Below are 144,179 nucleotides of genomic sequence, written 5' to 3'. Positions count from 1 at the left end.
TAATTGTACACGAATACCAATTCTGGACATCATAATCTTTTGTTCACACGTACACTCTTATATTCAAAAGGAGAATAATATTTCATAAAATTATTATCACATTGAAATTACATTCACAGGGTAAAGGATGTACCAAAGAGTAAATTGCTGTGCCTAAATAATATGTTCCAATGTGGACAGAAATACTATCAGAAAACAAAAATGTAAAGTATATAAATTGCAGTGTTGGTACAAATAACTATATCATCAATCTATTAATTATAACAATGAAATTACATTCCAGGTGCATGCATGTTTCAATCCCTCTTAAAAAAATAATATGGACATTCATTGTGACGTTAGAACCCTCCTGAATGTACCCGTGCTTGGTTAACACTGATGACTATCCACAATATTCCTCAGTCATAAGTATTCATGTCTGATAATCTCTTAGTTCCAAGAATGTGAAAACAACAATCTATGTTAGTCACGTCTTTATGACTTGAGAACAAAAACAAATAATGCCTTTGGCCCAATTTGAGCCTGGGTAGGACATGCTTGTCCCCGTAGGTAAATATAAAAATAAAGACACGGACACCAGAGTTTACATGTATATTAGGATTGTATTTACTTGAAAGACTTACATGGACTGATCCAACCAGCCTAACATGGGGCTGGATGGAATGTTTAAGAGAAAAAGAAGAAAAAAACAGAGCTCTCCTGTAAAAGTATGGGCTGGGAAAACGGATAAAGGGAGAATGGATTCCGAAGAAGGAAAAAAATGTTAGTGAGGACAATCATTGAGAGTAGAGAAGAAAATGCGGCAGGAGAGCTAATCCTCTCTTTGGGGGGCCGGCACAGAGTTCTTAAATGGATTTTTTTTATACTGGAGGCAAGCAGATTGCGCCGTACATGACTCCTACTCTGCCTAGGCTATGACTTGGTTAAATTGTTTTCTGACCGGTCGCAAATCTTGAATAGTGTGGGCCATGCACATTCTTCTTACAAACAACTAGAATATGAGGTCCCTCAGGGGGCATGCTTATCCCCCTCTCTATTCAACATCTTCTGCAGCCTTCTCTGTGATCTCTTAGACAAGTTGGGTGTGCATTTGTTTTATAATTTTTTTTATTACGAGTTAATAATCGCTGAAGTGATTTTTACATGATTTTAAAACACAAGCAAACATTGGAGTTGAAAGTATAAAAGTTTGATTTCAGATTTAGACTGGGTGGTCAATGCTTTCATCTGTAGTTCACCTGGCCCATCAAGGAAGGTTTTTCTGGAGGCTTCTCTGCTAAACTGGAGAAAATTTGGTCTAAAATCTTTACCGCTGCAATAGCCGTAGAAGTCCTTTCTCCTCTGATCAAACGCGACCCCAAAAGATCTTCTTCAGTGACGTATGCTTTAGCCAAATGATGGGACAAGTATGGAGTTCGAAAGTGATAAGTTCCAGGGCAAGACAATAGCAGGTGGCGTATTGATTCAGGGTCTGAAGTTGAATCACAAAAGCGACAGCTGTTAGTGAACAATGCCCCTCTAATCTTCAGTATCTCGTTCGATGGTAAAAGGTTTAATCGTGCTCTTGATATGATATGATATGATATGGCATTTGTAACGCGCCTATACACAAGTGTTTCAAGGCGCAACGAGGCAGGGAGGGGGGAACAAAGGGAAGACAGACAACAATCCTACTAGGCCAGGTGTCATTTAGATCGCGCAAGTGCAGGGGTAGAGGGAAGGGAAAAAGTGCAAGGGGAATGGGAGGGGGGAAGTGCAGTACAAGGTAAGTAGAATAAAATAAATAAATAGGGCCAGCTGGTGGCAAGTGCAAGGTAAGTGCAGGCAAGTGCTGGGAAGGGGGGGCTGTAAGGATACAGAGACAGTCCCGCAGTGCAGGGGTTGCCAGGGAGGCAGTGCAAGTGGAGAGTGGCAGGGCCCAGGACCGAGGTCGGTAAGAGTGGCCCAGTTGCAGATTCAGTGCAGTTTCAGTGAAGAGTTTAGCAGGGGAGAGGGAGAGAGAAAGCAGAAGCAAAGAGGAAGGTTTTGAGGTGCTTCCGGAACCGGAGATGGTTCTCCTCAAGTTTCAGGGAGGCAGGAAGGCTGTTCCAGAGGGAGGCCCCTGCCGCGGAGAGAGATCTACCCCCAGCTCGTTGCTTCGAGAAGCAGCATATAGAATACTCTTAATAGAGTAGATCTTACATTTTTTAGTGGGATGTCTTTTAAGGAAAGGCTGTATCACATTTAACTGTCATGCTGTAGACGGTTAATGGGCTGTCAGTTTATAATTGAGAGATTCCTCTAAATTGGAAATCCAATCAGGTTCATCAAGTCATTTTTTTATTTTTGTAGGATTTTGAAGAAGCTCTTCAATCAAACTTCCGCACATATCCAAGTTTTCTTTACAGTCCCTTTCCCATTGAAACAGCAATTTACATTTTCCAGTGCTCATCTCTGACCTTAGCAGGCAAAAAATTGGGGGGCTTGACAAGTGAATGGTTTTCCGGTACAGCATGATGCTGTTTCTGGCCACAATTGACGCGAGTGAGGTTAGAGACAGTTCTCGCCTAATCAAAATCATGGGTGTCGATTTAGGCAGGTTTAGTACTGATCACCAAAATAGGCCTTCTAATGTAAGCCAAATCTGTTTTGGAAGGAACAACAGGGCCTCTGCCCCGTGTGTGATAGATGGTTTCACTTTGGCACAATAGAATTTTATTATCGGAAGCAATGAGAAGCGGCCATGCTTCCTGTCGAGGATTTTAGCTTGAGCGGTTAGGTTCCGCATTTTTTTGTGCAGGTGAATTTGCATTGAATTCTCTTTTTTTGTGCTGTCCACCATACCACCTAGGTATTTGAATTCCAAAACGTGTTCAACTGTGGCCCCTTCCAGATACCATTTTTAGTTCTCTTTTTTTTTTTCTTTTGAGTCTTTCCAAGACCAAAATCTTTATTTTGGATTTATTTACTTCAAGATCGTTGTCTGCAGAATTCTTCGCCAGAGAGGCCAACTGTCGTTGCAAGCCAATGGCTGTCTGGTCCAGTTGGATCAAGTCGTCTGCATATAATAGACGCCGCACCTCATTGTGGCCAATTGTTGGAGGAAAAGATCTGGTCTGGGCGTTTGCTTCTTTATAATCTCCAAAATAAGCCAGGAAGAGGGCCGGAGCCAAAGGGCAGCCCTGCTTTACTCCTCGTGTTGTGAATATTGCCGAAGAAAGTAAACCGGCTTTACTCAACCACACACAAATGCTGGTGTCAGTGTGGAGGGCTTTTAACGGCCCTACAATCTCCACGGTACAGTTCCAAGAGTCTAGCTTTAGCCAGAGTTTGGACCTATGGACGAGGTCAAAGGCCTGCGTTAGATCTATAAACGCCAAATAGACCTTTGGGCTGCCTTCGAAGATTTTGGCCTTGAGTACGCTGAGGAGCATGATATTAATGCTTGTGCCGGTTACTTTCTTAAATCCTGATTGAAGGGGATCTGCAAAAGGAGAGTCTTTTGCCCACAGATAGAAATTTTTTAATAACAGGCTGCCGTAGACTTTTCCGATTACATCAAGAAGTGCCACTGGCCAAAACTTTCGGTGATCGTTGTTACTGCCCTTTTTGTAGCTCGGAACGATCAATGACGTCGACCATGATGCAGGAAGTTTTCTTAATTTTGAACATCTTTTGAATATTATGCTCAGCAAGTTGGACCATTCGACCGACAAACTTTTTAAATCCACATTTGTAATGCCATTCGGTCGTGGTGCTCTAGAGTTTTTGAGCTTAGCTAAACACAGCCTAATCTCTTTGATGTCGTGAAGATCCACCCATGACAAGGAATTGTTTGGTAATGATGTTTCAAGGGCCGACATAGGGGCTTCAAACAGCTTTGAATGGAATCGTACCCAACTTTGTTCAGAGATTCCATTTGTTAATAGATCATCTGGAACATTGCCCAATGCTCTAATTAGCTTCCAAAAGTCATTGCAATTTGCGTCTGTTATTCGGTGTAACATTTCAACAGAGTCCTGTTGATAAAGGACCAGATGGTAGGATCTCAGCCAGGATTTGTAGCTCCTCACTGCCTCTTTTGCACTAGCCCTGCTCTGGGCAGCGTTAACTCGGGCTGCAAGCCTTTTGGTTTTCCGAACTTTGTTTCAGTTTAGTGCCAAAAGTTGGTCAAAGTTGTGAATGTGAGGTTTCTGGGTTTTGCCTGTTAACTTAGCCCTACTAGTTGTACCTCTGAATGGTTCGAGGAGAGGTCTGTAATCGACTTGCAAATCGTTTTCTGCAGTTGTATAATTTCTAGTAAGTGTCGTGATATTGTTAGCAGACAAATGCAGGCAATTTCCATTTCCGGTTGGTTCTAAAGCTGGCTCGAAGTAAGCGGTTGTTGTGGTGGATGAGGCCGACTTTATGTATAAGAGGTTATAGTCGCTGAGTGGTTTTTAACACATTTCCTTCAGATAGATTTGGTAGAAAGGATTGTGAAGCGAATATGTAATGAATAATCAAACTTGAGTGCCCCCTTTCCCATGTTGGTGCAAAGTTTGGGTCCCCAAGTACTGTGGTCGTATTAAAGAGGTTTCTTGATGTCATTAGATTACACCATGCCTTGCCTCTAGTTTTTGCGTGGGTGTCGATTGTAATTGAGGTGCCAGGGGTCACAGGTGGGCAGGTCATGTTTAGGTCACCACAGGTCAGTAAGTCAGCACCTCGAAAATCTGTGAAGGTTGAGTCGATTGTTGCTGTGACCAACTCCAACAGGGTGTCTGTTCGTATCCCTTTCAGATTCCAATTAATGTTTGCGATCACCAGCTCAGTCGAACACATTTTGCCTGTCGTTCTTTCTATTTGTGACCAAGAATGAAGTGCTGTTAAGATAAATGGGTTAACCAAAAGTATTTTCTCGATCTGCAAGCCGCTTCTAATACAGACAGCGATTAGCAGTCCCGAAGATGGACAGCCCCTTGCCCCGACATTCGCCTGTGAAAAAGCTGATTCAAAGCCGTCCAGAGTTGGTTTGTTTTGGAGCCACTATTGTTGAAGGCATAGGATGTCAAAGCGACCTAGGTCAATGGCAGCCGGTATAGTCAAGTGGTGAAAGCCCCTTGTATTCCAGCAGCCCAAATAAAGTGATGAAGAGGCTTGAGCGATATGCTGGTGAGATGGTGGCTATTTTTGGAGTCTTTCAGCGAGAACTTTTGGGAGCCATGACCAGGATTGTTGTTTTAGGTCAAGCCTGGTCTCTTGTTGTTGAGACAATGTTGTTGCTTCGTGGGCTAAGGGAAAAGACTTGCCACCTTTTGTCAGTGGGCCATTTGGACGGCGAGATGAGTCAAGTTTTGTGGGAGAAAAAGCAGTGAAACTTGATGTTGAGCCACCTTGACTCTTTGCACTTGGCGCAGGGTTTATTTGTTGTAAAGGTAGGTTGCAAGGCCCAGATGGAATTTCTTTACTGAGATTTAACGTCGAGCCAGCTGCTTGATTTGAGTTGTGCAAGTCGTTCAGTAGATTCTGAGATTGAGCAGTAAAGTGTTGAAATTTGTCATTGGTTTTTAAGAAAATCAAATCAAAGCCTTGTTTGTAAAGTGTATCTGAGGCCCCAATTAGTAGTTTATCAACCATTTCTGAAGTCGTGTATAGGTGACACATCGCTTTTTTTCCTTCATGAGTGGGTTCCACAAGTTTAAAGTCGTCCGTTTTTATTGATCAAAATGAAGATATTTCAAAAAAGGTAGCAGGCGCTCTTCTCCAGAAAGAACATGGCATGATAACCTGTTCTGAGATGAGAGTTTGCAGCACACGCTTTTTGCTCACTGTACCTTTCACAGATGGGAAATATCCATTTGCATATCAGTCTTTGTCCCGCCAACATGGGCAGTTCAGCACGGAAATGCTATGGCAATTCCTCTCTGAACAAGACCACCAACAGCAACCCCATACACATGTTTCAGCCTTGTTGGTGAAGCTGTGCCTCTCTGAGCACAGTGAGCAGGGAGTCCAGGTCTGGGTGCCCCCAGGTAAGTCAGGGTGACGAACCCCAAGTTCCTTGCAAATATTTCAAAAAAGGTATAAGGCGCCCCTCTCCAGAAAGAACATGGCATGATAATGCTGTTTTGTGGGCTCCGCAAGTCGGAGACAGGTTTGTTTAACACTTTTTGTGTTTTTAGGTAGTGAAAATATACTAGCACTGCGAATCTGGCGACACTGCGTCGTAAGACGTTCTTTAGAGGTAATCTGCTTCAAACATCTTTTTGTTGTTCCGGGAGCCGATTCATCAATGCAAGTTACTTAGTTTTCTGTGCATTTTACAAATTATGCGGATGACACCCAACTTGTCTTTGTGAGCGGCACATATTTAGAGGATGTGGAGTATATCAATAAATTCTACGCAGCAATCCAATATTGGATGGTTAATAATGGGATGTGTTTGAACTCTACTAAAACTGAGCTCATGCCATTTGTTTACCCCCAGGCCAGATCCAAATTGGATTGCCAGTATGAGAGCTTTTTTATTGAAAATTATCCCATCAAAATTGTGGATAGTGTTAAGACATTGGGGGTGATATTTGACTCTTCTTTGAATACAAATCTACACATTGACCATGTCTGTAATAAAGCTCAATACTTTCTCAAGCTGCTCAGGAGAGTTAAACCGTAAGTAACAGAGGCAAATTGCGCAATCCTTGTGCATGCAATAATAATGCAAAGGATCGATTAGTGCAATGTTTTGATGATTGGAGACAGTAAAAATTGTATCAGGCGTCTCCAAATCTTGCAGAACGATGCAGTGCACATAGCTAAGGGGATTCCGAGACATCAGCCTATCTCCTCACATTGGAGGGAATTACATTGACTTTCGGTAGAATTACGAATTCGTTTTAAAACCATGACCATTGTTCTTTGATGTCTGTATGGTGGGGTTCCTGACTACCTGAGAGAATGTGTTAAAATTCAGTAAAGTACCAGAGCAAGTGAGTCAATATGCCTCTCCATTCTTAAAAGTAGACGAGCTAGGGGCTTGGGTAGATCTTTTGCTGTCCGTGCTGCCATGCTTTGGAATCAGCTACCTAAGCAACAAGGCTTAGGTAGCTGATGGATCTCTTGAAATTTAGGAAAGGGCTGAAGACCAGTCTGTTTTATTAGTCCTGGTTGGGTTAGGAGTGTCTGTCTATTCTGCTTCCCCCACCTTTAATGGGTTATTTTTGGTACCCGGATGCCTGTGGGCTATGGAGCCTTATAAATTCAAATCAAATCAAATAATTTCCTCAAGCAGCACCCCAGTGTGGAAAGAAACCTTTAAAAACACTGGGCCACGTGTCTGGCCCGAGCCAGTATTATCCAAAGGCCCAGTATGAGTGTCCGTTGCAACCTGTGCATCCCTCGAGCATGGGGCCTTCTGGAAAATAACAAAGGGCCACAGATCATGTCAACATTCATGGATGCCCCCCCCCAACCCCGTTAGGGAATGGGCCACCCAAAAACGTGAGAAAGGGCTGTCGGCACAGAAGTGAACATTGTGTGCCCCCACCCCACATGGGGGCTGCCTAAGCACTGTTTGGGTGCACTGGGCTGTATGGGCAGACTGGATGGACCCACCATCATGGTGGACAGGCCATCAAAGAAGAACCGCCTAGGGTAGGACAACAGAGGCCAGCACTGCCCCTGTTCCCACCATTTAGCAGACTGCCAAATGACAGCACCCAAAGGTACTGAAGAGGGGGGGTTTACTGCAGCAGTCACCCAAATGTAATATATTATATTTTAATATATTGCGTGTTGTATAGATAAATATATGTTTAAATGTATAGTTAGGTGTTTGTTTATAGTTCCAGTTATGTAGTTTAACAGTTAGAGGTAATGTTAATAGTTCAGTAGGGCGAATGTGCATAGTTTGGGATAATTGCTCAGGAAAGAGGAAAGGGATAGGGGAAAGCCATTTTTGAGGTTTACCCTGGCGTGAAGCAAGTGAGTGAAGTGAATGCCTGCCAGAGGCCACCTTTACGGAGTGGCCATCCACTGGGGTCATCTACTAGCCTCTCTTTTCAACGGGTGGTTCCAGGCAGCGGTAAGGGGTCTGTTCTGTCAGTTCTACCATATGGGTCCGCGTCCAACCTCCCCCACCAACCTCTTAAAGGGAGGGTGGACTGACGGAGCAGACCCCTCAGATAGAACCCATGCCAGGTGGACAGGGAAGACAAATGTTCTATAAGAAGGAGACTTTATGTTTTAGAAATATAAAGGGGTCCCTGTTGTGATCCCTCAAACATCCATATTGGTGTCTGTGTCTCATGAAAGGAGTATGGTAAGGATTCACTATTAAACAGTGATTTTATTTGCAGGTCACCCCCCCTCCCTCCCTAGCCACATGGCCAAGGGTATGGAGATGGTTGTTTCCATGGGGACCATCCCTGACATGGGCCGAGGGTGGTTTACACTCTTACCTCTGGCGGGGCCAGAAAATAGGGGCTACAGGATTCAGGATTATTTTTGTCTCCTTGTCATTTTTTCTAACAAACTCCTTATGTACACCATACCAATCACCAATAGGGGATGTAATATATTTTTTTTTTTAAAAAAACAATGATCCACTTAACTGCTGGTTCCACAAAAGCCATGATCACATCTACTACACATTATTGAGGCTGTTGTATTTGTACTTCTTTGGCAATCATTTGTTAATAATTACGATTACTTAAAATGATTCTCTTAGCTTTTCTTGAATTATATTATAATGGCATCTTGACGGCACCGTAATCGTCTTTGACTCTCAAAAACTAAGCATAAATCAGTTATAAAAGAAGGCTTTGTCACGTTATATTTTCTGCTGACTTACAACTAATTAAGTATCCCACTTATTACACTCATATGTACTTCCTCTTAAGCCCAACACATGTGTTCAGTGCTGAAAACAAAGTAAATTCTTCAATGAATCTATTGTTTGAATCTGTAATTCTGCATGTCATCCTTAGATCACGTTTGTTTATCTCTCAACTCCAGAACTTTTTGGCATTTGGGCAGTGCTTTTCCGAGGAGCTTTTGGTTTGCATCCAAGTACTAGAGTTAAATCAGGCTGGCTCGTATGTCAATGTCAGGCGGCATAAAAATCTAGTTTGCTGGTGTCAGAATGTACTTGGTCGCCATAAGGGTGTATGCATTTAATCCATACTTATGCATCATTTGAATGGCAGTGTTTGGTGCTGTGTCAGCATTAGTTTAAATGCAAATAGCTCTCTTCTTATAGCATTGAATTTTCTGTAAATGTTCCATTACCCATCATCATCGAAAATGTGTTTCTCTGGAACATAATTTCTTCACCTATTACATCTTCTAATTCATGTCCATTACTGTGGTTGGTGATTTTGCGTGAGGTCATACACCTACAGATAGGGGATTACATAGACACATTAGAGCATATACTGCTTGTTTTGTTTGATAGTTTGTGAAACAAATCAGCTGCCAAGTATCATTGTTGCATTCAAAGGATTTTATAAGTTGTGTATGTTCACAATTAGTGCAATGCCCACATGGATAGTGCCCATTTATTTGTGCAAGACCACATGACATAGTCAAAAGACATTGTGTTGTATGCAGGATACCTTTTCAGCAAGTTTTGTTGAATATTCGTTCTCCTCTTGGATTAAAACTGAGGTTATGGCGGCGCCTTTTCATCTGTTTGTAGCGGATCGCAGTACTTTGTTATTACCTGGCTGATCTCATTATAAACTTTGCAAAATGTGGTCACACAAATCATTCATTGCCAGTACTTTGACAAGCCTGTTTATTAAGCAGAACCTATCTGTTACTATAATGTGCATGTCGATAAGTTTGATTGATTAGTATTCTGCAGTACCTTCATTATTTCAATCTAACCTTCAAGATACTGGAATGCTTCTCAAAATCTGATATGTATATTACAGCTTGTATGACTGCGTAAAAATTGACCCAGTGGTAAATTCATCCTTAATCTTGATGGCTGATTACTGTTCACATGTGACCATGTATTTCTACCGGTCAGTTTAATGTACAATTCAGAATGTTTTATTAGTAGGTCTAGAAAATTATATTTGGTATGGTTCAACCATAATGTTTGCTTAATATTAGTGTCCTGTCTTTCCAACCATAATTTAAATTTAAGCAACTCTTCAAGTATTACCTGACCAGATTAGGAATATATATGTTGTAAATTCCTTCTTAGATGGTGATGTCACTGACAGTGGAACGTGTGATGTCAGTGTGGAGTACTGGGGTTGTTGTTATCTGAAGCTTGGGGTTCCAGGGTGACAGTTGGAGTATGGAAGCTGGCTCTATGGGACGTGCCAGTGTTTTACTGACTATCCTATTGACTATGCTTCCTTTACATACTAGATACTGAATAAACCTTCCGGTAAACTTACCTGCAGGCTTAGGTTGGTCTTTACTGTTTAACTAAATCATTTCACTGGCGACGAGAATGGGATCTGTCGTGGAGGGGGCAGCAGCATAGTCAGGACATCGCCCTCCGTTGCTCATGTCCCATGGTGTTGGTGCCAGCAGTACTTAGCTCCAGGAATCCGGACCTGGGAGCTAATCTTAAGCAGGCCGGGTGGTGCTGAAGGCAGGTGGCCCCTGTTGTAGCATTGCACCAAGGCCAGAGGGCACATGGTCTGTTGTGCAGTACAGGAGCGTAGTGAAGCAGCGGCTCGAGTTGCAGCTGGCGCTGTTTCTTATCCGCAGTGAGCCTGTAGCTGGTGGCACAGAGGACTGTGCATGTCAAGCAGTGCAGGAGCATGGCTAGGCATGCCTTCTCTGGCCATGTACTGGCCCGGCGGCCGGGTGGTGTCCAGCGAAGGAGGAGGCACACAGAAGAATTTGTGTGTGCTGGAGTTGTGTGTTACCAGGAGGCCTGTGATACATTGGAGTTTCTGACGGTCACAGTGAATGAGGGCGCCGGTGTGGGGGCTACGCTGCACCATGGCTCCTGAGAGGTTGCCGCAGTCACTGTAACAGCGGTGATGTTACCCCTGCGGAGCCGGAGAGCAGAATTATGACATGAACAGCCCTTCAGGAAACATCCCAGTGTGAGGGACTGGAATGCAAAGGGGATCTGGAATGCATTGTGTGTGCAGTGCGTAGAGAAAAGAGTTACGTTGGCTTTCCATTTGTGGAAAGGAGTTGCACAGAATTGGACTTCGTAGCAATATTGAACTGCGTTTTGGTCTGCGGTAGCTGGACTGGTAAGAAGTGGATCCCAGCAATGGTGTGCTATGGAGGCATGGAAATCATACATAGTGGAAGTGTGGACTTCCATCTGGAGCACGTGGTGAGGGATACATTTAGGACAACTTGTTCTATTGGCGTAGGGGATGTAGGTTTTTGCCAGGGTATGTGCGGGTGTTGCAGTGTTATGTTTGGAACACAGGAGAGGTTGGACCTGAACTTTTTAAACTTCTGGCAGCTCTACATGATGAGGACATGTCCGTTGTAGCAGAAAATTATTGCAGCAGGTTTGTAAGGCCAGTCTGAATGGTGTCTCGTGTACGTGTCGTGGCCTTTGTGTATTAGGCCGGGTGTTAGTGTCTCAGGCCGGTATGATGCAGGTGTTTATTTTGTGGCCTTCGTATTGTTGAACATTTTTCCACAGTTTTCTTTACATGTTCTTTCTTGCAGGTGGAGCTTGGACTGGTGGGTGCTGGGGCCAATTCCCCTAATGATTTTCCAGGGTCTATTTTATATTCAACTGGAACTGTGGCTGGTTGCATACTTGGGACTTGGCAAGTGATTACATGGTTAGTTGTTTTGGTGCTGTAATTTCTAATGTTATCATACTGTTGATCGTAAAGTGAAATGATACAGCACTGCATTTAGCGTTTAATGCAATTGTTTTTGTTGCATCTTCAGTGTTAGGAGTTTGTGTGACGTTGGGGCAGCTGTGTGCATGTGGATACTGAGTTGTTCAGTTGGCGAGGAGTGGTGGTATTTCTTGTCGGTCTTGGGTTCTTTGAGCCGGCCCAGTTCAATGAGGTGTATGGCTGGATATGCAGCCAGGCATTTTGGACGCTGAATGCCGGGCGGGTTCATGGTACGTCTCCGGATTGGGTTTGGACCACTTTGGGTGTTCATTGAGGTTTCACTAATGGTCTTGTGGTTGTGTTGTATTGGGATTGGAGAATGACCTTTTTGGTTTGTGGTTACCAACTATTACGTGTTGCTTACCCTGCTTCGGGATGCCGGCTGGGTCCTCTGGTGGCTGTTTATTTGCTCATGGGTTATAGGTGATGTTTGTTGCAGTGGCAGTTGGCTGGGACTTGGGGTCTTGTGGTGCTGGTTGTGAATACTGCAGTGGTAATAGTGGCTGGGACTGGGGATACTTGGGGTCGCGTGGTGTTGGAGGTATGTGCTGCGTTGGCAGTTTGGTAGAGAATAGTGGTCTCGTGTACCTGGAAGTGTACTGTGATGCAGCGTGGCTGGGACTAGGTGTCCCGTGTGTGTGTGTGTGGGGTTCAAGATCCTTGGGGTCGCGTGTTGTTGGAGGTGTGTTCTGCGTTGGCAGTTTGGCAGGGACTAGGGGTCTCATGTACGTGGAGGTGTACTGCGATGAAGTGTGGCTTGGACTAGGGGTCCCGTATGTGTGTGAGGTTCAAGGGTTGAGTGCTTTAGGGTGCAGGAGAGTGTTTAATTGGTTTTGGTTGTGTTGTGTTGAGTTCTTTCCGTGAGTTGGAAGTAGTGGACTGGTGTCCGGGTTTTGTGCTTGTTTTTGCTCTTGGAGCTGGTAAGTGCCCAGGTGTGGCAGGCTTGGGCTCTGGGGTGCAGATCAGGGCGGGAGGATGTTGGTGCACGGAGGGGTTTGTTGGTTAGTGTATTGTGACTTTTGTGGAACATTGGGGCGTGGCGGGCACTAGGTATCGAGGTGGAACTTGTAAAAGGCAGAGTGTGTATTTTGTTTTTTTTTAGTCCTCGAGTGTTGGCCAGTCCTGTTGAGGGGAGGTTGTTAGCCCTTATTCTAATTTGGTGGGTTCCTCTTTTGGTTGTTGTTCTCTATGGTAACGGAGTGTAGTTGAGTGTGTGTTAAATCTAAGCACAGTTATGGTGCAGATTCAAGAGGTGCTGCGTAAGGTTTATTATAGCACATTCAGTCTGTTTTTATTGGTGTAGATTGGCATTCTGTGTTAGGTTGGATTTGGTACATCATTGAAGTTGTGTGCGAGGTACATGTTGTGGGGTCATGTGCGAAGGCTCCAGGTAGACAGTTCTCTAGGTGCTTGAGTGTGTGTCCTTTTGGATGTCAGGTGTGTTGGTGCATTTACGTGCTGGCGACATGTACTTGTAGGTGTTTTGTGTGTGGGTTTTGATGAATGTAAGGATGAAGAAGTGTTGTAATGTCCTTCTTAAATGGTGATGTCACTGACAGTGGAACATGTGATGTCAGTGTGAAGTGCTGAGGTTGTTGTTATCTGAATCCTGGGGTTCCAGGGTGACGGTTGGAGTATGGAAGTTGGCTCTATGGGACGTGCTGGTGTTTTACTGACTATCCTATCGACTGTGGTTCCTGTAACATACTAGATACCGAATAAACATTACGGTAAACTTACCTGCAGGCCAGGTTGGTCTTTACTGCGGAACTACATCATTTCAATATACTTAATGTAGCAGGAACGTTTATTGTTTACTTTTTCTTAATCTGTGTTTTACATGGTATAATAGTTGTGTCTCATAAGGGACATATATAAAGACATTAGGGGGGAATTTAGAGCCCATGCTAGTATCGTTGATCTGCCAGTAGAGCTGATTTTTATAAACCCATTTATTTTTAATACAATCATGGCAAGCTAAATTAATAATTCAGTAGGTGCCTGTTGCGGGCATGTTTTTTTGTTTTAAGCAAGTTATCAGGACATCCAGGTACTGTGCTTGTGGGATATTATCATAAAAGGGATTCCACATCTATCCGGAGCAAAGGTACTTTATTTACACCAAATGGAGCCTTTTCCACTATTAGAATCATGTGTATTTTCTCCAGCACAAAACTAGGTCTTGAGGAATTTATCAACACATCGTCTAAGAGTGCATTGAGACAAGCTCTAATTGGTCTTCTTGGTGGATCTTATGCATTTGTATGTATCTTGGGTAATGCATACACAGCAGGCACTACTGGATTCTGTTTGATTAAATTGAGACTTCCCTTTCACGTATAATCAATAACGTTTTTGCTTTAGAGACAATTGAACAGGTACAATTGGATTGAAATCATTTATTTTTATAAAAAGCATTATTTCATTGTCTCGAAATGTCTGTATATTATTTGATTGTCTCTATAATTACTATACCTCCTCATTTGTGAGCTGGTTTTATTGTGAGTTGAACTGAACATTCATATCGGATTTTGAAAAGCATATCAGTATCTTGAAGATTACATTAAAAGAAAAGTAATTAATCAAACATATTGACATGTACATTATTGTTACAGAGAACTTTGCCTTAATAAACAGGCTGAGAAAAGTACTGAGAAAAGCATGGTTTAGGTTTCCACATTTTCCTAAGTTAGAAATAAGGTCAGTCAGGTGGTAAGTATTGACACCTAGTAGAAGTTTGTGGAAAGAAACTACCAAAATCTCAGTTTGCACTAAAAAAGACGGATGAATATTCAACAAAAGTTGGTGAAAATGTATCCTAAATTTGGAAATATACAATGTACTTGGATTGCATCATCAGGGATTCCACAAGTACATGTCCACTATCCATGTGGATATTGAATTAATGATAAAGATACACAATGGGCCTCATTATGAGTGTGGCGGAAAGGCAACAACGGCGCTCGTAGTGCTACCGGCGCCGTTGTTACCTCTCCACCACACTACGAGTTCTGCTCGCCGGTGCCAGACTGCACACCTGGTCTGACCAGGCGTGCATACCGGCAGCCGCAAGCAGAACTCATGATTGCACCGGCACCGTTACAAACGGTGCCGGTGCAACCATGCTCCCGACCCCCATTCTGCCCTATGGGGAAGAATGGGGATCGGGAGGCTGGCCATAACGGCACCCGCGAATGGGCAATTACCGGGTCCACCAAACTCGGCATGAGCAGGTTACTGCCCATTCGCGGGTGCCAGAAAAAAAACCACTCCGGCGTCAGCCGTGCCCTTGATAAGGGCACGGCTACCGCCAGAGTTATAGTGAGGGCCAATGTCTAAATCTTTTGAATACAACAATATGACTTGGAAACAGAGTGTTTTCTTCAACTGCCTAGCCAAACATGTGTCATATGCCATAATTTGCCCATGTAAAAGTTTATATGTAGGTATGACTTCACAAAATCACCAAACTTGTACTTGAAGGTTGTAGGTCATATGGTTGAAAACAAAAGGATCGAATGCCTTTTGATCGACACTAAAATGATCGAAAAAAATGGTCGATTTTTTTTATTTTTTTTATGGGGGGTTTCCCCCTCCAACCCCCCGTTTTCTTTATTAAAAACATTTTTCTACCAACCCAAACTAAAATATATAAATAAATAAATAACAAAATTCAACCTTTTTTTTCGACCATTTGACTGTCGATCAAATGGTCATTCGATCCTTTATTTTCGACCATTTGACTGGACACCGTAGTTGAACACCTCTCTAACTTCAAAAGAGGAGATATAACCAAACTACTAGTACAACACTATATAACACAAGGACACAATTCAGAAGTTGTGGAATGGTTTGACATAGAAAAATGTAAGAGGAGGTAAGAGGAGGTGATGAAAAATGTATACTCCGAGAAAAAGGACAATGTTGGATATACCATTTAGAAAAAACTGAATCTGGGTTGAATGAACAAACATAGTGGTTCCCAGTAGCCACAGTAATAGAATTTTATTATAAGATGTGATGGGTTTATCAAGTCTGTTTGACAGCAAAATTGTTTCAATTGTGAGTGGTAATGAACCCGGACAGATTATTGAATACTACATATGAAGTCAATTTGCATGTGAAGTTACGCTCATAGGCTAGCAAATACGGGCATAGAAATAATTCATGAGCATCAATTAAATCTACTCTTCATTCCCGTTATCATCATGGCCAACACTGCTGACCAAGTATACTCTTAGAAAAGCAAAGTAACATTCTACACCAGATGGCATTGACATGCTAGCCTGTGTAATTAGATGGCAGTATATCAATGTAACTTGAAAGCTCCTTGGAAAATCTGTCGTGTTAGAAGTGCTTTAGGAATGCCAAAATTGTCTGGCATTCAGAGATTAGCAAGTGTCATCTAACGACACGCAGAATTACAGAGCCACACTAATGATTCATTGGAGAACCTATTTTGATTTCAGGGCTATGCAAATAATATTAACTTTGTTGAGATAAAGGGGCAATGAAAGTTACGCTAAGTAGAGAGATATTTAATTAGTTGTTAGTTAACGGACATTAATAAAACATAACAATGCATATTGTTGTAATCAAATGTATGCTTCATTTATAGGAGGTAAAGATCAATTATGTGCAGTCAAGACACCAATATAACATAATTCAAGGACAATAAAGAGAAGCATTTTAAGTAAGTGACAGCTCTTAACACGTGTTATATGAAATATGACTGTGCACACATCATTGCCAAGAAGTACACATACTAATAACAGCCTCTGTAATGTGTTGTAAATGAGATTATGGCTATTATGAAAACAATCATCAAGTGTTTTACAGTTTTGTTTTTTTAAATATTGTTGTGTTTCTCATTGGTGGTTGGTGTCTAGAACACAACGTGTTGAGGGAAGATCACAAGGAGATAAAATAAGCTGTTTTTGATGGTAAGTAATAACCTGGATATTATTGAGTTTGCTCTAGGAACCAATGTATTGTCAGACTTGAATACTTATGATTGAGGTATATTGTAGCTAATCAGTGTTGTTAACAAAGTCTATTCATGCGGTATATCGCACCCTGATGAACATCCCTACCACTTGTTTTTAAGGAGGTTTGAAACATGCATGTTGACAGACATGGATGTAGCATCATTCTATTTTTTTTTTTTGCTTTCAATTATTTGATTCTGCTGTAATTTCTGTGCATAATGGAACTTTTTTTTTTTTTAGTTTATGCACAGAATCTCAATCTTTGCACATCCCTTTCCCCAGAAATGTGATTGCAATTGTGATTATAATATTGACGAAATAGTGTGTTCCTTGTCAATATAAGTGTATTAGAGTGAAAAAGGAATTGGTGTTACTATATATTTGAAACATGTGGTAAATTCATAGCTGTAAAAGTGTAGACATGGCCAGACCAGTATTGCCCCCCCCTGAGGGTTCTATTGCTATTAGTACCCCGGCACATCACACTCGGGTACAAATGGCATTTTTTCTTGTCTTGAAAAATGGCAGTGAAAGCATTTCTCAACTCGAAATGGCCACTAGGGACCATGGAGAGGGTCTACATGTAGTCCCTTCGCCTTTCCTTGTCGTCCCAGGAAGAAACAAAAGGAACCCTGCGGGACTCTGCTCTCTAAACGGACCACTTCAGAGTCTTTCCCACCCAGGTAGCGAGGGCCAATTAGATAGTTTGTAACAATCTGATTGTTCCTCGCCGGGTACTAATTTCACATAGATCAGATATTCCATTTCCAAGAAACTACATAGGAAAAGTAGCCAGCCCCAAAACCAGCCCAAATCTGACTCTCCCTTCCTACGGAATGTGAGCATTTGGTAGGACTCTCAGGGGCCTATTCTCAACTTGGCGCAGTGAAGGTGCCAAATAGCATGATTCACTGCGCCAAAAGAGGACGCCCAGGCTCCACTACTATTCTCAAGTGGGCATGGGGGTCCTCATAGAGCACGACAGCAATCTGTGTGGATTGCGCCTCTTCTAAGGTGTTACGGGCGCAATCCAATCTGCCGAGAACACAGTTCCTATACACCAAAGTGAGCAGCTTCAACATTGCAGGATGTTGATGCTGGTTAATTAGGTGTATAGGAAAGTGTTCATATACACCCCTGTGGTGTATATGAACACTTTAATTTAAACCAATGCGCTGCTCGTATAAATAAAAGTGTTCCTATACACCCGTGCGGTGTATATGAACACTTTCATTTAAAGCGAGCAGCTTCAACTTTGCAGGATGCAACGTTGAAGATTCTCGCTTTGGTGTAAATTAAAGTGTTCATATACACCCGTGTGTTGTATATGAACATGTTCATGTACACCACAGCAAGCAGCTTCACCGTTGCAGCAACGTTGAAGCTGTTTGCTGTGGTGTACATGAAAGTGTCCATATAAAACACGGGTGTATGGACACTTCCATTTACACCAGAAAAGGGTTCTTGTGGCACTCCTCCAGTTTAACGGCTCCAAAAGGGTACCGTAAATGTGTGCTAGTTTAGCGCACATATTAAACTGGAGGCGTGCCACAAGAATAGGCTTCCAAAAAGCCAGTTTACGAATGTGGTGGTTGCTAGATTGGTTTCCAACCCATCCTAGCAACCGCCACATGTATTCCGAAAGTGGCGCATTTATTCTGACTTCGGAAGAATGTGCCACCTTCAGGATAGGTCTTAAGTACCAAAAAGGTCGTTAAGCCTTTTAACGTCCTTTTTGCTACTTAACACCTGGATGAGAAAAGGGCCCTCAGGCTCTCGGCCCAGAAATCCCCAGAAATCCCCACCTGTTTGTCTAGTCTAGTCTGGCAGTTTCTTTTTCTTTCTCCATCAGCTTTCTTCACCTGTTTATGTCCAAGCGACACCATGTGCTGTTTTGCGAGATTATGTGGGGTTTGTTTGGTTGTTGTAGTGTTGTTAAGTATATGTGGTACTGCAGAGGTCTGGTTGTGTTAAGGCCAGAATTTTAGAGGTGCATGCAGAGGAGTGAGTTTATTAGTATGGATTGTTGGTGAAGGTCCTGGAAATCCATCCAAGTGCTCCACACCTCCCACCCTCAAATCCACCCAAGTGCACCACATCTCTCACCCCAGGAATCAATCCAAACATATCAAGACACCCCCTGACCCCTGGAAATCCATCCACATTCATCATATCTCCCACCCCTGAAATTCACCTGACTGCACGATTACTTCCACCCTTAAAATCCACCTAAGTGTGTCACACCTCAAACCTCAGGAATCAATCTGAGTGTGTCAAACACAACCATGGAAATCCAATTAATTGCATCATGTTTCCTACCCCGTAAATCTACCTAAGTGTGTCTGATTCCTTATCCTTCACATCCATCCAAGTGTGTCACTTTTCCTACGCATGTAATTTATCTAACAGCGTCACCTGTGGCAGTCGTGATCTTTGTCTCCCTCCTAATTGCCCTTTATAGTTTTGACCTTGATTGCCACCTCATGAGTAGTGATTACTAAGATTCTTCATAATTCGTTAAGCTGTCTCATTTCTTAGTACATACCCTATGTCTGTCTAGGTGACGTGTTCACTGCCCTAAGGGGAATCCGCAGGGAATGGTTAGTCATCTTTCTCGATACCCTATGGGTGTTGTCTATTATCTATTTGGGGTGGTCTGGTGCATTATTCCTGTTCAATTGTTGGTCCTCAGTGGGGGTACGCTTAGGCTGAGAGTCTCCCTTCCCTGATTTTCCACTCCCCCGGTTCCCTTTGTCGAACGGGAAACCGTATCGTGCCACCTTTTTTTAATGTATTGGCCTAAGCCCAGTCGCTCCATGAAAGAAGTCCGCGTTGCAAGGTCCTGACCTTAGATCAGTATTAGCCGCCATTTTAGGTTCATCCGCCATTTTAGATTATCTCTATAAAGTCACCCTGTGTTCTAAGATGGTGGACAGTGTCGTTTTGAATGTAACATGGCCGGCTTGACCTCTGTGTACGAGTTAATGTGTAAACTGCCTGCAGGCCAAAAGTTAGGGTCATGTACTGAGACCTTGTCCTTCGTTGACCTGTGTATAGAGGATTACCTGTGCCAACGAAGCTAATCCATGAACATATATTGTGCACAATACTGTTTGAGCATCTTATATGAACACTTGTTTTACTATATTGTGTAAAGCTATGTGCAAAGGCTCAACGTGAAATCCGAAGACACACTGTTGCTATTGTAACTTGTTGGCGAATGTATTAAGGATAACCCCTAAATATATAGATGCATAAATTAGGAACGAACTCGGCACGAACCCTAGATCTGAGATTCATTAACCTGCAAGTGGGCTGAACATCAGATTATACATGGTATAAAAGGCACGACTATTATACTGTACAGTCTCACTCACTGAACACACCGAACAGGGCTGGTTTTCTCTGTGTTGTACTGAGGGCCTTATAGCTGTTTGTTGCTTTGTCCTTTGAAACAGTTCAGTTGTAGAATAAAGATCTGTGTATCTTTTGAACCCGCATTTGGTGTATTTCCTTTTGGGGTACTCAGCCTCGATATATTCTTTTTGCTTTCACAGATGGCACCCGAATAGGGACCCTCAAGATTGATGCCAGCTTGTTGAAGGTTGACGCGGCTATCGGAACGGGATCGGACGGTGTAAAAGGGGCCCCTTTCCTGAATGAGAAGCGACACCTCAGCAGCGCTGCACCGCCTGATCCCTGGACGGTGAGCACACGGTCCGAGTCGGCATCTTGACGAGGGTCTATTTATCGAGGTGGGCAGATTTGCTGAAATCACCAAACACGAGGTAAAATTTGTTAGAGAAAACTTTGAAATCTGATCGGACCTCCTTAGGCTTGATCAGGTGAGTCGTGACCCGATTCTTAAGTATCCTGATCATTTTTTTGGTGCATTGCACTCGCAAGTTCAATTACTGACCAGGTAACACCAGTATTCTGATATGCCTGGGAAATTGTCTGCCTGCTTCAGGGCGTTATTCCGCAGCGATAGACAATCTTTGGAATTTAGCCGTCCGGCGCCACGTCAGGGGTCGCCGGCTTGTACTACGTACTGTAAGCATGGCATTGGTAGGATAGTGTTTAATGATATTTGGCACAGACAAACTAGACATGCTTCCGAACTTCAGTGGCCAATCAATGGTAGTTTTGAAATCCCTCGTATTGAGTATTTAGAATCTATATTATTAAAGAAAAAGGCTAGACCTGCAGCATTTGACGTGTTACAGAATTGGAAGAAAGAAGCCTTACACAGCTTAAGAGTAGAGAAAAACATGCGCGCCGTCATAAGACGAACGCCAAAAAAGCGTTGTTATATGACCAAGATAAACAGTCTGAGTCAGCTAGGAATATGGATAGGGCTTTCTCACCACTTGGTATCAGAAAATCTATCCTTCTAAAGACTTTCATGTTTCCGATGAACTTATCGATAAATTGTTAAATGAACGAAGGCCTGGTGCCACTGCGCCACCTCCGTATGTTCCTCTTCCTGCTGGTTTGCCTCTTCCTGCTGTTATTCCTCCTCCTGTTGCACCTCCTATTGTTCCTCCTCCTCCAGTTGTTGGTCCCCCTTTTGTCGCTGCTCCTCCACCTGCTCCTGCACGTTTGCCTGTTGTACCAGTGATAGCACCTTCGTTGAACATGCCTACTCTGCCTCTTCCGAGTGGTCCTAAACCGCTTGTAGAAGATCAGGGAGCGGGATCAAGGGTTGTCACTCGTAATACTGTACCTCCAGAGAAGAAGCGTGAGTTGATTGCGTGGGCTAAGCATTCTATTGAGAAGGGTGATCAAGCTAATGTTTTTGCCACACTTTTTAATATGGACAATTTTCCTGAGAAGAATGTTTTTATTGTTGGATTAGGGATTCATTTGTGTGTAATGTGGGACAGGTTAAACGATGCAGATCTACCACAAGGGTTGAGGGATCTGAACACCTTAGCATTCTCTGGAGACACTGCGGAGAAAGTACAAAAGCATGTTGAGAGGGTATTTGAGTATAGAAAGGAGTTGGAAAGGTTACAGAATGAGGATGAAGATGGAGATAGTTTGGACATTATGTATGTGCAGAAACGGTTCCTTCCTTGTCGCAAATCGATATCTGAGGAAATGCGAATTTGCACGAAAGACGCAATTAGATGGATCTCAGATACGTTGATAACTCCAGTTGAAGTATATGACACGTATAGTCAGTATACACCAGAAATGCAGTGGAAAGTGATACAGGTAATGGTAGAATACCTACAGGATGAGTGTGTAAAAAGTAAGATTTGGTATCCCACAGAGTTATTGAGTATTTACAAGAGAGCTTTTTCACTTGACACTTCTTTGGCTGCTTTAGCGCTCGATTTAACGATTTGGCTCTGTTGCTTAGTAAGCTTTCGGAGTTGCCTACTTCTCAGTTGCCTATGAGAGAGATTCCTCCAACATTTGTCCCAAAAGTTAAGATTCCGACTAATCTTGCAACAGGTGCAGCTGCTCAGAATATTCCTGCACATTATGTTCCGCAGTTTGTTCACGTCCCGTTCTCAAGACAGGAAGTGAACACCATTAGGCAATCTATTCCTGACATTAGGAAAAATCCGACAGAGTTCTATAAAGAAATAGAGTCTGTTTTGCAATCCTCAGTATTCACTTTAAGTTATATTTATCTGTTATTTTCTGTACTCCTGCCCGTAGATTTGTGGAAACAGGTTAGAACTACAGATGATGTAGCAGGGTTAGGAGATAGATGGGCTAACATAATTAGACTCGATGGAGAAAGGCCAGCTGGTGAAAGACCGCCTCAGGTGATACTAACTTTGCCTGACAGAATAGTTGCGAAATTGAAAACTATAATTCCCGAAAAGAGAATTATTTGGGACAAGCTTACCGCCTATGTCCAAGGGAAGTGTGAGGGTGCTACCGAGTTCTTTAACCGGTTTGAACAGGTATTCTCGGATTTCAGTGGACAAGACTTAGGCACAGAGTCTGGGAAAAGATAATTTGTAGACAAATTTGTGTGTGGATTACTGCCTGACATCCAGTCGCAAATCATGTCTTCCGAGAGCGCTTGGCAAGCGAAGTCACAATCAGAAGTACTGCACATGGCTCAGTACTATGAGAATCGTGTCAATAATGAAAAGGAAAGATTCAAAAAGAGAAAAGGTGATTTAAAGACAAAAGTATTGTTACAGCAAATTGTTAGAGGCCTTAGAGGGGGTTATTGGTTAATTCACAAATTAGAGGTCAGTATGTTCCTCAAAGAAATGTGCCCTTGGATCCTGTAAACATTAACCAGTGTGCCTATTGTAGGCAAGAGGGTCATTGGCGTGCACAATGCCCGATCCTCCGACAGAGGTCAAATAACACATTTGGGAATATGGGTAGACGATCCAGAGGTCGCCCGGGTGTAGGAGGGCCTGGTAGAGGTCAGTTTACACAAGATTCACAGCAACCTTTTTCACAGGATAATCAGGCACCAAGTGTGGATACTAGAAACATATTCAATCATCCTTCTGCAGCTTTCCTCTCTGAAGAACTTCCTTTTGAAGATATTCTGTTTCGTTAGGATTGCCTGAAGCAGGGTTTGGAACCGACGCCTATTCCCGTTAATCAGAAAGGTCCCTACGTTGAAATGATAGTGGGAAATAGGAAACATCTATTCTTAGTAGATACAGGGGCACAGAAGTGCTCCATTGATCATTCTCAGGTTCCAAACATTCCACTGACAGGGCAAACTAACATTTCTGTAGGGTTTTCTGGCACACCAGTTGTCTGACCAGTTTCTTCGCCGGTACCTATTTCTTTGGGTCCCTTTACTGACCATTGTCCATTCCTTTTGACTTCGAATTGTGGAGAGAATTTGCTGGGGTTGAATCTGTTGAAGGAATTAAATGGGGTAATTCATTTTTCTTCTGATGGAGTGCGTTTGACGATTTCACCACAGCAACTTTCTGTTTCTCAATTCTTGACTAGACCTTTGCTGCCAGAATTTAGTGATGTTCCCGAGTGTTTGTGGGCAATTGACGACAATGATGTCGGCGTTTTGCAAATTGAGCCTGTTAAAATCGTCTTGAAACGTGGAGTAAAGCTGGCACGTATTCCACAGTATAAGATCTCGATCGATGGTGAGCAAGCTTTGAAATGCATCGTCTCAGATTTTGTGCATCGAGGGGTGATTGCGGAAATTGCAAGTAGTTTGTACAATAGTCTTATTTTACCCGTGTTCAATCAAGAAAGGTGATAATGCAATTCCCTTTCGTTTCATAATTGATTTGCGTGCCATCAATAAGATCGTCGCTCCACAATTTCCAATTGTGCCTGATATGATGACGATATTAACTATGATCCCGGCTTCAGCTACTCACTTTAGTGTTGTAGATCTAAAGAATGCTTTCTTTAGTATTCCTATACACAAGGATAGTAGATACTTGTTTGCGTTCACCTTAGGGGGACGCTCCTTCACATATACCTGTGCAGCGCAAGGTTACACGGAAAGTCCGAGCATCTATAGTAGGGCTTTGAAAGAACAGCTTGATACCCTTGAGTTGCCCTCTACTTATGTTGATGACCTGCGTTTAGCTGCTGATTTAGAAAGCGCTTGTAAGGAGGGCACTGTGTTGTTACTTATTCACCTGGCTAAACATGGACATAAATCTTTGCTTAAAAAAATTCAATATTGTTGCCAGGAGGTTGTCTAATTAGGCTATCTCCTGTCAAAGGAGGGAAGAAGATTGACGCCTGAACGGATAAAACACATTTCTAGCATGTCTGTCCCAAATGCACAGAAAGAAGTTAGAGCCTGGATAGGAATGGCTTCTTACTGTAGGCAGTGGATCCCCAACTTTTCATTAACGATTAAGCCGATGTTGGCTTTGACGAAGAAGGGCATTTGTTCGCCATTGCCATGGAACATAGAGCACCAGCGTGCATTTGATTTGCTCAAGATTGCATTATGCTCGGCACCAGTTTTGGGCACACCAAATTATGAAAAGGTCTTTGTGTTGTTTGTGCATGAATGTGATGGATGTGCTTTGGCTGTATTAACGCAGGAACGTGGAGGGAAGAATAGGCCATGCGGTTACTTTTCTTCCGCCCTTGATCCTGTAGCATGAGCTTTACCAAGATGTTTGCAAGCTGTCACTGCTGCTTCTGCGTCTGTAAAACAGAGTGAGGGAATGGTCCTAGGCCATGCTTTAACCCTGATGGTACCTCACTCTGTGGATGTTCTGCTGAACAGAACTCAAACCCAACACCTCACTTCCGCACGGTTGACGAGATATTAATTGATCTTGTTTGCACCACACATTCAAATTAAGAGGTGTTGTGTTCTTAATCCGGCTGAACTCTTGCCTTTCCCGCAAGGTACTGCTTGCAGTGACGAAGACTCACACGACTGCCTTTACACTACCAAACAAGAGACAAAGGGTAGAATTGATCTAAAAGATACTCCTTTGAGCAGTCCACAAGGGGAGCTGTTTTGCGATGGCTCCTGCTTCAAACTTCCGGATGGTACATCCACAGCTGCTTATGCAATCACTACATTGAGCACAGTCGTGGAAACCAAGAGAATCACACATAACTCTGCGCAGGTCGCAGAGATTATAGCATTGACAAGAGCTTGTGAACTTTCCGAAGGGCTTACCGTGAACATATACACTGACAGTCAGTATGCCTTTGGGGTGGTTCACAACTTTGGGAGACTTTAGTCGGAAAGAGGGTTCTTAACTTCACATGGTACAAAGATCCAGCATGGCTCCCTGATAGTACAGCTACTCTCAGCGCTTGCGCTCCCTACTGAGCTAGCTATCGTAAAATTTGCAGCGCATCAAAAGACCAACGCTTTTGCTGATTAGATAGCTAAACAGACTGCCACTGATCTCTCTTCAGACATGTATACTTCGAGGGAAGCCACAAATGCCTGTACAATGGATGAGGGTGTTGATTCTGTAAGGGATATCCAAGCCGATGCCACATTAGAAGAGTCTAAGAAATGGGCTGAGGGCTTGGGGAAGCTGATGATGGTGTTGGGTGGACAGAGTTGAAGGGAAATGGCTACTTCCTGACGCATACATTATGATGATGGTTGTTATGGCTCATGGTCCCACACATATATGTGCCTGCAAGATCACAAAGATGTTGGAAAAAGCACAAAGATGTTGGAAATAGTATGGGTAAACGATAAAATCTCTAAAGTAGCTGAACGCTTCGTTCAGGGGTGTATGATCTGTTTGCAGCATAATGTGGGAAAGGGCACATCAACTCCTATGGGAAGTTTTGGTCCACCTTCTGTCCCCTTCGAGGTTATACACTTTGATTTTATTGAAATTGAACGATGTAACAACCTAAAGTACTTATTAGTTGTCATCTGTGCTTTTAGCAAATGGGTTGAGGGTTTTCCTGTTAAAGACGCTACAGTCATGACTACTGCAAAAACTATGTTAAAAGAGTACTTCCCAACGTTCGGGCTACCAAGAGTTATCTGGTCGGACAATGGTCCATATTTTATCGCTGCTGTAATTCTGCAGATATGCATGGGATTACAGATTGATAAACGGTTCCATTCGGCCATACACTGCCGGAATAGTGGAAAGACACAATGGCATCATCAAAAACAAGCTCGCTAAGACGTGTGCCTGCACCAAACTAAAATGGCCGGAAACCTTATCGATCGTGTTGTTATCAATGCGTACAACCCCTCAAACTAAGACTGGGCTCTCTCCCTTTGAGATGGTAATGGGGAGACCTGCTAATATCTGGAACATTCCAAAATGCCATTCCTTGAGAAATGTTGAAAATGTACTTCTTTCAGATTACTGTAGCCAGTTGACTAAAAACTTGTATTTGATTTATCACCAGGTGCGAGAGGCTTTACCTGTACGATATGAGGACCCCAGTCACAGCATACGACCTGGGGAGTGGGTCCTTGTAAAGGCCCTCGAGCGATCATCCCCTACTGGTCACACGGACTGCGGTGCGAGTGGCACGCCGGAAAAATTGGATCCATGCGACACACACCAAGAAAATTCCACACCCAGTGCCATACGATACAGAAGAAACAGAACCCCTCACCAGTACTGCAACCAATGATCCCGAAGCAGTAACTGGCATTGAAAGTGTGTCGGGCATTCTCCCTGATCCTGTGACGTCTGGGGAAACAGCCATTCCACCCCCACACTCTTCAACCATTTTGTTTCCTGAGGCAATCCCCATTTGCATCTCGAACCTTGCTTCTGCTCATTCGACGCTTCCAGTGGGAAGTGACGACACGTTGTTCACGGATCAATCAGTACCAGGGATCGCAAGGTACGATCTGCGTCCAAGGAAATAGACTTATGGCACGGTTCGGCTGTGCGCTCGGAGAAGAAGAAAGTCATCAAGGGCTTGCTTTTTGGTCTGATCAATTGTCTGAAAAAGGGCATTCTGTTGGCTAGGGTTTGTGGAAGGACTAAGAAGACGCTCAGCCTGGAGGTGGCCAACTAAAAACATTGGTGTTTTTTCATTTGAAGACTACAATGCCTGCAACCGCTCCCGCTCATATGGAAAAGGGAAAAGACTGTGTGACCAGTTACGGAAATGAACATTTAACTATGTGGGCCCCGAAAACGTACTGCTGCTTTGTGATAATGTTAATTGGTTTTATAATAGTCATTGTTCTATGCTTCTGGTATCTAGAAGAAGTACATCCGCTTGAGAATTTGTTGCCGACTAAAAATGTACCTACTGTTTCTACTCCTTTTGTGCATCTGCTAGGGACTCTCAGCATAGACAGAGATAGCATAACATTACGCTATTACTTATCATGAATGCTACACATGCCATTTTTAATAAGTCCAACTGTTGGTTCTGCTCAAATTTACCGTAACACGGGAATAAGGGGCTAGGTTGGTATATTCATCCTTTACCTTTGACAACTGCATGCTAAGCTTCTCCTAGAGCACTATTCTTTGGTCGCTGGAACAGTAGCATCTCAGGGAACTTTGATGGGACTAATTTGAATCAGTTTGAAAAATGTGTTTTGACTCCCTTGGGATGCTCGCTCTTTGCAAATAGGAGTAAGAATAACGTTGCTTCTATTAGGCCTTCCGATAGATTGTCTCGTCCATTTCAATCCTTGATTTCTTTTAAAATGGCTCCTATAAGCAATAAGGATGCCACGCCTCCTTCTTACACTATTAATCATAGCCCCGATTCAGTTTCTTTCTGCATACAGAGGAATGGTACTCATTCAATGGGTAATTTCAAAGGTTGCGCCAACGTTGCGAATTTGACTGGGGAAGACAGACCTTTGTATGTAGGTGAACCTGTCTATTTTGTTTGCGGTAATATAGCATTTCCATGGTTACCCAGGGATTGGCAGGGAACTTGTTATTTAGGGATCCTGTTACCCAGGGTATTCATAGCCAGTACTGTAGAGGTTTCAAAGGCTCGTCCGCGGCGGTGACACTTCAGCGCAAATTTTGGGCAATGTAGCTAAGTCCTTTGTGCCATTTTGGAGACAAATAATGAACTCTGAAGATATCAGGAGACTAGCGAGAGTGCTGGAGAGAACCATCAACCGGACCACTGACATACTCTATAATATGACTTTAGAACAGAAAGCAATAAGGTTGGTAGGACTTCAGAACCGGATGGCATTAGATGTCATCCTGGCTGAACGTGGAGGGGTATGTAAATTAGTGGGGTCCCCTTGCTGTGTTTTCGTGTCAGATTCCTCCCCAACTATCTTCAAGGCAATACAGAATCTGCATTTCCTAAGTTCAGAAGTGCATGTTCCTGAGGGAAACTGGGATTTTAGCGCTTGGTTCTGGGACTCCTTGCGATCTTGGGGTTGGAAGGTACTTTCGGTCTTGCTGATCATTTTGGGAATTCTGTTGTTCCTTTGTTGCTGTATACAGTGTCTTCCTGGTATATGTTCGATGCTAGGGGGATGTTGCACACAGGCAATGGGTACATTAGGACACAAGGTATACGCCCCAGACAAGAGCTCCAATGATTATGTGCTGAAGGAAATCCTAGTAACCGATCTAATGGCAATTGCTATCCCCGATGGTGATTCAGGGTGTATGGACATTGAGATGTGGAGTTGTTCGTAAAGTGACTAGACATAGTTTAGCGATTGGCTTAAAGTGACTAGACATAGTTTAGCGATTGGCTTAGGCCAAAAGGAGGGTTTGTCGAACGGGAAACCATATCGTGCCACCTTTATTGTATATATTGGCCTAAGCCCAGTCGCTCTGCGAAAGAAGTCCGCGTTGCAAGGTCCTGACCTTAGATCAGTATTAGCCTCCATTTTAGGTTCATCCGCCATTTTAGATTCTCTCACTAAAGTCACCCTGTGTTCTAAGATGGTGGACAGTGTCATTTTGAATGTAACATGGCCGTCTTGACCTCTTTGTACGAGTTAATGTGTAAACTGCCTGCAGGCCAAATGTTAAGGTCATGTACTGAGACCTTGTCCTTCATTGACCTGTGTATAGAGGATTATCCGTGCCAACAAAGCTAATCTATGAACATATATTGTGCACAATACTGTTTGAGCATCTTATGTGAACACTTGTTTTACTATATTGTATAAAGATATGTGCAAAGGCTCAACGTGAAATCTGAAGACACACTGTTGCTATTGTAACTTGTTGGCGAATGTATTAAGGATAACCCCTAAATGTATAGATGCATAAATTAGGAACGAACTCGGCACGAACTCTAGATCTGAGATTCATTAACCTGCAAGTGGGCTGAACATCAGATTATACACGGTATAAAAGGCACGACTATTTTACTGTATAGTCCCACTCACTGAACACACCAAACAGGGCTGGTTTTGGCTGTGTTGTACTGAGGGCCTGACAGCTATCTGTTGCTTTGTCCTTTGAAACTGTTCAGTTGTCGAATAAAGATCTGTGTATCTTTTGAACCCGCATTTGGTGTATTTCCTTTTGGGGTACTCAGCCTCGATATCTTCTTTTTGATTTCACATCTTGAGGGTCCTTCCCTGGCCTAATCGTATTGGGCCTACCAGCTTCTCCTGCTTCTTAGTAGTCCCTCTTTAGTGGGTGGGGGGGGAGAAGCGGCATCTCTGTTCAAGGTCTCTCTTCCCAGTCCCAGTCCTCATTCCTCTATTGTTTTTGTTCTACTTTTCCTTTTTTCAGTAGTTGTTTGCTTAAGAGGTGTGCAGGCACTGTTCAGTTGGTTTTATTGTATTCAGAGCTGAAGAGCCAAGTTTGAAGATGTTTTGTGAATTGTGTATGGTCCTCCATAGTTTGTATAATCCTGTGACGGGAGTTTCATAGTTTCACGGCTAAGCAGGAGAATGCTGAGCCACCCAGTTTTTTCTTTCTGTATTGTTTGGGTTCTAGGCAGATGTTGTTGCAGGATCGCAAGGTTCTCATTGTTTGGAAAGTGATCCTTTTTTTGACCGCAAGCCAATCTAGCACCCTAAGAGCTGGTGTGATGTGAGTTTAAGGAGAAGTCTGGCTGCTGCAGTTTGTATTCCTTGCAGTTTCCTTAGTAGGTAGTCTGGCATTCCAAGGTATATGTTGTTAGCATAAACTATCCTTGACAAGATGAGGGATATGATGGCCAGTGTTTTGTGTGTGAATGAGAGGAATGGTAGAATTGTTTTAATTGTTTGTAGATGAAAGAAGCACTTCTGGATTATCGTATTAACTTGGGGTTCTAGTGTTTCACGGTTTATTACAGCTGCAGATGGTGTTGATGGGTTTCCTAGTGCTATGGGGCATGGGATCTGCTGATTGTTTCCTCTGTCTTCAGGTGCAATCTTGATTTCAGTTTTGTCTGGGTTGATTTTGAGTTTGTTGATGTTCTCCTGACGGTAGAGCTCCTTGAGACACTCTGTTAGCGGTGTGTTCTCTCCTTGTATTTCACTGTATTTGAATATGATTTGTATATTATCTACATAGTTGTAGCATGTTAGTCTGAGTTTTTTGATGAGGCTGATTAGCGGTGTCATGTAGATGTTGAAGAGTGGCAGCGATTCAATGAGCCTTGGGGTATTCTGCAGATGTTGTCCCATGGTTTGGATTTCAAGGGTTTTAACCAAACGGTTTCTGTTCTTTCTGAGAGGAAGGATTTTATCCAGAGCAGCGCTGTGTTAGTGAGCCCTATTTCTTCCAGTCTCTTTATTAGGATGTTGTGGCCTACTGTGTCAAATGCAGCTGAGAGAGCCAGTAATATCAGTGCTGATTTGGTGTTGGAGTCTGTGTTCATCTTAAGAACATTCCATGTTGAGACTAGTGCCGCCTCTGTTCCTCTCAAGAGCCTGAGGCTTACTTTGATTATTTTCAACATGCTCCAGTAGTTGTTCATAGACATAGGTTTTTAATAGTTTTGCTGGGTATAGGATGTTGAAGATTGGTCTATAGTTTGTGAGGTCTTCCACATTGTCTGTTATGTCTTTGAGCATAGGTTTGATGTAGGCCGTTTCGAATGCTCTTGGTACTCTCACAGTTGTAAGTGATTGATTGAAGAGGATCAGGTAGTATTCCAATGATGTGTTGTGTTTGAGGATGAATGTATAGATGTCCGGCAGGCAGGGGTCCATTGGGGAACTTGCCTTGTTACTTTTTTTAACCAGGCGTATTAGTTTTTCTCTTTGCATCTGTTGACAGCAGCACATTTTGTTTTGCGGTCCAGGGGCTGGTGGTAGCTGGTGTATTGTTTGATCGATTGGTCTACTTTGGATGATAGTTTTTGAGAGAGAACTGGTGTGTTGCTGCATCGCAGGGGGTTTCTCATCTCATTTACAATTTTCAATAACTCTCTTTGAGTGTTATGGCTGTTGGCTTCGCAGTTTCTAGTTCTTCTAGATTACTGTTCCTGATGGTTTTCCAGTTTCTTTTCCAAATTGGTGGGTATTTTATCAGATTTTTGGATGGGTTTGATGGTATTTGGATCACAAAAGGGATGATGAGGTGGTCACATAGTATTTGGATGGGCGGCGCTGTTGCAGTTTTTTTGGGCAAAGATTGCATCCAAAGTGTGCCTTGCTGTGTGTGTGTCGCTCCTTTCACCATCTGTCGAAGGTTCATGGTCTCCATTTGTTTGATTAAGGTTTTATGCAAGTAGAGGTTCTCTTCATCAAACCATATGTTGAAGGCCCCGAGAATCATCATATGATCATGTTTGATGGCTAGATTAGTGACTGCTTCTATGAAGGTGTCTGTGAAGGCAGTGTCGTAGTTTGGAAGCCTGTAGAAGAGTATGAATGTAAGGTTTGATTGTGGGCATGTGGTTAGATGAAGGATGAGGAATTCACAGTTCTAAATGTTGAAAGCCTCTGCAGTTTTAATTTGTAGGTGTTCTGTGTAGGCTACTGTGAGTCCTCCCCCTCTTGTTCCTTTTCTGTTTTCCTGCTTACATTTGAAGTTATCAGTTAGGCAGCTGTGTAGTATGACTTTTTAGTTTTCAGCTAGCCAGGTTTCTGTCATGAATAGGATGTCGATGCCCCCATCGTAGTGTAGGTCACAGATCTCGGTTGCGTGTTTGGATATAGATCTGGCATTGATTAGGTTGCAATGTTGATTTCTCTTTGTAGTCAATTGATTTGTTCTGGTTTGCACCTTGCCAAATGTGCCAAAAAGATGGAAATTCCAGGGGTATGGTATAACCGTTTCGCTGATCTTGAATGGGTTGACAAACGGAGGGAACAATCCGGGTACCTTGAGATACTTGGTGGATAACCAGACTAACTGACCAATATCCAATGGTGGGGGTTGCTTTCTGTTTCCGGTCAACAAATTGCTTGTAACGTTGCTTGGCTTTCTTTGCATGTACAATAACCTTCTTGAGAGTGACCTGCACCTCTTGAATATGTAAAAGAGCCTGTGACACTATAAGTTCTGTAAGATAGAAAGGAACATTCTGAAATCTAGAGGTATTCAAAAAAGGTGGCTTGTTGATAGAAGGGTGGCTTAAGTTGTATAGGTGAATTGGGCTATGGGAAGCTATTTATCACAACCATTCTGAATGTATCTTTCAAAGCATTGCATATTTTGTTACATAGCCCAATTAGCTTTTTCTCTCTGGTCATCAGACTGAGGATGATAAGATGATAATGTGATTTGTTGCTAGTTATTGGTAATTCCTGACAAAAGCCAGAGCAAAAGTGTGATATACATTGTGCACCTCAGTCTGAGATGAGTGGTTCCGAAAGGCCTTACATATGCACACCTCTTTCACTACTATTTTCACCAATACTAATGCTATGGGTAGTATGTCCACTTAATTAAAGTGTATGATCCTACCAATTATGTGCTAAAGCCATTAGATAGTGGAAAGTCCACCATGAAATCTAATGAGATCCTTTGCACAGGTATAATAGGTGCATGCGAGGGACACAGCAGTCTTGTCCATACTGTTCTGGTTAATTTTGATCTGGTGCACATCGCCCATGGCTGCAAATAATGTTTAGTGTATATCTGAGGCTACTAAAATATTTGAGATATTAATTGCACAGTTTTGTTAACCCCTTAGTGACCTGCCAGGTGTGCATCATGGCACCACTTTAATGAGCATGTCTAAGAACCAGAATCTCAAGTATAATGCTTGCACTCTAAACATTTGCCTTTCATGCTTCTGTCCTTTCCTAGTTTCTGGGCAAGCCATTTTCCTGCATCCACCTTCGTAGTTTCCTTAGTCAATATTGCCAAAACACGCCCAACTAATTATTTGTGCATGATCCCCCAACACTTGGGTCTGGTAGACTATTGTGTTCCATGTCTTCTTTCGCCACATCTCCGGCCATAATTCTTGATGAGGGGCTGGAGGTTCTGTGCTGAAGTGCCAGCTGATAGGACATTGAAGAATAATTCCTGAGAAAACAGCATCCACCTCACATAGCAGTGATTGAAACACGTATGAACCTTCAGAATATCAAATTCATATGATCTGTCCAGACTTGTATCAGCCCTTTGGGGCCTTTTAGTTAGGGTAATCATTGTACAAATGCTTCTTTAGCAGCCCAATAGCTCCCCATCATAGATGGTACAGTGTTGTTCCAAGCTAGTGAGGTTGCTTGAAAACAGTGCAATGGATACATATCATCTGATTCCTCATCTCACAAAGTAGCACCAATGGCCAAGGAAAACCTATCTGGTAGAGCAATAAAGGGTAATAATAAATGTGCGCATCCCAGAATTGGCGCATAAGTGAAGACATTCTTTAGCGAGGAAAATGCCTGTTCTTGCTCACTACCCCATTCAAATTACCCATCCTTTTGGGAGAGCTTGCTAAGTAGACGTATGATAGCAAAGATGTTATGTATAAGCCGCTGCAATAAGTTGTAAAATCCTACATAGGTCTGGACTTACGTGAACTTGTAGCTGAGGGGCATTTTAACACCGCTTCCTCTTTCTTAGGGTCGCTATAGTTCCTTCTAGCACTACTCAACATCCTAGGAATTTACCCATCTGTACATCTTGTTGGAATGTGTTCAATTTGGCCTCAAACTGGTGTTTCCTTAATCTTGCTGGTATTTCTTGAACGTGTCTACAGTGCTCTTCCAGAGTTGCTGAAAAAACAGGATGTTTTCTAGGTATGTAATCACAGAGGTGTCCAGTTAATCTCCAAACACATCATTTATTAGGAAGGTGACAGGGGCCTTGCCGGGTCCAAACAGAATGACTAAGTACTCAAAATGCCCACACCTGATGTTAAAAGCTGTCTTCAGCTCGTCACCTGAAGTAATGCTTGACAAACTAAACGGCCCTCGTAAAAGACTTTTTGAAAAATATGTAGCCATTCGTATTTGGTCCATAAGTTCTGACATTATCGACAATGGTTAGCGGTTCTTGCTTTAATTAGATGTATTTCACGATAGTCCACACAAGATCTAACCGACAGATTGGCTTTGAGTATCAAATAAATGGGGGCCCTGCACAGTGGATGTAGAATTTTGAATTAACCCCTTCACATTTTTTTCCGGATATTCTTAAACTCAGCATCCTCCACTATCGTAAGTGTCTAGATGTGCCCATGTTAAATGCAAAAACTGTACCATCTCAATTGGACAATCGTATATTCTACTATAGGCAAGCTGTCTTGCTTCCTTCTATGAGAATACATCCCAAATTCTAAATACTTTGCTAACAGGTCCTTCCTTTGTGATGGTCCTCCCACCATGGCTTGTAGTCACAACGTTCTCTTCCTTACACCAAGCAGAATGAAAAGTCGCCATGCTTTTCTCCCAGTCAATGCCTGATTAATGTTTATGTAACCACGGCGTTGCCAGTGTACTGGATAATTCCAGTGAACTGACAATGTCAAACTGCACCTCCTCTATGTTTCATCATAGCCTGGCTTGACTTCCTTGGAGGTATCCTGTGATTATTTCAGGGGGTCCCGCTGTTATAATGGATTCTGGTTGATCCATCCTCCTGGCAGGAGTCCCATGTTTCTCTCGAAATCATGGTTAATAAAGTATCCTGAACACCCACCATCCAGTAATGTGACTACTGCTAATGCCTTGAAAACTAATAACACGAAGAACAGCAAAAGAAAAAATTGAACTGATTTTGGGCTTTTATATTTTTTGGCTTGGATCACTGTCGGGCCTTGGCGTTTTTCACCAAATTAGAGCATGTCTACATACTGTGCCCTCCTTTCCACAATCCCAGCATAGATTTTCTTGTCTACGTTTCTCCTTTTCCACTGATGTCAGTGTACTTTAAATATTTCCAATTTGCTTGGGTTCACCTTCCTCCTAAGCCCCTCCGATGATTGGATTTGACCTTTAATTTGTTCCAGAGGAAGCCTCCCTTACATTCTTTGTTCTTCTCTATCCCCTGTGATTGGGCTTTGTAAAATGAGACTAAATATTTCTGCTACAATGGTGGGTCTGTTAACCACCAACATCAGTAAATGCTTAAGGTCCTCTTTTAGCCATTCGGTGGAAGGTGAACCGCGGCTACCTTTCGTCTGACATCTGGGTATCTAGAGAGGGAAACGCGAGAAGACGTATGGTGATAATAACCACACAGTGACAAACAAATCCAAAGCCAGCGGCCTAAGACAGCCATAGCTGTTTATTATACATGTTATATACGCTAAACCATCATGAACAGACACACAGATGAAATGAGAGTTGCCCACTTACAGAGTTCTGCGTATCTTGGATGGTCTTGGAAAGTCAATGACATGTAAACAGTTTGCCTTGGTAAGATCCGAATTCTGAGAACTGCATCAAGGTGGGGTGGGGTGGGGGGGTTCTGCATGTACAGAGACATGATGGGAACAGCATACTGTGCAAGCCCATGAGCAGTTCAGTAGAGGTACATAGAAATAATGCAAGAAACACAGATCAGTCAAAGCACAGAGACGCCTCCCGTGGTCTCCCAGACTGCATAGAAATCTGTTGCTGCTGACGTGACCATCCTTTGGGGTACAGCCTGCAAATGTAGGAAAACTGGGAACATAAATTACTGAATCCACATGCGTGGCCTGTGGAACTAGTCTTTTTGACAGGGACTTTGATCCAGGATCAAAGGGATTGCCCACACTTACTTAAGAAAGACAACATAAAGAAAAGTTCGACCTCCCTAAATATGTGTTGCTAATGCGGTACCAAAAACTGAAGTTGGCATTTGGCCAAAAAGCTAATACAAATATTTGGGTCCCTTGTGAAATACTCAGGATTAGCCAGACTAGCATTTTGGTTGACTATTACCGCTTGCACAATTACATTAATTCAACAGCCTCCTACACTCTCTGACCCTTAGTGACCTGCAGGGTACTAATAACAAAGCAATAATGTGGTCTAGCAGGATTCCCATCTCTGCTCTGGCTGTGTTCGACTCCTACCGAATCCTTTGTATGGGTTCAGCCAAAACCATGAATACGTTGGCATCTGAGTTCATGGTTTATAAAGGCTTGGCAAACTGTCATAAATCGACAGCCAATCGGAGTCCAGATGCGGACACCGAACCCCCTAGAGATCCCAGAGAAAGGAACACAAAAACAGCCCCATGGCCAGTTTCCTGATGGATTACATGTGGAAACAACAAGGAAAGGTAAGGGAACTCGGCTCTTGATCAGAGTCCCCATATATGAAAGAAACAAGGTTAAGCTGACGTGCACATGATTCTGCAAAACGAATTTGTACACAAATGAAGATAGATAAGCTCACTTGAGAGAGGGTTCGGGGCTGTGTAAACCATTGGCATCCACCAACCCTGTTACTCTAGCTGTTCCTTTACCATTTGAAGAGGAGGGAGGGATTGGGAGAAGAAAGCAAGCAGCAAGAGGCACAAACAAATCCAAGGGGAACAAGGGGGGGGGAAGCCTACAAGAATGGAGACTGAGGGCCAGGTTCTCAAAACGTCTTTGTCGTTATCGCATCTCATCATCAGAGCCAAAAAATGCAGCAAGTGAGTGCATCTCGGATGCGCTCATTCAGATGCTCTTTTTCACCCCTTTGCACATACGCACATATCAGGGGCATTGCTGTGTATTTAAAAGCACATCCTGAATTCACAACCGGGATGCACTTTTAAATGCACAGAAGTTATGGTATTTCACCTAAGCCTGCGCAAATCACAACCGGGTCATTTCTGTCTGTGTCATGATTTGTTTTTAAGTGTGACAGCCCCGGTTTAATGTACGACTGTCAAATCTACATTTCTACCCCGCAGAGATAGAGATACTTTTTTGCCTGAGCATTTCGCCCAGACTTGGCCTTCCTGGGCCCGTCAAGGTGAAATGAGCACCCTGCAGCCATGTGGTTTCTGGGAGCTTGTCATACATTAGTCTTGGGCGCACGCCACTGTCCAGCCCCTCTTACAATGGTCAGGTCACCTTTGAGAATAAGAGGATCTGAGCATTTCTAAAAGCAGCACAAACAAAACAAGCACATTCTTTGCAATCCTTTCATATGCTCCACTTTTTGAGACTCTGTCCCTGAAGGTGTACGCTAAGAAATATCTTGCCTGTAGTATCGCAGGAAACAGAGACTCCTCCAGGAAGAGCAGGACTGTCAAACCGTTTGCGGAGAGCAGGATAAAAGTTGGAGAAAGGCATAGGAGTGAGGATGAAGAAGTGCCAAGCAGGGGAACAAGACAGGGAAGGAAGGGAGGAGTCATTTGGATTTGAATCAAGTATTTTACATTTCGATCTGAAATTACTACTTGGGTGTAAGTGTTCCCAGGAAGTGTTTCTGTACAATAGTACAAACATGAGTGGTGAGTCAGTTTATGAGGGTGTGAAATACGCGTCATATAGACCAGGGACAAAACAAAAGAAAAATATCTAACAAACATTTGACTTACAAAGGGACATTAACCTAAGCAAACTAAAATGAAGTACAGTACAAATATACAAAATGACATTACTATGCGCCACTGGAAGAGGTACTGGGGACAGGTAGAAGCTATGGGGGAGATGACAGGAGTTTAAGCTATTTGTTGAAGAGATCCACAGTGGGCGGGCTTTGATTGTGATAGGAAGTGGGTTCCAGTGAAGCGGGCTGAGTAGGGAGAAAGAGAGGAAGAGAGGAAGCAATAGAAAGTACAGGAGGTGTGTGAAACAGTCATTCTGAGTGCAGTGGTGGTGTAGAGGGAATTAGATTGGGTGAATAACGAGAGGGTGAGTAGAAGGAAATACACCAGCCAGGTACTGAGGAGCAAGACCATTGATAGCTTTGACTTCTAGGAAAAGGAACATGAAAAGGGAGCTGGTGTGAATGGAGAGCCAACCAGCATGGTGTCGGTAGATAGAAGTGGGGGAAGCAAAGTTGAACACTTTGTCTAGAGTGAGGAGGAAGTAAAGAAGAATGCTAAGGAGTAGGCATGTACAGTAGTTGGGTTTGCTGAGCATTACGAGGAAGATTAATGTTTTCATAGCGTCGTAAGTAATTGACACATTTTCTAAATGTTGAAATGGTTAAAATGAGCAGAGGTAGTAATGAATTGTTGCAGTCAGAGGTCGCTATCAAAGAGGATCCCAAGGTTGCGAGCCATAGATGAGCGAGCAAAATGTTATGGTGAGAAGGAGAGGGAAGGGGAGTATGGCACTGGAAGACAGGAGATCGATGACTTACATTTTTGAAGAGTTCTGCCCGAGGCAACAGATCACCATCCAGTAACAGATTGAAGTGATACAGTTGGTAATCTTTTCTGGAATGACTGCGGTGTAGAAGGGAAATGAGAAAGATATTTGAGTGTCATCAGCAAAGAGGTGATCGCTAAAACCAAAGGTGGAGATAAGTTTTAATAATGAAAGGGGAATATAGGGTAAGTAGGAGAGGTCCCAGGAGTGATCCTTGAGGGATGCCATCAGGTAGCGTGGCAGGTCAGAGGTTTATGAGTTCCTGGATATCTTAAAGGAGCAACCTTTGAGGTAGCAGGCAATCCAGGCAAGATCAGATTTGTGAAACCCAATGTCCTGGAGAGGGTGCAGGTGAGTGGAGCAGTCAGCAATCGCAGAGAGGTCCAAAGGAACAGCTATAGAACAGAGTTTGGAATGGTGAGCATCAGTGAGAAAATTGAAGACCAGATTGAAGTGGATTTCCAAGTCCATTATCCTCAAAGTACTTGGGGATCCCATTGAGGGCCACTCCTCAAGGACCTTTGAATAATATGAAAGGAGGGAAACAGGGTGAAGGTTCACCGGAACATTTGGGGCAAAAGAGGTTTTCTTCAAAATGCGTAGGATAGTTGCAGAGTTGAAGGAAGCAGGGAAGAGTCCAGTGGAGAGAGATTTTAAAGAGCTCAGAGATAAGGGCAGGTGATTGAGACTAGTGGCCTGATTCACTGAACTGTTTTTATAATGGTGCAATCCCATAGGAAAAAGTTATTTGAATCGGGCCCTAAGTCTTTGATCATTTGAGGAGCAAACAGTGCGATAGGAGGGCAAGATCACGTATCTACAATAAAGATATTTTAAATGCAAAAACAAACATAATTTGTGGATACAAATCTTTTGGCAAAACATATTTAAAAGAACTATGTAAGGTACATATAATCTTTACTTGACCAAATTTCTTCATCTAACATTAGATCTTCCCAACATTTCCATGACGAGTTAGCTAAAATCTTTCAGAAGAAAGGTATTAACACTCTGTCAAAATTGCAATATAGACTGCAACAGTTAATCTTATCCTTCTATTTTATGTAAATTTACCACATGTATCAGAAAAAGAGCTCCTAATCGTTTTCAAATAGAAACCCTTACAGCTCACCTCAGGACTTATGTGAAGCCAAGGTAATAAAATCCCTCTCTAGCATTAATAAAATCCCTCTCTAGCATTAACCTCCTGCCACACTGGACAGTTTGTTTAGACATGCCTTGGTCTTTCAGCCTTAAAAAAAGAAAGGAGAGAACCCCTAGACCTACCAGGTTTCCACCCGACATCAAGATGTCCTTTAATCAGAAAAATTGCAGAGTGATATGATAACTGTCATGAATAGGTGCGTGAAAACTGCTGCCATTGAAAATAGAATATGTATTTCATGTTTGTAGTATCTGAGCAAAATGTACAGTACATTTAAGAAGGAGCCTTTTCAGGTATTTTGCCTACTTTTGTCTTTGTGACCTTACCTCTGGGAGAATTGCTTCTTTATGTATCTGCCTTGCTATGTCCATGATTCATAAATCCTTTAGAAGCAGTGCCCCTTCGGACCACCATGTAGGAAGGATCATGGCCCATGCCAGTCTCCAGATCTACCCTAGTTTCACCATGGGATCACCCAGGGATATGTCTCTGCATTAGAAACTGGGTCCAGATCCTAATGCATGAGAACACAGTACAGGAATTGTCCTCTGGCGGATCTGCAGGTCTGTGCTAAGCAAGGCCCTATCTGGGACAAACTAAACATCAAACTCTGATCACTGCAGACCATCACAATACAACTGGCAAAACACATGAAGTCTGCTTATATTTATGACTGGTAAGTCCGGCTTGCAGGCTGGATACAGCAATGAAGCAGTGAACACTTCAGTGGCGGACAACATCAGTAGTAAGGGTGATTGTGGCCGTGTCAATATGTTGGTATTATTAGATTTCTCAGCTGTGTTTCACACCGTCAACCACACCATCATCCCCGGTTGATTGCTGCGATTCTTCTTCCTTTCCTGTATAAAAGCAAGATGACAATCAGTGGGCAGGGATTCTTTTGAATCTAGCTCTCTGAAGAACCCCTACGGCGTTCCTCAAGCATCTGCCATTTAGCCACTATTACATAATTGCTACTTTCAATCCCTCACAAAACCTCCCCATAAACTCAGTGTGCATTATACATATTCTGATGACTCCCCAACTGTAGTGAATTTAGATGGGACGTTATCTTCATTCGATATGGCTAGGGCTGGTGTTATTAGCTGGATGAATTATATGCACCTAAAATGCAATTTGAGCAAAACGGAATTTCTTTTATGTGGTTTTCACTTGTCTGAGCGGAATTTCCTTTTTGGCCCGATACTTCCGGTATGCCCCCAAATACGGTCAATAAAGTTTGCAATATAAGTATTGCCATTGATAGTCAAGTTTCCCTTGTCCCGCAGGTAAAGAAGGTGGTTGGCACCTGTTTCAGTCAAATTCTTCAACTAGGGAAACCCGTGCATTTATTTCCCTACATTCTGCAAGTTCAGTTGACACATGCATTTGTAGCATCTCTTCTTGATTACTGCAATTGGATCTTTGTGGGTCCTCACTTGCACCAAACAATAGAGCCCAATTCACAAAGGGCATCTGATTGGACACATTTAGAAGCCTTTTATAATGGCAACACCCCATTGGAAAACGCTCTGTGAATCAGGGCCATTATAGATATGCTCATTCAGATGACCTTTTGTCCCCCTTTTCACATTACTGGCCGTTTACTAGCACATCCAGAATTCACAAAAAGAATGCGCTTTAAAATGCCCAGGAACGAGGGTCATCGCCCTGCGTCTGTTATGAACAGGCATAGTGCGAGACGCAAATCTATGCAGGGACATTTCTGCCAGAAATGAAACCGCAACTATCGTAGTAGCATGCCACAAACGGGGACGGAAATGATTTTCTTTTTCAATCATTGCATTTATTTTGCATTAAAAAGGATGCGTTCCCTTGTATAAGGTTATCTCCCGGAACAAACTGAGAATTCCCATTTGCAGGTGCACATGCTTATATCACCAAGTGATGCACCTGCGCAAAGAGGCCTCAGGGCTGGACACTGAAAGTTTGACACCTAGTAGGAGCCAGACATGCAACGGAGTAAGACCGCCGGTTCGAATCCCAGATCCGTGCTTAGAAACCGAACTCGGGTATCAAGCGAGGCATAAAAAAACAATTAAATAAAATAAGCACGCACTGTGGATTCCTTTTAGAAAGAGAAGACAGCTCATCAAAGTAACCCTTTATATTTACAGACTGCACCCTTCTGGTTCGGGATCATGTTGGGAACGAATGATCATTCACTAAACCGCAACTTTTGAAGCAGCCTGATGGTCCCCACACTGCTCATGAACCTCACCAATCCTTTAAGTGGTCCAAAAAATATATGCAGGGAAATCCGAAGCTGTTATTGTCTCAGGCAGGACAGACAACACCCGACACTCAATGGCTGAGGATGTAGAAATTAGTATATGTGACTCGTGGTTTGCCAAAAAAGAAAATGCACGTTAGGGTTTTATCACATGTGACATGAGCAGCAGGGACAGTGTGCAATGTGTCGTCAGAAAGCTTGCAGGCTTGAATAACTGACACAGACATATTTGCAAACATTAAAAGGTTGTGGTCGGTCGTATATGCCCATAATGCCTTTTATTTTATGTAAAGCAGCCAGTAGTGTAAATTGGTGTTATTTATCCACCTGCCCAGCTTTCTCATAGGTGATTTAAGGACTGGCTAAAGATGCCTAGGGGCCCATTTAAACATGTTTGGTGCACATATTATACTGGAGTTGTTTGCTAATGCAAAGTCCAATGGGTGATTTGCTTGAGTTTATCATTGTGGGTGCAAGACATGAGCCCCACCTGAACCTTTTATTTATTATTCCCCAAGCATACTCCCATCCCCACCCCAAGACCTGAAAGCAGGGTAAAACATCCCAGTGATAAGTTAACATCTTTTAAAGAGGTCAGCCCTTGGCCAGCAAATGCACAAACTGACACAGCCTTATGTTCGTGAAAACTGATGCCTCTTCAGCGAATTTCCACATATCATCAGCCACAACTTGGGATTCATTCTGTGGCAAAATCCTAGATTAATCTGGGAAGGGAGGGAGCGAGTGGCTTCAGATTATCATGAGACAAGTGTATTGGCCACTGCATAACAGTAGTAAAGAAGGCAGCCAGGAAGGCGTTGGAACACTAAATGACTACTTAAGAACTGCTACTAAACTGGCCCTGATGCCAGTCCGGGGCAATTGATTAACAGATGGAGGGTGCTTTACTCAGTGATTTAATCCTTTAGATACTAAATGAGAACATTCGTGTTTTACTGCCAGTGATTCATTTGGAAACTGTGCCAGGGAGGATTGTATCTACAGTATGAAGATTAGTTCCAAACAAGACCAGCTGAGGCAATTCTGAGTAAGCCAAAAATACATGTATAATGGGTCTCAAAATGTACTGTTCCGAGCAATCAGCCTTTGCCTAAGCCACCTGCCCCTCCTTTAATCCACATTCATCACTCTTTAGGTGACCCCATTTACATTGGTCACAGACCCTTGTTAGAACCCCCTCCCCACAAGCTGTACCTCGTGGGGACACTCTGAGTCCCTATAGGGGCCAAGAGCCCACCTGTGGTAAGTACAACATTCCCATGTCCCTGCACATTGGAATCCACTTGTTTTGTTACTTGACAATCATCCGCTCGCCATTGGCCCTTTTCCAAGAAGGTTTACACCTGAACAGAAGACCGCAAAACAACTATATACATCCCTTGAACGCAAATGTCAGAAAGATAAAACAACTCTGAGTAGATTCACCTTTGCCCGGCACCATCGCCACTACAAAGCCAAAATCCGGAAAGCAAAAAAAGCCCATTACAATTCTCGAATCGTGAACTGTGAAAACCCCAACAAGGAACTCCACAAAATCATCTCTGAATTCACCAAACCATCATGTATCACCACCCAATCGACCCCTTCTCAGTCTCTCTGTGACTCACTCTCTCTCCACTTCTACACCACTGCTCTAGAAAGAACAAATTAACAAACTGGCCCTCTTGCACCCACCTCACAATCCACCCACCCTACCTGCCAACCCACCGCCTGAAACTGCTACCCAACCGACCTTCGACTCTTTTGCACCAATATCAACGGACAATTTCTCAAACTTCTCTCTGCCTGGAAACCATCCGGCTCCCCACTAGACCCCTGCCCAGCTTTAACCCTCAAGGAAATATTTGCATCCACCTGCGCAGGAGAATATGCAAGAATCATCATAAACGACTACCTCTCCTCTGGAATTTTTCCAGACGCGTTCAAAACTGCTCATGTCAAGCCCCTTCTAAAAAACCTTCCCTTGACCCTCTCGACCCCAAAAACTACTGCCCCATTTCAAATACCAGGTTCCTTGCTAAACTCATCGACCAAACCGCCTACTCCCAACTAAACGCTTTTGTCGAAGCCAACAACATCCTAGACACTGCTCAATCAGTTTTAGATCCCGACTAGGAACCAAAACCACCCTGACCTAAATATGGGATGACCTTAAAACACTGCAGACTCTGCGGGATGCGCTGCACTAATCCTTCTTGATCTATCCGCTGCCTTTAACACAATCAACCACTCGATCCTCCTCAACCGCCTCCACTCCATAGGAATCCGCGGAAACGCTCTCAAGTGGATAGTATCCTTCGTCAACAATAGGAACCAAATAACCCTACTCTCCTCCTTTGCTTCCGCCGCCCGACCAGTCAGTACCGGAGTTCCACAAGGAGCATGCCTATCAGCCCTCCTGTTCAACCTCTATATGGCCACCCTCCCACAAATAATCCGCTCGCACAATATCTTGTGCTACAACTACGCAGACGACACCCAACTAATCCTAAAAGTCCTTAACTCAAAACCCAGCTGCCAGCCTGACCTCGCTGCCTGCCTCCTTGACATCGATCACTGGATGACCACAAACCACCTCCTTTTAAACCCCACCAAAACTGAAATCATGGTGTGTGGCAACACCGAACTTCTTCCGCACCCTCTACCCTGGCCATCATCCATGGGCAATTCCCCGACAACCTCAATATCAGTAAAAAACCTTGGATGCACTCTCGACTCTGGCCTAACCCTCTCACACCAAGTCAACAAAGTCTCTAAATCCTGCCACTACCACCTCAAATTCTTAGGCGCATTTTCCCATACCTCTCTTTTCCCAACAGAATCGCTCCGGTCCAATCAATTGTAATGTCAAGACTGGACTATGCTAACGCCCTCTACCTCGGAGTCCAAGCATACCACCTGACTAAACTACAAAGAGCACAAAATGCTGCAGCCAAACTGCTACTGACACTTGGCCCAAGAGATCACACCTCAATACCTTCAGGACAAACTAAAACCTTACCATCCACCGCACACTCTAAGATCAAGCTCTGCCTGCCTCCTAGTGATACCAAAAACCAACTCAGTCCGATTAGGTGGATCATCATTCTCAGCCTTGGCCCCCACTCTGTGGAACTCACTTCCACCCCACAACCAACTCACCAAAGACCTCATGTCCTTCCGCAAATAACTGAAAACGTGGCTCTTCCCTTAAAAATCAATTCTTAGCACAAACAGTATAAACAGCCACCTTAAACAGAAACCCAAGGTTGCTGAATCAAAATAACAATCCTGCATAGAGGCCCGATCAAGAAAATGGAAAACTATAACGGATAAACTGAGTAGAACAAATGAAGTGGATGAAAGGGACAAAATGGATGAAGTGGATGAAAGGGACAAAACAGATGATGTGGATGAAGTGGATGCAGTGGATGCAATTGATGAAACAGATGCAGTGGATAAAACGGATGCAATGGATGAAACAGATGCAGTGGATGAAACGGATGCAGTGGATGAAACGGATGAAGTGGATGGAACGGATGAAGAGGATGGAACGGATGAAGTGGATGGAATGCTCAAAGTGGATGGATTGTCGAAGCCGATGGGACGGTCGAAATGGATGGGACGGATGAAGTGGACGGAACAGATGAAGTGGACGGGACGGATGAAGTGGATGGAATGGATGAAGTGGATGGAACGGATGAAGTGGCAGGAACGGATGAAGCAAGGGAATGGATGAAGTAGAAGGAACGGAATAGCAGATCAAATGCATGGAAAGGATTGAGTAGATGAATAAAGTGGATAAAGGAATAAAATGGATGGAAATGGTGAATGATTTGAACCAAGGGAGTAGATGGAACACATGGAATGGATAGAACCGATGGAATGGCTAAAACCAATGGAATGGATAGAACGGATGAAGCTGATTGAACGCATGGTGCGGATTGAACGAATCGAGTTATTTGAAAGAATAGAGTGAATAAAATGAATAGAACGGAGAGCTGGTTGGACCGAGTCTACTGGTCAGAATGTAGGAATGGAGTGGATGGAGCAGAAGGAGCAGATGGAACAGATGGAACAGATCGGACGTACTGGTTGGAATTAATGGAACGGATGGTATAGATGGATCAAAAGGAATAGATGCAACGAATGGAAGTTGAAACAGATGGAGCAGATGGGAAGGGAAAAATGGATGAAGTGGATGGAACGGATGAAGTGGATGAAACAGATGAAGTGGATGAAATGGATGAAGTGGATGGAACGGATGAAGTGATGGAATGAACGCAGTAGATAGAAGGTATACAGTAGTTAAAATCGATGGAACGATGAAACACGTAATGTGGATGGAACAGATGGAGCGGATGGAGTGGATGTAACGGATGGAGTGGATGTACCAGATGGAGTGGAGGGAACGGATGGAGGTGAGGGAGCGGATGTAACGAGGATGAACGGTTGTAAAGGGGACAGAATGGGTGGAACCGATGTAACAGGGACAGAACGGATGGGGTGGGGGCGGAACAGAGGGGGTGGGGATGGAACGGTTGGGGTGGGGATGGAATTAAACGAGCGGGGATGGAACGGATCAAGTGGGGATGGAACGGATCGAGTGGGGATGGAACGAATTGGGTGGGGATGAACGGATGGAGTGGGAACGGACCGAGTGTATGGAACGGATGGAGTAGATCGAACAGATGGTGTGGATGGAACCGATAGACTAGATCAAACAGATGGAGTGGACGGAACAGATGGAGTGGATAGAATGGATGGAACAGACAGATGTGATCGAACAGATCGATCGTGTATGGAACCGATGGAGTGTATAGAACCAAGGGAGTGTATGGAACGGATGGGATGTATGGAACGGATGGAACCGACGAAGTGGATGTAACCGACAGAGTGGATGGAAATGACGGAATAGATGAGTGGATGGAGCAGAGCGAGTGGATGGAATGGAGCGAGTGGATGGAACGGAGCGAATGGATGGAACGGATGGAGTGGATGGAATGGATAGAGTAGATGAGTGGATAAAACACATGAGTGGATTGAACGGATGGACTAGATAGAACAGATGGAGATGATAACTGGATCAAATGTATGGAAAGGATGGAGTGGATGGAGTGGATGGAATGGATGGAACGGATGGAGTGGATGGAACAGACGAAGTGGACGAGTGATATAACAGATGGACTAGATGGAATAGATGGAGAGAATGAAACTGACGGAGTGGAAGAAACACACGGAGTAGATGTTAGGGATCGAATGGATAGAACGGATGAGTAGATTGAACGGATGAGGCGAATGAGCTGATTGAATGAATGGAAAGGATGAGTAGACTTAACGAATGGAACAAATGAAACATTTGGAATAAATGGAAGTAACCGAGTGGATGGAATTGATGCAGTGGATGAAACGGATACAGTAGACGGGACAGAAAAGATGGAGTTGATTAAACAAAGGAAGTAGATAGGAACAGATGGAGTGGATGGAACAGATGGAGTGGATGGGACAGATGGTGTGGATGGAACAGATGGAGTGGATGGGACAGATAGAGTGGATGGGACAGATGACGTGGATGGGACCGTTGGAGTGGATGGGACAGGTGGAGTGGATGGATCAGGTGGAGGGGATGCGACAGGTGGAGTGGATGCAACAGGTGGAGTGGATGGAACAGACAGAGTGCATGGAACAGACAGAGTGGACTGAACACATCGAGTCGATCGAACAGATGGAGCGGATGGAACACATAGATCGGATCGAATGAACAGGAAGGATAGAACAGATTGAATGAACAGGAAGGATAGAATGGATGAAACACACTAAACGGATGAGAAGGATGAAATGGGTCTGCGTAATGGATGAAATAGACCATATGGATGTTTGGTCGAGTAGATGGAAGAGGTAGAATGGACTATTAGATTAAATAGATGTAACAGACGAAATGGATGAACAGCCTTATTGGAATGAACAGACAGAGTAAATAAAACGGATAGAATAGATGGCACAGATGGAGTACTCGATCTCAAGCGCTTTACTGATAACCACCATTCACACTACCACGCTTACACTCTCCTTACTCTCTCCTATACACCACCACTCAACTAGAACACAGCGATACTATGACACATTCGGTATAGCTGTTCTCATACTAACACCCGCCACATACTCCTCATCATCCTAATTAAACACAGCTAGCACACACCGCTAGCTTATGCGTCTCCTCAGGCATAACGCAGCCAGAAATCAATCTGGGTGTCCACCCTCCAGAATTGAACACATACAACTGACCGCCCCACCACCACACCTACCGCTAAAATGCAGCTATCATGCAACTGACACACTGGCTGCACACATATCGGGTGCAACCACGCACCCTATGACTCTCTCTCTACTGACTTGAACTACCGTTCCCGAGGGCGTTGAGATCATACCGATGATATATAAGGCGCTATATAAATGCCAAATAACAGAACATAACGTAACATGACACAGAGGCTGAGTATGCATTTCCATATCCGGCAGCATATGTCTAGTCATTGCGCTGTTTATGATAATACAGTCCCCGGTGAATTAGGTCACATGCTGTATTCCAGTCACAATTGAAAAGGACATAGTCATAAACGCTTCTCTACGTGGGACTGGAGCTGCCACAGCAATGCTTATTCAATTAAATTGGCCTTGATAGACAAACTTCAGATAAACAAACTTAAAGGGACAATGTGAATACAGGCAGATAATGTTTCAGTTTGTATATTCCGCAGAAAATGTAAAGCCTGGTTCCTCACTTCCAATGTGTAGCCTCTGTGCCCCAATGCTAACAGTTTCTTCCTTATAGAACACGCTTGTGCGAATACATCTGCTGTACGTAATTTCTAAATGACCTATGTGCATAAGGTTGCACATGTAAATACTACTAATTATGTACTAATGGGATTACTTTATATGTAAATATCTTATGCCTGTAAATATTCTTATTATGATTTATGCCAAACCACGTTTTTCTATTGTTGCCTGTGGTAACCCTTTCATGTTTATTACCTGCTTTCCAGCGCCCAGATACCTACGGGTTTGGGCCGTGTTACAAATGCTAAATTAATACATAAATAAAATATATGCCTCCTTTAATCTCTTTCTAATCTTTCTCACCTACTAATTATGTTAGTAATCTGTGGGACGAAGAAATAATGCGGAGTTTAAAATGCGTTGAAGAAAGAAAAGCTGACAAACTGCCTTTAGGATCTTGTCCTGTGACACAAAATAGAAGGATGTAAATAATGTCACCAGAATTATAAGTTTTTGATGGGCAAATTGAGCAGACAAAAGTTGTTTCAAGTAAAGTTGATAACATCAGTATTTTTTGTACTTGAAGAATCTGTTTGATTAGAATGAATTGACGGGTGAAAGGATAGGTCCAAGGGCTAAGATGCAATCATGTACAGCAAACTAATAGCAGTCAGAAAGACTTTGGGTGCCAAGTCACCAGAAACAATTTTTGAGTTATTGTCCATTGTCTCCTAAAATATTACAGGGTTATTTATGAAGCTCGAAGATCAAGATTGGAGGGATTTCATTAAAGGGTTAAAGATTCTTTACTTCGAGGTGACTTGGGCTGCAAACCTTCCATGGATCCACAGTTATCAACATTTTATCGTACCAGTTGCAAGAGGCCCCGCTGTCGCCCCTTTGGAAAATTCTTAATATAGTGTCAAGTTGACCTAAGGTACAAATTCGCCATTCTTCCAACCAACAATTTAGGTATCCTGTGCCTGAACATTAGTCTAGATTGGGTCTTACAATTTTTACAATGTAATGCAGGAGTCTGCAACAATTGTTTTGCACTACAACTCACATCATCCCAAGTCGGCTAAGTCAATGGTGAGGGATTGTGGAAGTCTTAGTCCAAAACATCTGGAGAGCCAGTTTGCAGACCCTGGGTGTAATGTATACTTGAGCAAAAGGTAAACTTGGTCTTAGACCTTTATAGGCTCTTAAGACATTGATTTACCAATCATTATTTTCCTTTTCTTTGTGCAACAATGTTAAAATGCTGGTAGTTGGACATTTTAATGAGGCGATATGCGCCAAGGTGAAGGGCCCACCCTGTAGGTAACGGCCCGCCACCCAAGTGAAAGGCCCAAGGGTCCCTTAACGAGGGTGGCGGGCCGTTACCTAAAGGGTGGGCCCAGCCACTGAGGGACATATCACCATTAGCACCCATGTACATGACTACACAGGTGCAAATGTTTTTATTTGTATTTTGTAAAAATGAAAGATACGTACCTTGATCTCGCGCTGACTCCACACAGTACCTTCGGCCAGGAAGTCTGTCTTCAATGTTCATGACCCACGTTATCAATATTGAGGAGGGCAGTGCCTCGTTGAAGGCGCTGTGCAGCGAGATAAAGTGACCTTCACAGGTGCTCATGTGAAGGGGGAGCAGGGAACAGGGAAGGGCAGCACCCGGCGATAATGGTAGTGCTCGAAAATGTGGCTTTCCTTTGTGAATACAGCCTGCGTTCCAAGCATTTTCATTGGCTACGGGCACTTCCCAGGGTGCTAATGGCCAATTTAAACTGCTGATGATGCTAGCAGGTATTTAAATATGTTTGGCCTATCCAATTCTGGAATTAGGATTAAATGGTGGGAATGGCCTCTTACTGGGTGACAACTGTAAAGCTAACATTTAGGACAGGAAGCTCACAATCATATACAGATTATATTTTAATTAATTTAGCTAATGGTCACCGTACAAAGGATCTAAAAGTTATGAACAGGTTAGAAGGTGATCATGATCTGGTTGTATTGACTACTAGCCCCTCTTCTGATTATTTATTGGTTCCTGAAAACAACTCCAACAGCAATCTTATCATCAATAACAATAGGTGTAGGATCAAATCAGACATAATTGATTTTCAGATTAAATTTTATTTACTCTTATTTGTTTGAATCTGTTACCAGATTTAGAGGCTTCTGGGTCAAATCTGACTCAGAATGAAGTTGATGTTAATACAAATTGTCAATTAAATTTCTAGGGCAGTTATTCAATTTGGTATGAGTAATAACACAGCCCGAAGATTTGGACATAGAACTCAAAATATGAATTTCTGAACATTCCTTGAATTTGTTTTGCCATGTGACATTTTGCCGATTTATTGGCTGATTTTACAAATTTTTCAAGTTCAAAGAATTCTATTGAAATTTTTAACAGAGATATCCGTAGACATTACAAGTCTAGTAGCAGTAAAAAAATGTTAACCACAAAAGCAGGGGTAGACCCCCCCCGCACATCCCTTACACCCAGAACACTCCATTTCAAGACACCTTTCCCACACTTACCATCTATTGGCCCAATTCATGGAATATTTGCTCAGTTCAAAGTGAATTTGTAACTGCTGAAAAGTGACGCAAACCCTGATTCATGGAACTGTGCAAAGTGTATTTTTGCCGTGCAAAGTCCGGGCAAAGTCAGCGCATAGTCGTTTTTGCAGTACAAAATGACTTTGCCCGGACTTTGCACAGCAAAAATACACTTTGCACAGTTCCATAAATCAGGGTTTCTGGTGGCAGTGCAAAGTCACTTTAAACCAGGGAAATATTCCATGAATCGGGCCCTATATATCTCAAGACTCTTGTAAGCTAGTCTTGAGAAGCATGGAGAGAGTAACAAGCATTCACTAAAATAGCAGCACGATGTGGTAGTCATTTTTAACAGCATATTTGGGGGGAGGGTGTGTGTGTGTGTGTGTGTGTGTGTGTGTGCGCGCGCGTGCGTGCAATAGTCCACAAACAAGCCACATATTTCCTAGTTTCCTGTGAGCCCTGGTGGTGGGGTTACTACATCAATCCTTGGACAAAAAGCACTATGGTGTGGATTTTGTGACAGTCCTTTGACTCTCAAGGCCTGAGAAGCACCACCATCTAGGGTTGTTTTGCTCTGTTACCTGTAGGAGTGTTTAGCATGTTATGGGAGCACAGAGTACAGCACCACTGCACAGGATCAATGTATAGCATGTTTTTTTTTTTGAAGTGCAGCGCCACTGCATGGGTTTGGTGCATTGCTATGATGCAGTTGTTTCAAGATATGTGTTGCCAGTGTAACATGGACATATAAGTAAGGGCAGGTTATTCAGTCAAAAACGATTTTTACATATAAAATGCAAATACATTTTTCACAGTTAAAAGCACACATCTGTACCTTCAAAATGCACACCATTTCTCACCTGAAATGCCTATGTTGCAAGAGACACATTTGGTAATTAACAAACTAATCTCACTAACAAGACTAATAATTATAACTCATTAATAAAAGAATGTGTCTTCACTGCAAAAAGAGGCAGACTCTGAAAATCAGTTTTAAACACATATTCAAGTTTTTTTTTTTCTTTGCCTTCCTGTGCTCTGTCCACAGTAACTGCAGGAAGCAAAGACTTCGAATAAGCAGGAAATCAGCTTGTTACAGTTGCAACTGTACAAGAAGAACCATTGTTAAAAGTAGGAGGATAGAACATGATTGATTCTGATTGGAGCACGTCACATCAAGCATCATGTTGGAGGCTGTGACTAGGGCTTTGCTGCAGAATCTGGGGGAAGAAAGGCAGAGACATCTTGACACAGCTCGAAGAAGGACGGGGTTGACCGCTGGGGAGGCCTGATTCCTAAAGCAGATTCAACTTGGTTGCAGAGACTGGCTTTTCCAGTCAACAAGTCCCAGTTCGAGTGACGGCAGATGCTTGTCCTTGCTGGGTGAACCCCTCCAGAAGGCGAACAGCCAAAGAAGTTACATGCTGAATAATCCTGGTAATTATCTCGCTGAGGTGTGGGGGCTGAGGTGTATGAGAATATTCAGTCAGTGTAGGAAAGGAGATTCCTGTGCTTTACTCATGTGTTTAATGTTGCAAATTGAGTTCTTGTCTCCGCCACTCTCTTTTCAGTGTATCACAGATAATGCTGTTACTGTGCTATTTCATTTATTTCTGTAAAGAGTGAGATCGTGTTTAAATGCAACTTTTATAGTACACAAAAATATCTGAAAGCAGACGGGTGGTGTGTTTTATATTTACCAATACAGTGCTGATGATGTGGGGAGATGTTTAGACAGTGCAATTGTCATTTTCAAAGTAGCTAAACATAAGATTTGGCTGCAGCCGTGTGCACAATGTAATTCAGTATGAGCAATTATAACTAACTGTGTGTGTTGTAGTCTGCCGGAGGTCTATGAGTCGGCAGAAAGGGAGGCCCGGGACATAGTTCACTACCATATATAAGATAGTGAAAAGTACGTCATGATAGCTCACTGCGTAGATAAGACAGTGAGAAATTGCCCATGGTGGCACACTAAAAATGAAAATGTGGTGTTCCTGAAATGCAAGCCTGAGGTCTCTCTAGTGATTACACGAAAAATCTAAACAAAAATAAGGGGTTCTGGATATTGGGGCCACAAATAAAACAAAGGAATTATGCTCACCAAAATACCACCAATCACGCATACCAACCACGCATGTCTGTGTGCTGAAATAATGCATGTCCACTGTATTATTGTTGTACATGGCCCAATCTGAATACAAGGAGTGATTGTTGCTAAATTATTTTTCGACGGTAAGAAAATATTGCCAGGCCCCAAATCTACACAAAATACCTAACATATTTATGGTGGGTTGCAGGCCGGGAAAGTGATCACAGAGCACCTACTGGGCGTGGCAAGTGTGTCTCACACTGCCATCGGTACATTAAAAGGGAACCCATTTCATAATAGCAGTGTGTTACTAAAAACAAATTTCAGAATGTCACAAAGGGAAACCACATTTTCAGACCTAGTGCAATATTTAGAGGCAAAGTTGTTTGCACATGGGATGTGGTCGTCGAACAGTACCTTAGAATGGTGTGACCGCATTCAGGGTGAGGTGCAGAAAGAAAAACTAGACAATATTTTTGCAGAAGGCAGCATAATTCAGGTCTGCCTTACAAGATTATTGAATGCAGCCGATAAAAGTACAGAGAAAGACTGTTTAATACGACTATGCGGCAAAATATGGTTTATTTTGAATAGGTCCCTGCGAATGCAGGAAAATGATACCCAGCTAATTAACAGGTTAAAGACTGAATTAGATGGGGCAAGTAAAAATCAGGAAATGTTAAGAGCAGAATTGGATGTATGCCAAAAAGACATGCAATTAAAATGCAGAGACTTTGATGCTCAGTTATGCAAAAGCAAGAAACAATTTGAGGATAGTGAGCAAGAATTGGTACACTTAAAAGCCTTAGTGGACCACATTTGACAGGATAAAGATGAGGTTGTTTCAGAAATGCAGAAATTATTGCAAAAAATGATGGAGAGGGAGGAGATCCCGAAATTTAGAATTAAGTACCAATATGTCTCTGGTTTGGACAGTCCAGACTTTGAAAACCGAATTGCAGGCAGATGCATGCTGAAAATTAACATTGGACAAAAAACAATTCACCATGATGTGTGGATAGTGAGTGGAGCACAAAATGACTTTTACATGAGCAACAACATCATGCATAGGATGTGTATGGTGTTAGATTTCCTTAATAAAAAGATATGGTCACGCCTAGGTGGTCCAGCACCTGAATTTGAAGACAATAGAAGAGCTTATCATTGTGCACAACTGGTTCCTTATGCAATCGAATTACAAAAGAGGAAAGATACTATTATTCCTGCATTTACAAAACAGTTTGCAATAACACTGAAATGCAAACATTGACAGCAGATGAAAGATTCTGATGCATTTGTATGCCTGAATGAATCCGTAAAACAGCAAGGCCTGGATTATGAATACACTCCTTTGGTAGATATTGGTGAAGGATCTGTAAAAATTATGGTAAATAATAAAGGTTGTCAGGATATTCATTTAGAGGAAAACTCCCCATTAGGAATGGCCATACAAAAATCACATTATACGGCAGATTTAAATAACATGGTGATTGGAAATATCCCTGAAAAGCATGTAGATGCCAAGGGTGAGTTGCCAGAACACCTGGACTCTCAGCCCAGAGGAATATTTAAAATTCATTCTGTGTATCCTTATGATTCAAATGAGACAGTGTGCTGCCATCAAGAGGATTGAATAATATTTAATTTAAATGAAAATGAAACAGAAAATCAGCCCATTGAAGTGGAAGCTGATATGCCAAAATATTTAAAAGTGGCAGCTTTACAAAAAGACACAGCCACACAATTAGAGGAAAGCACCGAGATTCCCTTACCAGAAGATTTTCCAGAATTTTCCAAAATGGTAGAAGAGCAGACCTCCTTAGCAGATGCGTGTGACAGCAATGAGGATAGAAACAATCTGAGGTAGATATTTATGGAGTTTAAGGATGTATTTGCAAAAGATGCTTATGATTGTGGTTTAACTGATTTACATGTGGCCACACTACCAGAAGGGTGTAGCAGAAGTCCAGTGTTTGTACGCCAGTATAGACTACCGCTGGCATGTTTAGAATCATTGGCAGAGATTATTAAAAATTTGGAATCACAGGGAATCATCAGGCCCATTCATAGCACATCCAATACACCTATTTTAGGTGTGTTAAAGCCAAATGGTCAATGGTGGCTATGTGCAGACTTGAGAGAGTTAAATAAAAGAGTACCAGTGTCCAGATGGCCACTGCCATTCATTGATCAGGGCCTAGCTCATGTACATGGTTCAAAAGTGTTTACCACATTAGATCTCACCTCTGGATATTGGTGCGTGCCATTGGCAGAGGAGATACAACATTTATTTTCCTTTACATTTGACAGGACTCAATACGCCTCGCTTAGAACGCTGTTCGGGTACATCAATAGTGGGAGTGAATTAATCATATTTTTGAGAAAGGCCATGCCTGATGCAGCGGAAAGAGGAACCATAGTTTACGTGGATGATGTCTTGATAAAAAATGAAGGCCTGAAAAGCCATTTTGATGAAATAAGACATGTGCTTGGCCAATTGCAGAAAGCAGGTGCCAAAGTATCTTTGCAAAAAGCACAATGGTGCAAGAAAAAAGTGAACTTTCTAGGCCATGAAGTGACTGAACATGGGCTAAATCCACAAAAGAAAAAAATAGAGGCCATACAAAAACTAAAGGACCCTAAAAATGTGAAAGAGGTAAAAAGTTTATTAGGGATGACAGGCTATAACAGAAAATTCATTGAAAATTATGCTGAAATCACTCAACCATTGACTAAACTGCTTAAACTGAATACTCCCTGGAAATGGGAAAAGGAGCAGTCTGATGCAGTGGCTAAATTAAAGGAATGTCTGGTAAAGGCACCATAAAAAGTAGGGATTTCTTTAAAGAAATAGGTTTTTCTGAACATTGTATGTCAGCAGTGTTATCACAAAAACATGATTTGAATCACAAAACAATTGCCTATGCAAGTAAGGCATTTTCCCAAGTTGAAATGAAATTTAATGAATGTGAAAAGGCCCTATTAACCACTGTGTGGGCGCTACAACATTTCCGCCCCATTGTTCAGGGAGAAAAGTTGATTATTGGAACAAATCATCAACCTTTGCAGTTTACTCTCAAGGCCTGAGAAGCACCACCATCTAGGGTTGTTTTGCTCTGTTACCCCTTGGAACATTTCAACAGAGTGAGATGTTGCACCTTTCATCTAACACATTAGCACAGGTTTTCTCTCCATGTTACGTGTCCAACAGCAAAGATACCCAAGAGACTCCTTGACGCTACAACCATACTCTTAACAAACCCAACAACGTCACCCAAAACATTAACATAAGCCTGAACATGATTCCGCGAGTATTGGCTTCTGTTAATCAAACATGTTAGCAACGAATAAAACGGAAACCATGAAATGTGTAACCAATAGTTTTATTACAGATTAGGTACACGTTCAGAAAGTTCATTACATTGTACTGTTCTTTTTTTCTCTTCACGCTTAAAAGGTACGTTTCTCTGGCGAATGCCGGTCTGTGCATGTATTTCCAAAGGCAAGCAGAGAGACACTGCAGTACTTTGCTCCATAGAGGCCTAATGGTGATGTCTTCAAAATGAAACCCATTCGGAGATGCTGCAGAGACTGGGAGATTGGGAGTCTTTGGAGAGCTAGCATTTGGGTAAGCAAGCTGACTGCCAACGTGCAAACCTAGGACCGGTGTCACTCACAACGGGTGAGTGAATGATCCAGTGCGCAGTTCATCCAATAGCAAGCTCCCATCCGCGCAGGAAGTCGCTTTCTTTCGTAACCCCGGCTTAATTCAAAGCGGGATACCCCTCATACACTGGCGGGATACCCTCATTAGGTTGTACTATTACTAGGATGACCAACCTCTCATTACATGACAACCACAACGTGGGTCTGCTGTGAGCAAAAACTATGGCGAGACGGCTATGCTGCACCAAACTCAGACACAGAACCCCAAAGGAGGATCTTTTGCGCACACACATCCCTAAAGAAAATCTCATTACAACCATTAAATGAGCATTGCTAAACATCCTGCAGGTCATGCACTGATGCGAGCACCTTTTTTACAGCATTTACGATACAATTGTTCTAGAATAATTTATGTATTTATTTATTTATTTATTTAATTTGATGGTGGCGCCCAGACCCGGAGGTATCACTGTGCTAAAGGCACAAAGTTATGACTCAAAGGAAACAGAATGGTAGTTACATTACAATAAAGAAGTGAGTCATACAGGATATGTTTTGTTGGTAGTTGCTCGTTTTGCTTTGTTGTTTACCTGTAGTGCCTGGCTTGGCGTTGGTTCATTTTTGTATTTCGTTTTGCTTTGGTTTTTATTGCTAGGTCCTGGTTTGCCTGTATTTTCTTTTTTTATCGCTATTCATGTTTTGCTTTGTTTTTTATTGGTCATTGATGGTTTCATTTGGCTTAAATTGGTAGCCACTGATTTTGCCTTTGTTTATATTGGTAGTTGCTTCTTTTGCTTTGCTGTATATATTGGTCGTTGCTTATTTTGCTTTGCTGTATAGCTATATATTCGAAGTTGCTGGTTTGGCCTTTGCTTCTACTGGTAAATGCTTATTCTGGTTTACATCAGTGAACGCTGCTTTGGTTTTGGATACATGTTCACTTATTGGTGAAGGTCAAATATTAGGCGGACACGTGCCCGCTGGCCTGTCATGAATGATAACTGTCATGAATAGGTGCGTGAAAACTGCTGCCATTGAAAATAGAATATGTATTTCATGTTTGTAGTATCTGAGCAAAATGTACAGTACATTTAAGAAGGAGCCTTTTCAGGTATTTTGCCTACTTTTGTCTTTGTGACCTTACCTCTGGGAGAATTGCTTCTTTATGTATCTGCCTTGCTATGTCCATGATTCATAAATCCTTTAGAAGCAGTGCCCCTTCGGACCACCATGTAGGAAGGATCATAGCCCATGCCAGTCTCCAGATCTACCCCAGTTTCAGCATGGGATCACGCAGGGATATGTCTCTGCATTAGAAACTGGGTCCAGATCCTGATGCATGAGAACACAGTCCAGGAATTGTCCTCTGGCGGATCTGCAGGTCTGTGCTAAGCAAGGCCCTATCTGGGACAAACTAAACATCAACCTCTGATCACTGCAGACCCACGGTATTGGGCACTTTAGAAATCACGTGGAGTGGATTTACTTTGGAATGAACACTGTCCAATATTACTGAAAGGTACACTTGGTTGCAAGAGGCACGTGTACAAATCACCTGTCCCATTTAGTGCCCCGTAGCAGTGCTCTTCTATTTTGAGTACTTATGTTTGCATGTGATGTCACCTTCCATGTACTTAAGCAAACCTGTTTGATATAGAGAACCCATTTAATGATCACTCCAAATATTGTTTAATTTGCCTCATTTGTTTGTATCCTTGGCTATTTGGGGATTTCTGCTGAAAATAAATCGATATTCATCCCTCTGTGTCTTGATTGGGATTTTGGACATCCCATTGCCTGGTCCTCGAAGTGCTCTCTTGGCTCACTGCAAACACATGGCTTGGGAAGCATATGCCTTGGAGCGGGGATGAGAATTTAAATTCAGGCCTTACTCCTCTCTCCGCTCGCACTGCTGCCGTTCTGTTGCTTCCCAATGAGGGGCAGGTGCTGAGCACCAATATCAAGACTCTGCTCAGTGGTGACACTCCTCTCTTCTATGAGGACAGGATTCTTTAATAAGTGAGGTTAATTGACTCACCGTACAACAGTAATGACAGGTCATGGGATCCTGCTTTGAATTCAGCGTAGATTCATGACTGAATAATTAGATTACACAGAGAAATTAAATTTTCCCAAAATTGTGATGAAGAACAAGCACTGGCAAGCTATCTTTTGGCATCTAACCATGAGGGACCCTTCATTTTCCTAATCACTTGTTTATGCACATCCTAATCCAGGTTCTTGTGCTGCTTAGTAAGGAACCTACTCCATTACAGTTTTCCGACATCGCTGACATTCTCAATGTCTCAGGCCCATCAACGCACAAACTCTTGGACCGTGACTTTCTACTTTAAGAAAAATGTATTCTGCAGTTTTACAAAAACTATGATTTTCCATCCCTAATTTATGTTGCCTAAAAGCAAGTTATCAGGTCAGAAAGAAATACGGTAAAGCGTCCGCGTTTGAATCCCTAAACCACCAATGACATCCCTGGTCCTTAGTCTTACTTGCTAGAACTTTGTCTGTTCAATTCTATCTTCTGCAATAACCTGGCTGGGGTTGAAGGAGAAGGCTGCACTGATCAACTCAGCCTCCCTCTGTTTTTTTCTGTACTTTCTCTCCGCAAACTGAACAGCCTCATGAACGCTATGAAAGACCAGCTGCTCTGGATCACAACCAGCCCCACACTGGGAGAAGTATGGACCCTCTTGAAGGGAACGCCTCACCGAGGGGTTGCAGTTGGCGAGAAAAACCTCCACCCCAATCTCCTCAAAGTCATGGTGCGTCTCCTTCAGCATGGATAAGCCCACTGTGTCTATGAACTGCATGGCACCACAGTCAATGATTAGGGAATGCATGCCAATCTTTGGGATGGCAACGCCCTTTGAGTTCTGGCGTCTGCTGGATGGTTTCATGACATTAAACCTGGAGAACAAACCACAGTCAGTGGATGCATTTGCAGCCTCCTGAGCTTTCCTTGCCTTTCTCTGGCAAGCTGCCACCAGAACAGGGTTCACCTCAGTCTTCTCATACAACGTGCTTTTGAAGTAGTCCTTGTTGGCGTAGTAGAGAGAGGCATCAAAGCGGAAGATTTTGACATTGGGGATGTCGCTCAACTCTTTGTAAGTGAACTGGTCCTCGTAGATCTCTGTATCATTTACTTTGGCAAGAAGAGTAGCCCTGGGTCTCTGGGTACGGAATATCACGCAGAGTAGGGAGAAGCAAACAGCCACCAGGAGACCAAGCTCAGTGCTAATGAGGGCAGAGGACAGCATGCTGATCCACCAAATTAGTGTGTCAATCTTACTGATACGCCACATGTTCGGTGTATCTGCAAACTTACGCAGTGCCCCCCTGAGGCTTGCGATTGTGATGACACCGAGAATACAGTTTTGCAAAGAGTAGAAGAGTGGGGCAATGGCCAGCAGCACCAGCAAAAGAACCAAGGCTGTGACCACACCAGTGACTTGGGTTTTGGCTCCAGTGGATTCTCTAAGAAGTGTTTTCGCCAATGCTGCACAACACGAGAAAGCGTGGAAGAAAGATGGGATGAAGTTGCACATCCCAATAGCCAACATCTCCTGGTTGGCCCTGACCGGGTAGCCATGCTTTTTGCCAAAGATCTCAGCCAACGAAACATTCATGGCAAAGCCAATGATGGCTATGGGCAAGGCGTCTGAAGCTAAGCTGGGAATGAGACTAACATCTGGTGCCTTAGGTGGCAAGAACCCTGTGGGGATTGTCCCACATACAGAAGATTTATACTTTCCTTTAAAGTTAAAGTAATACGAAATCAGAGTGGCCACAACAATGACTACAAACTCCACTGGGAACGGAACCTTCATCTTCTTCTTGAACCGGTCGTTGATCTCCTTGATGGGGATGATGGTGGCAAATGCGACGATGCTGGTGATGAGGTCACAGAGATTGGTGTTCTGGATATAGGTGAAAAGATCGATCCAGGTGAGTACCAGGACCCCCGCTCCGTTCCTGCTCGGCAGTTTCACTCCAAAGAGGTACTTCATCTGAGAGGTGAGGATGGTCAGGGAACAGCCGGTCACAAAGCCACTCAGAAGGGGTTCCGACAGATAGACAGCAATGAAACCCAGCTGGAAAATCCAAAAGAGGATCTAAAAAAACACAAAGTGGACCAGGTTAACGCTTTCAGCATTTGTTTATCAAGCTTACACTAGGCGTGACTGCTACACAATTGGCAGACAAGGAGTGGACAGTTAAATGATGAGGATTTAAAGACCACTGTAAACATAATAGTTAGCATGAAAAAAAGGCAACATTTTTAGACATGACCAAACAGAAACACCTCTGAGAAGAAGGTTATTGCTCCACGACAAACTTTGAACATCATTTTGCTACAGAAGAAAAAGGTTACTGTGGTGGTCATGGCCAAGACGGCGCTGGGAAAGAATAAGCTCAGCCCTCATGTGCAAAAGGGGAACCGGAGTGGGTAAACTGACCCCTGGGAGCTGGTTGTTACAGTCTGGATTCCATCTGTCAATTATACACAGCAGTATCAACCCTATGTTTGAAAAGCCACATTGCAAAATGGAATTCAGATTGATAATAATTCGCTAATCACTGTAAAAAATATGTGTGATAGTGAGGGCTGATCACAAAGTAGCAGATAAACTAAAACAGAAACTGAAGCTTCATAACGTCGTCGGACAAGGGCTTCACCTTGCGTTAATGATCCAGACTACCTAGATATTGACCAGAGCAAAGCATAGCAACTATTACCACACAGTATATCCGGCCACCAGGCCATTATTATCAATAGCATCTAGACAGACAAAATGAGGGTGCAAATGGTGGTTGCCGAAAAGAAAAATATGGTAGCCTGCACCGGGAAGCGCATGATTCCGACGGAGAGGCTTGATGAATGTATTAGAGGGCCCACAAAATGTTCGGACGGAGTGAGCGTGAAGGGGCATGAAGAGAGGAGGCAGAAGGCAGGCTGGGTGGACCATGGCTTGTGAGTGGAGGAGTCTAGGAAAGGCCAGATGAGTGAGGAGCAAAGGTGGGCTTGAAAAAAGATAGAGCAGTGGTCCACAGCCACAAAGGAATGCGGGGAACATGGGCATGTGATGGCGCATAATGCCCATATTTCCTGGGCCCTGATTTCCTGTCTCTGGTACAACATTCGCTCCAGGGTGCTAATCAGAGGCAGCCTTATGGGGGAGGGGGGTGAGCCAGGCGACTGCCCGGGGCACCACGGCCCCCCAGGGCACAATGAGCCCCGCCACACCAGCTCAGGGGAGTCTTGCAAGGGCTCCCCCGAGCTGGTGTTGTGGGAGAAGGTGCGGCTGGTGGCCTTTGGCTATAAATGCGCCCCCTGCTGCGTGTGCATTTAATAACAATAGGGTGCTTTTGTCAGCACCCTATTGTTATTAAATGTGCCCCTCTGCCGTGTGCACATTTAATAGCAATAGGGTGCCATTAGCCCCCCCACCACGCCAGCTCAGGGGAGTCTTTCAAGTCTCCCCCGAGCTGGCGTAGTGGCAGAAGGTGCGGCAGGTGCCACTTTGTTATTAAATGCACCCGCGGCAGAGCACATTTAATAACAATAGGGTGCTGAAGTGCGCTATTCACAAAATTCTCCTAGTAAAACAAAAAAGTGGTAAGGATGTGCCAAAAAAGTGGCACATCCTTGCCCGCCCCCCCTTTGCCGCGCCCCCTGTTGACCAGGCGCGGTGAAGGGGGAAGGGGGGCACCAATTCTCCCAGGGCGCTGCTGCCCCTAACAGCGGCCCTGGTGCTAATAGCTGTGTAAAGAGCCAAGAGATGAGACCGCTTAGAAAGATCATCATTAGACAGCCACGATTAATCTCCCTACCTAGAGTGAAAGGCATCACTGTTTGGGCTGTCTCTCTGCAGCTGTGTGACAGTGTATTGTCTCGCAACATTATTGCACACATTCTCCCCAATGGTGTGGCTCCTCCACCTTTACCCAACACACAGACTCTCTAACCAACCAAGGCTATTACTGAGGACACTGGGTAACCAGGCATGGATTGTGCTCATTTTTGGTGCGTTTCATCTGAAGAGACTAGCCTGCACTTTTAATGATTTTGTTGACTATATAAAAAAGAACTAGTAGTCTGTTCGGTGTCCTGCCATTATATGCATGCCATTATTGCGAATTCGATCTTACTGAATTTTATTTTGGTAATTCGATCTTACTGAATTTTATTTTGGACATTTCACTGCAACATGGGGTGGGCACAGTGGGTTTGGGTATTAATTAATAGTAATAGGAGTATGTGAGGGGAAGTGCGGGGGGTCTTCCTCCGCATATATTTGCAATAAAATGTGCAAATAAAAATTCAATGAAATAGAATTTGCAGTAATGGTTATGAGGTAATCTCATGGATCGGTGTGTGTCATAGTCTATTATGTTTGTTGGGCATGCTGTCTGAATCTCTCCGAAAAGTAGTTTCGTGTCCGTCCTGGGTCGTTCCTGGCCTAAGGGGATAGTCGGCAGTGAGAGGGAAACTAGCACCTTGTTGCTGTTAGAGTCAGGACTATTTGCTCATGTGAATATAGTGCTTTGTGACCTTATCCTCTTGAACCTTTTGAATAGGGTCATGCTCTGGTCTACCATCATTCCACCCTGAGACAACGTCACACCACCCTAAGCCACCATCACAAGTTCACGTATGTCCAGTGACAGTCAGTGGCAGGGTATCAAATTGCATTCTTGGCTGCCTGTCTCTTACCAACACCTTGGGCCTCATTACGACCCTGGCGGAAGACCATGGTGCTATTAGCACCATGGTCCATGCCGGTAAGTTACTGACTCCGTCATGGAGAAAGGGGGAATTACCACCCCATTACAAGGTTGGCAGGGCGGTAATTCCCCCTTCCTCCATGGCCCTTCCCCATTCCCATTTTTGCCCCATAGGGGCACCGTACTTAGCACCAAGGTCCCTTTGCGGGTCCCTACTTTAACGGCTGGTGTAGACCAGCCGTTAAGGTCGGGTCCCGCAAAGGGACCTCATAATTAGGCGCTAATAGGTTAACGCCGCCACAGCCTTTTACGGCGCCATTAACCCATTAGCGCCTGCGTCGTAATGAGGCCCCTTGTCACCCTTTTGTATGTCAGATGTATGTGTCCTTGCAAAACAAAGGGGGGGTCTGGGAGTCTCTCTACCAGCATGAACACAGCCCAGTGACCTGTTCTTGGGTGAATGGCCCCTGGGAGAGTCTCAACCAAGTCTTTAGCTCACTGTCCCTTTCACAGAGGATAAATACCACTGCATATCAGTCTTTCTCCTGCCGAGGGGCAGTCCAGGACCAAACTGCTAGGCAATTCTCCTCTGAACAAGAGTACCAACATCAACCCCAGACACGTGCTTTGGCCTAGTCGGGCCTCATCAGTGAGGTGGAGCTGTGCCTCTCTAAGAACAGTGAGCAAGGGATCCACATCTGGATTCCCCTGGTAACTTGGGGTGAGACCCAAAGTTACTTAATATGCAAAACAAAGGGAGGTCTGGGAGTCTCTCTACCAGCATGAACACAGCCCATTGACCTGTTCTTGGGTGGAAGGCCCCAGGGAGAGTCTCAACCAAGTCTTTATCTCACCGTCCCTTTCACAGAGGAGAAATATCCCTGCATATCAGTCTTTCTCCTGCCGAGGGGCAGTCCAGCACCGAAATGCTAGGCAATTCTCCTCTGAACAAGAGTACCAACAGCAACCCCAGACACGTTTTTCAGCCTAGTTGGGCCTCATCAGTGAGTTGGAGCTGTGTCTGTGTCCTTGGTTGTCATTTATTTGTTTGTTACAGTTCTTCGTCTTGACCTCTGTGCTGTCCTGTTGTAGGGTCTTGCCACAGCTGTCCCCAGGGTTTTCTTTAGTGTACTTATGAACCGTTCCCCATCTCCATTGGTTTGGGGCCACCTCACTGTTGTTCTATGATACTGGATGCCCACTTCTTGCCAGAATTACTTCCATTTGCTGCCGTAAAATTGAGGGCCATTGCTTGATTTGATTTTCTCTGATGGCCCGAGTCAGGCCAATTACTTTTCTAGGTTGGGCAGGAATGGATTCCACAATCTCTGCTTTACAGTGCCACCATGACTAGCAGAAGTCTTCCAAAAGGAAGCCTGCAGATGTATTTATTGACCTCTCCAACTTCTACCCAGAGGCACCCATACTGGTGTGTGGCATCCACTGTCACGGAAATTGTGCGCGCCTGCTGTCTTGCATTGGAGGCAGATGTGTTCCTCTGTGTGATAAGCCTCTTCTTCTTCCTTCATTGTGGTAGGAGCAGCCTAGATAGATAATTAGCAGAGTTGCCCACACCTGGCTGATAGTCAATCGCCAGCTGATATTCCTGTACCTGCAAAATCCACTTTTGTATCCCTGGTGGCGGGTTGAGAACTGATCCTTTGAATAATGGGGTGAGTGGATTTTGATTGGTCAGTTATGTATGCAAAATGGCTATTTTTCTTCCTTCTCTATCTGTGAATACTTCTGTTCTGTGAGCATGAATTCCATGCTGCCGCAGTCTGCCACATGCTGAGCATTTGTCCCCCATCAATGTATATTGTCCGCATATGGTAGAACCTGCCTTTAGTATCCACATTCCTTGTCCTCCCTGTTGAAGCCAATGCGCTCACTTGCCTTTGTACTGATGGGGACAACTGTGCCCCAATTTCTTTGCTTCTCTGCTGTGCAGCTTGTATTTGGGCTGCCCAGGCAAGTGGGAGTTTGTAAGTGCTGTCTGATCCTGCATGTGTTTAAGGTTCCTACTCGACTCAAGAAGGATCAACCATCCCATCTTTGCTTATTTCAGTCCTGAAAGATTATGGCCATTGTAACCTCATCAGATTTTTGTGTGGTGCGCATACTGGCCACTTCCCTTAAGTGGCAGTAGAATGCATCTGTCAATTCACTAGGGGCCTAGATCACTTGTCTCATGATGAGCCACTTATAATGTGTATTCACATGTGAGACAAAATGCATGTTGGTGACCTTCACTGCTGTGTCATAGTCCTACTCCCCATTAGCATTCAAGAAGAATACCAATGCCCTTCTCCCGCGACAGTGCTGGAGCATGGATCTCTTTGCACCTGCATGAGCCTCTTTAATTGGCTTTATACAATTAGTGACCACTACTATCCATAATATAAAATGAGGCTGGAAGGATGGAAGGGGGCCACCAATGCAGCCTGAACTGCCCTGTAAGTGATTCAGTTTCCCACATAATGTTATCATCAGCCATGGCAGCAAGCAAGGAGGTACCTGACCCACCTCATCATCAATGTCGTGTGCGCATTCAACAATGGGTCCTCACACATCGGTAGGAGCAGTGGCATGGATAGATTAACACCACACACTGCAGTTAACTAGTATAGAGTTATAGAGTCCAACCCAAGCGTGGTGCTTCTTCTTTTATTGTCTCTTGAACCAACTATGCTGATGGCACGCAGTATTAAAGCAGCAAGTCACCAGCAGCATTAAAGCAGCTGGTCACCCACAGCATTAAAGCAGCTAGTCACCCGCAGAATTAAAGCAGCTGGTCACCCACAGCATTAAAGCAGCTAGTCACCCGCAGCATTAAAGCAGCAAGTCACCCACAGCATTAAAACAGGTAGTCACCCGCAGCATTAAAGCAGCTGGTCACCCACAGCATTAAAGCAACTAGTCACCGGCAGCATTAAAGCAGCTGGTCACTCGCAGCATTAAAAAGCAGTCACCCCTCTAGTAGAAAAAGTGGGACTTAATCCAAATGCAGCAACTAATCTTAGGCCCATTACCACCACCTACTTTTTATTGAAAATATTAGACAGCATAGCAACAGATTATTCCTCTAAATTGCACATAAGACAATAAGGCTTCCAATCAGGTGAGAGTACTGAGACTGCTCTATCAGACTTACAGACACACATGTTGGATATTATAGGGCAGAAAAGGGCTGCTGGTATCGTTAGATCTATTGGCTACCTTTTGATCTTTTAAATATACTTATCTCTGTAGGTAACTGCTCACAGAGTGTCGTGTGTTGGATCTGCTCTTTCCTAAACAACCGCAGGGCCTTGGTTCGCTGGGGCAAAGCCACCTCAGACTCCGCCCCTTATCATGTGGAGTACCCCAAGGCGTATGTATGTCGCCAGCACTCTCCAATATTCATATAAAACCACTGTGACCTTCTAACTGAGATGGGTGTTTACTTCACCAACTATGCTGATGGCACGCAGCTGCCACTTGAACTTATTGGAGTCTACGAAATGGATGCTATCTACCTCACATCTACAAGACCATAAGAAAATGGAATGTCTACATACTGGATGTGCTTGAACAACTTCAAGACCGAACTTTTGATTCTCGGCTCAGTGCATGCTAGAGCTACATCGGATGCTAGATACTCGAGTTTTACCATTGACGGTTGTAATATCCAAACACTAGAACAATTTAGAACTCTCAGTGTTTACTTTGAATGCGCGCTCGGTGTGGATGCACATACCAACTTCTTGGCCAAATACGTGCAATATTATGTTAGATTTCTTCAACAAGTCAAATATTTTGTTAATGAGAACAACTGTACTACCTTAGCCCACACCATCATTTTACCCAGGATTGATTACGGCAATTAACTCTTAGTAGGTACAAGTAAAGGTTGCCTTCACAGGCTCCAGGTCACTCAAAATGATGCTATTCACATAGTAAACTATGCCCACATCTATTCCGTCAGAAAAGACATGCACTGGCTACCAGTGGTAGCCTGAGTACAATTTAAAGTGGCCACTTTAGTTCATTAATGTATGTACGGCAAAGTCCCTATCTACCTTCAGGATAGGTAGGGAGGATAGCTCAGGGGCAACGCATTTGTCGTGGAAGCAAGACAACACGTAGCAACACAGGTCCCAATCCTGGTCTTTGTTATTAAGCTCGTTATAAAAGAACAATTCTGATTATAGGTTGATCAGATACGAGCCTAGGAGGGCCCTTTCATCAAGTAATGCTAACCTTTTGTGTGGCCCTAGAAGTAGAGGGACAAGGGGAAAAGGCAGATCTTTTCCATTGTTAGCAGCATATACTTGGAACAGCTTGCCTCTGAACTTGCAATAGTAGACCAATCTTCTCTGCTTCCAGAATCTTCTAAAAACTATACTTTTTTAATGAACTACCCTCTGGGTGTCTTTTATCTGCTTTGTCCTGTGTGTTTACGTGCGTCCCAATACCTGCAGACTTTGGCGCGTTACAAACATATAACAAATAAATTAAATACACCTTTTCTATGTGTGGGTGTATGTAATTGTGCTTACTGGCATCAGTAGAGTGTGCCAGGGTTTCCAAGAACCATAACAATGATACACTATAGGGCTCTCCCTATCACCCCGTTATAAAACAGATTAAAGGCCATTAAGGGGTTCCACTCATCACACCTATTTATCAGGTCATGGTCAAGTAGTGAGGCCTCTCCCTACAGTCCACATTATATAATTCATGGGCTTTGAGAGAGAGAAAATCTGGCACACCCCAAGGAGTAATTACATAGTTTCAGGAGGAAAAGTAGCAGCCAAGGGCAAGTAGCAACAACTCCTCATCGTGAGACTAGATTGTTACCTGAGACCTGTGGACCACAAAGCATCTGAAGACAGCACTGTTGGCATCTGAAAAAATGAGTGAGAAAGAGAGAGGGGTGTGTGTGTGTGTTTGCATGCACGCGCACACGCGTATGCGTAACGGGATTCTTGGAAGTTTACATTTCATATACTGCCCGATTAGGTCATACATACTGTTGCTAGATCAGGTCGTTGAAGTTTTACTTCATTAGGTGGATGCGATCTCGCTACTGCCTGGCAAAGAGAGGTATCATATGTAGAAATCATGATGGTGGTCATACAGCCAATTGTGAATCACTAAAGTACTGCCGGGTGGTGGTTGGGAATGTAATGTCTAAACTTTGGGCAGACTTTTGAATTCGAATTATAAGCACTCGTCCCAATATTAATGATGTGACAGTTAAAGCCAAACTTCACTGACTCTAACTGATCACCATGGTAGTATCAGAGCAAGCAGGCTTGTCCATGGAGTAGAGTGTTGAGCCCCTGACAGGGACATCCCAACGTTCGTCTGCTGGAAGAAAGAACATGAGTTAGGGGAAGAGAAGAGGATTGGAGAGCAGAAAAGTGCTGTTATGAACATAGCGAGTGAGGGATGCAGCAACTGAAGAATGTTTTTGGTAGCATGGGCACAGGTCAGTCCTGTTAAGTGGACCATATTTCGTTCCACGGTTTCAGGAGGATAGCTCAGGGGTAACACGCTTGTCTTGGAAGCAAGACAACACAAAGCAACACAGGTTCGGTCTGCGTTTAAAAGCCTCTGGGTATTAAGCTTGTTATAAATAATTAATTATAATTATAGTTTGACAAAAGGGGGGAGCTGGATATGTCATAAAGTGTTGTGAAAATTGGCTTGTGTGTCCATGGCAGAGTTGGAGAATTGTGAACTAGTACACAGTGTAACATTGGATGTAACGTTGGATACACGAGTGGCTCGAGAGTGTGCCTGGGCAATCATGGAAGCTTGGCGGCTTGTTTGCCTGGGCATCACTATACTTTGTACCCCAGGTGTAACTCCTGAATGTTATGGTTCAATTAGTGTTGACACATGAGAGGGCCCGTCACTAGGCTAATGAAACATACATGATTCTTCCACTTTACCTGATAAACCCCAACAAGAAAAGTCAAGGATGTGGCCACCTTGATTGCAAAGCAGCTTTTATCACAAAAGTCTGTTTTGTTGGCTGCTAATGAGGAGTTTAGGAACAAATCACTGTCCGTCATTCCATTGGTATTGTAGCCAGCGATCAACATGTGCTTGTTGACAACTTCTCCAATCATCAGGCAGAGCACCCCATAGGTACCGACGCAGTTATGGCGCGACGTTGCAAAGGGAATGTATGTAAGGCAACAGAAAAAGTTCGTGTAGAGTCCATATATGGGGTCCAAGTTAGCCAAGAGGGCGTAAGCTATTGATTGAGGAATGGTGACTATTCCAACTATAAGCCCTGAAACGATGTCGCCCAGAAGCTGCTCTTTGATCTTGTACCGTGGAACCCATTCCAGCACGGGGAAGAGCTTGAAGAGAAAGTTGGTGATTGTTTTTGGAGTGCAAGTACAGGTCTCCTTGACCTTCTGGGCAATCAACTCTTTGGTGGCAGGCTTGGACTGCTCCTGCTCCTCTAGACGGACTTGTGTGTAAGGAAACCATTGGAACGGCACAGGTGAGTCACTGTACTCCTCAGAGAAGTCTTCTTCCCCGGACTTCATCTTGTCAAATCAACTGAACAAAGATAGAAAGTGAAAAGATCATGAGGTGTGAAGTAACTTTACAACATTTAACATCAAAGCATACAAGTGCACAGACCTGCTGCATTTCTTACTAGCCCAGGCATGCTCTGTTGGCCCCTTATCTGGCTGCAATTCCCGCACCTACCTATGTAAAGTAGATCACATGCACACATATGGCCTAGTACTGTTTCAAATACGTTCCTGCAGTACATTGTGGGATATAGTATTGCATTCATGCAAAGCAGAAAGGGCTTCGACCGACTTTGAGAGAAGTCCGCATGGAAAATGCATAAAGCATCAAATTAAAGAGTCAATAGGCAGCTTATAATTGTGAATCAGCCCATAGAATAGTTATGTCAAAATCGCCACTTTGTTTTGTTCGGCACGTAGAGCCAGTCAACGCAGCTTTACTTCTATTAAATTCTCTACCTCCAAAAAAGAGGCAGTTAAGAGGAAATTATTAGGTTATGGAATTCTTATGAGAACCAATGAAGAAACTAAGGTCGCCCAGACGAGAAAGCTTGCATAACTTTGATTTGTGACATTGTATCACTCCATAGTGCCTTATTTACTTGCCTTTTTGTGCAGAAATATTAAACTAGAAGCAGAGGTCAAAGTGGGTGGGAGCTAAAGTGCTCCACACTGCTTTTTCTGTTTGGGAAATCAATGTTCAGTCCCTTACTTTATTTGCACAGAGCACATGTTCCAGAACAGCAGTGCTGGACACTTTTATTTACATATTTAGTAACTTCTTTCTTACTGTGGATTTGAACATGGGTCGTGCATGTAATACTTGAGTGGCACACATGCTGAGCTATCTTGCAGGGGCTGGATTGCTGCTGTTCTATTTTATAGACTGCCTGCGAACTAACGTTAATTGTCAAGCAGTCAGAAAGCCCCGTTCTCTGCACTGATATGAGCCTTCTGCAATTTATCATGGATTGCTGCAAACACAGTCTCTGTACAGGTAATGGGCAGGTGTGTGTTGGAAGGGAAAGGCTGCTTAAAGAAGCGACATGCTGTGGGGGACAATAACCAACCAATGGTTGTTATTTAAATGCTTCATTTTCTTTCATTGTGTTCTCGTCTGTCTTAATAGTATGGTTGTAAACATAGCAGTGTGGGGTGCAGTGGAGAAAAGGAAGGTATGGTATTTGCATTGTAGGGGGTTGAGCATGGGGTCGCTGTGAAGTGCGGGTGGCTTGTGCAGGAGTAGAAGGAGATGGGGCAGGGGAACATAGTTCCACTACTTTATTTTTACACTTCGACCACTGCCTAGAAGAAGTTGATAATATCGACATTTTTCTGGGAAGAATGTGCCAATGTAATTTCATGCAAACTCCCAAACTATTTCAAGCAATTATGAAATGAAAGGTGGGCTGTGTTAAAGGTGTGGCAGGAAACAGGAACCTTATGTTTATTGGACAAGGATAGAGAGAAGAATTCTATCTTGTGTTCCTGCGGGACATATTTTTATTAGGTCAATACATGGCTGTTTCAGGACTTGCTTGATGATCTCATAGAAAATGATCCCATGTGATTGGTGTAATCATCAGGATGTGGTCAACTAAAGCAGAATAAACAGTGCATGTGTATTTCCCTGTTGTAGAGGGCAGATGCCCGGCTTCTACTCTTACAATAATGAGTGGCCCTGTATCACACAGGCAGACATCTGAAGTCTCATATCTTGCAAGTGAGTCTAAATCTTTGGTGAGATTGTCTAGTCTCAGAGGACCTAATCCTTTTTTTGGGATTCTGACACTTGTAAGTCCTATATGATTTTGTGAAAATATAATGTTATAGACCCAGGTTCTCAAAGTCTGCAGTGGTTTCACCTACAACATTTTAAGACCAAACAGTTAAGAAATAATGGTTGTCACAAATATATATATATAATTTAATGTTAATGTTAAAGGATATCTATACAGTGCACTATCACCACCAGAGTGGTCCCCTTGCGCTCTGGCGGATCTGAAAGTAAAGAGGGTCGGATGGGTTAGTAAGGCTGAGCGGGAAAAGAGCTAGAGAGCTGTGATGTGCTGGTAGCAGCCTCAGTTTGGTTAACTCTGTTCGCTGAGCTTAGGTGTGCTTTTCGGTTGGTAGCCGTCATGTGCTGTTTTGCAAGGCTATGTGTGGTTTGGTTCGTTGTTGCGATGTAGTCAAGTGCATGAGGTTTGTTGTGCTTTAGGAGGAATGGTTGTGTTTAGAGTTTGAGAGGTGTATGCAGAGGGGTGAGATTTTTTAGTAGGATTAGTTGGTGGCATCACTATCTAGATGTGACGGATGCCAATCTTCACAATTCTGTCTAGCAAAAAGGAAAGCATGCACAAAATGGAAAGGAGAAGTGGGAAATCACGAGTCATGCAGCAAGGCCTGGATGGAGAGACTTACTCAGGCTGGGTCAGTTACAGGTCCCACATGCTTAGGATTAAGACTCTGAGCAAGATTTATCCACCCACCCTCTCTCGCCTCCACACGCAAGGGGTTTTCTTTAACTGAATGTTAGTAATTCCATTGGGCTACCATGATCGGCGTGTTGCAGTCTTTCATGTTTTAACAGGACCTACAACTCAGTAACCCTTATTTCGGTGTGTATATACATATATATCAGTGATGTCTTCGATGTCCTGGGTGTTAGTCTTAGCAGTGTATGGTGGTGGTGCGAGCTATGGTTACGTAGCTTAGCAGAACTGGCGATTTTCGGGGGGTTTTCGGTTTTACTTGTAACCATAATGTGCATTTAACAAAGTTTGTCCACTGAATTTGATAGGTTTGTATTAGTGCAACCTAACCATAATGTCCCTTTAACAACATTTTTTCACTGAATTTGATAGGATTTTATTAGTTCAACGTAACCATAACGTTCTTTTAACAAAGTTTTTTCACTGAATTTCCGTTTTTTACCAGGATACCCTTAATTTTCTTCATGTCCCTTACATCATACTGCCCCCCTTGACTCCAGCATGATAACCTCAGAGGCGGATTTCGGAGAGCACTCACACTGCCCAAAAGCACAAGGGTTACCTTATATTGTTATACCCTGCGGCAAACAAACATGTGTACTTTAAAGTACAACAGATATATGTAGCACATTCAAAAATTAAACATGTATACAAATTCTGTGCTTATGAAACTAAAGGTACATTGTCACAGGTTGCGCAACATAACGGAATGCACCAATCACAAAAGTGAACTGTGCATCTAACAATATTACCTCAGTGCAACCTTGCGTACAGACTCCGAAGCAACTCCCAGAAGCTACTCCAAGCTACTCAGAAGAAACCCTTACAAAAAGTAATAAGTACACTATATTTCTTCCTGTAACAGTAGAGTTTGTTCTATCTACATGACTTGTAAGAAATAGCAGTATTATTTTCTTTATACAGAAATGACAAGCACCATGGAGTGGTTAGAAGAAAATGCCCCTCATGATGAAATGAGTGATGGAAATAACTCTAATGGTACAGAATACAATTTCTAAAGTGGAAACATTAATGTAAATTGTTTCACGTGTCACTACAACATGGTTTTCTGTTTAACAGTACATAGTGCAAATGAAGAAAGTGGCCCTGAATTACCACCAAATGAGCAAGAAGTTGGCCACAAACAGCCCCAAAGTCCAAATGCTGCAAATTAACTATTAAGTCTGCCTGCAAATATGGATGAACTGAACGCTACTTTTGCAAAGTTAATGACATTTGTCAAAAGTCATATTACAGACAATATTCGATACCATTGCCCCAATTGTACCTGTGCCCCTTCCCCCAGTCCAAGTCAATCATCCCCACCAAATTCCTTCAATCAACGACGCTACAATAAATCCTCAATCCCTTACTCCCCTCATGAACAACCTGTTGAATACCCCTATTCTCCCATATATGTTTCTCATTCTGCTACCCCTTCCCTTTCCTAATTAAGTGTATATGGGCCTCATTACACGGTAGGCGGAGGACCAAGGTGCTGCTAGCACCTTGGTCCATGCCGGTAAAATACTGGCACCACCTTGGAGGAAAGGGGAATTACCGCCCTATTCCAAGGTTGGTGGGGAGGTAATTACCCCTTCCCCCATTGCCCTTCCCCATTCCCATTTTTGCCCCATAGGGCTCTATGGGAATGGGGAAGGCGCTAATTACGGTGCCGCAAATTGTGGTACCGAAATTAGCACCCTGGTCCCTTTGCGGGTTGGTTTTAAGCGCCTGCTAAACAGCAAGCGTTAAAGTACCAACCCGCAAAGAGACCTCGTAGTAAGGCGGTAAGGGTTTACCAGTACTGGTGCCCTTACCGATACCGGTAAACCCTTACCGCCGTCCGTGTAATGAGGCCCTATCTGTGTTAATAAATATTTGTGCATGTGCTGTTGGTGTGTGTGTTTATTTTTTTAAACCCCATTTGTGCAACTGCTCTGGGCTGTCCGTAACCAAAATGGAGGTGTCCCCGAACAGTGTGCCTGTCCAGACATGTCCACAAAGTTATGACGCAACTTTAGATAGTTAGGGAGCCCCAACCCTGACCTGCAGACACCTGGGCACATGCACATCTGATCCCTTGTGCCCTCCGAATACTGCGCCTGTCCGGAGCTGTCCGTAAAACCGTGATGCACTTTTAATCAGTGTGTCCTGTGTAAAAAAGCCAAAACAATTATAAAACACAAAAAATAAAAAAAGGTTCTTTTCAGAACCACCTTTCACAGTTCAAAAATAGAAATACCAAAAAAAAGGTGCTGGCCCCTGTGCAGCCTGCAGAGTCTGAGGATAGTGTGTTTGTCTGTGGACACTGAACATATGTGAGTGGTGGTGGCATCAAAGGTATTGCACTATTCTGCATGAGGAAGTGGTAGCTCTGAAAAGAGCTTTTTGTATGTTTTGTTTTTAAAAGTGTTTTTCAAATTTTAAAGTAAAGTGGTCAACACCTACTGCAAAATGCTTGCTATATTTGCAAAAAGTGCTTCAAAGCATTTTGGATATTTTGCAAAAAAAAGCTGATTTCCAGCAGGAGTAAGATGTACTCCATCTCTGCGAAAAATATTGGTGCTATGAAATTTAATATTTTCATTGTTGAAAGATGTCATGCCAACATCTCTTAAAAATACACAAACATCCTTGTTGACATTGCGCCTCGCTTTCCCCATTTGTGGAGCAAATGAACTGGAGCGCAGCCACATTTGTCTCTCGGCAATGCAGCAAGAAATTACTCGGGAGTTTGGGAACATGTCCTTCATTTTCCAAAATGTCTCCTTCATTGCAAACTGCAGTGAAATTCCAGTTACATGGCCTAAACTGTTCCCTCCACAATGAACAATGACATGGCCTCATTACGAGAATGGAGGTAATGAAAAAAGGAAGGCGGAATGGTAATACCGGCATCGTTAACAGGTCCGGGTCATTATGACCCGACAACCCACCAATACCGCCACCGTCCGTACCTTGCCCCCTCATACCAGCATGCGCACATACACGCACCCCTTTGTGGAGCAAATACCAGGATGACGGTAATAGGAGGACATCACAACCCACGCGGGCATGCAAATACCGGCTTCCCGAAGGCGGTAATTAGGGCTGGCACGATTGCGTCCATAGAGGCATCGTGGACCACCCGTAAACAGCAATCAGCAATCAAGCCAACTGCCACAGGTGCACACAATCACCACAGGTGGAGTCAATGGAGCCTGGGGTAGTATAAAAGGACCACACCCACACACCATACCCCTTCCTACACCAAAATAATACCACTAGCTGTTGCAATCATGGCGCTGGAGGACATGCCTATACTGCTACAACTACAGCAACAACAGCAACTACAACAACTACAGCAGCAACAACTGGCAGCACAGAGTAGACACAGGAGGAGAAGGAGGGTGAGACAGGCCCAGCAATTACCACCAGTGCAGCCAGTAGTACCTCGTAGGCAGCCACCAATCCCTCGCGTCAGACCCAGTCCATTCAATCTAACCCCTGACCAGATCCACACCCTGTACCGGTTGGACCGGGACACCTTCACCACCATAGTGGACATGATAGAGAACGACATCGCCAGCCTCATAGAAATATGCACTGCCATCCCTCTGCTACTAAAGGTGGTGTCTGTGCTCCACTTCCTGGACACAGGCACCCACCAGCACACAGTGGGGCAGCTGCATAGCATTTCACAACCACTATTTTCACGCATGCTGCACCAAGTGGTGGATGCCCTCCTTAAGCATGCTAGCACCCACATATCCCTACCACGGGCTGCCCAGGAGATAGCCAACACCAAAGTAGGCTTCCATGCACTGGCAGGCATGCCCAATTGTGTTGGTGCCCTGGACTGCACCCATGTAGGATTGGCAGTCCCCCATGCCGTAGAGGCAGTGTACCACAATCGCAAGCAATACCACTCCATCAATGTGCAGATGGTATGTGACTCCAGCAAGATCATCACACATTGCTGCACCCGATTTCCCGGATCAACACATGATGCCATGGTGCTGCGTAACTCCACGCTACCCCATCACATGGAGCGGCATGCTGGACGACGTGCCTGGCTGCTTGGTGAGTTGACTGACTGGCCCATGTCAGTGCATCGGGGTAGTGATGTGTTGGGATGCATACTCCACCTGGGTGGGAATGGGGGGGATGCATACTCCACCGGCGTGGGAATGGGGGGGATGCATACCCCACCTGGGTTGGAATGGGGGGGATGCATAACCCACCTGGGTGGGAATGGGGGGATGCATACCCCACCTGAGTGGGAATGGGGGGATGCATACTCCACCTGGGTGGGAATGGATGGTGAGTGGAGAATGCACGCAGAGCTAAACACTCCTGACCTGAACCTCCCAACACCAACATTACAAATCACTGGCACACATTTGACTACAATTATTTTGCCATTAACACACATACCCACCAATTTTCTTCTTTCCCAATTGCAGTGAAGAACAGCCTCCTCAAAGACAGCAATGTCTCTCCTAGTAGATAGACCCGGAAGAAAACTACTCTTCACATCCTACAAGGTAAGTGCACTAGTGTAGTGGTATTATTTATGTTACTTATACAGTGCAGTGTAGCCATATAGTAGCCTACAAAATACTATCCAAACCAACCGCATTTACTTCACTCTTACTCGTTGCATCTCAGCAGGTACACTCTTTGCCTTCTGGTCTGAACACCAGTATCGTAACACCCACTAGTATCATGTAAACATAATAATTCCCTTACTTACTCATGCACAGTACACTGTCATACGCACTGAACCACGCCCTTCACACATCTACACACACGGCTACTCTTACAACCTTCCCAACCAGAACTAACAGCCCATTGCGCAATCACACAGCCCTCTATTTATTCCTGCCCTTATATTCACACTCTCATTCACAATGCATGCAAATACATTGTAAAACTTTCAAACACACACTTTCCTTTTTTCTCCAACAGACAGAACAGAATGCCTACCAAAATCAGCTCTGTAGAAAACAACGGAAAATAGAGCAGATGAAACTAAAAGCATGCAAAATAATCATCCCCCTCTAGCAGAATTCATAGCAAATGTTCAAACAAAACAGCTAATACATTCAGTTAACACAACTGAACCAGCTAGCAGTTAAAATACGATGGACCCTCTTCCAAAAAGTAAAAATAAAAATAAATGTATTAAGAAGAATACAACTACTAATAGCGCTAGCAGTACATCTACCACTGCTAACATAGCCAAAGTTAAGCATTTCAAAAAAATATCTTTACAAAAAATGTTCCACCGTAGAGTACTTCACAATCTTATAAAAACAGCAGAGAAATCACGCTCAACCCTTAAAAATTACAGCGTAAAACTAATCCTGGAAGGTCTCATTGACAGTGCAATGCTCCTCAAAAGAAAATTGTTTATATCAATTTTAACCACAATGAAACCACTAACAAAATGAATCAGTAAACTACAAAAAGTACTTCAAAACATGTGCAATGTCAACATAGATACCTTTGCAAACTCCTATGCAGGTGAGTGGATTCACTCAAGCAGCACAGAACCATATTTCAATGACGAGGCATGTAAACAAGGGCATAAAACCCAATTGCAATACATAGCAATGGCCGAGGGGATGAAATGGTAGACAACGCCATCATAGCAACAAAAAAAACCTCATTGAAAAAATGTCCCCAACAAACTTACAATCAACTCTTCATTCCACCGAACCAATCCGTCCAGTCCACAAATGGCCCTGCGCCTCAATGTGTAACGTACGGAAGCAATCCTTCAAATCTTTATGCCAATTCCTTAATCACTATGTGAAAGTAAAAGAGAAAATTTGAATAAAAACTTTGCAAACCATGGACTTCTGTCCAGTGCGCAATTACACTGGACTACAAGGACATTCATTAGCCTTCATTTCAGGACCTGCTTGCAAAAACACCTTCCACCATATCAACATGTTAGCAACACATCATTCCACAATACAGAATCTTGTGCAGAGACTCTACTATGGAAAAAGTCCTGCTTTTGAACTGGAAAATGTTAATAACATTTTCCTACATGGCACAGCCAAAGAACTCCTTAAACAAATAGACCACATCCAAAGTAAATATTTTGGAAATGAAGATCACTTACAAAATCCAGTCACTAAAGAGAAGAGTAGTGAAAACCTTACCATTGTTAATCTTCTAATAAACACATACAAAAAAGAAATAGCTAACTTTAAAAGCACATATGCTGAAGTACCAAACCAAGTATGTTTGTGTTGTCGCAGAACTTTTTATAAAAAGAGTACCAAAAGTGTAGATATAACGTACAAAATAGAAGACCATGAGGAATCCCAATGGTTCCAATTAGCTCTCTATTTTATAGCAGAAAACAAATACAAAATTACTAACCCCTCAATACGTTGCACATACGCTTGATAATAACCAAATGCCTTCATGGGCTATCGCTAATAATTTGGAAATATTCCCAGATCCAAAACCTCTCCAACAGCTTAATTTGTATGAGAGCCTTATAATCCAAACAGTACACCTATTTCAAGCTATAATACACCTTCAACCCAAAACAGCCAAATTGCCTCCTTCAGAATTACTAAAAGGCATTCTTGGCAAACTAGTTTGTTTGTTTATAATAAACATTGAACATAACCTAAGGGAAACTACAGCAATAATATAGGATTCCTCATCAACTTGCCAATTTGAACTTGTAGATCCTATTACGGCATCCAATAATTTAGACAAGTACACAATTCACTCATTAGACTCCAAAGACACCATAGACAATGCACTAGAAACATATCAAACGTGTCAAGCCAAAGGATCTCCAATCAGCATATGGGAAAAAGTGTAGAAGCACGAGTCTTTCCTCTACTCTTTCCTACTGGAAAAGTGGGAAGGTATGATGAAAGATCCACATGAAGAACAGCATCGGAATACCACTCTTTACAAATGTATTCTGAAGACCCCAGATTCAGACAATACATTGAATACATTTTCCACCTATTGTTTGAAAGTGAACTAGCAATTCGATGTTATGGAGTTGTACACACATTGAAACCAGGTTAACATGTTTTAAACATGCCTGCTAACCAACTACTTCAAAAGATAAAAGACAAAAATGAAGTTTTGCAGTCAAGTATCACAAATCTCTTGGCAAACATGAGTGGTACAAATGAATACTGGTTCCAAAGTTACACTGATGTATGGTGTATGCTATGTAATCTTGGCCTACCCACATGGTTTGTCACTTGAGTTGTGCAGAATATGCATGGGAGGACTTGCACAACTTCCTATGCATAGCAAACCCAAACAAAGATGGGTAGACATAAAAACACCAGGAGAACTCTGCTCTCTTAACCCTGTAAATGTATCAAGGTACTTTCAGCAGCGCTTTATTGCCATGCTGCACTTCATCTATAATAAAACAATTCCTCCCCTGGGAGAGTGGAACACTTCTTTTGGAGAAAGGAATATCAATCCAGAGGAGCACCACACATCCACATGCTTTTGTGGATAAAAGATGCTCTGAAATTTGGTCATGACACTAATGCCACTGTTTTTCAGTTTATTCACAAATATGTAACCTGCGACATCCCTTCAGAAAGCACACATAGTGAGCTACATACACAAATGTGAAGCTTCCAAAAACATAAATGTGGCCCACACAGATATAAAAACAAAGGCAAATACTCTACCAAATGCTGCTTTGATTTTCCTAGACGAGTTTCAGCAAAAGGACAAGTAAACAGCTTCATGTCTTCTGTTAGACAGTTTGAAAGGCAAATCGACTAAAAACACATGCTGCATTAAAAGAAACAAAGCTTCAAAGTACATCAATGATTACAATGCAATCATCGCCTTCTTGTGGAATGCAAACATAGATATACAATATATTGCAGACAATTCCACTGATGTTGCAAGATATGTCACAGCCTACCTAACCAAAGCCGAGAAAACAGAGCTAAAACACCTCTGGGATGACATATCATCTAACAAAACAATGTCACAAAAATGGTACAGCGTCGCCATAAAAATGCTCCCCCACAGAGAATGTGGATGCTATGAAGCCGTAGACCGTTTAACAGGCACAGCCTTATATGGCAAATATGAACACATATGGCCTCATTACGAATCAGGCGGTCCGGAAATAACGTTGGCGGTAAACCCGCCACTAACGTTGTTTCCGTACCGCCTGATCCCGACTCCTGCAGGCGGGAGGTGATGTTCCCGCCAGGTTTGACCTGGCGGGTTTAACACCGCCCGCCTGCAGGCGGACGCGGAAACACCGGCAGCATTACGAGATGCTGCCGGTGTTTCCATGATCCCCATTCCCATTGAGTCCCATAGGACTCAATGGGAATGGGGATTAACACCATTCCGCCTCCGTGATTCCTGGAAAACCAGGGTTGTAATGCCCCGGTAATTCCGGGAATCACGGAGGCGGAATGGTAATACGAGTCCGGAGGTGACCAGGCGGTTTTACCGACTCTGTTACCGCCAGACTTGTAATGAGGCCCATAGTCTGGCTAAGCCTGGGTCCTGCTGCATCTAGAACAAGAGTGCTGAAATCATACCAAGAATAAGAAACAGTAGCAAAAAATTGATCCCAACAGCCAGGCCATTTTGAAAAACAATGAATTACCCAAACAGAAGTACTGCTCAGAAAACATGTGGCTATACCACACAGCCCAAAATGTATCCTACAAGAATATTACTAAACCATATGAAAAAAAATGAAAATACACAGTCAAAGCTTGTGAAGGCAGCCTCGTTAAACCTACCAAACCCAGCCTAATTAATCATATAAAGCTATCATTTAAAACTCCTCAACATAAAGAACTTTACTATATGTCCCTACTGGAACTTTTTAAACCATGGAGAAACGAAGTAGACTTATTGGGCACCCATGACTAATTTGAAGCTGCTTTCAATGGAAATGAAAGCAGTATAACAAATGTCAATTTCAAACAGTACAAAAACATGTTGGACAACGACCAAAGAGAGGAAGAAGTTGAAGCACAACTAAATGAAGACACTCCTGAGGGCTGACCACCTTCTTCTACAGGAAACCAAGAACCACTTGGAGAGCCACTCATAGCAAATGAAGCAGAATAATGATTGAAGTAGAAAACACCATGTATCAATATGAACAATCAGAAGAAAACTTGGCACTGCTCAAATCACAACTCAATGATGAGCAACACAGCATTTTCCTAAAAGTCACTAAAGAAATTGAACATGGTTTGCAGCATGAAAGTAAAATGTGTAGCTGTCATGTACTCCTCTATGTAAGTGGTGAAGCTGGTTCAGGAAAAACATTCTTAATAAAAATCATCAGAAAATTCCTCCAAAAGTTAACAAACAACAAGCTTTCAGCTGTTGTAACAGTCCCGACAGCTTTAGCTGCCTACAACATAGGAGGTATTACTTTACACCGACTACTGCTCCTTCCTGTAGAACACCAAAATACATTTTAGTACTACAAACTATCAACAGAAGCTGCTATTGAACTATGCAGACATCTTAAACAAATGAATATGTTCCTAATAGATGAGGTGAGCATGGTATCCAACCTAATGTTGGCTTTAATTCACCTCAGATTACAAGAAGTCCTTACAACAGACTACGAAGAACTCTTTGGAGGAAAACACGTTCTTGTTTTTGGAGATCTCCTACAATTAACACTAGTGAAGGTGAACCTATTTTTAACACCTTAGGACACAAACGATGCTGCAACACACTTGGCAGCATAAGAAATGTAAATCTCTGGCAATATTTCCAATACAGAGAACTAACTGAAATCATGTGTCAGTCTGCAGACCTCACCTATGCTATTTTTAAAAGCATTAGGATTGATTGGTCTTCTTTCTAAAAATGCACAATCTATCTTAGATAGTAAACTCACCCATGAGCTATATGGCCATGACACATCTGCTCCTGATGTCATGGAACAATTAGCACACACAAATGTAAAAGTTATATCCTTAATGCCAAGCCTAGCAATCTGTACGAAATTCAATGAGACAATGTTAAAAAAAAATACAAGCAATAGTGCATATACATTCCACAGACAAACTGGAAGTGCACGGCATGCCACTCCCTATATGTCAACAAGCAACAGTACGACTGAATAGCTTAGAGAACTGTATCTAAAACCAAGCCTGTTTGGAGAAAATGTTAACATTGTGTTTAAACTGCAGAGTAGTTTTGAAACGTAACCTTGATGTGGAGCAAGGTTTAGTTAATGGAGCAATTGGAACAGTTGTTGGATTCCAGACATATCCACATGACAACAACATTAACTTTGTCAACATCCACTTTGAAAAAATTTCAGAAGTTAAAAGGATAGGATGCTCAACAGCATGATTCCTTCTTTTCAAACACATGTATGTACGCAGAGAACAATTCTCTCTGTCTCTTGCATATGCAGTCACTATTCACAAATCACAAGGTTAGATCAGGCAAAGATTTACATTGCAGCACAGTCTTTAAAGAAGGTATGAGTTATGTAGCACTGTCATATCTACGTACACTCAAAGGACTATTTCTATTCAACGTTGATGCAAAGTCAAGGCTGACATTCCTTGCATCGTGGAGTACAACAGACTACCTGCACTCTACACACCCCATCTTGATATGTATCCTGTTCCTCAAAAAGGTAAACTTGTTAAAAGAAAAGTAATGCAAACAGAATTTATAAGAGATCTCCCAACAACACCACCAAAGAAACTGAATGCAACTGCTACTCCATCAAGTAGCACAAGTACACAACTATCTAGTGCAAACACAAGTGCACATCCAACAGCACAAACACAAAGAAATATGTCGTCTAAAAAAAACAAGTGGAGGTCCAGCAAATGACGCAGAGGCAGAACTCCCCGGTCCATTTACATTTTCAAACACATCTGTTGTACATTTGTATGCAAATGTAGCAATCAATCTTCTTTTCCAATTACCACCAATTGTTCAAAACATTTACTTGAACAGCTCAGACCAGTTGTGTTTGTAAATGCTCATCCTTAATAGAAATGCAACAAATAATCCTGACTTAGAGTGTCTCGGGAATAAAGCAAGCATTGGATTACTGTGTGGGAATGGTAAAATTCACTATAAACACACAGGAAGTTCCACAAGAATTTCTAATGTACTTACTGCAAGTAGTAGAAAGCAAAAATATACCTATAAATGAAATCTTCCAGATTTCATATACATGGAAACATGCATGCAATCTCTGCAACCATGTTGCACAGGAGCAAGTCCCTAATGAAAGATTTATGTATGTATCTATACCTAATTGTAAATCCATTCGATTTCATCAACAGGTGCAAAATGCAAGTAATGGCATATTATGCAGTGTTTGCAATTCAGACAATCATTCAACCTTACACATAAACTCACATAGCCAATATGTAATATTAATGCTTTTAAGGTAGAACTTAGTTGGTACCAAAACAACTGCAAGCTTACAAGCTTCACACAGGGGCAAGTATCTCTTGGCAAGAAAATCGTCACAACAGTAGGCATAATCTACCACACTGGTGCCACAACCACTGAAGGTCACTATAGTGCATACATTTTAAAAAGATATGGTTGGTTTGAATGCAATTGCACTTTCATTACTCTAAAACATAGATTACCAGAAAATCTAATAAATGCCTACTTAATGTTCCTTAAACCTAAATGTATTCACTGACCTCTGAAACTACATCCAGCCTCCGGCCATGCACCCAAGAATCTAGGCACTATCCACAATCACCATAGCATAATACGGCCATGCACCCAAGAATCTGACCATTGGTCACAACCAACAGACCACAACTTGTCCTTAACTTCCCAATTGAAACACCATCTGCAGACATCAAAATAGACTGCCAACACTATTTTTCATTAATGGCAATGCCACCATATCATCTACATTCCACTCCTATACTCTAACAAGCCCTCTTTTAGTCACCAAATAACCCCAAACATGTTTCTCCAACGGCCCACCAAACACTTACTACCACAATAGTGGTGCCCGAATTCTTGGTTGCATGGCGTATTATACTGTGGTAGTTGTGCCAGTGCCTAAATTCTCAGGGTACATGGCCTATTTTTTAACCTATTCAAACATCCTCACATCATCTACATTCCACTCCCCTACCCTAATAAAGGCTGCCTGCAGTCACCACATAAGCTGCCCGCCCAAAGCCCTGTCCGCGGACTACCACAGTGTTTGTGGACTGCCGCGCCCTGCACGCTTTTCTTCAACCTAAACAAATAGCCCCATATCATCCATCTACCACTCCCCCACGCTTTCCAGCCCCTCTTCACAACACCAAATGACCGAAAACATGTTTCCCAGACTTATTCCCCACTACGCTATCAACGGGCAGCTACGGCTGTCCGTGGATAGAACATGTCGGGCATTTTGGAAAAATATGATGCACATATTTTTTTCACCAACCAATCAGTGGGCGTGTTGAGTGTCCGCAGACATCACGCCACTCTCTGGACCAATCGGAATCCTGTCTGCAGAACGCACGGGGAAATTGGTCTGTGGAGCAGATCCAGATATCACTTATTTTTTTCACCTACATTTTGCCTGTTTTAAAGAAAACTGCTGGACGGATTTATTTCAAATTTACAAAAGCACACTTTCAGGACCAAGCGCTGTCCTGCCGCAAATTTGGTGAAAATCCGTCAGGCGGTTTGGGCAGTAGGCATGAGCACTATTCTTTTTCTATTGCATCTATGGAAAAAAAAATGTGACCCACCTGTAACTTTGCCCCCCCTCCCCTTGATGAGACCTCACCAAACTTGCCAAAGAAATTCAGAGCGGGCCATATACTTTCTTTGCAGAGTTTGGTAAGGATTCATCCCAGGGAAGCAAAGTTATAAGCCGCCCCAAAAAGTGCTCTTCCTATGAGTTGAGCAATGTAAGCATAACTACAGGGCTGCTACCAGAGGCCCTGTAATATCACAGGGCCTGCAGTAGTGGCCCTGTAGTTATGGTTAAGTTGCTCAGCTCATAGAAATAGCACTTTTTTGGCAGATTATGACTGTGCTCCGCCTGGAAGAATCCTCACCAAACTTTGCAAAAAAAAGTATATGGCCCCCTCGGAATGATTCTGCAGTTTGGTGCGGTTTCGTCAAGGGGGGCAAAGTTATAGGGGGTCCCAACATTTGGAAATTCTCATAGACACAATGGAAATAAATGTTGCTTGTGCCTACAGCTGAAACCGCTGGACACATTTTCACCATTCTTGCCCCAAGACCAGTGGCTTGTTGCCGAAAGCATGATTTTGTAAAATTTGTGTCAATCTGTCCTGTCATTTTTTTTTTTTAATGGCCAAAAAGTAGGTAACAGAAATAGCAATATCTGGGTCTGGTCCACAGACTCATTTCCTGTTTCGGAGTCCGCAGATGCCCCTGGACCAAACAAAGGGTGGTTTGGTTCTGCAGACACCAAAAGCACGTGCTGATTGGTTGTTAGAAAAAGTGAGGTGCCCCATCATTTTTTAAATGGTCGCCATATTGGATCAATGTCAGCCACCGGTGACCGTGGCCACCGTAGTGAGCAAAAACTCAGAGAACACATTTGAGGTTATTTGGTGGCCAAAAGAGCTCCTGGAAAGGGTGGGCAGAGGAAGAAAGTTGATGTGGAGCTGGTTTTATAGGTGAAAAAAAAGTTTGCAGTTGACTTCGAGTCTGCGGACATGGCCGCTGACCGCGCAGTGAGAAAACAGTCTGGAAATCACATTTGGGGTTATTTGGTGGATGAAAGAGGGCCTGGAAAGGATGTAGGAGTGGAATAAAGTTAACCTGGAGCAGTTTGTATAGGTGAAAAAAAGGTGTACAGATGCCACTGAGTCTGCAGTCAATTTTAATGTGTCCTGACATCATTTGGATTGCAGGGGGTTCTGGGTGTATTGTACATCCTTGTTACACGGTTTCATTATCTTGTGGTGATTGTAGCCAGTGGCAGATTCTTGGGGGCATGCCCCCAAAACACTGACCACAAATACTATAGTTATGTGTGTATATTTTATGGCTACTTTAGGGAGAGCATGCAGTATTAGTGAAATGGTGAATGGTGTAATGATATAATTAAAGTGTGTATGGTATTTATGACTAGTACAATTGAGGATAGTGCTTATGGAATATGTATTTCTTTGTGAAGATAACAAATAGGATAATACGTTGTATGGTTACTTAGTTGTATACAGTAATAAAGTTGGAATCTCTGGTTCTTTTTCTGTGGAAAAAACCCAGTATAATTTGTTGAGCAGGATTTTTTAAACACTTTAATTGCATACAGTTTTACATATAGATTTACATTGTTGACCCTCATAAATAGTATTGAGAGAAAGGCAGAGCCTCCTTCATATATTTGGCAGCTCCATTAATCAGTAATCAACACGAGATATAGTTGTAACAAACATGTGTTTTTATGCCCTTTGTGAGACACTTGTTTCGGCAACTTCTTTGCCTTTTTCAATCAGGGCTAATAGATGTATCTTTTCTGTTCATTTTGGAATTCAAGTGGTTGCCCAAATAATGGGTTAAATCCCACCTGGAAACTAAGTGCAATGTCTCCAAGACTCGGCAACCAAGGGAGACATTGCAATTCGTTTCCACAAAAGACAACGGACAAACACCAGAGCCGTTTACCTGATGTGTCCCATCACAAGGGTCAGGCAATGTCAGGCAATTGGCCAGAATCACACACAACTGACGCCCTTTCCCTTCCCCACAGGGATAAAAGGTGGAGCACGAGATTTCAATATGAGCATGGCAAACCGCACGCCGAGATAGCTAACTTAGCACGGCAGTTCAAGAGGAGGAGTAAGACGGCACAAACTGAGAGGGTGACAAGGAGAGAAGCGACATTGCCCTTTCTGACCCAGGCCCGTGAAGAGTCTGTGGAAGGAATCGTAATACCGCAAACAATAGCCAGCATGTATTGCAGAAGATGTCAACAGGTACACGGACCCACCTGAACGGATAACCAAGCCGAGGGGTGACGCTTGCCACCGTGTTACCGGCCTTGACTCCAGAGACAAAAATAGCCAAGCAGTTCATCACAGCCGGTGAGTCGAGGGGAGAGCCAATAAGAAACAATACTATGTTGAACAAAAGTAGCAAACGGATAATTGAAGAAAGTATAAAGAACTGTTGTTTTGATATGAGAGGGGAACACCAGCTGCAGAGGAGTCAGACACCACGTGAAAGCCTTTAAAAAAACCTGAAGACATTCCTCTTTGACTAATCCTAGACCCCTCACTCCGCTTCTACTTCTTCTTGCCTTCAATGTCCTGTGAATTTTTGGTTGTCTTGCATGAATATGTGCACCCTGATGCCCTTGATGCCCTTGGGCTGCGGTGCATTATAAAAAAATAAAAGATACATACATAAATAAGTAAATAAATACATAAATAAATAAATAAATAAAACGTGGGTGTTCATTTGAGAAACACTGGGCGATTACCCTATGGTAACTAATGTTATCAGAAGGCCTTAGGAACAGCATGAGAAGAGGGTCAAAGTGGTCATTTGGGGGTCTAGTAAAATCCTCCGTACAGTCGAAAGTCTTTGACCAGCAAATGAAGGTAAAGCAAAGGGATGAACAGGGGGCGAAGTCTGAAGTCCCAATGTACAGTGTGTTGACAAGAGTGAACCCGGCAGAGGGATGTCCACAGTGAACTGTTTAAAAAGACATTAAGATTTGTGAATCTTACAGATGAGATTGTGTTGCGAGGCCGTAGTGTACCCGATAGAGGGTGGCTGACATTCAAGAGGGGTCTTCTGAGTCCAAATGAGGGGGACCCTGGGGTCAAGCATCATCACTCTAAAGACAAGCAGAAAATAACTTTTGTTTTGTTGTTTTGAATACATCAGGCCCTCAAAAGCAAAAGATTGAAACACTGAAGGTCAAGATATTGCTAGAACCTTTCTGGGGATCTGAGCCCAGAAGAGGGGGATCCAGGGGTGAAAAGGCATCACCCAATGTATAAGCACAAAGGAACTTTTCTTTATTATTTTGGAACACATAGGGTCCTCAAACTCGGAGGCAAGAGACTTTTTGTGGAACAGAGACCTAACCTCCAAAGGCCCTGATAGCTGAGAGCGGAACTTTAGTCTTGTGGTGGGAAAGCTCAAGTGCGTGCTGTGCTCCGGAGTCCTGCCTTGTCTCGTGCTCAAAACGTGGGGAAGGGAGAACCTGACTACTGCAGCCTGACTTATTATTTGTGAACACTTCTTTCTTTCCTGTGAATTTCATCCCACACTCTTTGTTTGTATTTAGTGTAAGGATTGGCAATAGGTTTTTCTTAGTATAGGCCCTTTTATTTGAACAAGACACCATTATGACTGCCTTATTATTATTTGATGGTTGTAGCTTGTGCCATCTTATATTTAGATTTGAAATAGGCATTTTTCCAACCCACATATACAGTTTAATAAACACCCTTGAACTGTGATCACGTGTGTCTGTACTGTTGCCACCATGAGTTCATTATTTATGGTGTCAGTAATGGGATATGATTCAACTGATAAAAATTGAAACCCATGCTGATAATTGTGGTTCCACCGGAAGGGGAAAATAAAATAGTTGATCTCCTAGATTCTGATCGCATATGTGATTCCCTCTGTTGCGTATTCCACCTAGTCAACAAAACTAGGTTTAAAACACAAGTGTGATTAGACACACTAACTCTGTCCCATTATAACATATAGCTGCGGGACCAAATAATCCTCAAAGTCCGACCTGTGTTTTCTTTTATCAGATCTAGTGCTCGGAGTCCCCCTCCCTCTGAAACTTTTTTTTTTGGACCCAGTCTTCAACCATTGTGGGACCCTCAGGGTGAACAACACATTTTTCCTCGCCCACTCCTTCATCAGACTCAGATGATTCTGAGGATTTTGAAATCTTATCCAAGGGATTCGAGAGCTGTTTCATTTCAGATCCAGGTACCACAGAAGGAACCCTTATGCTACTGGAAGAAATGACCAACTTAGCCAACATCATTGACAAATTTGTGGTCCATCAGGCAGAAAATAGGCTCGAAGAAATCATAACTAAGTTGATTGAGTTACAAACCAGGACACTACTACCACAAGGCATACTTCAGCCATATCTTGAAAGCAAGGATTTATGAAATCTTTTTCTAAATTTTGAACGCCTGGCCGACCAACTGGGATGGGAAAAAAACTTACAAAGATGCTACTTGGGACCTTTATTGAAAGGTGAACTCCAAACTTCCTACGCTACCTGATGTCTGCAGACTTTCATACTGTCCGCGAACTCTACAGTTGCAACATTGGGGTTGAGTGTAATATAAGGAACTTGTAGCAAATTAAGGGTGCATTGGTAAAAACCTATGAAATTCAGTGAAAAAATTTGTTAGAGGGACGTTATGGTTAAGTTGTACTCATAAAAACCTACGAAATCCAGTGACAAAACTTTGTTAAAGGGACATTATGGTTACAAGTAAAACCGAAAACCCCCAGAAATGTGGCAGTTATATCAAGCTAATCAACCATAACTCATGCCACCAATGTGCTCTGCTAAGACTAACAGCCAGACATCAAAGATGACATTACACATGCCATTGATGACTTCACAGATGACATCACACATTAACTTAATTTTGTTGAAAAGTACCTAGAAGGGGTTGTGTTTACAATGTTGGTAGCAAGATGTCAGGGGTGACTGGGAGACTTCTCATGAACTACTTAATGTATTAAAAAATGTACTCATCTAAACAAAAAATTATGTTTGATTGTTGTTGTTAATACAGGGACCTAATAATACATACACATAGGCAATGGGTGCAGCATACACCATAGAATGACAGTATTTTTAATCTGGTAATATTGGCCAGTAAAATAACAAATGCAAACCTATCAGAATCCTGACTAATGTTATGAAGAGGTATCCGAGGCACATACAGGGAAACTCCAGTAAGGAGGAAAGAAACGTCACCAGAAAATGCCAATTACATTAGAGTTGATCATCATGTACACAAATGAATTGTATGTTTGAAGCCTCCTCATGGCCACATGTATGTGCACCATGAGCTGAGATCAAACTCTAAGGAAAGTACTTTAGGACTATATGAAAAGGTTAATGTATAGATATATAGCACCTTTTGAATTTTTGAAATTCTCAATGTCAGTGACCAAAAACAACTAGCCTAGATATGCCAGTGAACAACTAGCCCAGATATGTGATGTCATCAGTGATGTCCTGGGTGTTAGTCTTAGCAGTGCACGGTGGTGGTACGAGTTATGGTTGCTTAGCTTACCATAACTGGCGTGTTTCTGGGTGTTTTTGGTTTTACTTGTAACCATAACTTCCCTTTAACAATTTCTTTCACTGAATTTCGTAGGTTTTTATTAGTGCAACTTAACATTGACGTCCCTTTAACAACGTTTTTTCACTGAATATATATAAGGCGAGTCTCCCATGACAGATGGTGATATTATGTTCCTATAAGTGTAAGGTCCAGTGATTTGTACTTACAGTCAACCCTAAAAAAGAATATAAATACAAAGGGGGAAAGGCTGGTTTCATCATATAGGGCAGTATTATAAATATGATCACCACTTTTATATCACAATACTAAACTACAACCACTTTACCACCAATTAACCACAAAACTAAAATACCACCCAAGTTATGTAATAGCCCTATGACAAAACCCCTAACAATGTCAAAAAACATGCAAATGCCATCAGGCGAGAGGTGAGCACCTTTTATACGTTGCCAGCATATTTATTGAAACATTTTGTCTTTTAGGTTATTTTTGTGGTGTTTATTACTTTTTTTTAAAGTCCAATGCCATTTTGTCTTGTGGACTTTCGTCTAAGGAGTACGTCTATTGAACTCAATTAGTATATTTTACTTAAAGATATATGTTCACTTACTGTGCATATAGTCATGGGTGTCAGCTTTTGATTTTTGCCATGGGGGAAAAAGTACCTGGGCATATGTTATTCTTGCAGCTGGTCATTTTGTACCCTTGTACATGCTTCTTAAATGCAGTTAGTTAGGGTTGTGCAATGTATCACAACAGTAAGATAACGGCCATATAACAAGGGGCTTGTAGCACGCTGCTTTACCAATTTGTGTGGTCTCCCGCAAATAATTTAATCGAACAGGGCATTAACTAAAAACATTGGGGGTTCTCAAAGCCTGCATTCTTTTATACATAATTAAAAAAAATAGTTATTTTTACAGCTGCAATGACATCCTGGGTGAAAAATCACTCATGAGCCAGGTCTTTGATCCGTGCAGTATCCAGGACCGTCCATGCTTAGCTTCAAAGCGAGGAAAAAGCCAGCCCACTCAGGCCATAGTGCCTAATACAAGATCACATAGAGCAACATGGCCGGAGGGGGCAAGCTTCTTCTTCACTTTGAAGCTAAGCAGGGTTGGTCCCGGTTACTGCATGGATGTGAGACAATCCACAGCCTTGTGCGTGTGTTTCCTTCATTTTAAATATCTCATAACACACTAAGAAAAGATATGGTATCCGCTTTTTTTTAAACTGTGCTACTTCTAGTCCTTCACAGTATTGCACTCAGAGACCAATTTTTGGCCTTTTGCAGAATTGCATTCTGGTATTTGTAGCCTGCCAGTCAGGGGTGGAGGGGATAATAGCACAATTGTACACTTTTTGCCTAACATAGTTCAATAAGGATGTATACATTTGAGGGACACTATAGAATGTGCACTTTTCAAGTTATCTTTATACAGCAAAGTATTGTTGAAAGCCAGACATGAGGGTGAGGAGGGCAAGTAAGTCATGAGTATTTGCCCACGATGTGGCAAGAGAGTTTGTAATCCTGGACAATAGTACAATTATTCTCCCCTGATTGTGTCTGCTTTTAAGAGCACAAGTAAAGGGCACATGTGGGTGAAGAGCGTAACTTCTTGCAGAGGGCAGACGCAACACATTGGTTTTTCTGAGTTTGGCGAGCTTGCTCAAGTATTTGGCTACCAGGATTTTGCTCAGGTTGTCACATTCCCAGTGCTGACTCTTTCCCACAAGAACACAAGCACTTGTTTTGCATTGGGATTTTGTTTACCAGGGAATACTTCATGACACATTGCTAGGTTCAAAAGCTGAGCAACTTTTATACTTTGCCACCATATTTACTGGAACATTTCCTCTCTCAGAATATTTTTCTGGTGTTCATTACTTTTTTTAAAAGTCCAATGCTATATTGGCGTGCACACTTTCTTCTAAGGGCAAGGTCAAATGAACTACATTTTTATATTTCACTTTCAGATATATGTTCACTTACTGTGCATACATTCATGGGTGCCAGCCTTTGATTTTCGCTATGGGTGCAGAAAGTACCTGGGAATATGCTATTCTCATAGCCAATCATTTTTTCCCATTTCCATGCTGCTTAAATATGGTTAGTTGGGGTTGTGCGATGTATCACAACAGTCACCCAGAGTCCGGCCCTAAAACAAAGGGCGCGGATCACGCTGCTTAACCAAAGTGTGTGGTCCATGGCAAATAATTTAATCTCACTGTGCATTGCCTAAAACATTGAGTTCTCAAAGCCTCCAATCTTTTATACATAACAATATCACTGTCAAAACAGGATAAAATACGTTTGTGATTGATGAATGTCTTTGAGCAATCGGTTGAACGTATTTTAAAATATAGAGTGGTCATGGCCAACGGCCATGGCCGAAGATCATGCTAGTGGTCTGGAAGAGTTCTAAAAATCTATGGAATAGCGACACCTTTGAAATTCAAGGAAAAAACTTTAGTTGCATGGAGGTTAAGGTGAGAACTTAAAGCAACAAAACCCCTGAAATTTAGCTAAATCCACCTTAACATGTCCCCTGTTGCACACCCTATGAAAACAATGAGGAAACCACAGATCACATAACTGATGACATAAGTAATTGCATGTTGTATGAGAACACTGATGACATTACAATTCACATCACTGATATAACTGATTCGATCAATAATGGAATTAGACATAACAGCATTTATAATTTAGCTCATGAAAAGTTTGATTACCTTAATAACACTTTAGGCATGGACTTGGCCATGACAAAGGCTGGGGTCACTGGTCAGCACCAAAGGCCATAGCTACTGTTCAGTTAGTGTTCAAAAGTCTCGGGAGAATAGCTCAGCGGCAATGTGCTCACCTTGGAAACAGGACGACACGGAGCAACACAGGTTTGATTCCTGGGTCTGCGCTTAGAAATCTTTGGGTATTAATTGTGTTATAAATAACCTATCATATCATATCAATGTGCATGGTTAAAAGCCATGTCTAGTATCCCATCTCAGTTTTAAAATATACAGTGGGCAATGTTGAAAGCTGTAGTCAGTGGCCATGGCTAAAGTCCACTGGCAAGTATTGTGTTGAAGACCATAACAACTGACTGGTTAGTGTTGTATAATACACAGTGGGCACGGCTGAAGGCCATCGTTTATTGCATTATTTTAAAATATACAGTGCACATGGCCAAAACATTTGCACACTGCTCAGGTCAAAGGCCATGGCTAGTAGCCCATTTATATTTAGAATATATAGTGGGAACAGCCACAGATTGTGGCCACTGGCCTGTATTATGCTAAAGTCCATGGCTAGTGCCTGATCAGTGAATATAATATACAGTGGACACGGTTGAAAGCTGTATCCATTGGTAAAGGCCAAAATCTTTGGTTGGCAGCCTTTTAGTGTTTTAAAATATTCAGTGCTCATGGGTGAAGGTTGTAACCACTGTCCATAACTGAAGTCAATGACTGGTACCTATTCATGTGTTAGAACATATTTGCCCATGCACAGTGACCATGGCTGAAGGCCATGCTTAATGCCAGTTACTGTTGTAATGTAATTAGTGATGTCATCAGAAATGTGATCTGTGATGTCATCATTGTGTCATTGGCTGAGCAACAGGAGGCGCAAGATTCTGGTGGATTTAGCTGAATGTCTGGTGTTTTGTTGCATTAAGTTCTCACCTAAACGTCCCTGCAACTTTTTCCTTGGGAAAAAAAAAAAAATATATATATATATATAGACAGGCATTGAACCGAATGAATGCATTGCCAAATACATTACAAAATGGCGGCATGTTTTGATAGGGAACAGTTAGCTACCTTACCAACAAACAAGAGTGCTAAATAGCAAAGACGGACTCACACACACAAAAAGCAACATGTCTATAATAATGCAGTCCTCTCTCCATTACACATACCAGATGAAGCAGGGTGAAACGTGTCATTCTTTCCTTGTGCAATGCTGCTGCTGCCTTCCTTGTCCATATACTTTTACAAATAAAGGACTTCCTGGATGCACAGCAAACACGTCTGAGCATAATCAATGCCGGAGTGCCGTTGCGCCCCAGACTGGATATATATATATATGCTCGCCTGAATAGTTTCTGCAGAAGCTGTTTGTTTTTTGAAATATATATATATATATATATATATATATATTCTAGGGTGGCAGGTGAAACCTGTGAAAATAATTGCTAATAACTTTTTGACTCTCTGGACGGATTTGGATGCAATTTTTCACACCATTTATTTTTTCATGGGCCCGCCCCAAACTGAACATTTTCGATAAAATTTGTTAAAAGATAAAAAAGTTAGTATGAAATCAACAAAACACAGTTTTCAGCCTACTCCCATTCATTTTCCCATAGAGGAACAAGTGAATTTTCGGAACAGCCATATCCCAAAAACTGCTTGATTTGTACGAAATAAGAAACAAATTGGGCACAAAGCGCTGACTTTATTTCCTTGACTGGTTGAGGGTAAATCCATCCATTTGTTTGTAAAATATTCAACAGAAAAGGGGGTGTACCATTCTTGAAAGCATGTATATATCTCCCATGGTCCTCTGCAGCAGAAAAAGCAGAGTGGCTTTCTAGAAATGAAATCAGTCATTTTTTTCCAAAATACACTTGCTAATAACTTTTGACTCGCTGGAAGGATTTTGATGACGTTTTACACAGAACAATGGTGAAATGGGCCCCACCAAACTGGAACTGTTGGGAAACACAAAACACGGTTTTTGGCCTAGTCCCATTCATTTTCCCATATAGAAAACATGCATTTTTTTTAACAGCAGGTTCACGAAAACCACTGGCTGCAGTTGAAACAAATAATAAACAACTTGGACACAAAACGTAGATTTAATGTCCTTGTCTGTTGTGGATTAAATCCATCCTGTCATTTTTAAAATGTTTGACAGAGAAGGGGTGCCCCCTGTTCATGAAAATGTTTTACATCGCCCTATGTGCATTGCAGCAGAAAGACTTTTCAAAAATGAAGTCTCTATTTTCTTTATGTTCTTTTACTTAATGTATGCGATTACCACACTAATACCAGGGAAGCTGAAAATTAAAAGAGCTCAAAATGCTATTTAGAGGAGGAAAAGGATGCAATCACATTCGGCTAGAAGTCGAGAGTGGAAAAGAAGACACCCTGTGAGGTTTGGGGATTGGAGAGTGGGTCGTGGAGCCAGTTATGGGTAGAAAATCTTCATCTTATCTGGGGAAGAAAGCAGGAATCTTGCAAGATTACCATGGCATTGCCTCAAAACGTGCAAAATGTGCTCTGAAAAAAATGTGCATCAGAGTTGAAAAGCAATTGAGGAGAGTCGGGGGATCTGGAAATAAGAAGGGGGACACATGTTAAGTATCTGTGAGAATAGGGACGACTTTTTAATTTCAAGAGTTTCTTCCCATTATCATTGGAATCAGCGAACCGCCACGTGACCGCATTAATTTCTGTTATCGGAAATGATTACTGTGAAATTATTGCAGGAGTAAGGAGTTACAAATTTAAGTTGAACATCTGCAGGGCCTACATCTGCTAGAGAGGGGGCATGGGTGTTTGGTGACAAATTAATGGTGTGGCATGGCCAGTGGCCAGTGGCCATGGCTTGTGGGCCCAAAAGAAAACGATTGGTGCAACATGTGCAGAGGTCACAGCCAAAGGCCAAAGGTAGTGAGACATCAAGAAACTATGCAACATGCAAACTATGCCACGGCCAAAGACTGTGGCCAGCGGCAAAGGTGGATGGCCGTGGCTAGTGAGTTTGAAAGAAAACTATAGGTGCAACATGCACAATGACCATGGCCGGGGGTATTGAGACCTCAAGAAACTATGCAGCATGTGAAGAGGAAACGGCCAAAGGCCATGGCTAGTGGTCTTGAACAAAAACTATTGTTGCAACATGGACAGTGGCAACCGCCTAAGGCCATTGGTAGTGAGACCTCAAGAAGCTATACAACACATACAGAGGCCGTGGCCACGGCCAAGGCTGGTGCAGCCAAAGGAAAACTATTGTTGTAACATGTACAGTAGCCCTTGAAATTCAGCAGATGTGGGAAGTGATGACAATCTTAACTTGGCATCCCCATTGCAAAGCCCATCTGAACATGCATATCATAACAGAAGGGATATGTAATGATATATAAAATGGTATTATGGGGGACTTCAACAGGGGGATGCCGATTTAAGTTGGGTATCACTTCCCACATCTGCTAAATTTTAAGTTTTTTGTGTTAAATCTGATCACCTTAACTCTCTCTTAACTAAAGTTTGTTCACTGAATAATACATAATGCTAGCACACTAGCACAGAGCATAGTTAAAGTTGAGGTGAATTGTCAATGGTTCAAGAAAAAACATTTTGCAATTGCATTTCAACCTTCCCATTGACATTTTTTGAATAGTTGCCATTGTACATTTCGGAGGTATATGCCCCTAGCTAGACACATTCTGAATCTTTTATGGACGGTTTCATGTTTGAAATGTTTTGAACACTTTTTATTATGGGGGTTATTATGGCACAAAATTCTTCAAATGATCAGCTTTGATGTTTGAGATTGTTGGCATGCATCTAGACCTAGATATTCAAGTTTTAAGATGTATCTGTATTTCAGGCATGCATTGAATGAATTTACATCTCCTATATGAAATATACATGTACATGTCCATGTACAAAATGCACATGTACATTTCGTACATGTATATGCTGATGTTCACACCTATAGGAGACGTATGGAAGCGCTATATTACATACGTGTACAAAAGGGGCATGGTCACGTAAATGTCCATGTACACAATGTATATATTTACTTCATACATGTTCATGTACATTTCAGGATGGATTTTTTGTAAGTTTTAATATGTATAGAAGGACATGAGATGTGCATATCCCATATACCTCTAATACCAATTACAACTCACATCATAGTCAGTTGTAACTTTAATGTGAGTATTCACATATGTAGGAGTTTTTAGCAAACACAGAGATGCTACTCATAAGCCAAACACTAACATGTTATGCACTCATCCACCATACCCTTACACACCATATGCTGACATGCCCTAATCTCACAAGCTGTGCGCTCACGTGCTAGACTCACATCAAGCACTCATATGCCATATGCCACAGACTGTAAAGCCACACAAACCCCACACACTCATATGTCACACACTGATAGCAAATACACAAGGCACGCATATGCTATAAGTTTGATGTGAGTTTTCTTATATACATGTACATTTTAAAAATCGCTGTTGGCCATTTTTGTGATATAGAAGTTTTGAGATTTACCTATACACCGCACCTGCGTAGAATGAATGTACATCTTTAAGTGTGTGTGTACATGTGTGAAATGTATATGTATGTTTTGTACATGTGCATGTCAGAACTAACCTTGATGTGAATTTCACACATACAGGAGATGTAAAGAAATGTACATTTTTTATATATATTCGGTCTAGCCTTGACACATAATGATTCGCCTGAGTACACAGACTAAAACACAAAGCATGACACAGACCTCTGCCATCACAATGCGACGACGACCTATGACATAAATTCAGTTGAGCAGGAAACATAATGAGTCTCTTGCACTCGTTCACTCTCATGACCACCTCAGCACCCATCCACATTTGTGACCTTCATGGGTAGCTTACTGAAGCTTGGCCAGCCCACCTAACTCTGTATCTTGGCCAAATGCACACAGGCATTCTAATCCTTCTGACAGTTCTCCCATACCTTGGACTTCGGTCCCTCCAGGGCATTCCCACCACAAGTTTGTTGAGCCCATATTAATGGGATAAAGGCACTATATAAATAACAACCTACTACTACAACTACATAAACATATAGTATCATGATGATCAGTCATACTCAGTAACACTGAATACTGTTAAGGATTTCAAAGGCATGGTACACTCTAGACCAGGACTCTTTCTACTGGCCGGAGATGCAGCGCACAATTAACACACTTTTATTTTTTTTATTACAAATTCAGTTTGAGAAGGCACCAACCCATCTCACACCCCCCTTTACAAATACGCCGGGTCGCAATGGACCATGAACCAGGCCGGTGTGTAATAATACAATATTACTTTTTTTTTTATTCCAATGAAAATCACACAAATGTAATATAGGGCAGCAATCACGAGTGTGGTGATAATTACAATGTAAATTGATAGAATACACTTAGTTTGACCTTGATACATAAGATATACAATGCACAATTAAATAAAGGCAAGATTACTTTTTGGGTGGTATTTTCTGATAAAACCACAGTTAATATTTCCCCCTGCAACACTCCCTCAAACCCCTGTTAACCGAATTGTGTTTGGGTAGAAAGGATTAGCAAGGAGGCGGGTATACTAGGCAACAAACAGAATAAAAATCCGACCTTCCACTCCTGAATGGGAGGCAAAATTGGATTGAAAACCCTTGAAATTAGGCAAAATATCACTCGTAATTACTATACTTGTTTTACATGTGCGGTTGAATAAATAAGGAAAGAATGAGTTAGCAGTATCAAAGAATTCAGAAACCTAGCAAACTACAAGGCAATGTATTAACAACAGGTGTACAGTTTAGAAAATCGTTTTTGTAATGAAAAACACAGTGCAGCAAAGTCACACGTGGAGAAATTGCATTTGCTTAGTTTCACGGGTTAAAATTGACAAAGCAGCATGGAATTTAGGCTAAACAGGCAAAATCGGAATGTGGTTTTTATGCTACGGTACCAAGGCACATCATAGGTATAATATGAAAATGAAAGGGTAACTCTGGAGGAATGACATTATGAGATTCTTAACCGGAAAGGAAACTCTGTTTTTATATTGAAGCCAGTACACGGGGAAAATCGGATTCAAAAGGAAAATTACCAATTCTACTCAAACTATATTTTCGTGACTAGATTATCAACAAGAGAAACACTGTCCGTGAAAAGGGTTACGCTGCAGTTTTAACCCCCTCACGTTGTGTGTCTCTATATGTGGGAATTAATTAATTTATTCCAAATAGTGCTAAGGACATATACAACAGACTGAAATGATTGGAAAGAATAGCGCTAACACATGGAGATGAAAGGACAGGATACACAAAGGATTCTGACAATTTTAAGGATTTCGCTAGGGAAGTTATAGGGCCTCTATGGGACTGGACCTAACACAAGGTACCAAAGCAAGGGATGCAGTTGATGGTTTCTGGGAAGGGAAATACTCACCACCAGCACTTTAATGGAATAGTTTGGACAGCAGACCGGGTTTCTGGACAGCGAGGCGAGATCTGGTCACTGGAAACAGCGGTGGGCTCTCCTAGGAGGGACAGCTGGGCCTAGTCTGGTCACTGGAGACAGCGAGGTGCATCAGCTGGACAAGTAGGTAGCGGGGCAAAAGCCGGTCTGGTCACAGGATACTCCCAAAAAGGGTACCACAGCTTTTCCCCCCTTTCTCCCTGAATTATTGGGATTTTAGTAGGGTTTTAATTCTGGATCAGTGGTTCTGTCTGGATAGGGTCAGCTAGCTCTCGCCTGGCTTCTGGAATCTGGAATCTTGCAGGGTGAATATGGAATGTCTGGATCTCTGGATGAGCTGGAGGTGGAAAAGTCATAAGAGAGTCCAAAGCTCCATATGCCTCCCATTTATATAAGGAGCATGACATCACAGAATTTCCCTATGGGGCAGACTCAAGCTGGACACACCTCTTAACATCGGATAGGTCAGCTGTGGACTCAGGGGCATGACATCAGTTTTATTGTGAGTGCTTTATGATGTACAGGGCCATCCCAAAGCAACTTTTGCCAACATCAGTTATGACACAAAAATGCAGCTTTTTACAATTGTTACACTTTTGAAAATCACATAGACAGATTCCATATTTTACCCAGGAGATACCATTCAAACTCCCAAGTTTGTACGATGTTGTTTAGTCCTTCTAATAATCTTTTGCATTTTTTAGAGGAACCGTTTCACCTAAACTTCTATAATTTTATATATGTATAAATATTATCACATGGCATGTTTTCATTAATTTCCAAAAGCTGTACCATGTATGCTTTTTGCATAAATGGCAATTTCCTGGCATTTGCCTCCCCAACATGCTAGGAACACCTACAATGTCTTATTTTAATGGGACGAATATGACATTTAAACTGTCACAATTTCACATGAATATGTCTTTTGATCACTGAACTAAATGACATCATCTGAACAGTCTCTGCAATCAAAAGGGCTGGCTTTGTTTTCCAAATATGGGCATTCCTTCCAACCCCCAGCCAAATGTCAGGCTCTGGTCAATTTAGCCCTGTGTTGCCATGGATTCACCTTTGAAGTCTTTCAGTTTGAGTTGAGGGGAGGTGTCATCAGGAATTCACACCTGTGTGCCATGGCAGTCCATTTTCTCATGCTGGAGCACTGCTGCTTCATCTGACGAGGGTGCTAGATTCTCCCGCTTGACCCATTCATAGTTTCCAGTGGGCTGGTCCACTTGGAGAAGGTGATTCTGTTCCCAGGGGAGGCAGGTCCCTTTTAAGTCAGGGCCTGCCAAACCTGTTCTGCTGGCCTCAAAGTACTTTTATTTATTATTTGTTTTCTTTTAACCAGAAAGCAAGTATTTTGGAAATAGATATCCTGTATATGTGTTAAAGCAAACCCCCATCACATTTCTATGCAAGCACAAAGCCTTAGTATAACATTTCTTATTTGGCAAAATCACCCTTTTACACATGGGTTGATTCTTCTTGGAGGTCACTTTTACAAAATGCGGTTCTTTCTCACCTCTATATTCTGATCATAATTTATAGCCTTAGTCACTTTCTAATACACAGAAATCTGTCCAACACAAGAGTTCTCTGAAACTGACATCAAGCAAAAGGAGAAAGAGAGAGCTTTTCTTGAAGGGTTTGGACTGTGTTAGATTGTTGCAAAAGTAAAATGTTTGCCATGGAAACGGAAATGTAACTCCTGCTTTTCACAGACTTGATCAAATGAAAACAATGCTGTTCTACAGGGTTTATCCTATTTTCATGGCATTCAGATGCAAGACACAGGCATGGCTAGGTTGCATGAAACTAATTTTGTGCTGTTTTTAAAAAGAAAATGTAACCAGGGTGAAGTCATCCAAAATACATGTCATTTTTCAAAGCAGCCAATAACTTTTTGTCATTCAGGGGACTGAGGCAGTGCAGGCCCGTTTTTGTTTGCAGTTGCAGTGACAATGCCTGCCCCACAAGTGCCAGGGCAGGTTTCCATGAAGGGCACAGCTTCGGGATGTGTTAAAATGAAAGGAGGACAATTGCAGTGCACAGCCATTCTTCATTTACGTTCTTTTCTTTGAATGAAGAAACAAAGTGCAGCCATTATTTCGGTAGCTGCTAAATGCAATTTTGTGATGCCAGGGAATAGATGCTCAGTAAACATAGCACTGCCAAGGTATCTTGTTAATTGCTAGATGCAGTTTCATTGTAGGGGGTCTGCCTTAGGCCTTAAAATACTGCACAATACAATTAAAAAAATCTAAGTGATACTACAGAGAAACATAGATCCCTAGTAGCATAAGATTTTTTAGTGACTCCCGGTCTCACAACATTTACTTTTGATCAGATTTGAACAACATCAGTACCCCACCTGTGAACATTCATAATCATAGGTTCTGTGGCTTCATTGCCTGCACCGAAGGAAGGAGTGTGGAATGTTAACAAAAGGAGAGCACAGTAAAGCTCACTTTTGGAGATGCCATTAGCAGAATAAATGCAGGGGTTCTCAGGGAAGTTAAACTGATTTTAATTATGAAATGCGAGTTCTGGAAAGATACAGAGCCAGCTTCTGCCCAGTTCAGGAACTTTCATTTTGTCCTAATGTGAGCTGACCAATACGGCAGTGAACTGGACACCTCAGTCATTCTCTAATCCAAGTACATAATCCAGAAATACATTTAGGAGAGACTAGCGATAATTCATTCATCTCTGAGTGCTACATGTTGTGATTTATGTTGGGGTATTTAACCCATTTTCCATTTAATGACCTATGAATTGGGGGTTGTGCTTGTGAATCAGGAACAGCTACACATTATTCATTTCCTAGGAATGAGAGCTATGCTAAGGTATTTCACAAGTTAACTCTCTTCAGCACAAGCGGGTTTGTCTCACCCAGTTACCCATTATCAGCTTCCAAGGTGAACAAGTGTGGCTTCCATATTTTGTGAGCTAATCCTGATTCAAATATGTGAAAAGTAACATACTTCACACATTTAATTGCACAGGTTGACTCAGCTTGGTGGTGCGTCTTTCTCGCCACACCACGCATAATTCTGGAAATCTCTCTCTGTCACCCCTTGCAAAAGCGAGACATTTCCGATTTTGAGAACTTTGGTCTGCCCTCAGTAAGTGAAGCATGCGTAACAGACCTGCCAACTTCCACTCTTTCAGTTGCTTCTGGTGCTCTGGTATCATCTCCTGTTTTACAGCACCAACATGACAGCAATGACGGATCTTAACAAGTTTACAAAATTGTGGGAGCACCTCTACACCTTGATTGAAAATAAAAATGGCCAAATAACCTGTTCTCTGCCGTGGCTGGCTCTCAGGAGGGTCTACAACCACATTTTAACTCACTGTACCTTTCACGAAGGAGAAATATCTATTTGCATATTATTCTGGTCCTGCCCACAAGGACAGTCCGGCACCAAATTCTGGGCAAGTCTCCTCTAACAAGCGTAGCAACAGCACCCCACACATGGGGACAGACATTATTGGGGTCATCAGTGGTGGTATGCTGTGTCTCTCTTCTTTACAACTCTAGTTCATTGGATGAGTAGAAATAGAGAACCAAATGTGACATGATCAATGTTATGACACGTTCTATCTATATATCAAGGATCTATCCATCATTAAATATGCCTCATCGACGCTGCACGCCGAGAAATCCTTGTGACCACGGGTTTCATTACCCCCACTTCCATGTGTTCCCTGCTTTTGGCATCTTGCAGCCCCGCCTGGTGTTCTTTTGTGCCATTTCAAATATGGCCGCATTGTTTTTTGCTTGACTGTCCTGTTTGTGGCCTGGCCCTGCTCCACCCTCCCATTGGTTGCACTTGGCCCTTAAGCCAATCAGGGCAACCGGGAGGCGGGAGCCGACCACTACTACCGAAGGCCCACAATAAAGGCCCTGTCTACCCGTGTCCATCACGGTCTGCCCGTCGCCGGTATGTCTTCACTCTCCCCACCCCTCCTCTGCCCCCTGTATGTCTATACCCTTCCCCCACCACTCCGCTGTCCCCTGTATGTTTATCCCCTCCCCCCACACCTCCGCTGCCCCCTGTATGTCTATACCCTCCCCCACCCCTACGCTGCCCCCTGTATGTCCTCACTCTCCCCCACCCCTCCACTATCCCCTGTATGTCTATACCCTCCCCCCACCCATCCGCTGGCCCCTGTTTGTCTATACCCTCCCCCCACCCCTCTGCTGCCCCCTGTATGTCCTCACTCTCCCCCCCACCCCTCTGCTGCCCCCTGTATGTCTATACCCTCCCCACACCTCTCCACTGGCCCCTGTATGCCCCCTGTATGTCCTCACGCTCCCCCACCCCTCCGCTGCCCCTTATATGTCTATAACCTCCCCCCACCCCTCTACTGCCTCCTATATGTCTATACCCTCCCCCACCCCTCTGCTGCCCCCTGTTTGTCTATACCCTCCCCACCCCTCTGCTGCCCCCTGTTTGTCTATACCCTCCCGCCACCCCTCTGCTGCCCCCTGAATGTCTCTACCCTCCCCCTCCGCTGCCCCCTGTATGTCTATACCCTCCCCTGACCCCTCTGCTGCCCCCTGTATGTCTATACCCTGCTCCCCACCCCTCTGCTGCTCCCTGTATGTCCTCACTCTCCCCCCACCCCTCCACTGCCCCTGTATGTCCTCACCTCCCCATCCCTACGCTGCCCCCTGTATGTCTATAAACTCCCCCCACAATTCCACTGCACCGTGTATGTCCGCACTCTCCCCCACCCCTCCACTGCCCCCTGTATGTCCTTATCCTACCCCCCACCCCTCCGCTGCTCCCTGTATGGCTATACCGTGCTCCGCACCCCTTTGCTGCCCCCTGTATGTCCTCACTCTCCCCCCACCCCTCTGCTGCCCCCTGTTTGTCTATACCCTCCCGCCACCCCTTTGCTGCCCCCTGTTTGTCTACACTCTCCCCCCACCCCTCCGCTGCCCCCTGAATGTCTCTACCCTCCCCCTCCGCTGCCCCCTGTATGTCCTCACTCTCCCCCCACCCCTCCGCTGCCCCCTGTATGTCTATACCCTGCTCCCTACCCCTCTGCCGCCCCCTGTATGTCCTCACTCTCCCCTCACCCCTCCACTGCCCCTGTATGTCCTCACTCTCCCCATCCCTCTGCTGCCCCCTGTATGTCTATAAACTCCCCCCCACAACTCCACTGCACCGTGTATGTCTGCACTCTCCCTCACCCCTCCACTGCCCCCTGTATTTCCATATCCTACCCCCCACCCCCCGCTGCCCCCTGTATGTGTATACCCTCCTCCCACCCCTACGCTGCCCCTGTATGTCCTCAATCTCCCCCCACCCCTCCACTGCCCCCTGTACGTCTATACCCTCCCCCCGCCCCTCCGCTGTACCCTGTATGTCCTTACTCTCCCCCCACCCCTCCACTGCCCCCTGTACGTCTATACCCTCCCCCGCCCCTCCGCTGTACCCTGTATGTCCTTACTCTCCCCCGACGCCTCCTCTGCCCCTGTATGTCCTCACTCTCCTCCCACCCCTCCAATACCCCCTGTAGGTCTATACCCTCCCCCCAGCCCTCCGCAGCCCCCTGTCCTCACTCTCTCCCACGCCTCTGCTGCCCCCTGTATGTCTATACCCTCCCGCCACCCCTCCGCTGCCCCCTGAATGTCTCTACCCTCCCCCTCTGCTGCCCCCTGTATGTCCTCACTCTCCCCCCACCCCTCCGCTGCCCCCTTTATGTCTATACCCTGCTCCCCACCCCTCTGCTGCCCCATGTATGTCCTCACTCTCCCCCCACCCCTCCACTGCCACCTGTATGTCTACACCCTCCCCCCCTCCGCTGCCCCCTGAATGTCTCTACCCTCCCCCTCCGCTGCCCCTTGTATGTCCTCACTCTCCCCCCACCCCTCCACTGCCCCTGTATGTCCTCACTCTCCCCCCACCCCTCCACTGCCCCTGTATGTCCTCACTCTCCCCATCCCTCCGCTGCCCCCTGTATGTCTATAAACTCCCCCCCACAACTCCACTGCACCGTGTATGTCCGCACTCACCCCCACCCCTCCACTGCCCCCTGTATGTCCATATCCTACCCCCCACCCCTCCGCTGCCCCCTGTATGTCTATACCCTGCTCCGCACCCCTCTGCTGCCCCCTGTATGTCCTCACTCTCCCCCCACCCATCTGCTGCCCCCTGTTTGTCTATACCCTCCCCCCACCCCTCTGCTTCCCCCTGTTTGTCTACACCCTCCCCCACCCCTCCGCTGCCCCCTGTATGTCCTCACTCTCCCCCCACCCCTCCACTGCCCCCTGTATGTCCTCACTCTCCCCCCACCCCTCCGCTGCCCCCTGTATGTCCTCACTCTCCCCCCACCCCTCCGCTGCCCCCTGTATGTCTATACCCTCCCCCCACCCCTCCGCTGCCCCTTGTATGTCCTCACTCCCCTCCCCACCCCTCCACTGCCCCCATATGTCTGTACCCCCCACCAACCCCCCGCCCCCCTAGTTGTCTGGGCCACCCCCTCTACCCCCACCACAGTAATTGTCTGTTGCGGCCCGCCATACCTTGAGATTTGTTTCACATAGATGCCAGTTGATTGGAAACCTATGTACTAGTATGCACTTGCCATTGTCCACAGGGGTCTGGCCACATGCAATTCTATGTTGACACTAACCATGAACCTATGTGTAGCGTGCCTCCTTTGTATTCTGTGCCTGGCACCACACATTTACCCATCGTTGACCTGACCATGCATATATGTGTTGTTGCCGCCTTACAACTTTTGATTGGCACCTGTATATGTATTTAATTTTGACCACGCAACTGTTTGTGGCTGGCACAATGCCCTTGCCTACTGATGCTGACCTCGCAACTTTATGTGGCTGCCACCGTGTAAGATGTGGCTGGCACCATATACTTGCCCACCAATCTATGTAACTACTGTTAAGCATTTACTGGAACTGTAGGAAGCAAAATGTATGTGTCTATGCCTTCTAATGCTCTTATGTTACTAAGTAAGCCTTCTTAACAGCGCCACAATGTCCAAGGGCAGTTTGGCACTTTACAAATTCAAAAAATAACGGCTGCAAAGAGTGAAGACAAGCCCAAGATTGTGGGTACACTTCTAAAGTATATTTTAATGCATGTAAGGTTGACATTTAGACAATGGATAAGCAGTCTAAAAACAGCAACCTAAAATGGCTAAAGACTGCCATCCTAAATTAATTTGAAATATACTAATCAAATGGTGTCAGACATAGAGAAGGGTGAGAAAGATAACATTACCTACATGTCCCTCTTCCTCTTCACAGTACTTCCTCATGAATGCAATCCACCTTCCACAAGAACCCTTCCCACAAATGTCTTGTCTTCTATGTTTTGTGTTATCTATAACCCCTCCCACTCACCACTGTAGCATAAAGCACCTGATCTGTCCCACGTTCCTCCTCTTTTCAATTTTGTCCTTCCAGACAGTGAATCCAGGAGAGGCCTGCTGGGCTTGTCTCTTCTTTTCCTGAAGGTTTGACCCCGCTCTTGGACTTTGTGGTTCTAAGAATGCTATTAATTAGTCTCCCTCAGCACTGGGTGGGATTGGACTTCGTAGGGCAGAGCAGCCACAGAAATTATGAGTGGGGGGCATCCCTGGAATCCCTGCTGGGCTGGACACAGGGGGTGCCCAGGTGTGTTGGTGGCTGTAGATGGCTCTCTGTGAACCTTCAATGGGTGAGGCACAGTGGTCAACTGAAGAGGTCCACAGCACCGGTGGTTGCTGGAGCCAGCGATTTGACCATGATTTAGGAGGGGGTGCTGCATGTGGCAGTTGGGAATGCGGACGGCCTTGTATGTAGGCTTGTGGCCAAGGGCGACTCCTACAGTGCGGCTCCCTGTGTGTCTGCAGGTGTCCGCAGGGGACGCCAGGCGCCAGTTCCACCTGTTCTCCGGCCCTCCCCTCCTCACCTTGTTCACCTCATCCGCATGATGCCTCGCCCCCCTATTCCATTTTATTGGTAAACTTGGGTGCTTCTCTCCCCTCGCAGGATTCTCAAACTTAGGTGGCCCTGACCTACTACGCACTACTGTCTGCTCTGCATTGTGGTAAACTAGTGCCCTCCACTCACTTCCTGTCTGCATACTCGTGTCATCCGCCTCCCCTCCTTCTCCATGGTGCTCTCTATCTCGCCTATCTACTCTAACTGCTTCTCTATTGACTATCCTGCTCTCCTCACTAAATCTGGTAGGAAAAAGTTTAAAAAGGACATCCTGGTCTCCAACCCAGGCCTCCCTATCGCTGACACCTACACGAGCGCCTGCTCCAGGGAAACTCTTACTGACATTCTCTTTTTCGTGCCTTCACCTGACCTATGGACCCCTCACATGGTCGCTGTGCTCTCTCCTTTCTCCTCCTCTCCCATTAATGGTGGCACCCGTTGGGATGTCCTCTTGGCCCCTTTCCACTCCTCTAAGGCCATCATTAATGTCTATGCTAACGGGACCGTCTTGGTCCAAGGCCCGCAGGCCAACCTTCACCTCTTTGATAGACGCTTCCCACGCCTCATCAACTTCCTCTCCGCTCCCGCTGTCCCCCCTCCTCTGTCCTCGGCTACCTTGCCTCTCCCCTCCCTCCCTGCCCCTTCTCTTGCTCCCTCTTCAACTCCTTCTCTAACACCTCCGCAGGGCGTACCTCTGATCTGTACCCCTCCCCGGAAGTTTTTCAAGGGTGGCAACCTTCTCCACATTGCCACTCTAAATTCTCGCTCTGCCATCAAGCACTCCTCTGATATCTGTCGCCTTCTTGAGGAACTGGACCTCGACGTCCTCGGTCTCACTGAGACATGGTTCACTGCCAGCTCTGCCACCAGCTTCGACACACTCCTACCTGACGGCTACAAGATCCTCTCCATGCCTAGGCCAAACCGCTCAGGGGGTGGTGTTGCCCTTATCTTCCCTGAGTGGATTCCTGCCACTGTCACTCCTACGCAGACCTACTCCTCTTTTGAATGTCTTGTCTGCCGACTCTCTCTCTCTCCTAGCCATTCCCTTACCGTGGCTACTATCTATCGGCCACCTGGTCAAATTTCATCCTTCCTCTCTGAGTGGGCTGACCTCTCCTCCTCACTCCTGTCCTCAACCACCCAACTCCTCTTTCTCGGTGACTTCAACATCCACCTCGATGCCTCCTGTCCCCCCACTGGTCTCTTTCGCGAACTCTGCAACTCTCTCTCACTCTCTATCCTCCCGTCTGGGCCTACTCACTCTGCAGGGCACACTCTTGATGCTCTGATCTCTTCTGACCTTCCCCTCTCCCTCCCTCTCTCCACTCCTCTCTCCTGGAGTGATCACTTTCTCCTATCCTCCCACCTCTCCCTCCCTACCCCACAGGCAAAGCCACCCTCGTCATTGCCACCCACCTTCTCGGTCATCCGACCCATGAAGCGCGTGTCAGTTGAGGCTTTCGCTGCTACCTTCTCGCCCCCTCCTCCCCCCTCGGCTGACTCCCACCCTGACACCGCCCTCTCCATCCTCTATTCCTCTATATCTGATACTCTCGATATCCTTGCCCCCGTCATGAGAATCCGCCTGAAGCCCAAAGCCAAATGTAACTCCTGGTATGACTCGGATCTCGTCACCCTAAAACGCAAGTGCAGGGTGGCAGAGAGGAAATGGCGTGCTTCATGCTCATCCTCTGACAAACTGGCCTGCCGCCTGCTCCAAAGGCAATACCGGCTCTCCGTTCTCACCAAGAAGAGAGCCCTTATCCAAGCCCGCATCTCTGAGGCATCAAACAACTCGGCCGAACTCTTTAAAATCTGCAAGGAGCTGGCCAACCCTGCTGCAGTCTCTACCTCTCCTGTCCCCTCCCAGGCCCTCTGCACCGCACTGGCCTCGCACTTCATCTCAAAAACTCAGGACATCCTGTCCTCGCTCTCCTCCTCTCTCCTCCCTCCCTCTCTTCCCGGCTCTTCCTCTTGCTCTCTTGCAGCCTCCCCTCCGCCCTCCTTCTCTGCTTTTCCACCTTTCTCTGCTGATGAGGTTTCCAGACAAGTCCGATCTATGAAAGCCTCGTCTAAACAGGTTCACCCCTGTTCCTCCAAAACCATCAAGGACCACATCGACTCCCTGGCTCCTGCCTTGGCTGCCTTTTGCAACCACTCATTCGCCTCTGGAGTCTTCCCATCCCCCCTCAAGCACTCCCTTGTGCACCCCCTCCTCAAGAAACCCTCCTCCGACCCCTCCTGCCCGGCCAACTATCGCCCAATCTCCATCACTCCCTTCCTGGGCAAGCTCCTGGAGAAACTGGCCATCTCCCAGCTTAACCTCCATGCTGAATCTGTTGGTAATCTTCATGACCATCAATCCGGCTTCAGAGCGGCCCGAAGCACGGAAACTGCTCTCCTGAACATCCGTGAGGACCTGCTCCTGAACCTCGATTCCAACACTCCCTGTGTTCTCATTCTGCTCGATCTCTCCTCTGCCTTTGACACTGTCAACCATGCCATCCTGCTCAACCGTCTCCGTGATAACCTGGGTATCACTGGTCAGGCTCTGGCATGGCTGACCTCTTTCCTTTCCGGTCGACCCTCCCAGGTCCAAATGGGCTCCTTCCTCTCTGACATCTTTTTCTCCACCTGTGGTGTCCCCCAGGGATCCAACCTCTCTCCCTGGCTTTTCAACCAGTATCTGGCACTCCTTGCCCACCGCATCGCCGCTCTCTGCCCCTACTTCCAGTGCTATGCGGACGATACCCAGCTCATTTTCAGGCTACCCTCGGCCTCCTCCTCTCCTTCCCTCATCTCCGACTGTCTGTCTGCTATCCAGGAATGGTGTGCCGCCAATGACCTCTGCCTTAACGCCAGTAAGACTGAGATTCTACTCATCGGCACACCCACTCCCTCCTTCCCTGCAGCTCTCTGGCCGGCCTCCCTTGGCCCCCTTCCTGCCCCTACCTGCAAGGCTAAAAACCTTGGGGTCATCTTCGACTCCACACTCTCCTTCTCTCCTCATATATCTGACGTCTCTAAGAAGTCACACTACCAGCTGCACCTCCTCAGAGGTATTCTTCCCTTCCTCTCCTTCCCCCAGAAGCTCACTGTCTCCCGAGCCCTGGTTCTCTCAAGGCTGGACTACTGTAACAGCCTCTATCTTAATCTGCCTGCCTCCACTCTCCGCCCTCTGCAACTTATCCAGAACAGAACTGCGAGACTTGTCCTTGGCCTCAAGCCCAGGGACCGTATCTCTCCAGGACTGAAATCTCTTCACTGGCTCCCAGTGGCTGCGAGGATTAAGTTCAAAACCCTCTGCATTGTCCACAAGGCCTTCTGGGGCCTGGGGCCTAAATACCTTCAACTCTCTCTTCCTAAATATCTTCCTTCACGAGCCCTTCGCTCATCCTTCTCCAACTCCCTCATGGTCAGCCGCTTCTCGAAGCAACGAGCTGGGGGTAGATCTCTCTCCGCAGCAGGGGCCTCCCTCTGGAACAGCCTTCCTGCCTCCCTGAAACTTGAGGAGAACCATCTCCGGTTCCGGAAGCACCTCAAAACCTTCCTCTTCGCTTCTGCCTTCTCTCTCCCTCTCCCCTGCTAAACCTGCTTAACTCCCCACTGAATTCTGCACTAAACCTGCATCTGAGCCACTCTCAGCGACCTCGGTCCAGGTCCCAGCCACTCTCCACTTGCACTGCCTCCCTGGCTCCCCCTGCACTGTGGGACTGTCACTGCATCCCTACAGCCCCCTTCCCAGCACTTGCTCTGCACTTACCTCGCACTTGCCACCAGCTGGCCCTTTTATTTATTACTTATTATTTATTTATTTTTTACGCTACTTACCTTGTACCGCACTTCCCCCCCACCTCCTCCCCCTGCACTTTCTCCTTTTCCCCTTACCTCTGCACTTGCGCGATCTGAATGACACCTGGCCTAGTAGGATCGTTTGTCTGTCTTCCCCTTGTTTCCCTCCCTCCCTGCCTCGTCGCGCCTTGAAACACTTGTGTATAGGCGCGTTACAAATATCATATCATATCATATCATAATGAGTAGGGAGAATATGGCTGCTTTCACTGTATTCTTATCAATATTTCATGTATGTTGCTACTCTCCGTTACATGGTGGTCTGGCGGCTTCCCATGCTCAGATTTGTAACCTGCAAAGCCTCTTGCGTGTACTTCTGTGCTTCCCAGTCTCTTGATGATGCCACGGTTGTGGGTGCTGACCCATTGCACAGTAGGGGCTTGTGCCCTTACCATGAAGTCAGGGGTGATCGACCTTTTGGTTACAAATCCTCCAACAGCGAAGGGGGCATGCTGCTAAGGTGAGTCCCATCTCTTGTTCTCTAGGTCCTGATGGCTGCGGGGCGTTAGCAGTTTTGCCCAGGAACAGCATATGTTGTACTGGACAGACACGTGGTGAATGCGGTTGCTACAAGGCTACAGTCTCTATGGAGGTGGCGAGGGACTTTGTGGCTTCAGCTAAGAGACTGCTCTATCTCCCTGTAAAGACCAGATGTCTGGAAATGACAGAAGGCTCCGCTGACCGACTGTCTGTTGGCACAGCACCAATATAGTTTGGCAGTACAGTCTCATCTTGGGTACTACTGTATCTTGCTCCCGTGGAGGCACAGGGCTTGCAGGTTGGTGGCTCTAGGTTTCCTGATACCCCACAGCAGAATGTTGTTGTTAGTTTAGCATGCCTCATGCATGGTAAGGGCTGAAAATGGTAGCGCTCCATACGGGGCTCGTCCTTATAGGCCCATAAGGGAGTGAAAGCTCAATAGTTAAGCTGCGAGTACACGGCGTAGTAACTGGTATACTTCCCTAGCCCCTGTCGCTTTAAGAAAGAAATGTTTTATTTATATAGCACTACGAACCCTCAAGTATCTGAGCGCTGCTTATTATTACCCACTGTGTGTGGTGTTCATTTATCACCTCGGAAGGATGAAAGGCTGAGTTTGGACCTGCCGGGATTCGAACCTGCGTCAGCGGGCTCTGCATAGATGTCAAAGTGAGTGCTCTACTCACTGTGCTATCAGACCGGCTTAAATATACCTTAAAATGCACTATATGCATTACATTTTACCAAAAAGTCCCCCTTGAGTAGTACTCAAACTACCTTCAGGAAAAAAGTAAATTCAATTTTATCGAAAGCCACTTTTTCATTGGTGCCCGGGACACATTTACATCCCAGTCTAACCCTGCTGGCGCTGGTCTGTTAGGTTAACTCCTTGCTGGTGCCCACTGGTGAGAATGGGGCAAATAAATATTCATAAGCATGCACCCATTCTAGGTAGATTCTGCCTAGGTGTCTCATGTAAAAGCCGAGAGTCTCGGCACTGCATGGAGAGGAGCACAAGTGCTAAGAAAGGGGGGCACTTGCAATGATCCTAGCACTATTTTACTTCTCCTTCTCAAAACTCCCTTCGCTCAATGTCCGCTTTCATTCCACTTCCTAAATCCTCTGTTGCTCTTGCAATACCTGACGTTGTAATGTTTTCATCACTGTCTTCCTTCATTTGCTTTTTCACCAATAGAGACGAACCTGCTAACGGCCTCTCACACCGGATGTGACCTAAACAAATTTGCTGTAGTGTTAACTGGAAAACAGCAAAATTTGGTGGAGCTCTGTTTCCATGTCCCTGCACCGTAAACTAAACCCAGGTTTTAGGCCGGTTTTAAGACCATTATGTTTGGTGCACAGCATTTTTGTTGTTTTTGAAGGCAGAAGGGGAGCAAATTTTATGTTTCTGGCTGGCTTTCCCCCTTCACCTCTAAAAACCATGTGGTTTTACGCCAGAATGACATTTTCATGCTAGCGTAAAACAGTTGGAGCTCCATTGGAATCCATTGCAAATGCTGCCTAACATGCATAAATGGCAGGCAGTGTTTACTGTATTGACAGTCTAAAGTCCCAAAACAAAGGCGTACAGGCGATTCCACCTCGCCTGCATTTACACTTTTGTTTTTTACTTTGAAGCGCAAATTAGGGAAATTGACCGCAGTGGCACTGGTTACACCTAAGTGCAAACATAAGAGGTTGTATCTGGGAAATAATTGCCCCAGTGGAAATTGACCTCCAGTGTATTACTTCCTCCACAGGAGGCCTTCCCCCTGTATTCCATGCACCTCAGTCTGCCAGTCTCTCTTCCAACCACCACTGATCCAATGAGATCTCAGTACACTAATGTGAGTCAACGTGATTGGCTGTCGTCAGTAGAAAGAGCTTGATAGGAAGGTACCCTTTAATCCACCTATATCTGCGCAGAAGTCATTGGGCCAGATTTACAAAAGCCAAAGCTTTTTTACAATGGCACATCCCACTGAAAAAAGCTTTGTAAATCAGTCACGTTGCCTAGCTCTCTAAAGATCTTGCGTCCGAAGCCACCATCAATGGAGACACTTTCTGTTTAGTGCTTATCACACCCAATAAACCTGTAACTTTTTCCGAGAGCGTTAAACCATAAAGATTACGAAAAAGATTCCCACGATCGGAATTCCATCGTTTCTGCCGACTGAGAGGCAATGTTTATCAACTGCAGCACTTAACTTAATCCTGGAGCTTCAAAACCAAAAAACAACTTTTACAAAGATGAAGTCAAACTTAGCCTGTCTCTCGGGCTGATTACACCATAGTGAATCATCTGCAAAACCTTTTTTATATTCTTTCAAATCTCAGAGACTTAGCACATTTGCCGTCTGGCATTTGTGGTCTCCTGCATGAACTTTCGGATTGCCTCCAAAATACATTTGTGGCTTTACGCAAAACCTAGATTACGTTATGCTTCTATTTGAGCCATTTTCTTAAAGATGCTTCACTCATTAGCCTATTCAACCTCCCTTGAAGCACTGAATTCTCATTGTTGTTAGTCCTACTCTTCCTCGTCACAGTACTTACTCATGAAGGCAATCAGCCTTTCGACAAAACCCTCCCCCAAACATGTTTCTATTGTTTTCATTTTTTGGCCCCTCCCCTACACAACCTGAGTATAAAACACCTGCCCTTTGCCACAATCATCCTGCACGTACCACAGGAACCAGAAAGGAGGATTTTACCACCAGGTAGGGAGGGGTGGATGTTAGTGCCATGATGATGAAGAGTAGGACTTGGGAAAATAAAGATTACTGATAAGTAATCAGAATATTACCCCTACATCCCTCTTCCTCGCCACAGTACTTACTCATGAAGTATACCAATAATCAAAACAGACTGTCACATATCTGGACCAGAATGGACAATTTGACAGAGAGTAAGGGAAACGTGGTGACCGTTACTCACAAAGAACAACTGGGGAAGAATAAATAACCTGCCACTATGGATAGATATGTAGATAAGCCACTTAAAAGCTCTACTTCAGGTAAGCCAATGTCACTTGACCTGGATAAACCAACGCTAGGAACGTCCAGAGATTCAATGAAAGCCGAGACAACAACCAGGGAAGAATGCATCCACAGGCAAACTTCTCACTCAAGGAACTACAATGTACAAACTAAGCAAGGCGGGGGCCCTATACTCCCTTCAGCATGAAAAAGGCAAAAACCACAACTCTATTCCCAGATCCAAAAGATCAGGAAAAGACCTCCCGTAAATACCCTTAGCCCGAGATTACTCTTACAAACAACTGCCCTGCAGAAGTTCAAGCGTGGGACCTAGCAAACATTGGAAATGGTCTTCAAAAACACTGTCAGATTCCCAAATGATGAACAAACAACAGGACACCCACCCTCAAAGGGGAAGATGGGGAAGCAGATGGGTAGCAGGTGCAAGTGGATCTAGGTCACCTGGCCTAAGCCCCGCCCTCCTGCCAATCACTTTAAACTGTTGGTGCCTTCCTAGTTGCTGCTCTTTTTTCTACTTAAGCAGAGTTATGAAAGTTTAACTTTTGGTGCATATTAGATACAGAGTAGGTTTGGAATCTAGGTGCATTTACACATTCCATTCACTACCAAAGCACTCTGCACAACACCTCTGCCACTTAAAATGCAGCTATCCCCTACGGCAACGGTTGGTCTAGTTGCACAAATAATGTCTCTCCTGCCTTACATACTTACACTAGAATGCAGCAACCCTCACAACAAAATTCGGTTTAGCTGCACACCTGTCTCTCCTGCTACACATACTTTCCACAACACCTCTGGCACTTGAATGCTACTATCCCCCCCGAAAGAAATGTGGTCTATCTGCACACATAACGTTTCTCTCGCATACTCTCTGGTCTGCCTTCTTATACCCACCCACATGCCTGCTCAACATTGGTGACTAGCAGGGACTTGGCCACCAAGCATTCATACGGGCTAAGTGCACACACCCTCTCTTTATCTCTCTGATAAATTTCCCATTCCTTGACTTCCGTCCACCAAGGGCGTTCAACCTACAGCGCGTTGAGACCATACCAATGATGAAAGGCGCTATAAAAATGTCCCATTACTTTACATTGCATATGCTTGTGTCTTGTGTGTGAAAATTGTATGAATGAATGAATATATGCATTAATGGGTCTGTTCAAGTGTCTGTATGTATGCAAGATAGGGTGTGTCTGTAAGTGCACACATGAATGAATGCAATGCAAAATGGTGTAGATGGGTGCAATGGTGTATTTAAATGCAGTGTACACATTCTGGGTGCTTGCGTGAATGACAGAAAACGTGCATGGGTGTTTGACTGGTGTGTGTGTTTGTTGTAGTGTGAGCATAAGAAAATGTGTGTGGATTAGGCCCACACATCTCCGTGAGGTCGGTCTACCATAATTATATTTACCTAAACATTTCTAAAAAGTCCAGGCAAGCCCATGCCCACCATGCTCATGGTCAAATTCCACAGTGTGTATATCTGTGTGTGTGGGTATCTGCATTTCGGTTTATGTGTTTATCTGTGTGTGTATCTCTCTACATGTTTCTGTATGTGTGTATATCTGTGTGTGTGTCTGTGCATGTATCTGTGTGTGTGTGGGTGTGTGTGTCTGTGTGTATGTGTGTGCATGTACATCTCTGTACATCTCTGTGTAAAGGAGTACATTTGTCTGTTTGTGGGCATTTCTCTATATCTCTGTGTATATGTATATCTTTGTGTGCCTCTTTCTATGTGTGTATCTGTATATATTTGTGTATCTACTTCCCCACCAGTGGAGAGGGCAGGAGCCCCCACACCCACCCACCAGGAACGAGGACCCAACGACAAGGACCCAGCGAGGAGGACCCAGCGAGGAGGTCCCCGCACGGAGCACGCTGCACCCACGCAGCAGCCTGCCCTCCCCGCTTGCAGCCACCAACAGATGCTGCATCCAGCCCTGCCTGGGCACCCCATCATCTCCACGGCACCCCTGGCCCCCAATATCTCCCTAAGACCGCACGCGCCAACATTTACCTTCTCCAAAAAGTCGGGCGCTATGCGGCACGGAAACGAGGCTGAGACGCCTCCACGTTGCTAGGCAACGCGTGTTCGTATTCATATTAAAATACAAACATCCGCCGGCAGGCGGAAGAGCCGGCGGCCATCCGAAAGCCTCTTAAGGCCAGTCGAGCCTGTTTGCTCCTGTTTGCGCTCTGTGGCGCTCCTGGAACCAGCCCCACTCCTGACAGTGTGGAAAATCAGCCTGGGATCAGCACAAAAGGAGCATGGGACCCGCACCTCTGCCCTTCCCGCTCTAGGTAAGCTACTACTGCTACCGTGCCGCATAATCGACTATTAGTTGGAACTCTATACCTCCATGTTCCCACACACAGCCCCTCCTCTAGCAAAGCACAATCCCCAGTTTGCTATATAATGCAACTCCTCACTATACTAACTAAATTCGACTCTAGGTTACTCATTCACCCCCTGTGCATTCTGCTAGTGACCCATTGCCTGTGTACCTTGCTATGCTAGTACGCCCTGAATTACTAAAATCAAATCTAGCTGACCCACTGCCTGTGCACCCTGCTATGTTTTGTGCCTTGAATCGCCAATATCGAATTTAGGTGACCCACTGCCTGTGCACCCTGCTATGTTTTGTGCCTTGAATCGCCAATATCGAATTTAGGTGACCCACTGCCTGTGCACCCTGCTATGTTGTGTGCCTTGAATCGCCAATATCGAATTTAGGTGACCCACTGCCTGTGCACCCTGCTATGTTTTGTGCCTTGAATCGCCAATATCAATTTTAGGTGACCCACTGCCCTTGCACCCTACTAACTACCCAGGCTGATGCTGTGTTTGCATTAGAGCACTGCCTGCCTGCACTGGATTATTGCTCCCAGTCCAGGTGCCTAGACAGCTCACTGAACTCTAGCTCTACCCACCCAGCACCCACTAATATAATGCTAGCACTCCTCACCATCACCATGTTGCCTTTTTGTATAGTCCCTAATGTTACACCATGCACCAGAGGACACTTCACCAAGGTTGGCGATGGATTAGTTAGACCAGGTTGTCCACGGCACATCCCCATCTCCTGCCCCACCCCTTTCCTCCCCACACTCCCCCCTTTCCCCATACCATCTCCTCAGGCCCACACTACGCCCATCACCATCAAGAAGGTAGCAACCTCAGACATCCCGTGCCCTAGTCCCAACCCGCCTACATACAATCACACCACACCCATCTGCATTAATGACACAACCACACCCATCCTGGGCATTGAAAGACTCAATAGACTCATGTCTAGAACAAAAATGTCCCTACGAGCTACCTCACTCACCACTTCACCCAATACACTGACCAAACTAAACACCACGCCCACTAATTTCCAAAACAAAAGATTCCACAACGCACCACTCAAACACCAAACCAATAACAAAACCACTGACTCTTCCCCCATCAAAGGTAACACACCACCCCCTGCCCCTACCTCCACCCTCAAAACTACACTCATCAATGCCCGCTCACTAGGTGCCCATGCTATAGATATCCATGACCTCATTGAAGACCAACACCTTGATATGCTGGTGGTCACTGAAACCTGGCTTCACCCAGCAGCAGGACCACTTCTAGCCCTTCCTATTCCCCCAGGATTCAGCATCCTGAGAACAGACAGGACAAATACCCAAGGAGGCGGAGTTGCCATAATAGCCAAAACCACCCTGGAAATCAGAGCATGCCCAATAGAACAGATACAAGGTTATGAACTCCTACTCCTCAAGTATACCTCCAACCCCAAAAGCACCACCAACCTACTAGTGGTGTACAGATCACCCAACAAAAACACACACCCTGACTTGGACATCCCACTACTCCTAACGCCCCTCATCAAGCCTAAAACCAAATGCATAGTCCTCAGTGACTTTAACCTAGGATACAATGACCCCATCAACTCAGAAGCATCTACATTTTATACAGCCATGTCAGAGATGAACTTCATACAACTGGTAGATAAACCCACCCACTCAAAAGGAAGAACCTTAGACTGGCTTCTCACTCTTAACTCTCTAGTCACCATTGACTCCATCCTCCCAGTCAATTGGTCAGACCACTATGCAATTAACTTCACCATAGACAATGCCAGTACCGAACACATCACCCCTAAAAAACCAGAAACATTTGAGACTAGAAATATCAAAAAGCTCTCTTCCGACAAACTCACTCCAGCCCTGAGTGCCTCCTTTGCCCATATGGTTCTAGGCACCAACAACCCCTCCTATCTAGCAGAACAATACCAACAATGCCTCACCCAAACTATCGACCTACTTGCACCCATCACCACTAAAACCCGTAGACCTGATAAACGCTCCTGCTTTTGGTTTAATGAAGAACTTATAGCCTTAAGACGCACTAAAAGATTACTTGAACACCTCCATAAGAAAAACAACACCCCAGAATCGGCATCAGCCTTCGCTGAAGCCAACAAAACTTACAAATCAGCAATAATCACTCAAAAAGCCAATGCCTTCAACCTCCGCATTGCTAACGCGTCCTCAGACAGCAAAGAACTCTTTACCATTCTTAGAGAGCTCGAAAACCCCTGTCAAATCTCAGCACCTTCAAACGCTAGCAAAGACTGGTGCACCACCATTCAAAACGCACTCTCATCCAAAATCCTCCTACTACAAAATAAAATCGATAGTAAAAAAAGACTCCTAGCTGACAAAACTCCACCCACCATATCAACGACCATCTCAAACGCCACTAGTGGTCCCCCATTCCAATTCTCACCAGTGACTAACAAAGATGTTTTCGACACTATAATGAAACTCAAAGCCTCCAACTGCAAGGAAGACCAATTCCCATCCCATCTAGTGAAACTATGCGCCCCCACTCTCACACCTATCATCACTGAATTCATTAACGCCTCCTTCCTCACAAACACAGTCCCCACCAGTATCAAAAAAGCTTGGGTGACACCACTTCTAAAAAAACCTTCCCTGGACCCAACAATACCCACTAACTACCGACCCATTACAATGGTCCCATTTCTCCTAAACATAATCGACAAAATAGCCTACTGCCAAATTCAGAACCACTTGGAACAACATCACCTACTAGGAGACCGCCAGTCAGGTTTCCGTCCCAACCATAGATCAGAGACAGCCTTCCTTGAGCTGAAGATCCAAATGGATGCCACCAGAGAAGCAGGTAAACTCTGCCTTCTGATGCTCTTGGACCTCTCAGCGGCCTTCGATCTGGTTGACCACGACAAACTCTGTAACACTCTAGCAAACAACTTCAACCTAGCTCAGAACGCTACCAACTGGATCAAATCCTTCTTGGCTGAAAGGACTTCCAGAGTATCCATCGGCAAAGAATCAGCAGACCCAGTGTCTGTCCCTGCAGGTGTGCCGCAAGGCTCCTGCCTATCCCCCACTCTGTATAATGCCTACACCAAGCTATTATTTGCAGCCTTGGATGCCCTGGGTGTCATCTATACTAACTTCGCCGATGACACCCAAATCCTCATTCCTCTCTCAGGCAACCATGAACAAGACTCCCTCCTGGTTAACCAAATCTACTCACTCATCCAAAACCGGATGGCTAACAACAGCCTCTGTCTCAACGACGACAAAACCGAGCTCCTCATACTAGGCTCCTCCAGCAAAATCAACACCCTTGAGCCTGCCTTTAAATCATTCACCATCGATGGAACCATAATCCCTGTTCTTAAACAAGTCAAGACCCTCGGCGTGTACTTAGATGCCACACTATCCATGTCTAAACAAGTAAACACATTAGCCTCATCCACTTCCTACACCTCTAAACTCATCTCCCTCAGCCGTAAATTCCTCTCTACCAACAACTGTGTTACTCTAGCCAGAGCACTCATACTGTCTAAGCTAGACTATTGTAATATCCTATTCCTTGGCACCTCCAAAGCCAACATAGCCAAACTTCAACTCATGCAAAACAAAGCCCTCAGAGCAGCTCTAGGCATCAACAAATCTGAACATATATCCAACACCAGAAGAGACCACCACTGGCTCCCCATACACGCCAGAATTCTATTTAAAACCCTGAGCATCACCCACAAATGCAGGGCTAACAAAGCACCCAAATACCTCAACAACACAGTCATGATGAAGCCCCAGACCAGACTCCTCAGGTCCAACAAAAACACATTCCTTGAAACCCCCAGATACAAAAGAGAAAAAGCAGGGGGCAGCAGCTTCAAAACACTGGCCCCCAGACATTGGAATGCGCTACCTACCCACATTATGAATGAAACCTCATTCCCCAAATTCAAAAGCCTTTTGAAGACTTGGCTCTTCAACAAGTTCTAACTGAACCAGTGCACTAATCCCCTCCAATCAACTATTTTACCTGACTGCTTTGTATATTAGTGTATATTATTGATTCCTATTATTGTACATTTTTGATTGTTATACCTTTACACCTCTATGTTCATTCTAAGATTGCATTATCCCATTGTCTGTAACTACGCCGTGATACCCCCGGGTCAGGGCGTATAACAAATGTAATAAAATAAAATAAAATAAATAAATGTGTGTATCTAACTGTGGGTTTATCTCCGTGAGCATCTGTTTGTGTGTGTGTGTGTGTGTGTGTGTGTGTGCGTGTGTATGTCTGTGTGCATGAATATTTTATGACAGGGCCATGGCATATTTTACTGGTGGTTTGGGATTTAGGGAGGGTACTACATTGGGAATGACTGGCATGGAATGTTCTACTTGCATTAAGAGCAAAGCCAACATGATGAGTGTTCTTACATGGGGGAGGGCCTAGTATGTTTCCTTACTGTGGCATGGCATTGTTTTCCTGGTGTTAAGGTCAAAGGCAACATGAGAGGTGTTCTTACATGAAGATGGGGCATTTGTGAAGCCCACAACGCAATGTTTTCTTACTGTGGCATGACATGTTTTACTGGCATTCGGGGGCAAATACAAAATGATGAGGGTTCTTATATTGGGAGGATTTGTGTAGGCAGTTTTCTTACTGTGGCATGGATTCATTTAACTGGCATTAAGGCAAATTCAACAATAGTAGGATCTTACCTGGGGATTCGGGCATATATTGCCAGAGGCAGCAGGAACATGTTTTGTTATAGTGTTATTACAGGCATTACGGGCAAATCAAACATGAATGTTATGTGTGAGTACTGGCATATATAGGGGCACCACAATGGACATGTGTGGGCACAGTCGGTATGAAAATGTGTTTTACACTTACAGAGTAATGGAATGTAGTGGTTAAAGGCAATCTGAAAAAGCTTTGGAAAATATTTTTGTGCGTTGCTGGTGACTACATCCCCGTTAAAGCAGCCATACTCTGGAACTCCTTGCCTCCTACACTGAGATTCGACCAACCATAACTCAACTTCAGAACCAACATGATCCTATGTCTGAAAGCCAATGACCTCTATCTCACATGACGCCCACTGAACTGTAACCAATGCCTACCACTAGTGCAACCCCCACCGGGTGCCCTCAGAGCATAACCCTTGTAAATGTCTTTGTACATTTTCACATTGTAAAAATGTGTATTGCACCTTTCGTTACCCAACACATGCTACCCAGCGGGGGCTATTGCTACTCTCTTGTATATAATGCTTTTATAATTTCTGTAAATAGTAATTTTACCTGCTCTGTAATTTATGCATCTCATCCTTGTCTCCCTGAAACTAAGCTTCGCATTATCCTGTAACTGTTGTGCCCTGTTTCCCCTGGGTCTGGCACGCATTATAAATAATAAACAAACAAACAAACAAACAAAAAATTGTCTTTTTTCATGCCTTACCCTACAAAAAATATTGTAAACTGCGTGGCTTTTTACCTAATTTATCACAGAATGTTTACTGTAAAAGGCACAATTGTATCCCATAATTAATAAAATGCCCTTGAAGGCGGCCTACCCTGAACCCCCTCTTGATATGTTCACACTCGCTATGCTCGGTCACTTCTGTGCTTTCGGTCAGGGGCAGAACAAGCCCCATTCACGCAGCAGCCTCCCCTTGGGGTGGGTCCTAGTAGATTAGTCCCAGGCTCCACTTGTTAACAATCCTCACTACTCCTCTGAGCACGGTTCTACTCAAATCCCCTCTGCACCACGGATCCTTGTGGGGGAGGGTCATTTAGAATGAGCAGAGTGTAAAATGAAAGCATAAAAGTGAAGCGGATCATGTTCATGATGGTGTAAATGCAGTGGATTCCTATGGAATCGGCCTGCTTTTTACTCCAGCAAAACGCATGCGGTTTCCATAGGAATCCATTGAAAATGCAGCTTGCTGTGCATAAATGACAGTTGGCATTTACTCAATTTGCATTGCGGATTGCAAACTGGAGGCATTGCAAACTGGAGGTGTAAAAAGGTGATTTTGCCTCCCCTTTGCAGCCCCTTTTTTGCTCCGAAGTGCAAATGATGAACATTCTGTAAAGGGGACCTGTTTGCACTCTGCCGCATAATTTACGGGGGAATTTGAAAATGAGCTCCAAGGTGTAACACTTTTATGCTTTCATATTGCACTCCATTTTATTTGTGAGCCCTTCCTAGGATTAGGAAATGCACAAAGTAGAGTTTGCATCTCCGCTGTGTTTTCCTCGCCCATCTTGAAGGAGCACAGCATTTTATACCGCATGAAATTTTCATGCGGGCATAAAACCAATATATTCCTTTGGAACGTGCCTTCCCTTTGAACCAGCGTCATCCGTAATCGTTGGTTAATCTGCTGGCAGCGTTAACCGTTTTGCAAAACGGAGTGTAAAAGTGAAAAGTAAATGCGATGTTACCTTGTTTACTTTTCACTGCTCCACTCCATCTTGCAAACGTGTCAACCCTGGTGGGTGATTGAGGGCTGTGATGGGCCAATCTGTGGGCTATACCAACTGGTATAGCCCGCAGATGAATACAGCCCTCAATTACTAGTGTAATTCCTTACATGTTTCTGCTGCCGCGTTGGTCTCCGTGTAATTTCGGAACGGAAAGAGTTAGCTTTCCGTTCCGAATTGCACTTGCAAGACCAACGTGTGCAACACAGCCCCACCGACTGATTGCAAGCCAAGAAAAGCTTTCCCCTTTGGCTGCATAAGGAAAGCGTGTCAATGATTCTTGTGTCACTGCAATGAAAAGACGGGGAAGGTTGCCCTCACCTCCTCATGTTGTTTGGTTGTTTGGAGAAGCATGATATGGGAAGGATAATGGTAATCCACGGCAGTCAAATGTAAACAAGTAGCACACTAAGGTATAAATGCATAAATAAATAAATAAATTCCTATGCCTTCCTATTCCTTCCCTCTGTTCTCAATGCCTCCCCGCCCCCAACAATAATTCTCTGTTTCAATTCTCTATTTCTAGTAGAAAAACAGCTTAACATGGCCATTGCCCTGCAATGGCCTGCCAGGACCCAATAGGGCAATAGGACGTGTTATAGGAGTCTTTAGGGGATGGCCCTCGCCGGGCATATGTTTACCCGTGTGTGACATCTAACTTCTCTGGACAAATCTCTGGAAAAAGTTCTCAAAGTCTACTGGAATGAAAAAAGCACCCACATTGCAGGTGATGTGTCTTATCACTGAGTATATTCGCCCAACACTACTGCTGAGCGCTGATCAATTCACGCCTTTTATAATAGTGCTTCGAGGCACGAGGAATCAGAAAGAAGAGCTGTGTAAAAGCTGATATTATGATCATTACCCCACCCCCATCTCAGCACCGCTTGTTCATATATGTGGGAAAGGCAGGTCTTTCAGGCACTAACTGGCCCAAGACATGAGACCTACCTCTTATGTTATAGAGAATAGCTTGTTTGAGGCTTTTGGCACTCTAGCTATAGCTGGGAAAGCACATTTACTGTCAGATAAACAAGCAGAAGGACACATATCCTTTCAGACATAGACCCAGAGGCAGAGAGAAACAAGAACAGCGAGACGGGGGTGCGCAGTGGATGGGGCACAGAGAGCAGCGCTTCTCCCGAGGATGCAAACACGCAGAGCGTCGGGTCTGAGAGGCAGGCGGTGGACATTACAGACGCCCAGATGCCCGGTCAGTCGAGGTATCACTAGGACTATGTATATTTCACGAAGCCCCTCAACTGGCCGTCACTCAACATAACTACGGCGCGATGAACCGGAGAGCAGAGTAACCCTTAGGGATTACGCAGACCCTGAACAGCAGAGCTATCCCTCACGTTATTGAGAATGTGAAGGCTAGTGTCCTAGAATGCGGCGATATCTTTCAGGAAAAGGGAGGCCTTCCATCCTCAACTCCCACACAGCAGTTGTTTCACACAGATAACTTTTCACAGGCTCTTACCTTGGAAGCAGGGGCAGAGCCAGCCACACACATTTTTTGGGAGGGAAGAGATCAAGCCAATCTGACAGGTCCTCCTCAGTTTAGGTGCAACGTGCTCGCCTTGGAAGCAAGACGACACGGGGGACCACAGGTTCGATCCCCGGGACCGCATTGGGTATTAAGCGTGTTATAAATAACCTGTCATTGCTCAAGGAACGCCTTCCTGATCCAGTACAAAAATCCTTTCTGCCATGCATCTGTGTAGGGGGACAGGTCAGGCCAACGAAGTTGGGGGGAAACGTAAGAAAGATGGCATGTAAGGTGGGGCAACAAGAGGGAGATGCCTGCTCATATATTGCTCCCCTTTTTTTGTATGTGTCCAATTTTAGGGAGTAAAGCAGAGATATGCCACTTATCTGGAAGGCTGCAAACAGTAGTGAGTGGGGCCATTAAACTTATTGCGCTGTTGATCCCCACCGGAGGCCCAGGGGGCTGAATAGACATTGCGTCTTCCTTTGGTCCATAAGATGCATCTTTCACCCCCACTCTCCAGAGGCGTAGCCAGGGTTGAGTAACAAGTGGGGCCTGGAGCTAATGCACTAGGGCATGCCCTAAGTGGTGCCCGAAGAGGCAACGGGGCTTATTCTTCCCCCGGCCCAATCTGTAGGAGAACCCCAGCATAGCGCGGGAGAGCAAACCAACCAAGGTGGGTTCAGAGGGGTTCTCTCCCTGAGAACAATGTTTAAATAAGGGGTTAAAATGGTGAATTGTATAGTACACTTTCTGTGATACATTAGGAAAAATGTCACACAGTTTACAATTGTTTTTGTAGGGTAAGGCATGAAACAGTCCATTAGATGCCAAGGCATCAACAATGCACGGGAGCATTTTCAAACACATTCTCATAATGACTTTGCCCACTGTATGCCGATACCCTGCAGGTGTAAAACACATTTTCATACTGATTGTGCCCAAACACGCCCATTCTGGTGCACCTACATATGCCAGTATTCCCACATAAGCACATACTCCTCATGCTTTGCCCATGGTGGCAGTAATTATACTATAACAAAACATGTTCATGCTGGCTCTGCTAATTTATGATGTGTCCCTACCTAAGAACATTTTCCTATTGGCTTTCCCTTAATCTTAATGCCAGTTTGTTAAAAAAAAAAACAATACCACCATAATAAAACATGCCGTTATTGGATAGCCAGTGTCATAGCTCAACGGGTTGAGCCCTCACTGCTGCAATCTGCAGGTTGCTGGTTCAAATCCCAACAGGGCTAAATAACCCTTTCAACTTTCTGAGGATGATAAGTGAGTACCAACTTCAGTTGGGTGGTCATTTTATATTAATATACTCTCTGTACAGTGCTTAGACAAAAGCACTATAAAATAACTAACCATTATTAAGCAAATCCCCTGATATAACAACACTCATTTTGCAATCGCCCCCTAATGTCAGTAGAAATGTCATGCAACAGTAAGAAAGGAGTGTCTTGTGGGCTGCACAAATGCCCCCTCTTCGCCTATGTAAGAACACTTATCATGTTGACTTTCACCTTAAAACTAGTAAAACAATGTCATGCCACAGTGTCAAAACATGCCCTTCCCCAGGTAAGAACACTCACAAAGATGGCTTTATCCTTAATGAGAGTAAAAAATTAAATGCCACACTAAGACCCAGACAGCTCCATTGCAATACCCTCACCCCACTCCAACCCTTCATTCACATAATCCCACTCAAATTGGCTCTGCTTTGCCAAAAAATGGCATTAAAACAAGCCATGTTCCGTGTAAAAAATGTCCATGCTCCAATGCGCACTCCTCACACACAAACATGCACCCCTTACCCACATACAGTTTCTGTCATTCAAACTAGAACCCACAACATTCACACTGCATTCTCATTCACACGCGCGCTCGCTCCCATACACACCATTCACACTGCGTTCATTCATATGCATGAATTTACAGACACCCCCTTGCACACAGGCATGCATACATGCACTTACACACACCCTTACACATACATTCATACATGCATAAACAAACAAAAACACCTTTTCTTTCTTACCTGTTTCCCTCTGGACCCTCAGGCCCTTCCCTGTCTACACCTTTGCATCTCACAGGCTATTTAGTTAAACAAAATAACGTTAATCATTGGGGACATGGGCCAACTAAAGGTTGAGCCCCGCAGTTAGGCCTTTAGTCATCATGCCTGCAGCAGGCTTTTGTCCTCTGCACATTTGCTGTGGCTGCAGTCAAGGCAACCACTATTTTCTCACCTCGGAGAGCGGTATATCTATTTCGTTTTAAAGTGTGTTTAAAAGTAAGTAAATGCGCCGTTCTCTGAGGTGAGAAATGGGATAGCTTCTTGGTCTGAGCCCAGGCTGGGCATCACAGCAGAGTGATGACTGCTGCCTCAAAGTGGGGGAGCTTTAGGGGTCCAAAGCCTGGCGCTGCCCTTGCTTAGAAGAGCCACCCAGCCCTCTGGCTGCAGCAGCCTTGCCCTGCTCACAAGAATCCTGCAGGCACAAACCCATACTTTCGATTACAGAAACTTCACCTGTCTTCAAATTATGCTGATTGCTGCAGAGTCAGACTTCAGGTGCTTACTTGTTTTCTCAGATTGTACACAGTTTTTAGGTTGCGTTCTTAAAATATTAGAGCATTTGGTCACGCCACACCGACTTTACAGGCTCACACCTCGACAAAACTATTCCTCCATTACACAGATTGTATATACACACACACACACACACGCACACACACACTGTTGAGACATCAAAGCTTACCCTCAGATCAGCGCATCCTTGTTCTAGACTGTGCAGCTATCTCTTACGAATCATAGCTTAACGGGGGTATCCCTCACAGACCTTACACCAGTGCTTTAGGTGGGGTAAGAAATTGAGGGGGGCCCTCATTTGGGGGCATGGTGTGCAGGATGGGCGTGGTGTAAGACTTGATGGACGTGGTCTTAAGAAGAACATGTAAAAACGGTTTGGCTTACATATCTAAGTGCATACCGATAGACAGTCTGCTTGGCGCATTCCTTAAAGTATCACAAATCAAAGGTCAATGTCATTAATTATTGGGCCCATAACTGGGGCAATTGACAAAAGGTTAGGTGCTGATGTACATTACCAGGTTCATTAGAACCCCAGTACATAGGTCGGGCAAGACAACCCTTCAAAGCCCCTACACTGCAGAGCAATGCATGGAGTGGGAGATGACTTTAATAGCAAATATAAACACAATTTCCAATAGTTAAACTCACATTTTTTTAACAATTAATTGATGATTTCCCAGACCCCCACATCATATACTTCAAAGGGGTCTTTCTTTGCCTTGCAAGCATTACACACTCACGTGTTAGACATTTGGGAAAACCAATGCTGTAGATTTGGGTTTGGAGCTCGCACATTGCACAGAGTCTGCAGTTACAGGTTCTGAGCTATCACCCAGCTCACAGACATTCACAAACGTAAATGGAGCTACCGCTCATACCGCTCATATGCATTACCGCTCATTCATACAGCAGGGTTTCCGGAAGCAGTGCCCTCAGGTCACACGGGCTACGGCTTTAAACCGGAAAGTCAAACCTCGGGTGGGCCTGCACTTTGCAGAAGGGTCCCCTGGAAGGACGAGCGCCATTCACACAGATTCAGAGTAATAACCTCTTAGCTGCGACTGGCTCCCCTGGTGTGTCTCCTCTTCTCACCAGTGCACTCCCGATACAACCGCCCAGAGAGTGAAGAGGCCCGGAGAGGCTCGGAAACTTTTGTACTTCCAGGGCGGGTACAGTGGCTCAGCATCTGGGAGAAGGGGTGATATTTTGGAAAACAGTCCCCATGTTTTGGGAAACTTACCTTCCAACTCAATGAACCTTCCGAAAGCCAACTTGCGCGCACAGATGCGCAATACTTGGAACCACTGCTTAAAAGTGAGTGTCAATATTGCGAACGTGTTTCCTAAACAAGGGATGTGCGCAAAAGATGTTGTATGGAGCGGTGCCGGCTAGGCCAGAATCGATCTGTAATTTCAAAGTCAAGTCGACATTACCAAGCACGCATAGTTATTGGTTCAACGGCTGTGTGTCAAAAACGGCAAAGCAGAAATCTGCCTGGAGAGATGTGCAAACCAAAGCCTGCTGCAGTGTATCAGGGCTGGCGCCAGGGCAGTTGAAACGGAACCTGAGACTCTGTCCCATGTGGTATCTATGTATATGTTTGTAAAAGTGTGTTTGTATGTTCAGGCTTGGCTCCAGCCCCATAATGGTTGGTGGGCTGACATTTTGGCCCAAGGTTGGCATACCAGTCTGGGGGGTACTGGCGAAAGTGAAATTTGTCAACCCCAACCATTCAGCCTGCACAGGGCCGGCTCCAGCCCTCTGCCATCACTAGAGACGATTTTGTCAGATCGATAATTTTGCGATTGTTGGCTGCAGCCCCAAAGCAGTTGGTGGCCTGAAATTTTGGCCCGAGGTCGGCATACAAGTCTGGCGTGTACTGGCGATAGTGAAATCTGACCAACCCCACCCTTCGCCCTGCACAGGGGTGGAGTGGGGTTCGGCCCTGTGCTATCAGTAAAGGGGATTTCGGGAGATTGCCGATTTTGCACCTTTTCCAAAAGTAAGACCTTTAGGTCACAAGGTCGGCATACCACTCTGGCATGTACTGGCGATAATGACATTTGACCAATCCCATGCTTTTGCCCTGCACAGGGGTGGAGTGGGGTCCTGCCCTGTGCTATCAGTATAGGCAATTTTGAGAGATTGACGATTTTTGCGAGGAAGTTATGACACAATAAAGCATACACAAGGATATAGCAGAGCAGACCCCCACATGCTTGTCAGCTACAGACCCGTGCAACGCCAGGTGGTACCACTAGTTATAAATACATTCTTCTTTAACTTTGTACATTCAAATAAATGCCATTTTCCAGTGTACATGGCACCAGATGCCTTTATTGGCTCCATCTGACTTCAGCCTGCCTGGCTCTATCCAAAAGCGGCTACGTGTTATCACTGCTTTGCTTTTCCAATACATTTGTAATATAATGCATTCCCTTCAGCGTTGGTCATCAGTGTTGCGTCCAGCACCAGGGCTCTAGTTATCCCTCTTCGTTTTATCACCATGTGAACTCCTTGCTGTATGCCCCCCCAGCGCTGATCGTTAGCACCTCCTCCCTGCCTTTTCACTACACTGGCCTGGAATCCCCATTGGAGCCCTCATGGCAGGGTGCTGTAACGCTCACCTGGTATCCACAGGGACGCCACCCGATCCGGCTGGACTGCTTCCGACCTGAATTCACCACCCCCCGGATTCTCGTTCTGCCGAGGATCTAATCTGGAATTCAGGAGTTTTGATTTAGCACACAATCTCTTCCTCTCTGGGCCCACCTCCCTTGTGAACCCAATGACCCCCTTGGAGCTTTCCTCTCCTTAGATTTCGGTATGGTGCGCTCTCCGTCCTGCAGTTCTGTGCAGGGGTGCGTAGTGGATGGGCGCTTTGCCGCCGAGTTTGCTTCACTGGCGCAGGCCAGACCTGCTGCGACTCAATTCTTCAGGTAAGTCTATGGTTTTGATAGTTTGTTCGTACTTTGCCCCTGTTAATGTCTTTCCTTCGCTCTTATGTGCGGGAGGAATGATGAGACACCAAGCTGGCTGGGGCTGTGCTTGAGATGGTAAGTGAATGTGTGGAGCGCGGCGCTATGTGTGCTTTTGCGGTGTGCTAAGCTGTGTTAGCCTTCTCTTGCAGGCCACCGTGATGTTTTGGATGGTAAGCTGCCGGGAGGATGAGGAGCGATGAGTAGATGTTTGACCGAATCACCGTCGAGTAAGTATGCGTGTTAATCAGCCTTGCCTTTTCTTGCAGGTTGATGGAAGTCCGGAACGGGAATAAACCAACAGTGAGTTCCGCTCAGGTAAGCGTGCTTCCGAATGTTGTTTAAATGAGAGATGCAAATGCTTACTAATGCTGTCTTTCTATTTCCTTCCCCAGGTTGCGGCTTCAAGCAGAGAGTGAGTATCCGCCGAGATGCTGGAGGATCGGGAAACAGGAACGAACGACAGGAGCTGGAATAACTAGCAGGTAAGAATGGCTAAAGATGTCCTTCTTCTTCTTCTTCTTGGGGGTGCAGGCCTGGAATGCAGAGGATCGACCGCAGTGAATGTCACGCTGCGAGTGCAGAGCAACGCAAAGCGTGTTCTGCAGCTCGGGTGTGGCTTAAATAGTCTGTAGGTATCCCAGGTGCCTTCAGCACACCCTATATGTTAGACCGCATGGTTCAGTTCTGGAACTGAACCATGTGGGGGTATCCATGTTGTTCTATTGCCATTGAAAGCTCTAGGCCCCCTTTCTGCCATATGAGCCTGGCGCCAAAGGGCCCTTGGAGCCATGTAGGGACACTGTGATGCGGTCCAGAGGCCCCGAGTGCCGGGGCCAGGGGCAATGGTCATGACAGGTGCTGGCATGGCCTGGATTACAAAAGGCCTGCAGCTTTCATTGTGAACCTGCGTGCTCTGCTCCCAGACACTGACCGATCAGCTGGACCCCTAGGTGTTGGCTGCTTGTGTGATTTTCTGGAGTCAATGCTATCTACTAGTGTTAGGCTGTGTGAGCCACCAACACCGCAGACTGACTGACTGACTCGTCTAGTGTTTGCCCTGCAGGCGAATACAAAGAAAGCGTAGGCCACTGGATTTGTGAAGTTGCTCTTTCTTTCCTCCACTCCTGCTTTGTGATTCACCCGATCCCTTAGTTTCCTTGTTTCCATTGTTATTTTTCATGTTCACTCTGTGATGTAGCTACATTGCTTGTATCAGAGGATCCGTGTTCAAGGTGGAAACGAGAGGAAGTAGCTCAGCAGTTTGAGAGACTGGAGTTGAGATCTTTCATGGCACTGTTCTTGTAAAGGTCGCCCAACTCGTGAGCTCGATAAAGCGGCATTTGTGAAGTCACAGGGCGGTCTGGGAGGCCACGAGCAGCCGGGGTAGTAAGGGACCCCAGCTCTGGAAATATTTTCAATTATTCTTAGACACACACACACACACACAACATTGTGAACGCTTCTGCTCATAAGCAATGCCACAGAATAAGAATTCTTCTATGCCCATTGCAAGGATGGCAGCGTCAAAAGTACATGGATTAAGGTTCTTGCGCCACTTTTCTTAATATTAGCTATTTCAATGGGACACATTTTCTCAATATCGGGAAAAAAAAATGATTTGGCCGTTCTTGGACTCGAGCAAAGTATCTGTAGCCTAAGCAAGGCTCGGAACACTATGCGTCTTAAGCATTGAGCAATCATTCTCAAGGGAACATTGGCCATATAGATGCAGATGATCAGTGTTTGCACTGATGATCACAGGAGAAAGGTGCTAAGAGGTTCTTACAAGCCCTTTAGGCATGCTAAGGTGAGCTTTTTAATTGCCTTGTCTCTATTGGCGCAGCCCATGGCTTGAGAGGGAAGGAGCAGAGTAGTCACTACACACAGGAAGGCGGTCCTGGCTACTTTGATAATGCCAGCCCATCAGAGAAGTACACATCAAACAAATGCCCAAACTGATTAATGGCCCGTCCGCCCCTAGATGTAGAGATGAAGGACCATTTCTCCTGAATGACGTGGTATGCAATTTCAGTGTTGGTATTGTAACTGTGACAAGCCAACTTCCGGGTACCAGTGGTCCAGGAGTGAATATAGGTTTCTCTACCATCAATCAGCCCCACACCTCTAGTACACCAGAAGGGATCCCAACAGAATGTAATAACAAGCACATTATAAACCTCCGTGTCCAATGTTGGTAGTGTGTAAGGAATGGCAGGCTTAACTCCGAAAGTTCGTGGATCGTTGGTTAGTTGCAACACAGTGAAAATACAATTATTGCCCAATGATAAAAGGGACTGTACAATCAAGGTTCTAATAAAAAAGATGTACTTTATTTATATCAAAACAGACAGTTCTAGCACACTACAAAATACAACCCACCCTGTAAAGGAATGCAGAGGACAAACCGTTTTAAAGAAGGAAAAGGGATGCACTCTGTGTTCTGACAAGAGGGCAGTCAGTATGGTTAATCTGCACAACCATGTAAGGTTTCTTGGCTTCAGCACAAAGGGAGCAATGGGTCTTAAAATGTCTCTAGGGGCCTTCTGGGAAGGACCATGGTGACAGAACCCCAATGCACCTTGTGCTGTAGATGTTCTTGTTGCTCGTCAGGGTTCGAGTCGGCTTCAGAGCACTTTGCAGGCTCCTTTGACAGAATTCCACATGGGAGTCAGCTACGGGTATCAGGCGGCAAGACGGTTTGGTGAGCAAACCTGGATGAGCATCTGCAGGCTGCCCTACACAGCATCTCAGGGTCAGGAATTGTTGTCTCGGTGCTGTTCGGTGAGTCTGAAGCACTGGTTGAGGCGTCTCAAATGTCTTGAAGCAACTCTGGCTTGACAATGGTCAGCGTTGCGGTCGGTTGCAGCTCCAGTAATTCGACTGTCTTGAAAGTGTCCTTTAAGGCAAATGTCGGTAGATGCTCATCGAGGCACTTCTTGCAGCTTCTTCTATGGGCTTGTGTCTTCCTTTGAGACGGACAGCCCAAAGCTGAAGAATGTGTTGCAGGCAGCTGCCTTGTCCTTGGTTGTAGGTTCTGGTACTTCCTAGCCAGGAAGCTTGCTGCAGAGCCTAGTAGGTCATGCTGTGGGCTGACTGGGTACCAGCTCTGGAGTGGCTGGAGGGTCCCTCGAGTTCTGTATCTCCCTCTGTTTCCTGGAAGATGTTTAGGGGAGGGAGTTTACTTCCCTCTTTGGATATCCTGGCCTTCCTTCACTGGCGGAAGATGCAAGCAAGACTGTATCTTCAGTCAGGGTCAAACATGAGTTCTTCTTTGTTACTTCAAGTGAAGTCTTCACATTGATTGGTGTAGGCTAAGCCTACCTAAATGGACCAAACCTGGGTTCCCTACCAACAATCCTCTGTATGCCTGAGGTCATAAACAGAGTGATTTGCAACAGGAAAGGTAAAGGGGTGAAAACAGGAACAAGGTGTGCCCTAGAACTAAAATGCCAGAATATTTCTTTCAGCAGAAAGAGCTCTGGGCTCACTCTCTTGTGACACTAAGTCCCAACCATCATATTGTCTGTTGCTTTCAAAGAGACTCTCTTGTCAATGGTTCTCCCTGTATGGTCCCTGTTAAAGCGGCAGGTCTCCCTTGAGCTGCAGCAATATCAGGCTCTCTTGCAGCTACAAACCACATTCTTGTAGCTTATGAATGGAGTCTCCCTAACAGGGTGGTCTACTGTAAGCAACAGTTCCAGACATGACAGCCCACAGTCATTGATACTGAGGGTGGGAGCTGGCTTCAGGTTGACAGTTACATATGAAAGGTTGTTAGGTTTCCTGTCTCCTTTGTTAACCTCTGTAGCCAGGCCCCACTTGGGCCTGTTCGAAGTACCCTATATTGGTATGTTAAACACTGCCACCAGATTCAGTGCCTAACAAAAGACCAGGGCGGATCCATGGAGCCTTTGTTAGTTAATCAGGCCTGCCATGGCAGGGGGAAGGTTGGCTCTGCCCTTCCTGGCAATGACCTGGTGCTCTCCTGGCTGTCACATTCCAACTAAATATGACAGGGTGGATAGTGCCTGTAGGCTGTGTCACCCAGAGTACACTCCTCTATGCATTTGTCATGGTGTGAGCATAGGAAAATATGTGTGGAGTAGCACCATACATTTTCCTGAGGTACAAATTTCAAAATGCCCAGGCGAACGCATGCCTACCATGCGAATGGTCGAATTCATCAACTAACCCACAGCCTCAGCATGTGAACCACCTCCCTACTGAGGGTCTGGTTCATCATCTAGCTGAAAGTACCAGCTCAAACCATCTTCATTACCATGATGGGAGCCTTGCTTGTGCTGGATGTCCATATTTAATGCCTGTATGGATATGGCCCAACGCAAAAGCTTAAGGTTCACAGGCGTCTGTCTGGATAATGAACCCCTGACCATAGTCTCGCATTTTCCAAGCTGGGGCCCTGCTCAGTCCTTCCTTCAAATTCTGAAAGGAGGGTTGACAGGTGGTGTCCAGGTTACCTTCTTTGGTCTCTTTTTGGAAATGGCTTCATTCAGGAGCATGGCAATGGTCCTGTACTCCTTGATGAAAGACTGTTAGTACCTGGTGAGACATGGGAATGCTCTCACCTGTGTCTGCGTGGTGGGGATGTCCCAATCCTTCGCAGACTGTACTTTACCTTCCAGAGGTTGTTTCTTACCTCCACCGACCAGGTGGTCTAGGTACATCGCTCTGCCGTGCGCTCTGGAACTTGGATCCTACCAGGTGTGGCTGAACACAGCAATGTCATCTCAATAGGCAACACTGAAGTTTTCCAGTCCAGACAATACCTGTTTACTGACCTCTGAAAAGTGGCAGGGGCATTCTTCAATCCGAAGGGCATCACAGTGAACTGATAATATACTTACAGGGTTAAAAATGCTCACCTCTCTCTAGCTCTGTTTGTCAAGCCGACCTGCTGGTATCCTTCCGTGAGGTCAAAGCGTACTCATGTACTTGGCAGCACCAACCTTTTGAATGAGCTCATCTGCCAGAGGAATGGGGTGAGCATCTTTCTTTGTGACAGAATTGAGCCCCCTTTGGTCCACACAAAAGCAGACTTCAGTCTTCATACCACAGGTCTTTCTAGGGACCAATATGGCTGGGCTGGCCAAGTGGCTCTGGGATCCCTCTAGCACTCTTAGGGACATCATCTTGAAAGTTTCCTCCTTGATGGTGTCGCTGAACTTATCGGACATCCGGCAAATTCTGCTCTTCACCAGCTTACGGTCTCCAGTGTCCACTTCATGGGTGCACCAATATACGCAACCAGAAGTCAGACTGGCAAACTGTCCTAATAAATGGCGACAGTCTGTCAGTTGCTTTTTGAACAGGTCAGTTGCAAGGATGACACCTTCAACTGACCCATCTGTGGCTGCAGTCTGCAGGAGACCTGGAAGGAGATTAGTCTCTGCCTCAATATCTCCATCTGTCACTAATGCCATGACCAAATCATCCTTGCTATAATGGGTTTTAGCCATTTGACGTGAAAGACCCTGCGCATCTGTTTAGGTCCTTTCGTGTCAATGATATAATTAACCTAACTGACTTTTTCCAGCACATATTAAGGCACATTCCACTTGTCCTGAATGTTACTGGGTTTGATGGATTCCATAATCCACACCCACTGGCCTGGAAAATCAGCTGTCACTGTGGTGTTCTGGTGGTGTCAGAGTTTCATCAGCTCCTGACTGTCATTTAGATTCTTGGTCCACTGTTCCATGTACTTTGTCATTCAAGACTGAAGGCCAAGTACACAGTCCACCATATCTTGTGTGGGGGATGAGGGGTTGCACCAGGGGTGTTGCTAGGTCTGGAAATGGTCCGGGGCTACACTAGTGAAGTGGGAGAATGGAAGAACAGGCTCCCGCCCTTCCCCTCTCGCGCCTGGCCTAGAGGATCACGGCCTAGACACCCGCCACGAGAGGAGTTTGCCTATCTACCAGACAACCAAATACCCTGGTACAGGAACATACGGATGTGCCCATCTACCTGCCCAGCAGCCCGCCCTGTCCATGCCGACACCTGCGGCACGGATCAACTAGACTAAACCTACACGTCGTTAGAGATGCCATGACGACCTAGCCAGCGGTCAGTACACCTGTGCAAACATGCACACCGGACACTCCCACACCAATCCACACGAAGAATATATTCAGTTCTATGACGTAGGCGACAGACATACTCACGGACGTGCATCTTTATTATTTTCCACACAGGCTCTCAAAATGCAGAAACACAAGACGCATCCTGAACTTATCTAAAAAAGCTTGCTCACGCTTCTTCTAAGAACCATGTACCATAATGAAGAATATAACAGAGACACGATACTGAGGATAGAGCAATATGATACCGTAACCTAAAGCGCTCTGCATCAAGCGGTTCCACCTATGCACCAGGCCCAAGTAGGCCGCAAGCAAAAGCTTCCATGAACATTGAATGAGCAAGAACTGGGTTGCTGACCCTGCAGAATGAGCCCGGCGAAAGCACACCGCCAAGGGCACGATGTTGCAATCTCGCACGCTGCAAGCCAACGCCAAGGTCGCACCTGCAAGATAAACCAGGCACACAGTAGGAAAAACAATATTAATTGTGTTGAATTTTGCCTCAAACACGGTCCCAACTCACGTGACAAAGCCAAACCTGACAAGATGCCAAGCCCAGGAGGAAGGAGACGCCTGAATCCCACGTTTCAAGACACAGGCAGATACAATTAAAAGACTCATTGGACATCTGCAGCAGTGGGAGTAGTCGACCTCCCAACATATGAATAAATCCTCACATTGTTTACACCTACCCATATTAAAACATTGTTGCAAATTACAGGTGCACCGCGAGCTGGGAACAGCGATAGTCCCAGACTGGGAGGCTTGCGAGCGGACCAATCAGAACATGGGGCTCCTATCACTGACGCCATTAACATTGACCAATCCTCAGAGGTCTTCATGTAACAATTTTCATGTATCAAATTGAAGGGACAGCCCAGGTATACCACCTGACTAACCCTCAACCACTAATACCGTTCTCTATATGCATGCTATACTAACCCTACCACTCGAGTAACCAATCCAGAGTGGAGATAGGTTTTTTGCTAAACTTTCCAAGTGACGCAAGTAGCGCGTCATACTAAGGTAAAAAGGGCCTGCGAGCCCCACGATTGTGTGTGTGTCAGGACGGACGCGTACGCTCCTTGACCCATCCCTGCCGTTTTGTCTAATAAACAGCAGAGTCACCTTGCTTCTTGCATGTGTCTCATACTCTATCTCTTTTGGGATATACGGGAGGAGTTGGGGCCTCCCTGCCCGGAGGTCTGCGGACGGTCCGGCCGACCCCGGCAGAATTTCCCCCCGACAAGTTGGAGGCACTGCTGAGATCTGTTTAAGATCTGCTTTTTTATTTTTACTTTTTTCCAGGTCATCCCGTTGCGAGGAGGCCCGGCGGCGCGGCCCCCTCTGCCGTTGCCCCCTTCTGAGGACTACAGGACCATCGCGGAACTGTGAGAAGACCGGACAGCGCAATCCGGATATTGGCCTTTGGGAGCAGGTTGAGAAGTATCCCGCCCGCGGTTGGCGAGTGTCCAGACGTGGTCCAGACGAGGGGAGGTGGCGAGCCGCTTGGAGGGGTGCACGCAGTCGAGCGGCCCCGCATCAAGAGAACTTGGTGAGCATGCCACGCACAACAAGCAATGTGAAATTGTGAGGGAGGGGGGAGGAATTAAATACGGGAGGTGGGAGGTGTTGCACAGGTGCGCGGCGAAGGTTTGACAATTTAGTGTTGGCAATGAAATGAATGGTAGCCGAACGAGTGCGAGAGCAGTCGGCTACGTTGCGCGAGAGAGGGGGGTGGAGCACGAAAACATCACGTGCGGCCGCTCGTAGACACTGATTGGCCTAGGTCGCGACTACGTGTAAGGGTGTGTGTGTGTGGTTTCCTACGATTTGGCATTTATTGATCAATGAGTAGATGAGGATCCCTATTGTTCGAGCAAGAAACTCGATAGGTAGATGACGTTTCCCTGTAGGCGGTAGCTAGTTAGTTGCCCAATACGGAAGATAATTGGCTGGTTAAGCCCTCCTGTCAAGGGGCGTATCACATGCGAGGCGACGCAGTGTGCGCAGTCCGATTATATTATTGATTACCTTGTTCCAGGAGTGACAGGAAGACAGCTGTGAGGTTAACGGGGGTAGATTGCAAGTGTATTTTGAACTTAAAGAATATATGAAGAACTTACCAGTAGCTCGAAGAGATCGGTGACGTCACCAGTAGGGTTTTCATAGGATATCCCGAGCACAAGGCATCTTTCTTTCTGAGAGTGGTGGGGAAGAGAACTGTGGTAAGGGAGTGGAAACGGAGATAAACGGTAATGAGTTGATCGGGGAAAGGCGAAACGGGGGACGTGGCTGCGCACGGAGAACGCCGGCCCCGGCAAGTGTAGAAGAAGGAGGAGGAGCAAGTGAAAATAGGACGACTGTATAAGAACGTCATAAGGGGTACGCAGCCGCAGGGGGCTACGTGCGCCTCGGCCGCAGGGGGCCGTAAGGGTGTCGTGTAAAGGAAGAAAGACAGAAGAAAATATGCAAATGTAAATACTATATTTTTATAATTTTCCTTAGCGGACTATCGCAAGTCCCCAAACTTACGGGGCCAGGTAACGATATAAGGCTGTATATTGTAAACTGCTAGTGAGATAACCGCTACCAAATAGGGGAAGGGTAACAAGTGGAGCGCTACTATGTCACATGGGACAGGATCGGGAGGGTGGGAGAACACCCTCACTACCCCACTATAACACATATGTACCACACTGTCACCCCATAGGGAGAAACTGATCAAGTATAGCATAGAATGGACACAAGGGACGGACAACAAAATGATAACACCATGGCCGCCTAATGGTAGCTTCGATCCATATACCCAACATTCACTATTAAACCATTTGCATAATACATACAAAGGGAAGAAGTTGACAAACCACGTGGAGGTATTTAACTTATGGAGGATGTTCCAGGGGTCCCGACCAGGACCAAATGGAATGTTCACTGTGGGGGAAATACCGGAAGAAAAAGAGATTAAGGAGGAAGGAGAGGATGGGAAAACGGGGAGGGAAGACCCAAAGAACACGGGGAACGGACAAGAGGGAGGAGAAAAGAATAATAAATCAAATGAAATAAAAAAGGAACCGAGCAACGATATACCCCTCGTAAAGGTAGTGAAAACAGAGGGAGAGGGGTTATACCCTTTAAGAGAATTAGGAGAAATAGGAAGAGGACAGTTAAGGCGGCTGAGGGGTACTCGAACCCGGCATACAGCCCTCCACCATATGTGGCTCATAGGAAGATGCCAGCAGGGGAGGGGAGGACTGGAGAAGAACAAACTATGGAAATAGGAAATGATGAGTGGGTAGCTGCGCAGATATTATTAAAATTACGAGGTTCATTAACAGGAGAAGAGAAGGAGGTAGTAAGGAAAACAGACGAGGATAATACCAGGGAGAGTGGAATGAGAGGGGAAGAGCTGTTACGACAAAAGGAAGAGATTTTGGAGGAACGACTAGCAGAGTTAAGGGATGAGCAGAATGAACTGATCCAACAGCTCGAGAGGGAGGAAGGAGGGAGAGCGAGGGAAAGGAAAGAAGGTAAGAACGAATTGGAAAAAATAAGGGAACGAACTGAGGAGCAAAGGAGAGAAGCTGAAAGGGTAAAAGCAGCAGCAGAAAGGGTATCAAGAGCAGTGCTGCGAGAGAGGAAAAGGGAAGAAGAAGAAAAAGAAAGAGAAATGGCAATGTGGAAGAAGAGATTATTATCAGAAACGACTAAGAAATACGAAGAAGGGAGGGTGATAGAGAGTATATTAGAAAGGGAGAGGGTGAGATGGGAAAGGAAGAAAGAGGATGAAAGGATATTGGAAAAGGTGAGTAGTGAAGTAATGGAGGAATTAAAAAGGAAAAGGGAGGAAAATGGTAGGGAGATGGAGGAGAGAAATGAAGGAGAAAGAGAAGATAGGAGAAGGGAGAGTGAAGTAAGGGGGGATGTATATAGAGACACAGAAGTAGCAACAACATCAGCGCAAAGGGGAGCGGTTGGTAAAGGAGGAAAGGGAGAACCGGACCTGATAGACTTAAAAACAGTAACAATAAAGGGAAAAAAGACAGAGTGGGGGGTGCCGTTTATGAATGACTTTTGTAGTGAGGAAGAAGGAGTGGAGAAGGAAGGAAGGAACAGTGAAAGGGAAAGCCTAGATAAGGTATACATCACCCGGACCAACACAGACTCACCATGGATCCGTAGGAGAAAGGATGAACTGGAGAGAAGTGAGGAGGAAGAGCAAGGAATAGCAGAAAGACAGACACATGAGGCCACACCGTCCACATCACGCCCTCTCCCACCCCACCCTACATGCTCAACCACCTCACGCTCATTACGTACAATAAAACTTGCGCCCTTCACAGACGAACTGACTCCCTATGCATATCGGCTTAGAGATCTCCCTAGACGCAGGCAGGAAGGACGAATACACACGCCCACATTAAATACAGGAAATGATCGAAGAAAGGGACAGGATGGAGAAGAAAGAGTTACGAGCAGGGGAAATACGGACGAAATTGACGATGTAGAAGAGAGGGAAGAAGAGGAAGGGTGTGAGGACTCGATTTTATGGAACACAAAGGGTAAAACGAGACATAACTTAATGCCACTTCTGGAGAGAGGAGGAGTTAGACCACAGTACGTCCCTTGGAAGCATACAGACAAAGAGAATATAAAGTGCAGGCTCCCATCACTAAGTGGAGGTGCGGGTAAATGGATATATGAAATGGAAAAACACACCGCAGGACAGAAACTGGCAGTGGGAGATGTAAAGGGCCTTCTAATATCGATACTAGGGGATGCAGCGGATGACATTTGGAAGAGAGCGGGATTCCCTGGGGTAACAATAGCAAACACATCGCATGATGGGGCACCATTTGCAAACTGCAGACATGCACTGTGGCAGGCATTGAGGGTACAGTACCCAGACACATCAGACATAGGAGCAATTACCTCACGCAAGATGCGTGAGAAGGAAGATCCTGTTGATTATATCCAGGAAATCCAAGAGAAGTGGCGCTTGGAAACTAGAGAACAATGGGACAAAACACCAGCAATATTTTATCATATACTAGTACAAAGGCTTCCAGAAGGAGTTCAGAAACAACTGAAGAAAGTAGTGGGAATGGAAGCAAAAGCGTGGCCAGAAATACAACTGACAATAGTGCACCATTGCAGGACATGGCAAGGAAAAATGAAACAAAAGGAGGAGGACAGGAAAACGGAAGAGGCTAAATTAGTACAGAAAAAACGTACTAAATATACAATGGAAGGGGCACTAATAACTACGCCTACAACAATGACCCAAAGCCCCACACAAGTAGTGGCCGCACAAGATCCCTCCCAAATACCACCCTCACAGACTATAACACAACAGGTGCCGCCACTCCAACCATACACGACCAACATGGGAGGAGGATACTCAATGCCAGGAGCTGGGTATTATAATTACAACAGGGGAAGAGGAGGAATTATGAGAGGGAGAGGATACGGATATAACACACAACAGCTGGTGGGATGACTTAGAAATTCCTACCCCACAGGGCAACCAGTATACCAGGACAACACAGGGAGCTTTCAATGGCGGAGTAGGGAACCACCGGTGTGTTGGAGTTGAGTAAGACCAGGGTAAGACCAGGAACACCATCATGGAGTGAACAGGGACAACCAAGGCCCACACAGGAACAGCAGGGCATACAGCAACAGCAGACGTTGCAACAGGGAAATGAACAGCAACAACTAATAACACAACAACAGCCACAGACATATTCACTGCCACAACAACAGGTAGCGATAACACAACAACCCCAAGCACAACAAACACAACTGGGTAGGGTGACGGTCCTGGGACACAACCCTTACACAGGAAATGGTAAATCGTTGTACCCTCAATAGGACAGCCCACAGACGGCCTTGGTGTGTCCCATCCTGTCAGTAACACCTAATAGTGCGGAGGAACCACGCATAGAGGTAACGATAGGTGACAAAAAATTATCATTCCTTGTTGACACCGGGGCGACCCGGTCTTGCATAGGGGAAGGTAAATTTAAGATGTCAGACGAAGCCATGAACATTCTCTGGGGCTAGAGGGTTGGTTCCTTTTACTGATAACATTCCCTTATCTATAGGAGATTATGACATGTCAGTTCCACTTTTATATTATAGTGCCTCACCAGTAAATATACTGGGGAGAGACAT

The 144,179-nt window shown here is 44.4% G+C and overlaps 1 protein-coding gene across 1 annotated transcript; it reads right to left on the bottom strand.

Moving 5' to 3' along the window:
- Positions 1-57,059: 57,059 nt before the first annotated feature.
- Positions 57,060-130,029, bottom strand: LOC138580688 (sulfate transporter-like). The gene is made up of 3 exons (XM_069651417.1): positions 129,969-130,029; positions 70,048-70,669; positions 57,060-61,491 (listed from the first exon to the last, which is right to left on the bottom strand). Exons 2-3 carry the CDS (start codon positions 70,654-70,656, stop codon positions 59,872-59,874), a joined length of 2,229 nt encoding a protein of 742 aa, XP_069507518.1. The 5' UTR covers positions 70,657-70,669; positions 129,969-130,029; the 3' UTR covers positions 57,060-59,871.
- Positions 130,030-144,179: the final 14,150 nt, after the last annotated feature.

This window comes from Ambystoma mexicanum, chromosome 3p (assembly GCF_040938575.1).
Source record: "Ambystoma mexicanum isolate Mex_15411 chromosome 3p, UKY_AmexF1_1, whole genome shotgun sequence".
Lineage (NCBI taxonomy): Eukaryota > Metazoa > Chordata > Amphibia > Caudata > Ambystomatidae > Ambystoma > Ambystoma mexicanum.
This window is presented reverse-complemented; position numbering and strand designations above follow the sequence as displayed.

What these genes read in the sequence shown, in the direction of transcription:
- LOC138580688 (XM_069651417.1), bottom strand. Translation starts at nt 70,656, where the DNA reads ATGAAGTCCGGGGAAGAAGACTTCTCTGAGGAGTACAGTGACTCACCT. An exon ending in TTCTTGTTGGGGTTTATCAG is followed by an intron (nt 61,492 to 70,047) that starts GTAAAGTGGAAG and finishes GTGTTTTTTTAG; the next exon opens with ATCCTCTTTTGGATTTTCCA.